The following is a 144,179-nucleotide window of genomic DNA, read 5'->3' as shown; positions in this document are numbered from 1 at the left end:
CCATGACCCTGCCACCTTCCCTGCTACTTCAGACATTACATATAGCAGTCTGAAGGAACAGAGAGGGAGGTGGCAGACATGCTGTGATGGGGTATTCAAACCCCATTGTCATAAATATAAAGGGAAGGGTAAACACCTTTAAAATCCCTCCTGGCCAGAGGAAAAACCCTTTCACCTGTAAAGGGTTAAGAAGCTAGGATAACCTCGCTGGCATTTGACCACAGTGACCAATGAGGAGACAAGATACTTTCAAAGCTGGAGGGGGGAGAAACAAAGGGTCTGGGTCTGTCTGTGTGATGCTTTTGCCGGGGACAGAACAAGAATGGAGTCTTAGAACTTAGTAAGTAATCTAGCTAGAGATGCGTTACATTCTGTTTGTTTAAATGGCTGAGAAAATAAGCTGTGCTGAATGGAATGGATATTCCTGTTTTTTGTGTCATTTGTAACTTAAGGTTTTGCCTAGAGGGATTCTCTGTGTTTTGAATCTAATTACTCTGTAAGGTATTTACCATCCTGATTTTACAGAGGTGATTCTTTTTACTTTTTATTCTATTAAAATTCTTCTTTTAAGAAACTGAATGCTTTTTCATTGTTCTTAAGATCCAAGGGTTTGGGTCTGTGGTCACCTATGCAAATTGGTGAGGATTTTTGTCAAGCCTTCCCCAGGAAAGGGGGTGTAAAGGTAAGGGAGGATTTTGGGGGGAAAGACGTTTCCAAACGGGCTCTTTCCTAATAATAATAATAATACTGGTTAGACGTTTGGTGGTGGCAGCAAAAGTCCAAGGGCAAAAGGTAAAATAGTTTGTACCTTGGGGAAGTTTTAACCTAAGCTGGTAAAAGTAAGCTTATGAGGTTTTCATGCAGGTCCCCACATCTGTACCCTAGCGTTCAGAGTGGGGAAGGAACCTTGACACTCATACTGGTGAAGAAAGGTTAAGGAGCAACTGTGTGCCCAGCCAACTCTACTAGGCATGCTCACAGTGGAGGCTGAGCTCAAAAAGGAGCAGCTTAGCTCAGTCAGGGTGGACGGAGCAGGGGAGCAGTTGCGTGTTGCAGGCTCCTGCTGAGAAGCCACTGAGGCACCATGTGGCAGGGCCCAGGTCTCGCTGTCAAACCATCCCAGGCCTTTCAATTGCACAAATCAAGGACAGTGAGATGTGATTGTGAGAGGAAGACCCTTTGCATGAACAGAGAGGACTCCAGGACAGCCCAGAAGTGAAACTGTGACACCAACAGAGGAACAGAAGCCGGGGTGGAAGTGGCGCAGGGAGCAGGCATAGGGGCGCCCACCTCTGTAGGCTGCACATTTTGAATTATTGTTTCACTGGGCCATGGGTTGGAACCCAGTGGAGAAGGGGTTCCCCTACCTCTGGCCATTGATGTTAGCCGCTAGGAAAGACGGCCATTGACTTTCGTCATTGGGCAATACAGCAATGGGCGATTTAGCCATTGGCTCTCGATGCTGGGCGAGGCAGCCAAAGATCCTTGCCTCTGGGCAGCATAACCCAGAGTATACTGCCAGGCAGTGCTGCCAGTACTTGAGCTAACCCCCCCTCCCAACACATGACCTTGTATTCCCCCATTGGGGAGCATGAGGAGAACAAGGGTTCATGTGCCACCTAGTAGTACTGCTGGCAAAAGTCTCCAACTTGAGTGCATTGGGAGCACATACATCTGCACTGGAATGTATACGTGCATAACACATCTTAAAGAACAACAGTTACTATATAAGTAAGTAACCATTTTTCAAATTTAGGAACTCTTTAATTCTAACTCACTTTTGGCCTTGGGCAAGTAATTTAACTTCTAACTCAGTTTTATCATCTCATGTGATGGTTATTGTGCTAATATATAGTGCATACCCTAGCGCTTTTCATCCTAAAATCACTATTAATAAGTGCTAGGTATAGTATGACCAACCTCAAGTGTTTGAAAATCAAGTGTCGGGTCTTCCAAAATCATGGGATTAAAAGAAAAATTATGTGCGGTTCTTTTAATTTACTTTGTCTTTTTAGCCTTTAGATTACAATTGATCACATTTTCAAGCTTTTCATTGCAACCATGAAGGCAAACTTAAAAAAAAACAAACGTGTGATTCTCATGTAATTCCAAAACTCTTGGAGGTGGAGCTTTAAGAAAAACATAAAATATTGTGAGATTTGTATTAAAAAATATGAGATGTAGCAACACTGTTAGTATTATTTTTAATTATTTTTAAAAAGTTAATGTTCAAAACTAGACATACTACACGTCAGATTTTTGTTCACATATTTCCAGGTCAAGCTTAAATACTGGTTAGTGTACAATGTGCAATACCCTTTGTGGCAGGGTGCATGAGTATTATCTGCTCCCCAGGAAACAAAGGTTAACTTCAGCTGATCTTCTCTCTCCCCTTGCACAGCTGCTTGTGGAGAAGAATTATTAATTGGTTGCTTGGGAGACAGAAATGGGAGGATACCTTTGGGAAATCTGAGATCCAAGCACAGGGTCATAGGATTTGGCAAAATCATTTCTTTAATTTAACTGTATATCAGTAAGAACTTCACTCATGGACACAACACATTCTTTCACTGAGACGCACAGAAAAGCATAAATAAGAAAACAAAGATAGGGTTGAGTACTGAATTTCAGTTCTGGAATCTTACCTGAATCTAGACTACTACACTGGATGATGTGTGAAGTTGGTATTTGGGTTTGGCTTATTTTAGAGACTGGCACAAATGGCAAAGTTTGGATCTAGGTCTGGTTCAGGCTCATCTGTAGACCTACAAAATATTTTTTAAAAGAGTCTTTGTGTGATTTGTACCATACATTTTATTTGTAAATTTGATGCGGAACACTCAATATATTCTTTGAGAATTTCTTTTTATGGATTTCATTCATTACTTAGTGCACAAGATCTTCCTTCTTTTGAAACAACAGGATATATTTCGTCTGAATGTGCACGAAGAATAACAAAACTGAGCCCCCTCCCCCCCAAGATACTGATGGCCTTAAAATGGAAAACTCAAACATCTGATTATATACAAATAATGGGGATTATTAAACACTCTCTGTATATAATTGTCCTTCTCCTATACAATTTACAATTTGTCCACTCCTTAGTTAAGGTGTAAGGAGCCAGTTTTGTGGGAAAACACACTGTAGGGTAATACCCTAATTAGGTTGGTTTATTTCAACAATTATATGGATGTCATATAAATAGATTATACTACAGTGCATAAGAAGAGAAAGTAGAAAAGAAATAAAGATGGGTCTTTTGTTCTGGAACACAGTCAGACAGGAGAGCACACTGCTCACTTAATGCCCAATGTTTTGCACTACACTACACCAGTTGTACCTTCTCATGTCACTCTTCACTTCCTTTGTGGCAGGAGTCAGAAGAAAGGCAGTATTATCTGGATTTTGTTTATGAACTCCAAAGGGGATCTTACGCCAAAACAGCAGATTATGCAGGAAAGGAATGTGTTCATATCAGAAAACACATGTAAGCCCTGTGGCGTGAAGCTTTAGAACAGTGACACTCAGACTATGGCTCTCAAGCCGCAAGTGCCTCTTTAATGTGTGTCCTGTGGCTCTTTGCAGAACATGCTATTAAAACACTGTGTAAGTATTAACCAATCAGCATGATTTTACTATGTTATTAACCAACTAAGTTATCAACTTGCATTAAGTTATTAACTTATTTGCTGGGCAAGTAATTTAACTAAATGTATAAAACTAAATATTTTCACTGTCATTCACACTACTGTGGCTCTTTTGAATAATGTTGATCACTAATTTGGCTCCTGAACCACTGAGGTCTGAGTATCACTGCTTTAGAGGGTAGGGGGCTTGCTACTACCATCTGTTGGTGAATAGGGGAAAGAGCAATCAAGACCATCTTCATAAGCTGTTTACCTAGAACTCCAGACAGGCAGAAGTTTCAAAGGGAAAGAAGCTCTCTGCCACCACCTGTTCGTGAATGAGGAAAGAACAGCTACAGGGCGGGATTCCTCTGCATAAACATTCTACCCAGAAATCTTTCAAGTAACATTTGGGGAGCCACCAGAACTGAAGGGAAACTCTGAACTGGTAGTGTAGTGGGACAGAACTGGGAAGGGATGAGGGAGGAGGAGGTTCCTATCTTGTAGCAAACACTCTGCACAGGAGTCAGATATGCCATTGATTCACCCACCACCGTAGACCTTGTGTAGAGGAGACTTTGTGGTGAAAGCAGCACTTACAGATTCATAGACTTTAAGACCAGAAGGGACCATCATGATCTGGTGTGACCTCCTGCACATTGCAGTTCACAGAAGCTGAGGTGGCTCTTCACTGAAGCCACAAATGGCAGCAACAGAGTTGAGCCTTTCTACCCATCACCACGAAAACTGAAATCAGTAAAGTGGGGTTAGGTGGTGGCACCTTAGGACTAGACCAGCAGCACTTCCCCAAAGGGCTGGAGACAAGCCAGTCTGACTGTATTCCAGGACTCTGGGACTGCACTAATCACTGACATCAATCCGTGAGTGGGGAGTAGCAAAGGTGGGAAATGACAAGTTACAGGGACATTTGTCTCTCAGAGGTTCATGCTAGTGGACTGGGAACTAAGTTAAAGGACTGCTGCCGAAGATACCATGGGGGTGGACATATTACTTATTGTTTGTGTCATCTAAATTGTTGATTTATTATGTTTTCCCAAGCTGATCCTATGTTCTGTTGTCCCCCAGTAAAGTTTCCCCTTGTTTAATACAGAAAGTCCGTGCTTGTGAGTGGGAAATATTGCCTATTAAAGGTGCCCAGGGAAGGTATTTAGTTTTTTCCAGGTTTCTGGGTGGGGGCTTGAGCCAGTAGTGTTTGTTAATATTAAGAGGAACACCGAGATATTTGAACCCAGCCCTTGTTGCTGCTGACAACACCTGTCAGAAGGAATACACTTTTACCAAAAAAAGCCCAAAAGTCATATGTTGCTCTTTCCTTTTCTTTTAAATGAAGACAAGATAATGCTGTGGTAAGACATGGCATGGATTATCCTGATGCCAAGCCATTACAGCAATACAGAACAGGCGGAAAGGAGTCTCTTTCATACTACATAACTTATTTTTCTGTGATTGGCTGGGAATCCAAACTAATTCCAGGGTGTCTTATATCAAGTCAAGTTGCCAACTCAGAAAGCGTATTCTTTGACTGCTGTTTAGAAACACATACCCGTGCCATTCTTTTTTCCACATACTTCTTAACCTTATGCAATGTTTATTTCCCGTTTAAAGAACACTATAAGAACACTATAAGAACACTTCAAAAACAGACTCCAACGAGAGACTGCTGAATTGGAATTAATTTGCAAACTGGATACAATTAATTTAGGCTTGAATAGAGACTGGGAATGGATGAGTCATTACACAAAGTAAAACTATTTCCCCATGGTATTTCTGCCCCTCACTCCAACCCCCACTGTTCCTCTGATATTCTGGTTAACTGCTGGAATTAGCCTACCTTGCTTGTCACCATGAAAGGTTTTTCTCCTTTCCCCCCCCTGCTGCTGGTGATGGCTTATCTTAAGTGATCACTCTCCTTACAGTGTGTATGATAAACCCATTGTTTCATGTTCTCTGTGTGTGTATATAAATCTCTCCTCTGTTTTTTCCACCAAATGCATCCGATGAAGTGAGCTGTAGCTCACGAAAGCTTATGCTCTAATAAATTTGTTAGTCTCTAAGGTGCCACAAGTACTCCTTTTCTTTTTGCGAATACAGACTAACACGGCTGCTACTCTGAAACCTATAAGAACACTATAAGAATAAGGGTGTAGGTATCAAGTTACAAGCATGGGACTGATTGAGCTGAAGAGGAGATGTTATGTTAGTATGGGAGTGACTATGCTAAGATCTCTGAGATCTTCTCGTCTGAGAAGTATCTGGCTGAGCTGAATACTCATACAGTTAATAAAAGTGCTTTTTCTGTCCTGACTGCCTTGAGTGCTTATTATACATTACATATTTTATTTTAAGCTTGAGGTTTTCCAAATGTTGGAAACTCCAGGCCCAGAATAAAGGAACTGAAAGTATGTTGTTGAATATAAGATAGAAAGGGAACTTACTGTTCATGTTGCCAGGCCTTAAGATAACATGGGCAATTTAGTTGCAATGTTTTCCCTTTTTAAGATAGGCAATTAAGAATACATATTGAGGACAATTTCAGTTTATGCCAAACTCACCTATCAGATATTGCACTCTTAGTTCAGTTTTCTCCAAAGGTGAAATGTAGCTGCTATAACTTTCGTTAGAATAGAAGTACTTATATGGCCCTATTTTGCAGACCTTATACCGAGTAGCATTTATTTACCAGAGTTTTCCCATTGGAGTTTATGGGACTACATGTGTAAGTGCTACTCTGTGTGAGTAAAAGTTACAGAAGAATACCTTAATGAATAAAGCCTCATAGCACTACTGTGAGATAGTTACATATTGTGTTACTTCAGCTTTACAGATGGAAAAGCTGAGGTGCAGAGGTGAAGTGACTTGCCCAGTGACATAGAAAGTTTGTGACAGAGGCAGGAAGTGAATCCAAACAGCCTAACTCTTGGTCCTTTGCTGTTGCCATGAAACCATCCTTCCTCTCTAATTAAAGAATCATTTTTTATCATGCTCATAGACAGTAAAATCACTGACATGTTTGAGATAAAATACATGTTGTTAACACTGTGTATTTCTTATTTCAAGGACAGAACCAAGGTCTGTGAAACAAAACAATAAACAGTGTTTTTAAAGAGAGTGCTCTTCACAATGATGCCAGGGCACTTTTGCCTTCTAAATACAAAAGCTATTAAAAGTTGTTTTTTTTCTTTAACTTAGTTCCAGGTATCATTAAAAAGATATTTCCAGAAGTGAAGTGCTGCTGTGGGCCATGCCACCCTACTTATTTGCTTCCATTTTCAGAATAAGTGCCTCCTATGAATCATGCATTATTTCCTTTTACCACAACTCAGAATTAGTAATAATTTCTCATGGAGGTAATCTGGGGCACCAGAAAGGAGGGGGGTGGGGCAAAATTTTATACCAGTTATTCAATTTGCCTGATGTATTAGACTGTATTGTTTGTGGGCAGTGATGGAGTTGCAAAAGATTCCAGAGGGAAATAATTAGGATCCACCGGTTTCAGAGTGGTAGCCATGTTAGTCTGCATCAGCAAAAACAACAAGGAGTCCTTATGGCACCTGTGACAGGCTCAGGCCAGATGGCTTCAAGAGAGTGGTCGAAGGTAGCTACATTAGTTCCAGGTTAAACAGGTCCCTTTTCCCTGGGTAAGAAAACGGGGACTATTCCAGAACACCCAGGAACTTTCTAGAACTAATTAAGGCAGGCATACAAATTAGGACACATGTAGCCTATTGGGAAGCTGCTAGAATTAATTAAGCTAATCAGGACACCTGGTTTAAAAAGGCTGTCACTCCAGTTAGTGAGTGTGAGAGAGAGAAAGTAAGTAAGTAGCTGGGAATGAGAGGATGTGCTACTAAGGAGTACAAGTGTTAACAGACATCAGGAGGAAGGTCCTGTGGTGAGGACAAAGAAGGTGTTGGGAGGAGGCCATGGGGAAGTAGCCCAGGGAATTGTAGCTGTTGAGCAGCTGTTCCAGATGGCACTCTAGACAGATGCAGTCCACAGGGCCCTGGGCTGAAATCGGGGGTAGAGGGTGGGCCTGGGTTCCCCCAAACCTCCCCACTCTGGACCCAACACAGGAGGTTCCACCAGAGGGGAAGGTCTCTGAGCTGTTCCCCGACCCACATGGTGGATCAGCAGAAACTGCAGGGATTGCAGATTCTTACTCTTTTTTTTCCCCATGCTGGCCAGTGATGAGGTTATCTGAGTGAACGTGAGATTTGAGCCACGAAGGTGGCCAAACTGAGGGCTACTGTGAATCTCTGAGGCGAGCAAAATCCGCCAATAAGCACAGGACTCACCAAGGTAGGTAGAGGAGGAACTTTGTCACACACCTTAGAGACTAACAAATTTATTTGGGCATAAGCTTTCGTTGGCTAAAACCCACTTCAACAGATGCATGGAGTGGAACATACAGTAGGGAGGTATAAAAACACAGCATATGAAAAGATGATAGTTGCCTTACCAAGTGTGTGTGTGTGTGGGGGGTCAGTGCTAACGAGCCAGTTCAATTAAGGTGGAAGTGGGCTAGTCTCAACAGTTGACAAGAAGGAGTGGAAATCACAGTGCTGATGAGCCAATGTAAACAAGGTGGCCCATTTCAGTTGACAAGAAGGTGTGAGTATCAGCAGGGGGAAATTAGTTTGTATAGTCACCCATCCACTCCCAGTCTTTATTCAGGCCTAATTTGATGGTGTCTAGTTTGCAAAATAATTCCAATTCTGCAGTTTCTTGTAGAAGTCTGTTTTTGAAGTTTTTTTTGTTGAAGAATTGCCACTTTTAAGTCTGTTATTGAGTGTCCAGGGAGACTGAAGTGTTCTCCTACTGGTGTTTGAATGTTATAATTCCTGATTAGTCAGATTTGTGTCCATTTATTCTTTTGCATAGAGACAGTCTGGTTTGGCGAATGAACATGGCAGAGGGGCACTGCTGGCACATGATGGCATATATCACATTGTTAGATGTGCAGGTGAATGAGCCCCGATGGTGTGGCTGATGTGGTTAGGTCCTATGATGTGGTTAAATCCCTTGAATAGATAAGCGGATAGAGCTGGCACCGGGGTTTGTTGCAGGGTTTGATTCCTTGGTTAGTGTTTTTGTTGTGTGGTATGTAGTTGCTGGTGAGTATTTGCTTCAGGTTGCGGGGCTGTCTATAAGCGAGCCACCAGTTACATCAACTCTTTTGGTTATGGCTGAATACTTCTAATTACCCAACAGGACAGAAGCTCATGATGCAGTTGCTGCCACAGACATACACATATGACAGACTTTATCTTGAAGGCAAAGCTTTATAAGTAATTTTGAGCTATAACACTAGCATATGGTACAACAATTTAAATGAGACAAGCAGGATCATTGTTCTGCCACAGACTTCACAGATAAGAATAGCAGAAGCAATAAAACTAATGAAAGGTGCAAAGCCTTATGGAAAGATTTACAGATAAAATAGATGGACAAAGCTAGTGAGCCTAAAAAAGCCCAACAACCCACAAATTAAACAGTGGAACAGCTTTTCCTTAAAATGCAATGATCAAGGCAAACAGATGAATGTAGGAGGCATAAGATAAATCAGCTGTTAACTCTCCTTTAAAAATCACTTATTTTTTAAAGGGGATAAAAGGGCTTCTTAGTATTTTGTGTGGTTTTTTTTAATAAAAGTTTTGGGCTTTTCATCGTTTTATAAGAAATTGTCTGATAATAAAAAGTGTTTCTTGCTTCTACATTTTATTTATTTATAAAAATGAAACACCTGTTCCCCAAAGCTGTGGATAGATTTAAATAATAAAAAACATTATGTCAGCATTTCATAATACGCTGACAACAGCTGGGAGTTAGAACAGATGATCCTCAATCTAATTTCTAACATACACAAGAAGAGGATTCAGTCACCATCAAGCTACATTCTTTTGGAATCATGTAACCTCCAATCCAAACCTACCTTGGGGGAAAAAACCTGAGTGAAGAGAGGGGGATAGCACCAGACCCTGAAAGTCAACAAATTCAGACTCTGGTAGAACCAGTAAGTGGAAAATTTCCACTGCTGAGGTTCTTCTCTTTAAAACCACCCTATTCCCGGCATCCCAACGTCTGAAATTTGGAGTGTAACAGTCATGCTTTGCAAAAAGAAAAGCAGTACTTGTGGCACCTTAGAGACTAACAGATTTATTAGAGCATAAGCTTTTGTGAGCTACAGCTCACTTCATCGGATGCATTTGGTGGAAAAAACAGAGGAGAGATTTATATACACACGCACAGAGAACATGAAACAATGGGTTTATCATACACACTGTAAGGAGAGTGATCACTTAAGATAAGCGAGCAGCAGGGGGGGGAATGGTGACAAGCAAGGTAGGCTAATTCCAGCAGTTAACAAGAATATCAGAGGAACAGTGGGGGGTGGGGTGGGGGGGAGAAATAAAATGGGGAAATAGTTTTACTTTGTGTAATGACTCATCCATTCCCAGTCCCTATTCAAGCCTAAGTTAATTGTATTCAGTTTGCAAATTAATTCCAATTCAGCAGTCTCTCGTTGGAGTCTGTTTTTGAAGCTTTTTTGTTGAAGGATAGCCACTCTTAGGTCTGTAATCGAGCGACCAGAGAGATTGAAGTGTTCTCCAACTGGTTTTTGAATGTTATAATTCTTGACGTCTGATTTGTGTCCATTCATTCTTTTACGTAGAGACTGTCCAGTTTGGCCAATGTACATGGCAGAGGGGCATTGCTGGCACATGATGGCATATATCACATTGGTAGATGCGCAGGTGAACGAGCCTCTGACAGTGTGGCTGATGTGATTAGGCCCTATGATGGTATCCCCTGAATAGATATGTGGACAGAGTTGGCAACGGGCTTTGTTGCAAGGATAGGTTCCTGGGTTAGTGGTTCTGTTGTGTGGTGTGTGGTTGCTGGTGAGTATTTGCTTCAGATTGGGGGGCTGTCTGTAAGCAAGGACTAGCCTGTCTCCTAAGATCTGTGAGAGTGATGGGTCGTCCTTCAGGATAGGTTGTAGATCCTTGATGATGCATTGGAGGGGTATTAGTTGGGGGTTGAAGGTGATGGCTAGTGGCGTTCTGTTATTTTCTTTGTTGGGCCTGTCCTGTAGTAGGTGACTTCTGGGTACTCTTCTGGCTCTGTCAATCTGTTTCTTCACTTCAGCAGGTGGGTATTGTAGTTGTAGGAATGCATGATAGAGATCTTGTAGGTGTTTGTCTCTGTCTGAGGGGTTGGAGCAAATGCGGTTATATCGTAGAGCTTGGCTGTAGACAATGGATCGAGTGGTATGATCTGGATGAAAGCTAGAGGCATGTAGGTAGGAATAGCGGTCAGTAGGTTTCCGATATAGGGTGGTGTTTATGTGACCATTGCTTATTAGCACCGTAGTGTCCAGGAAGTGGATCTCTTGTGTGGACTGGTCCAGGCTGAGGTTGATGGTGGGATGGAAATTGTTGAAATCATGGTGGAATTCCTCAAGGGCTTCTTTTCCATGGATCCAGATGATGAAGATGTCATCAATGTAGTGCAAGTAGAGTAGGGGCATTAGGGGACGAGAGCTGAGGAAGCGTTGTTCTAAGTCGGCCATAAAAGTGTTGGCATACTGTGGGGCCATGCGGGTACCCATCGCAGTGCTGCTGATTTGAAGGTATACATTGTCCCCAAATGTGAAATAGTTATGGGTGAGGACAAAGTCACAAAGTTCAGCCACCAGGTTAGCCGTGACAGTATCGGGGATATTGTTCCTGACGGCTTGTAGCCCATCTTTGTGTGGAATGTTGGTGTAGAGGCTTCTACATCCATAGTGGCTAGGATGGTGTTTTTAGGAAGATCACCAATGGACTGTAGCTTCCTCAGGAAGTCAGTGGTGTCTCGAAGATAGCTGGGAGTGCTGGTAACGAAGTGCCTGAGGAGGGAGTCTACATAGCCAGACAATCCTGCTGTCAGGGTTCCAATGCCTGAGATGATGGGGCGTCCAGGATTTCCAGGTTTATGGATCTTGGGTAGCAGATAGAATACCCCAGGTCGGGGTTCTAGGGGTGTGTCTGTGCGGATTTGTTCTTGTGCTTTTTCAGGGAGTTTCTTGAGCAAATGCTGTAGTTTCTTTTGGTAACTCTCAGTGGGATCAGAGCTGATCAAAGTAGGATGGAGAGAGGTTGTTTCCAAGTTAGCCAGCACTTAGATTAAACAAGGCTTTGTAAATTAATATGAATATCTTGAACTAACTCAGAAGCAAATAGGAAGTGCACCATAAAAAGTCCATCTATAATGTTTCCAGTACTGCCATGCAAGTGATTCCCCTAATCTCTTCCTATAAAGTATGTGTGGAAACTCTAATGAGACTTTCTTGGAATCTGGTACCATCCCTTCTGTTTCCACAAAAACACACCAATACAGGACACTGTGTACTGCATCTGGCAATGAGCTGCAAGCAACCCTATGGAACTTGGTGCTTATTGAACAGATCACAGCAATGATAAAAATAACTAGTAGTTGTGGTCTACTCCACAGCTCTTCTTGTGAACACTTCACCATGTTGTTTATAATCATAGCACAGAAATGTAGGGTTTAGACTTCAATTCTAAAGACCTGCAGAACAGATAAAAGAACTGGAGATAGGCACAGGACATGATCAGATCTGAACTTCCCCAGAGTCTACTGGTGGCTGTATTATGTAAATCCTGGGTTTTTAGGGCCTAGTAATTATGTGGATTTTCAGCTTTTCAGGAAAAGTATTGTTGTTAGTTTTGATTCTTTAAAATATATCACTGAAAATTTAGTGGCAGATGATAGCCTCCCCCCTTAACAAATTTTTAATTAATTGCTAATTAACTGATGGGAGAAACTGGAATACTGTATTTCTTCTCTGTGAATGGTAACGTTGACAGAAAAGTCTTAATTTCCAATTTTCCCAAGTGTATCAGAGGCCTTCTAACTAGTTTAAACAATTTCTGTTGCTACAGCCTATACAAAACTTAAGCAGCTTAAAAATAACTTGCAATCTTCTTGATGCCTTTTACAGTAATGTCTTTAGTTTTGGGAAAACAAACTGACATAGATATCTCTGAACCATTTACAAAATTCTGAATGTATTTGCTGGTAAGAATTACTTCTACAGACATATTTATTTTCCTCAGATGACTCATGTTTTAAAAATAAGTGATGGGGGAAGGGGTATTAACAGTAAATGCCTTTTAAGTCTTATTGTGGGCCCAATTTCAAAGTGAAATGCCTAAACAGGACATTCAGACTGACACTTATGCAGATAGGACCAAATGCAGCTTGCCTCTTCATTAGCACTGAAAGTTCTGGATGAAGTAGAACTACTGATGTTCCACTGCACTGAGGAAGGAAAGGCTGTAGAGAAGCCTTATAAAATGAAAAGTTTAGGGTTCCACCCTAATTCCATGTTTACTTTCGAGGGTTTTTTTGCAATACTAAAAAAACAAACCCAAAGATGTTTTTAATTACATGAAAATATAACTCCATATCTCTTATAATGAAAATACAACTGAAATGTAATTAGAAAAGGATGTAAAATAAGCAAAAATAAATGTATATTTTTTCCACGGGTTTTCATACTTTTTTTCCCTTTGTGGCCCTGAACTGCATTTTTTTAATAAACCTGTGAAAAACTGTTTATACATTTAATTTTGTTTATTTCTGTTGTCTTTTTTACATTTATATTATATTTATATTTTATATAAATTATATTTTATTGTAAGAAATTAATGTTTTTCTTACTTCTTGAAAATTGATATATAAGGATAGGATTAAAGTTTAAACTTTACATTCCATAAGGCATTTCAATTCAGTTTAAAGGCATATGGAAAATGAAAAGGAGAATTACTGAGTATACATTAAGTTATTCAGCGTATTCCTATGAGTGGAATTCCTCCCCTAGGTGAATTAATAGAATTGCTATTATCAGAGGCTTTTTTCCCCTTCTAAATCTCACAGGCTTTATTGGTTCTGTAGGGTAGACAAAGATTGAATTTATATTTTAAGCCTTCTGATGGAAACATATTCTGGTATGTGTAATCACAAAGAAAAACACTCAGGAAAAACTGCCTCAAAATGGCATTCCGTTGACATGGAGTTCATACTGAACAGTTTGTTCATCACTTCCATTCTAGGAACCACTATTTTAAGCATTTTCTCCTTTCTAATGGATTTGGTCAATTGTTTTTCTTCCCACCATGAGGGATATGCTGTATAGCTTTATCTGAGGCCACTCACCATTGCCACTCCATGAATCAGCATTATTAGGTACTAGTATAATGGTGATTGACTGACCTTTCTTCAATCTATTAGCATCAGAACTGAGACACACTTTTGTCTCCCACTCCCATGTACTTCACTGTTGTACAGCATTGCTATTCAGCAACACATGTTTCTAGATTCATGTAGGCTCATCAAGTAGAATTTCATACGGTTGATCCTGCTCCCACTGGAGTCAATGGAAATTTTGGTAATGACTTCATTGGATAAGGAACCAACCTGTAGACTCAAACATTTTCTGTGCTTAAATAAAACTTCCAGTAATGTTACCTTTTAGTTACTATGTAACTACAGCAGAATTAATGCCTAAGAAAGGATGTGAATGTATGTAAAAATCTACAGTTACACCTATGCTATCACATAGTTCTGCACATTTGTTTTGTATGCTGTTTGGTACAAAAACAATTATATTTATTATGGCAACTGCTTCATCAAGTTACTAATATACTACTTATGAGGTACAGACCAACTACTTAACAAATCGCACACATCAAATTCGTGTGATGTGAAAATCTCTAAGTGTCACAAAGTTTAAAAGGAGAAAATGCAATGTAGGTGATAGTTGTCTTTTTCATTTGTGGCCCTGATCCTGAAACTGGATTCATGTGGTGGAACCATTGTTGCTATAGGGGGCTCTGCTGAAGTCATTGGGCCTCCACATAATTGCATAGGCCAGGGTTCTCAAACTGGGGGTCGGGACCCCTCAGGGGGTCCCAAGGTTCTTACATGGGGGTGTCAGTCTCCACTCCAAACCCCACTTTGCCTCCAGCATTAATAATGGTGTTAAATATATAAAGTGTTCTTAATTTATAAGGGGGTGTTGCACTCAGAGGCTTTCTATGTGAAAGGGGTCACTGGCACAAAAGTTTGAGAACCACAGGCATAGGCAAAGGGATCGCTCTCGCTCTCACTCTCTCTCTCTCACGCTCTCTCTTTCTCTCTAATAATATTAAATACAAAAAATAAAATGAAAAGAATACTAAGGTTGCAAAGTCAAGCACTGAAAATGTAGGAAGCATCAGAATTAAGATTGCCTTTCAACTTTGGTTCATCCCCCTTGTGCATATGCATTACGGCAGTCTTTAAATTACATGATCACCTGCAGTTTTTTCCTCAGGACTCCTGTCCCATTCAGTGCACAAAATGGACATTGCTTATTAAATGGGCAGCTATTCAATATTTCATTTTATCCTCACCATTCAATGCATGACTCCATGCCTTATTTACTGCGCTCTATTTAAACCCTGCTCTCAAGACTGAATTATTAATTTCCTCATGGGAATTTAGATGGCATTCACTGAGTTCATTTGAGTGCTTCACAAACATTAATGAATTTATTTTCATAGCACCCTTCTGAGATAAGATGATATTATTATTCCCATTTTACAGATGGGGGAACTGAAGAACATAGACATTAATGTAAAAATATACACTATTTTTGGGTGCCCAGTTTGAGACACCTAAGGCCGGATTTTTCAGCATTATAACAAGTAGTATTATATAGCACTTTATATGCTGAAAGCACAGCCACATTGACTTCAGTTGCAGCTGTGAGCGCTCAGCACTTCTACAAATCAGACCCACGGATCTCATTTTGGACACCCAGAAATGAGGAACACACAGTTAGTAGCCACTTGTGGAATATTTGGTTTAAGCAACTCCTAGCATCACATTGAAACTCTGTGGCTCAGGCAGGGATAGAATCCAGTTTCCAAGGTGACATTCCACTGCCTAAACTATAAGACTGTCTTTTCCTCTAGTCACCACAGGTGATGGAGTGGTTGGGAGCTGTGTGTTGAACATATAAAGGATTATATAATGGTAAGTACTCTGAAAAATCAGGTCCTAGGCATCTCAAATTGGGCATCCAAAATTAGTGGATTCTTTTGATCTTAATCTCTGTGCCTCAGCTCCCCATCTATAAAATGGGGATAATAATACCAACAGCTGACCTTGCAGGAGTGTTTTGAAAATAAATTATGTAATTTGTGAAGAATTCAGATACAGTATTGATGAACACCACAGAAAAAGCCCATGAGGATAATAATCATTCTGTCTTCCGAGCTGGGGTTGAATAGGGTAATGTAAACAAGGCACAGAGCCATGCACTAAACAATGAGGAAAAAACAAAATATTGAATAGCTGCTCATTAGCTGAGCACCATCCACGCTGTTCATTAAATGAGCCAAGGGTATTATGGAAAAAATAGTATATGATCATGTAGCTACAGACTGAATCATAATGAATATGGACAAGGGGCCTGAACTAAGGTTGTGCAGGCAACCTTAATCCCAGCAATTCCTAGTTTTTGCGGGCTTGACTTAACCTTAGTAGTGTTCTTTGAATGTAGTTTTTTGCATGTAATACATATCAAGCTTAACAAATGCCTTTCCTTACATATCCTATTTGAGAGAGCTACTTTTCATGAGATAATGGAAGAATTCATACAGTCATCTTTGGACTAGTTCTTCTGCTTCTTAAGTGTCATCTTACATTACTGTAGGTTTGCAACCATGGTAGCCCATTCTGTACAAACCTCTGCTAAACTCTTTGTGGAGGAATAGTCCTTTTGATCCACCCAGGATACCATATTGTCCATCCACAATATTCTTTTTTTCTCTTGTGTTCTTCTGCTATCAACTTTCCTTTCCAATGACCATAAATGTGCATTGCCCTCTGAACTTCTTAAAATGTTCCCTGCAAATTGAATCTTCCTTTTCATAAGATCTCTAACTAGCATTTGCTTACTTTCAGTAATAACCAGTAATTTTTAGTTGTTTACAAAGTCTATCCAGGACATTTTCAGAATTCTTCAATAACACCGTAATTCGAAAATGCAGCCGGAAGTGTCCAGAGTGGAGCTCCGGTAAATATTTTCAGACCCGCGGGGCAGAAGTCCCAAACTCCAGGGCTCCAGGAAATACTGTGAGAGAATTTAAGCCCTGATTTGAAGGATTGTAGTTTCTTTATTATCAATTGTTTGAATGTCCATGTTTCACAGCTGTAAATTAACACAGATCAAACATAAATTTTTAAGAGTTGGAATTTAGTCCCTTCTCATCAGATGTTTATTCTTCCAGTATGCCTCTTTCATGCTTAGTATTCTGGTGCTGACTTCAAAGTTGGATCTTTGATTTTCTGTAAAGATGCATTCTAAGTAGCAATAATTTCTCACTTGCTGTATGGCTGTCAATCTTGCACATTTTCCCAGGATTCTTATATACCATCATAGTTTTTGTCTTGTCCACATTCAACTGTAGACCATGTTCTTTGCTATATTCATGTATAATCTACACTAACTTCATCAGATCTTCTTCTAAATCAGCCAATAGCACTGCGTCATCTGCCGAGCAAATGTTGTTCACCTATTTTTCAATATTCTTTATACCTTCTTCTGTTCTTCAATTAATTTTAATCAAACGCTCGCTATAAATGTTGAATAAGTTGGTGACATTATACCAAATATAATTGTCTTCTGATTCCAGTATAATTGTTTCATCACAGTTCATATCTATCAATCTTGTGGCAATTCTCCTTACTCAAACATATTCTTCATTACCACTGATAGGGCTTTCAAGCCTTCATCTCCAATACTTTTTAAGAATTCAGTCAATATTCCATCACCGCCTGGTACATTTTCATTCAGAATTCTTTTATTGCTGCCATGATTTCAACCATTATTGGCATGCTTACTTGACTGAGCTCTAGCTGAGATTTTTCAGGCCTATATCACCATATAGTCCTTGATATATTCTCACCATCTCATGTTCATGTCTTTAAGGTCTGTCAAATATTGTCCATTTTTGTCCTTTAGAGTCGTACTGATCACCTTTATTTTGTAACTAAAGGCTCCTATCTTTTGATACTTCTCACTTAGTTTGTTCTCTTTATCCCGTTGTTCAGTTTCTTTGCATTTCTCATTCAGACATTCAGACTTTGCTAATCTGCATTTATTCTCTATAATTTTATTTCATCTTCAGTATTTCTTTTACTGTGATCCATCTTAGTGCTTTTACTTTCCTTCTTTCGGCCATCAGAACAATGATTTCATCTGTTATCCATGGGTTTTTCTTAGCTAATAACTTCTGCCCTACATGTTTATCTGCAAGTTCTTTGAGAGCATCTTTCAGATGTTCCCAATTTACTTGGTCTTTGTTTCCATTAGTTATCTGCAACACTATCTTTGTCTTGATAGTGGCTTTGTATCTCATGATTCCTGAGAGCTTCAAGGTTCCATCCCAGACAGTGTTTGGCTTTCTGTACCTTTTTCAGTTTGATACTTAGTTTCATCAATACCAATCTATGATTTGGTCTACAATCTACACTTGGTGTAACCTTAACCCTCCTAACACTATTTCTGTATCTACAGTTGCTCATGATAAAATAAATTTGGTTTTTATACATCCCTCCTGGTTACTCCCATGTTTGCATTGCATTTTCTTTTTGTTCAGAAGAAGTATTGCAGATAATGAAGTCATGGCTCTTGAAATACTCTGTGAATCTTTCTCCTCTGTTTCTTTCACTGGTCAAATGGGCCAACTGCCACAGATATTCTTTCCTTTCCTACTTTTGCATTCCAGTCTCCTATAAGAATTACGACTCTCTTTCTTTCCACTACTGATTTTCATTGCTTCTTCATTGTTTTCATAGAATTTTTTGACATCCTCATCATAATCTGCAAGTGTTGGGGCATACACTTGAATAATCATTATATCTTTTAGATGTCCTTTTATCACTATTGTTGCTACATGTTCAGATGATAGAACTGTAGCTGGAAGGATCAAACAAGTGAATCTATCTTCTATAATTGCCATCCCTTTCCAACTTTGATATCCACCTCCATTGGTAACTCTGTATCTTTGCTGCTTGGAAGACTTATGACAAAGTTATTTTGACGTCTCCAGAATGTCTCATTTAGTCACATATTTGTAATGTCTAGCCTTTCCATTTCTCTGTGTGTATCGGCTAGCTCCCCAGTTTGATGATTCAGTCCCCTTACATACGGTGATCCCTGCAGTTGTTAATTTCATATGTGTGACAGGATGGACTAGGCCCAAAGGCCCCCTGCTCAAGGCCTCAAGGTCCTGCCACACCCATCCCAGAAAAGGAGCAGTGGAGAGTATGGGCAGGGGAAGTCCAAAAATTGAGAGACTGACTTAAAAAACACAATACAACCTTTTTTAAAAGTCATGATTTTGGGGTCAATCTCATGATTTTTGTGGGCCCAACTCATTATTTTTTTGATCTCTTGAAGTTGGCAATATTGGTGCATGTTCAATTTTTCAGTGCCTTTAACATACATTTTTGCTCTGCATCATGTTCCTGCTGATCACTTGCAAAGAATCATCCTTATAACAAAAATCTTTGTGTGATCTTTTCAGATATGGTACATATATTCCTTACAAAGTTTCTCTTCACTTGTCTTTTTCCGTACAACTCTCACTACTTCATATTAGATTTGGATTTATTATCTACTGTAAATGCAGATTCTACCACCTTGGCACAATAAATGGGAATCAAGTTTGATTGTGAGATTTTTCTCATTCTAAGAAATCCATTTTTTTTGCATTATTTTATAAGACAATTAATGCTATTATTTGTTTAGCTTCTTATGTGGTCTTGGCACTACGCAACATACATAAATAGACAGTATGTGCCCGAAAGGAAAATAGTTTGCTGTTTATAAATCTACGTATTTTGTTTGTTCATATGGCGTCTGATCAATGTCAATGGGAGACTTTCCATTACGTAAAGGTATAGGGACAAATCCTTAGCTAGTGTGAATCAGCATAACTCAGTTGACTTCAATGGATTTGTAACAGCTGAGGATTTCATACATCATGGTGATGTTATTACTGTTGGTTTATTTAAGCACCAGCAGTGCTCAGTGTTGTGCAGAACAGCAAAGACGTGTTCCCTGACCTAAGGCCCTAACTTCAATGGAGTTCCTCTGAACTTTCACCAGTGAAACTGAGATCAGAATTTGGCTTCTTACATATAAAATAGTATGGGACATATCTTTGTCCCTTATCCTTATCTACCTGCTTTGAGACACTTTGGTAGTTCAAAGCTAGTAGAAAGCCAGCTTAACTAGCTGGTTGGGGATTCCCCTGATAGAGGGAATCGTCAGGCAATATAGAAGCAGCAGAGGAAGTCACGCCAAGAGAAGGGTATTGAAAAGGACTTGGCAGGAGTGCTGCTGTGCTTGGGTGATCCTCAAATCCTGGAATGGCTTCTTGGGGGTTATCAGTCAGCACAATTTAGAGCATCCCTAAAGCTGTTCTGTGTTGCGCTTGGGTTAGACTGGGACAGGGGGAAGGTCACCATTGACACATTGCCTCTTCCCCTAGCTATGCTGCATGAAGTTCAACTTAAATTGAAGACTCAGTCCCCATGAATTTGTAATTTTGGCTTGAAAAAGCAGACGTATATTCTCATTTAGATGAGTACTGTTTTGTATGCAAACATTCTAGGCAACAAGATGAGAATATTCTCCAGGGTGTACTGTTACTGCTTCAAGTACATGGCTTTGCAATTCATTAAATTCTTCTCTCTTGCATGAAAATGTTGGCTCATGTAAAAAACTGTAATGTAAGTCTTCGACTGACATGTATAACCATAATGCAGTTATTTTCTATTCGTTACATTCTAGTAACTGTGCAGTTGGTGAACTTAATACCAGTGTTATCGAAAGAAGAACACTTACTAAGTCCTTTTAGTGTTATGAAAAGGACATTACAAATTCTCACAATTGAAAAGCATCTATTATATTATAAAATTTTCAGAATCATTCTAATACTAAATAAGAAAATTTTAGGAGTTTATCACACCTGTTCTCTGACAGCTAAAATGCCTTCCCATTCATTTCTGGGTGCAATTCAATGTATTGACTTTGATCTATAAAGTCCAAAATGCCTTGGATCCCAGGTTTGTGAGACACTGCCTCCCCCATCCTGCTGCTCTATGGCAGCTGAGATTCTCTGGGGTGTTTGAGGAAACAATTACGAGATTTAAGTGGCCAAGAGATGGGAGCTCTCTGAAGAAAACATCTAACTCTTGAACTTGCTTCCCCCACTAGTCTCACAGAGCCTGAGTTTGCTGTTATTAGGACACTGACCAAGATCCATCTGTATTAGTTTGAGTTTTGCCTGGGGGGAGGGGGAGGTCTCCCTTTTTTGGGTGGGGAGAGGGGAGGAACTGGAGAAAGTCTTTTTCTTTTTTACTTTCCTTTCATGTCATCTCTTACATTAAATATTTTGCATATGTCTGGACAATGGGCCCATTCTGATCTCACACAAGAGTAAATCAGGGCTAAATCTATTGAACTGAATTGCATTATTGAGTGTAGAACCTGTGGAAGGGAGATCAGAATTGGGGACAATGTATACATTTAATAAAATGTAAATTGCATAAAAATGTAATGCCTCTGGCTGCTGTAAGTGTCTGTAGATAACCTATGCAGCCGAGGCTGTACGTCTTGCTAGCTAGTGGAAAATCAGCATGAGAGGAAGGATTAACATACATTTGTATGCTTGCTTATGTTTTAATTCATATGTTGGGTTTTCTTTCTTACTTACAGTGCAGATTTGTGATATCTAAATCTTTTAATTGCAAAGGATATTTCCATGGAAATCCAGATACTAGGCCTCTGTGCCTGCAACTCTTTGAGGCCTAATCCAGGGCCCATTGAAGCCAATGACAGTCTTTCAATTAACTTAGTGAGCTTTGGATCAAGCTCAGAGTCAATATTTAGCAACAGGAAACAATAGACGTGTATTCTTAATATTAAAAGGAGAAGGAAGATGCCCTGCTCTGTAGACTTCGACCTTGGTGTGATCTGTGGGAGGGTGCTGGAAGGCTGCAGGCCATTATATATGGACTCACCTGCCTGTTTCCATGCCAGTTGGGTTTAAAAGGGGCTACCTGTGATAGCAAAAGCCATTCTTGCTTCCCCTTGGTGACTTCATTAGTGGTTTATTGTGAGCAAGGGCTGCAGGTTTAAGCCCAAGTGTCCTATTTAAATTAGGCCTTAGAAAATCAGTGCAAGATTTTTCTCAGTTTCATACAAGATACATTTTTAATTCGTGTGTTGGCAGCAAGCCTATGTAATAACTTATTTTTATATTGTTCCACTCATTCCAAATAGCTTTGCAAACTACACACACATCACCCCATATATCATGAATGTATTATGAAGATATAATGTTCAGTCCACCCTTTGACTGCACTTACCTAAATCTTCCTTCCTTTAGAGGAAGTTATGCTTCCACCTGTTTCCTTTCAAAAAGCAACCATGCTGAGAGAGACCAAGACCAAAGGGTTGATTCTTTACTACGTTGCTCCTTGTGTAATCATTTCATGGCTGTGCAAAGAGGGTATCTATGTTGGAAGTGGTTTTACCCCCCTTTACATCTAGGCCTGGTCTACACGAGGAAAATAGGTCAGTTATAACTATGTTGCTCAGGGATGTGAAAAATCTACACCCCTGAGCAACACAGTTAAACCGACCTCACCCCCAAGTGTAGACAGTGCTAGATTGAAGGGAGAATTTTCCAGTCAACCTAACTACCGCCTCTCGTGGAGGTTGAGTACTTATACTGATGGGAGAACCCGTCCCTTTGGTGTAGGTAGTGCCTTCACTCAAGCACTACAGCAGTGTAGCGGCAGTGGTGCAGCTGCGCTGCTGCAACGTTTTAAGTGTAGAAAAGTCCTTATTCACTATTAGACAAGAATAATGGAGAATCTGGCCCCAAGTTTCTCCCTACTTTAAGTTGTAAAGAATTTTCATTCTTTTGCTTTCAGTCTTTGTGTTTTGACAAAAGCAACCATTTTACTGTCAAGATTTCTTTTCCTCTCTCTTGTTCAGATTTAACATGTTTATATATGATTGTTTCACATATTTATAAGTTCAGTTTGATTCATTTGCTTCTAAAGAAGTTGCTGTCATTAACTTGATTTCTGGGTTTCTACTCTGATTACATTCACTTTATTCAACAAGTGCCTTACCTTTTGTTTGTGTGCTTGTATCTCATTGATAATCAGTGGTAGTTTGGACAAGTATCAAATAGATGGTGGTGGATTTGAATTTTTCAGTGCTAGGACTCTTATTATAAAGCACAACTATCACCAAATGGTGGATTTAAAGGGACAGATAGAGGAAAATGTCTCATTCCTTTAAACAGAATTACTTTTTGCAATAACATATTTTAATCCACATAATAAGATTTAATGACTAAAATGACCCTATGGAAATGAGAACTTTTTTCCTACACAGTCTAGGTATTTCAAACCTGAGAGTTAGGATGATGTTTCATAATGTTTTAGCTGTTTTGAATTAAAGGGGATTACTTCACTTCTGAATCCCATTAATTTATAAATATAAAGGGCAAGGAAAAGTAGTTCAGCATAGCAGGTATGTGCAGGAAGATCAGTTTCCATTCTGAAGGCTCTTAATACCCATAATGATCTACAGTAGCACAACTTTAAAAACCAGAAAATATTGACCATTTGCAGCTGTAGTGAACTGGCAATCCTATAAATCATTAAAACTCATGTACTGTAAATGCAAAATGTAAAAGCTGGATAATTTCATTGTTACTCTCAGCCAAAACATCTGTCTCATTAATATTAAATGAAAGTGCTTTTGGTTGTTAAGAAAACATTACTATAAAATGTATGAGTAAAATGATCACCTCTTTAATACACTGTTATGAAACTCCCTGCGCAGAGAGAGGGAGATTTACCCTTGCTTTATCTTATGTGGGTGTGAGAGGAAATGGGAGTATAGATTTGTGCACGATAATAAAATGTATAATTTAGTGTCTCTTCATGAGATTAATATTGCATTGTGCTACAGATTGCTTTTTGATTCAAGAGACTAATATTTTCATTTGTTAATTTTTGCCTTATTCATCAAAATCATCAATTGAACACATTCTAATTATTTGATTTTTGAAAGCAGAAAATGTTATTAGCCTTTTGTTCTTACAGAACAAAATTATTCCATATTAATTTTACTATAAATTCTTAATGCTCAATTTTTGCTGAATTGACAGAGACTTTTTATTAGCTACATTTCTTGGTTTTGATTTTATTTTGATGCTCTGCAGAAATAAGTTATGGTGTGTTAATGAAGGAACATACATACAATGAGAAATGAGTAGTATGTAAATGAGCAACATTTTGTAATATTGAAGGAAGTACCAGAATAAGGTACAGTAATTTCACTGTACACACTGGATTATTAAACCTCTTGCCAACTCTATACAACTTCTAATAATAAAAACTATTACACTAACAAATTCTCTGTTCGGAATAATGGAACTGCACCATCCACTTCAGCTCTTTTTTGTTGTTTTATTATATATATTGGAAGGCAATGTGATCCAGTGGAGAGGGCATTGTGCTGACAAACAGATGCCCTGGTTTCTAGTCATGGCTGTGAGATCTGGGGCAAGCCATGTCACTTCTCTGTGCCTCAGTTTTCATATATAAATGTGAGGATAACAATACGCTTTTCTATAAAGCACATTAGTGCAGCAAAAGAACTAAGTAGCATTAAATTGTGCTGTTGGTGTACTTGGCCCTTCACAAGCCAACAGGCATTTACCAGAGCTGGCTGGAGGACTCCAACTGACCTTAATCAGCTAATGAAGGCTGATCTTGTTGTAGGACTGACAGTTATTGGCCAGTCCTAAAGGGATTCATGAAGATGAGTTGCATTTATTCAAGGCAGAAGCATCTCTTCTCTTCCTTCAAGGAAGCAAGGGCAGGGCTCTCATGCAATGCTTTATGTTTTTAGTCTCTTTGCTGCCAGAACTTCCTAACCATGCAATGTGCTTGTTTTAATAAAGCTGCACCCTTGTTCTTTTCTATCAAACATAAAATCGTATCACCTGTCCTTGTCTGAGAGTGCCCACAGAACGTGATTCCTTGGGATTTTGTTTCAGAGTATCTGCTGTGTTAGTCTGTATCCGCAAAAAGAAAAGGAGGACTTGTGGCACCTTAGAGACTAACAAATTTATTTGAGCATAAGTTTTTGTGAGCTACAGCTCACTTCATTGGATGCATTCAGTGGAAAATACAGTGGGGAGATTTATATACACAGAGAACATGAAACAATGGGTGTTACCATACACACTGTAATGAGCGTGATCAAGTAAGGTGAGCTATTACCAGCAGGAGAGTGGGTGGGGGAGGGGAACTTTTGTAGTGATAATCAAGGTGGGCTATTTCCAGCAGTTAACAAGAATGTCTAAGGAAGAGTGAGTGTGTGTGTGTGTGTGGGGGGGGGGGGGGAATAAACATGGGGAAATAGCTTTACTTTGTGTAATGACCCATCCACTCCCAGTCTTTATTCAAGTCTAAGTTAATTGTATCCAGTTTGCAAATTAATTCCAATTCAGCAGTCTCTCGTTGGAGTCTGTTTTTGAAGTTTTTTTGTTGAAGAATTGCCACTTTTAGGTCTGTAATCGAGTGACCAAAGAGATTGAAGTATTCTCTGACTGGTTTTTGAATGTTATAATTCTTGACATCTGATTTGTATCCATTTATTCTTTTACGTAGAGACTGTCCAGTTTGACCAATGTACATGGCAGAGGGGCATTGCTGGCACATGATGGTATATATCACATTGGTAGATGTGCAGGTGAACAAGCCTCTGATAGTGTGGCTGATGTGATTAGGCCCTATGATGGTGTCCCCTGAATAGATATGTGGACACAGTTAGCAACGGGCTTTGTTGCAAGGATAGGCTCCTGGGTTAATGGTTCTGTTGTGTGGACAAGCCATTTACAACACACACTTTGCTACTCTACAAAAGAAAAAGGACACTAAACTATCTAAAATGGACATCATACCAAAAGGACTGAAGGTAAAAAATCCATTACAATCTACATACCACACAGACTATGGTGACAGCTTGTGCCACACACTCTCAAAGAAACTGCGGAACCACCTGATCAACATCCTCTACAGCAAACAGGGAAAGATTAAGAATGAGCTCTCAAAACTAGATACTCTCATAAAAAAACAACCTTCCACACAAACTTCCTCGTGGCTGGACTTTACAAAAACTAGACAAGCCATTTACAACACACACTTTGCTTCTCTACAAAAGAAAAAGGACACTAAACTATCTAAAATAATGTCACGGCAAACCTCGTGGCTGAACTTTGTGACTTTGTTCTCACCCATAACTATTTCACATTTGGGGACAATATATACCTTTAAATCAGCGGTACTGCCATGGGTACCCGCATGTCCTCACAGTATGCCAACATTTTTATGGCTGACTTAGAACAACGCTCCCTCAGCTCTCATCCTCTAATGCCCCTACTCTACTTGCGCTACATTGATGACATCTTCATCATCTGGACCCATGGAAAAGAAGCTCTTGAGGAATTCCACCATGATTTCAACAATTTCCGTCCCACCATCAACCTCAGCCTGGACCAGTCCACACAAGAGATCCACTTCCTGGACACTACAGTGCTAATAAGCAATGGTCACATAAACACCACCCTATACCGGAAACCTACTGACCGCTATGCCTACCTACATGCCTCCAGCTTTCATCCAGACCACACCACACGATCCATTGTCTACATCCAAGCTCTACGATACAACCGCATTTGCTCCAACCCCTCAGACAGAGACAAACACCTACAAGATCTCTATCAAGCATTCTTACAACTACAATACCCACCTGCTGAAGTGAAGAAACAGATTGACAGAGTCAGAAGAGTACCCAGAAGTTACCTACTACAGGACAGGCCCAACAAAGAAAAGAACAGAACGCCACTAGCCATCACCTTCAACCCCCAACTAATACCCCTCCAATGCATCATCAAGGATCTACAACCTATCCTGAAGGATGACCCATCACTCTCACAGATCTTGGGAGACAGGCCAGTCCTTGCTTACAGACAGCCCCCAATCTGAAGCAAATACTCACCAGCAACCACACACCACAGAACAGAACCACTAACCCAGGAACCTATCCTTGCAACAAACCCCATTGCCAACACTGTCCGCATATCTATTCAAGGGACACCATCATAGAACCTAACCACATCAGTCACACCATTAGGGGCTCATTCACCTGCACATCTATCAATGTGATATATGCCAACACGTGCCAGCAATGCCCCTCTGCCATGTACATTGGCCAAACTGGACAATCTCTACATAAAAGAATAAATGGACACAAATCAGATGTCAAGAATTATAACATTCAAAAACCAGTTGGAGAACCCTTCAATCTTATAAACATAACTGATAGAGAAGGCCACACTGCTTGGCAAACAAAGTTTGTGTACTTTGTGGAAATATTCATATTTGGTATACCATTCACGGCTACATATATGAGTGTTCAGTTTTTACAATTTCAAATAAGAAAGGAGAGGGTGGTATGCAGATGGTTAGAAGGTGAAAAGCCAGGGGAAATGTTTTGAAAATCTGACACCACCATTCCAAAGACAAATATTTGTTCTTCAGAAGTATTTTTATGAGCCCTTATGATAAATCATTTCTGTCAAGGCTGAATTAGCAGAATTCTGAAAATGGGAGACTCCACTTCAGTCTGAGAAATCATCCTAACCCTTCCCTCAAATCTTCCTTCACTATGTGGCTTTCATACATTATATCCTGTGGCCAGGAAAGAAAGTAGTGACACAGAGTTGTTGTGTAGCACCATTCCAAAGAGATGCTAGAGTATGAAATGTGAATAAAAGCAGAGAGTTGACTTTATGAGGTGTGATGTGTAGGGGATGCTCCCAACCCTGCATCTTCAGGGGTGACTCAATGCTCTTTTTGCTAACCCTTCAAGCTAGCCCAGGTTTTACATTTGCAAATGGCAATTGCTTGGTTTCCGTGTCTTTGTTTCTTTCTAATTACTTGGAGTCTGAGTCAGAAAATGACTCCTTCTCATTCTCTTCATTCTTATACAAATTCAACAAGATTGTCCTTTTTGATAGTCTGAAGAATGGTTAATAATACTATTTAGCACTTATATTGTGCTTTACTTATTCAAAGCTCTGTATAAACATTAACTAATTAATCAGAATGGGTTTAATGAATAACATTATTCTTCTTTATCCTTTGACTCACTGTAGCTTTTCATTATGATAATTAAAACAGTTTTTATTTGTATGATATAAGAAGCCATCTGGACAACAAGGCCAACAGAAATGTTTACATATAAGTTGATATATGAGCTCAGTCCAACACACATTCTTGCAGGAAAATTTAATACAATTAATTAAGCTGAAATTGACTTAGTTCCTACAAGTGTCCATTATTAAAGGTTTTTAATTTTGTTGGAGAATTGTTGGAAACTGCTTCTTTAGATTCAGATGAAGTTATTAATAAATGTTTGCAGGATCATTATAGTACCATAATTGATTAAATTGAAGAAGCTTTCATTTACATAGGGTATTGTTTTAAAGGTATGCAGCTGGGTAGTACAGTTTTTCTGATATTCTTCATATGTCCAAATTGGAGGTATAAAAACATTCAGAAAGAAAGACTATCTAATTTACAATGTGTCTGCACTGACAGCAGTATCATTATTATTGATGCAAAAATATTGTAAGATTAGCAGTGGGGAGAAAACAGAATTTGATTTTTCTGTAGAACTTGTTGTTTGTAAATTTTAAGGCCAGTAAAATTTTTGATTATGAGCATCTAGTCTGACTGCCTGCAGAATCCAGGCCATAGATTCCACCAAGTGAATCCTGTAGTTAGCCCAATAACTTGTGGTTGAAGTAGTGGTTGAATGTTACTTTTTAGAAAGACATTTGATCTTGATTTAAAGACTAAATGCTGGAAAATTTGCCACATGCTTTGGTGATCTGTTCCAATGATTAATCACCCTCATTATTAACAATTTGCATCTTTCAGCTTCTGGATACTGGATTTTGTTATGCTTATTTATACTACATTAAAGATCTAGGGATCTGATGTATATCTTCTTGTGTTGGTGGTGATAGACCATGATCAGGTTGACTCAATATTTTTCTTCAATGAGCTAAGTAGACTGAACTTTTAGACTCTCATTGTAAGGCTGAGAACTGATCTTTTCCAGATCCTATCATAAACAACACCACTAGTTCCCCATTAATGATTATGTTTTAATATCTCTCAGTTAGCTAACTTTTACCAGATTTAAAATGTGCCATGTTGATTTGGGTAGTTTTTTAATGTGTAAAGCATTTGATTTAGTACCACACAAGTCCAATTTTATATTAATACAGTTAACTTTTTACAAGACTTGTGTCCTTGTCAAAGAATGATATCAAGTTCATTTGACAAGACCTATTGTCCAGGAATCCTGTTGGCTTATATTATATTTTTACCCTTTAGCCCTATTATTAATAATCCTTTATCAGCCATTCCATTATTTTGCTTGGTATCAATGTCACGCTTGGTGGCCTGTAGTTACCCATGTCATCCTATTTACCTTTTTTATATATTGGCACAATACTGATACTCTTCTAGTCCTCTGGAGATTTCCCAGGTAGCTTTATTCTACAGACAGTATATTGGTCTTCTGCAAGAACATATACAGATAAGACAATGCTAAATGGCCTGGGGTCAGAGGTGGATTTACAGTAAAACACAGGGTGCCCTAGCATGCGGCCCCCCAAAAACAGGAAGCCCAGGGTTGGGCAGCTGCGGGGGCAGAAGCTTGGTCTTGCCGGCTCCTGGGGCTCCTGCTGCAGGCTCCCCAACTACTGGCAGCCAAGCTCCCCCCTTCCCCACCTCCTCCCCCAAGCGTTTGCCGGTGCTCAGGTCACTCCGTGAGGGGGGGGAGGAGTGGGGCCGCAGCGCGCTCAGGGGAGGAGGTGGAGAAGAAGTGGGGGTGGAGCCTTGGGGAAGGGGGTGGAATGGGGGCAGGCGGAGCAAAGGCAGGGCCCCCGCACTTCCCCTACACATACTTCCCCCCCCCAACCTTCTGCCGTGAGCTGCTCAGGACAAGGGGCTGGGAGCACTCCCACGACCCCAGCCCACACCCCCAGCCCCCTGCCCTGACTCCTGCACCCTCCTCACACACCGCCTGCCCACCCTGACTCCTGCACCCCCCACACATACCCAGACCCCCCCCACACTCCATGCCCTGATTCCTGCACCCTCCCCACATCCCCATCCCCATCCCCACCCTGAGCACCAAAAGGGAGCTCTTGCACCCCCCCCATTCCCAACTGCTCTGCTACGCACCAAATGGGAGCTGCCCCAGGTAAATGCTCCCCAGCGCTGAGTCCCCTCCTGCACCCCAACCCCCGGTCAGACCCTGCACCCCCTTCAGTCCCCCGCCCTCCCTGACTCCTGCATCCCCCTCACATAGCCCCAGCCATGACTCCTGCTCCCCTCTCACACACCCCCAACCCCCTGCCCTCCCTGGCTCCTGCACCCCCCCACACGCAGCCCCCCCAGACCCTCAGCCCCCTGCCCTCCCTGACTCTTGCGCACACACACACCCCACATCCCCACCTGCACCCCTCGCACCAAACAGGAGCTGCCCCAGGTGAGCATTCCACAACCCAACCCCCTGCCCCAGCCCTGAGTCCCCTCCTGCACCCTAACTCCTGGCCAGACCCTGCACCCCAACCCCCAGCCTGCTCCTGCACCTTGACTTCCTCCCAGACCCTGCATCACCAGCCTTGAGCCCCCTCCTGCACCCTAAGTTGTGGCCAGACCCCGCACCCCAATGTTTTTTAACATTTTTTTCTTTATAAAGTACTCTTATCCAAAGTGCTTTACAATAGTTAGCTAACAGTACTAACAATATTTGGAAAGTTCATTAAGTGGTCCACCGAGACCCCCAGCGATTTTCAAGTGGTCTGTGGAAAAATAAGTTAGACTACAAAAACAATCAAAAACAACCTCACTTTATTTTCATTTACTTCCTATTACTTATAGGAGGAGGGTGAAGAAAAAAAATGAAAAACTAGGATGGGGGGAGATAAGAGAGAATGTTCTTTTTCTTGCTGGGTCCCAAGGAGGGGCCCCAGAAATGAAGCTAAGCACAGGACCCCACTAACTCTAAATCCGTCATTGGCTGGGGTGTGTCTACCTGATAGACCAGCTCTCTCTCCTTATGACATATTTAAATAGCTACGGTCAGCAGAGGTGCTTGAGCTGGATCTCCCATTATTATGAAAGAGAACGGACTACTCAGGGCGTTCTCTGTGAGAGTCACAGCACTCTGGAACTTCTACCCCCTTTGTGTTGAAATAGCCTGAATTTAGTGACCTTCAAGGCATGCTGCAAAAGCCCTCTGTTTGATAGTTGTGGCTGGCCGGCCAAGTTGAGCTATATGTTACTGAAATCCACAAAGCTACTTAGGCACCTAAACCCAGATTTAGGTGCCTAAATCCCGTTTTTAGACATCTAAATCCTACACTGTGATTCACAAAACTCTTGCTGAACCCCAAGGTGTCTAAACTCACTTGGTGCCTAAGTTTTTGCCTCTGTGCATGTGCACTGCTGCCTCACTCTAGGCATCCAGATGTCTATATCCCACCTAAGCCCAGAGCAATTCATTAACAAGGTGAAGACAGGTGTTCACCTGCCTAAGTTACCCCAGGGGCCTGATTCACTGAGCACTCTTTGGGTGCACCTACCCATCTGGGCCCCATTCAAAAGCTGGCTGGAAGAAGAGGTGCTGCTGCTGCCACCCACCTTATAACTTTTAACCCAGTAGTAGTTAGATTACTCACATGGGATGTGGGAGACCCAGATTCTTTTCCCCACTCCCAGGCAAAGGGGGAGACGGAATATGAAGAAGGGTCTCCCATCTGTCAGGAAAGTGCTCTAAACACTGAGCTATGGAATATTCTAATGTGGTGCTCTGTGATGGGGTGTACCAACCCTCCACTGGTCAGGCCAGGGTTAACCAGCTACTTTGGGCCCAAGAGGCCACACCCCTTTGCCCTTGCTGGACATGCTCCTGGTGGAGGGAGTATATAAAAGGAAGCTGCTCAACTCAGTCTGGGCTGGCTGAGGAGGAGACCAGATATCCACTGTGGGCTCCTGTGGAAGAACTGCTGAGATTCCAAGCTGCTGAGGCTGGGGACCTTAACTGCGCTGCAGAGACCCAGTTGACCGAAGGGGACACTGAGCCACTGCTACCCTGAGGAGATGCCTGAGGCATGCGTAAGGGTAGGAGGTGACCAAGGGGACATGTTGGGAGACATAGAGACTTAAACCCTCCTCCGGGGGGTGATGGGTTAAAATAGCGATAAAATTCGATAGATGGCATCTCCAGCAGCATTGTTCTAGTTAGTTCTAGCATTGTTCTCTGCTGGTTCATTGTTGACTGAGGGAAAAGCACTACTTACTGAATCACCAGAACCACTTGCAGCACTGTGAGTTTTCCTTCCACCCAAGTACTGACTGATAACTGACCCTGCTTAGCTTGTGAGATCTGATATGATCACATCCCAAGCAACTTTGAATGACTCAATCCTTATAATTTTAAGGCTGAAGTTAAAAGGGATTTTGGCAATAAGTCTCTACTGCTCTAATGCTTTTTTTATAAGATTTTTTTTTTATAGTGAAACACACATCAAGTAAAAGGAACACTAAAAACCATGTAAAATATATGCCAGGATACAGTTAGGACTCTAACGTGAATGGTCTGTCTTTATTTATCTGCCAATACCTATTGCGTGTGCTATCACCACAACAATGACTAGCCCCGTCTCTGACTGACTAATCTGCACCACTTGTACCTGACATTCTTAGTATTTATTTACTCTACATTTTCATGGTAGAGAATATAAAAAAAATCAAGGCAATTAATATTTAAGGGTTCAGGGCTGGATTGTGGATTTACCATAAGCCATGAGGGGAGGGGAAAGTAGTTGTGCTGTCCTAAGTGCAGACTGGGAACCAAACTGTGACTCAGAATAACAGTTCTGTCCCTGCTTTCCTGCCTTTGCCAGGGGCCAAGTAACCTGCACCAGGCTCTACACTAGCAAAGATTACAGACCTCACACTTGGTAAGGCAACCCCCATCCTTTCATGTATTTATACCTGCTCCTGTATTTTTCACTGCATGCATCTGATGAAGTGGGTTCTAGCCCATGGAAGCTTATGCCCAAATAAATTTTGTTAATCTCTAAGGTGCCACAAGGACTCCTCGTCATTTAGACCTAGGTGTGTCAGTTCAGGTGTACTGCAGCATAGGGATGAAATCAAGACTCCTCACTCCTGCTCCTTTTGTCTACTCCCTGCTTAACTTCCACAGAAGCTGTCTCCCCTGCACCTTCAACCCTCTTACTCCCCTGGGTGGGCATGTAGCATGAATTACAATCACTCTCGGGTAACAATGGTGCAAATTAATAAATCAAGCATTGGGGTTAATAACTGATTGTGTGCATGTGTAGTGTATTGTTTTGGAATCCTAATAAAGCCAAACTCAGCTTGTTGTCATCTCTTTATAATGAGATTCTCACCACTCCCACCACTGCCCAAAGGAAGTATTTCAGTAAAATCTTTTAAATGTTCCCTACTGCCCAAGGTGGGTTTTGCTTTCCAGCTAAGTGTAATTCAGCACTTTGCCAGGAGAATAAACATCTATAAAAAGTGGGCACTGACTTTTTTTAACAAGTCTTCTGGGACTTCATGTATCAAGTTCTGGGAAACCTTGAATTATCTTGAGATTTATTTTTTTTCTCCCCTAGTTAAAAAAATGGTTTTTTTGAGCTATGCCATCCTAGACCACCACAAGGCCATTAATTTTTCCTTTCTATAAGAATCAATACACAAATCCTTTTTCATACCAATGGTTGTGTGTTTATAAATGCATGTTGTATTGTCAGAGCAGATCTCCTGTCAAGTTAAGAGCTTCTATACCTTTATTACCATTGCTAGGATTTCCTAATTGGTTTCTTATTCACAGAAATCTATTCCTTCAGGGTTAAATGGCTCTAGGGTTGGATGATGCAATATGGAATTTTTCATGGTCTCTGAACACTTCTTAATTGGCAGATGTTCACATAATTGGTGTCTTTGTTGGCTTCATTAATAGAGAGGCAAAGGATTATATTGTCATGGAGATGAAAATTATTTTAGGGATGGCTCTCTAAGGGTTAGCTTATACTGCCCATGAAGCACCTGTTTTGAAATTATTTAAGGTTTCAGCCAAGTGCTGGATTCAGTACAACACTGGCTAAAGCCACAAGTGAACTGACTTTGGTTGCAACCAAAATCTACTGTAGCTTGGACGGTATGAAATAGACAAACACCCACTATCACCAGTCATAGGGGCTGCTGAGGAAACCCCAATACTAAAATAGCTGGGCTCTTTTACCTCTTTCCAGTGCTACTAACTTCTCTTTCACAAACTCCAAGAAACAATTTCTGCCCTCAGATAAGTATACAAAACTTTCATTGACTTGAGCAGATGTTGCATGGGCAGATCAGAGGACTGAATTTGGCCCTGAGATGCATTTGTTTATTTTCAAATTTAAAAGGTAGTTAGGGAGGGATTTGAATGAAATATAAACCCTTAGAATCAAAGAAGAATATTGTGGTTTTGTAGTCCAGGTAGATCTTTTCCAAATATTTGACGTTTGCAGAGTCAGTTTGCTTTTTTTATGAGTATTGTTTGTTCATATAAACTTCCATTTATAGGAGCTAGAGTATTTCCAAAGTGTCTTAAATGGTGCTGCAGCTCTTCTATTTTCTATGGTGAGAAACAGCAAACAAAAGACTAATTAGCCTGTATGTTTGGTGCACTTCGGCAGCAATTATCAGTAGGAAATAGTCTAGTAGTTCCAGAAAGTATGTTAAATCACTGTGTGTGTGTGTGTGTGTGTGTGTGTGTATACACTGTAATTGCAATGTATGTGACTTGCTGCACATCTGATAAAAATGTCATAATACAAATTGTGCAGGCAGATTTTAAAGCCTCAACAACTCTCTAAATAAAATATCCTTCGGCTTGACAACCTTGAGAGGTTTTGCTTTTAGCCCGCTCAGCCCATCTCTATTTTATGTACTATGTTCAGATCAGGATCCAGATTTAGTTTAGAGTAGATTTTGAGGTGGAGTCTGGGTGAGGGTTTGAGTTCAAAGATGAAATTGAGACTTGGATGCAACTGTGCTGAAATATCACATCTTGGCCTACAAGCCTGGATATCTGCAAATTTTCCCCCTTTTGTTTAATCTTCTCTCTCTCAAATACTAAAAAAAATTATTTCAGCAATTGGTGTTCTAAATACTATATGTATTTATTAAACCATAATGGCTCAGAACTAGCTAAATAATGTTTTTTCAGAGATTTGAAAAAGAGAGATTTCTAACCTGATTAGCCATCATACTCTTTGCATAAATCCATATTTAGAGTTAGTCCCTCTATGGATTGGCAATAATGAACCAAAATTGTATATAAAAAGATAATCTTGAAGAGCTGCACTAGTGAAATATTAGTACCACCTATTTAGTGTCTGACTTCCTCCCCCCACATCGCTAACTTTGTATTATTCCCCTGGACTTCATGAAAGTTACATTATGTAAGAACTGTGCTTACAAAGGAGATTAGAGGGGCTCCTTAAATCAAGCCCTAAAGAGCCAATAGAATGGGAACATTGCCACCAACTTTAGTGGGTGCAGGATCTGACACTCTGCCATTACTGTGCACCCAGTTCATTCCCAATGTGACTCCATTGATAAATACAGGGGTAAATACACTCAGTTTTCTTTTTCTAACTTTTTATGGAATGCTGAGTTTCTTTGAAACAGGGATTTATCGGCTGCATGACCTCCATCACTCCATAGAAAGGTTAAAGGAGAGTAGATTTTTTGGATCTCAAAACATTGTCTACTTTAATTTGTTTCATATTCTATCAATAATCTAAAGTAAGCCAAACATGTTTTGTGGTGCAAATAAACAATATAAACATAAATATAAACAGTATAAACAATATACTTGTAGATAACTTTTCAAGCAAAAATGGCAGAGTTGTAACCCCCTAATAATAGTTCAGTTTCCATTGTGACATCATTTTATCAGTGGTACTCTTATAACTTATTTGACTACCATAACCCTATACCCCATACACAGTTTCAGACTAGTCATAGAATCATAGAAGTGTAGGATTGGAAGGGACATCAGTAGGTCATCTAGACCATGGCACTCAAGCCAGGATTATGTGATAACTAGATCATTCCTGATACGTGTTTGTCTAACCTGTTCTTAAAAACCTCCAATGATGGAGATTCCACAACCTCCCTAGGCAATTTGTCCCAGTGCTTAACCACCCTGACAGGTAGGAAGTTTTCCCTAATGTGTAACCTAAACCTCCTTTGCTGCAGTTTAAGCCCCTTGCTTCTTGTCCTATCATCAGAGGTTAAGGAGAACAATTTTTCACTCTCCTCTTTGTAACAACCTTTTGTGTACTTGAACACTTATGTGCCCTGGCAGTCATTTCTTTTCCAGACTAAACAACCCAATTTTTTCAATCTTTCCTCATAGATCATGTTTTCTAGACCTTTAATCATTTTTGTTACTCTCCTTTGGACTTTCTCCAGTCTGTCCACATCTCTCCTGTCATAACACTCCTTATTCATTGATCACTATCCTGCCATCCTTGTGCCAGCAGCCTTAGCAAAAACTGGATTCCCTAATTGTTCTGTCCAGCTGGGAAAGCTGTGTTTCCACCTCACCTCCTCCCTGGCCCATACAGTGGGATCACTGGGGCCTAAGGCACTTTCACAAGCAGGTTTGAGAAGTAGTTTGCCACAGGAAGGAAATGGATATGTCTGTGTGTGTGATGAGTGCACAGATATGGGAAACTTTGCAATAAGTGGAGAGAGTTAGAAGAGACTTGTAAAGGGGTGCTGACTGCACTCTGCTGGGTTCAACCTCCTGGCCCCACTCCCCTAGTGAGTCAGGACCACTTCAAGCTGGTGCAACATCTGTGCTCTTTATTCCTGTGCCCGGTCCCCACCACCAAGCTCCAACTATTTACAAGATATTTTACAGATTTGGCCTAGCACAGGCCTCAGTGACAACAGGGTAGCAGGCTCCTTCTGAGCCTACTTTCCCCTCCTGGTCTCTGCCCTCCCCCCCACGACTCATTTTCTCCCAATCTTTTAGTCCCTGTTAACAAGGCTGGCAGATGTGGTCAGTTTCCAGGCCAGTCCTAGCTTGTTGCCCAGCCCCAATCCATTTCCCCTGATTGTGACTGGAGTGGCAGGAGCTGATTATGGCTTCCCTTGCTACACCATGCCACACACCTCCCCGCCTAAGTAACTGCCAGGGGGGCTTGGTTCGGCCCCTTCTCCCCCTACCCAGGAGGTGATTTTGGGGCAGCCTACTGACCTCTGCTGGGAGGTCCCCTGGATCCTCCTCGCAGGGTTTGTTGGTTCCCCACCCACAAAAGCCAAAGTGCGTGGGGGACGGACCGCTCCATGGTTCTACTCCTGCCCAGAGGTCCGCACACCAATCACAATTGGGCAGTTGCCCTCCTGTCTACTCCTCCTTCTTGCCTGGTAGGGTAGCCGGGTGGGCCTGGCCTATACGTCAGCTATCCTGGGCCTCTGTTGCAGGTACTGAGCCCAAGGGGGCCCGGCCCTCACTTCCTGGAGGATCCCCCTGCAGGCATTTCCCAGTGCATTCCCCCCTTAAACCTTAGACCTCCTCTCCAGGGAGCCCATCTACTACCCACACTTGTTGCCAGGCAAATCTGCCCCAACCTTCAGGGGCACCTGTGCTACGGGACAGGGCCTCCAAGCCCCGTGGATACATTCTAGCATCATTTGTCTCCCAGAAATAAACCAGTGCGGTTTTACCAGCCTGCACTGAATGAGGGAGCGGACCAAGGCCATATCAACCAAACTCCTCTGGGGCTTCCTCCCCACTGTACGGGAATGGTGGCCAGCCCTCGCCCCCGTTTCTTCTCTCCTCTGCTCATCCAACTTCAAAATTCGGCAAGCCTGCACTCCATCACTGAGCAGCCCCGGGATTTGTGTCCCTGCTGCCCACAGTGCCAGCAGACCAGTTGACCTGGGTGACTGTGGGCCCCCTTAGCCTCCTCTCACTTTTTCTCTGGGCCTCTCCCGGGGGGGAGGTTCTCAGGGATTCTTCTCCCAGTCCAGGTTGAGGCCTGTCCGCGCCTCCCTTCGGGGAAAGTCTGCCTCAGCATACTCCTCCATCATGTTGAGAGCAGTTCCACAGTCATCGTCTGGTGCCTCCGGATCCAGACTCTTTTATGTTCTCTGAGATGCCCTGCACAAATTGCTCAAGAATCACCCGGTCCAGTATGTCTCCCACCATCTGGATGTCAGGCCGTAGCCACCGTATAGCCCAGTTGGTCAATTTTTGGGCAAAAGCTTGGGACCACAACCCCCTGTCCACTGGGCCGCCCTAAACTTTTGCCTGTACTTCTCAGCCAACTGCCCCATCCGGTCCAGAACAGCTGCCTTCACCATCTCATAATCTCTGGCCTGGTCATTGCTTAAGGCCATATAGGCCACCTGTGCCTCGCTGGCCAGATAAGGAGCCAGTCTTAGGACTCATGTTGCCTTATCCCAGCCGGCACCCATGATTACCTGTTCGAAAGTACATAGGAAGGTGTCGGGGTCATCGTCGGGGCCCGTTTTACAGAGACCAGCCCTGTCACGCGGTTTCCATCACCACTCGGGAGATTCACCACCCAGTGCAGGAGCTGCTGCTGTATAGTGGTCTGCTCCCAGATGAAGTCCTGGAGGGGTTTTTTGTTGTTTAGCCTGCCACATGAGTAAGGCCTGTCTCTGAGACTGGTGGAAAGCCTACAGGGTCTTCTGCCTCTGCAGTGTGCCCTCCATTCTCTCAGGTTGCTACTCCCTGGTGGTGGCTTTCGAGATCCCAGACAAGCCCCACCTCTAACAGGGTGCTCAACACACCCTGCTGGGTTCAACCTCCTGGCCTCACTTTCCCAATGAATCAGGATCACTTCAAGCTAGTGCAACACTCATACTCTTTATTCCTGTGTCTGGTCCCCAGCGCCAAGCTTCAACTATTTACAGAGTATTTACAGGTTTGGCCTAGCACAGGCCTCATGGCAACAGGCTCCTTCTGAGCCTACTCTTCTTTTCCCCCATCCCCCAGGTTCACTTCCACCCAAGCTTTTAGCCCCTGTTAAAGAGGCTGGCAGGTGTGACCAGTTTTGAGGCCAGTCCTAGCTAGTTACCCAGCCCCAACCCATTTCCCCTGATGGGAGCTGGTTAGGGCTTCTCCTGTCACAAGACTATATAAGTTTTGCTTTGCACAGAGTTTCAGAAAACCCAGGGCTGGACCTAACTTTTATAGTAATTTGAAATATAATAATGAATCAAATACAATGTGCACTGAACAAAATGCTGTTTCTAGCAGTAGCATGGTAAAAGGCTTCTTTTTAAGATAAATTAATGTAATAAAACTTTGAAGAGCCTCGAAAATGAAGAGGATAATGGGATTAATTCAAACAAGCTTTTTAACTTTCTGCACATCCTAAGGGCTTGTTTACACTTGAACGTTAATTCAAATTTAAAGTAAGATGTGAATTTAAAGTCCAATAGTTATTCTGGAATAACTCCCATGTGTAGACAAGCCCTCAGTGTTTGGGACATGTTTTCTGTCTAGTCTGTGACAAAGACTCTCGCATCCAAATTTTCTCACCACCTTCCTCCTCTGCCCAGCAGTCCTTCTGCAGCACTTCTTTTGAAGACAATTGTAGCCTGCTGTATATCCTTGATAATTACCTGGGTTGTCACAATCACTTTCCTCTGCCCTCCTTGAGGACAGAGAGCCTCGTCCAAAGCCCACTGAAGACAAATGGAAAGACTCCTTTTCTTGTCAGTGGACTTTGGGGGAGGCCTATAGGTTTGTTCTTTGAAAAGTGCCAGTGAATAACTTCCCCAGATAATTGTCAAAACCCATTTCAACTAGAGCAGATTTTTTTTAAAGTAATCATTGGGGATTTTTTTTAAAACAGAATACAGAGAAAATAGAAAGTGAATTACAAGTTTACATGTTCCAGAAAACAAAGTGGGAGCAGGAATAAATCCTTGTTTCTTCAGCTTTTCCAGAGAAATTATTTTGTTTGGTAACAGTGGATCTCTGCCTTTTCAAACAGAGGAGGAAAAGATGCACATACCCACTAACTGGATTTGTTCCTCTACAATACAAAATTCCTAGGCTACAGGCCCTGGTTATTGTATGAGTTCCAATCAGTGCATTTCTTCATTTTCTTAGATAAATCACAAACATTCAAATTACAGCTAAATCAAAAAACCCAGTGTTTTTGCATATATTGTCTTCATGAGGGATTAAAAGCCACCACTCAGAAATTCAATCCAGTGTAATCAGGATTGCCTCCATGTCATGCTTACAACTTCCTCATTCACCAGGATTAGCTTCTATTTTTGCATCCATTTTTCTATATGTTTTTATTACATAGCAAACAGGGAAGGGAGGGGGAAAATCAGGAAATCCCATTAATTACACAGAAGGCTAATTAACAATAGACAAGGCAAAGAGGACAGATAATGATTGTTTCAAAATATATCAAGTGAACAGCAAATTCACTGCTCCATCTAAAATTGGTATTGCTAAAATACATGTATTAAAATATTTTATCTATATTGCTTAGTGGGCTGATTTTCAGGGGCTCAGATCCATCATCATTCCCTTTCTGAGCTTTAGTATACCGAAGTACCTTCTAGTATCAGGGATCAGTTCAGTAGTAACTAGAAGATATTGTCTGGTCTATATTGTACTAGAGCTCAGACTAGATGATCTAATGGATCCTTCAGGCCTATGAATCTGAACTAATCTGGAGTAATCTATTTAAAGTTAGGTAGATTTTTTAACCTCCCTTTTTCAAACCTTCACTAGAACTGAAACAAAATTATTTTTTTTCAGGTCCAAAAGGGCTGAATTAACTCATATGACCATCCAGCACCCCAAATTCTCAACTCACATACTTCTACCCTTCCTGGGTTGATGGGAGAGGAAATATGAAAACAAACAAGCTAATATCCAAGGAGAGGGCCTTTTGAAATTTCCCAGTCCTTTTTGTAGACCCAAGCTGTGCAGATAGGACAGACTTTGGGTTCCTTTTTTTGACTTACAAACCTTTTGAGATTTACCATCCATAATGCCTGGTAGGCTGAAATTCGGTTATTCAGAATGTGACAACCTGGCACAGTCCTCCTCTGGAGGGACATCAGTCTGTTGTAAGTGGACTCAGGTACTGGATCCCATTTCCATTTGTTTCTAAGCCAGATGGTTCTGAGCAGAGTTTTGTCACTTTTTCTAGCTCTGGGTCTGTAAGGTACATTCCCAGGCCCAGACCTTCTGTCTCAGCTCTCTCTTGGGACACTGAACGCTGAAGTCCTGTCACCCCAGAACCTGTAACTAGTGACTGAGACCTCCTGAGCCCCCCTCATTGCTTACACATGCTCCTCTGAGGCTGTGATTACTTGGCGCTTCTAGGGTAACTCCTCTGGGGACAACAAGACAGGAAAGCAAGGAACACAGGTTTAGCACCAGAATTTCTTAACCACGGTCTCTTTACTCTTACAAAAGATGTACACATCTTTGCAAGATAACAAAAATCCTGGAACGTGCCCTCCCCTAGTCTGATCTCACCCACCTGCAAGTCTGAGGTTTTGTCAGCATTTTAGGCACTAGACAGAGTCCTGCCTGTCTTCTCTCTCTCCAGCCATTCTTCTTGCATGTGGTAATAGACTGACCCCTCCACAGAAAAGCACCCTTTAAAAAATACAGTCTCTGTCCCTTTTTCTATGATCCCAGGCTGAGAAACTCAAGCCCCTCCCAACTCAGGCTGTTTTGTAGAGTGTCCTTTGTTCCATGGGTTTGGAAAAGCTGATGATCCTAGATTGCTCTGTGATGGCTTCTCAGTCATAATCTTTCAACTAGGTGTCAAACACCTTTCCTAGGCTGGACACCCATATGGTTACCTTAAACATCACTGAATTTCAAGTTTATTGAAGAATAAATATACATATGTGGCTTTTGCCTTGTTAATTTGCCTTCATTCTAAATGGAAAATGTAGTGTTATTGTTATATGTGAATGAAAAGCAATGCACAGTGTAAATAATACACGTATATCCTAGCTACACACAGAGCTTTACATTTTTAAAACTGAGGCAGCTTTTTGTCTTTTAGATGCATCACATCATTACATTGCACTATGCACCTGCCAAATACTATAACAGGCTATATCTTTATTCATCATTTGTATAACTGCTCTGTAAATTAAGCACTTAAATTGGATGGATTTCTGAGCAGTTAGCAGGAATTTATTATATTAGCTAAATACAGGTGTTTTGGAATTTCCTGTTCTTGACAAATACCAAACATCTATGTTCCAAATGTCTAAGTCATGTTAATGCATTCATGAGACTGATTAATATGGTCATTTTAATATGCTTACGATACCTGATTTACAACTATGTGCATTTGGGACTTCCCAGGGCTCTCAGATACCACTGTAATAGGTACCTTAGAAATAACTAAGCAAATTTACCATTCACCCTGTGTTATGAAACATATCTATTATTTTGTAAGTTCAAAGCAAGTCGTTTTTATTATCCTGCCATTTCACTGAAATAAATGGATGTTTCTACTGAAAACTGCTGCCAGGGAACACTGAAACTGTGAACTGCTGCATTTAGGCAACACTGAAAAGGCTGATATATTTACTTTTGCACACGACCCACTTCTCCTGTCATAATCACTAACAGCCTTGGTTATTAGCATTTTGGCTCTTTCTATGGAAAAAAGTTTTGAAAGTGATGCAAACCCCTATGCCTCAGGTATATGCCAGCCTCTAACTAATGGGGATTTGGAGGGTAATTTCCCTGCAGGCATGTCATGAAGTCATAGAGTTTAAGGCCAGAAGGGACCATCAGATCATTGAGTCTGACCTTCTATATATCACAGGTCATTAGCACCATCCAGTACCTGTACACTAAATGCAACAACTGAAATTAGGTCAAAGTATTACAATCCACAGGAAACCAGATTATTACGTGCCACAGGCAGAGAATAAGAGGGACCAAGGTGCTCCAATGCTTGAAGCCCCTCCAATGGCAAGGAATTAATTAAGTGTGGTATATCCAGATAATCCTGGCAATTGACCTCTACCCACATGTTGCAGAGGAAGGTGAAAACCCATTAAGGCCACTGTCAATCTGAGCTGCGGAAAAATTCCTTCCTGACCCTACATATGGCGATCAGTTAGACCCTGAACATGTGAGCAAGAACCAGCCAGCCAAGCACCTGAGAAAAAGAACATTTGGTGCCACCTCAGAGCCCTGGCCCTGGGTAAGCTTGAAAACTTATCTCTGTCACCAATAGAAGTTGGTCCAATAAAAGATATTGACTCATCCACCTTCTTGCTCTAATATCCTTGGACCAATGACAGCACTGCATATATACAACTTGTTGGCAGGCAGAGAGAATGTTATTCTTCTCTTAGTGGATTCCTTGATGGATTAATTATTCTGTACTTTGTCATGCTATTGCAGTATTTAATCAGGCTGGCATAGTAACAGGATTTTACTTTATATAATAAAAGTGCTGCTAATATGATTTAATATTCTATTATCATGGTATACATTTGGGGCTAATACTCCACAATGGCCCCAAGAATCAAGCTCAGCCAGTTTTTTTCAGGTTGGAACCCTAGCCTTTAGCCAAAAGGCTTAACCCACAAGGCAGCAGGGATTTTGGCAGCAGACTTATTGAATGGCAGCCTGCAATTGCCATATCACAGTACTATCTTTGGACATCTGTGGCATTTTATAGGGGCAGCAGTGCCATCTGCTGCTCTACCACACCCTATCAGTACTGTTGTCAAATTATCCATGTCTGCTTATTCAACAGGTTTCCCATTTACATCACTGCTAACTTCCATATGTGAAGGCCATTCCATTATCCACAACCTATGGACGCTCTCGGTGGCAGAAGATGCTGCCCCTGGGAAGTTTACCTAATATTCTAGTAGGCAGCAGCAAATATGGGATATGGTACAATGAAAACCTGCTATTAGAATATCAAAAAACTTTATAATTAACTTTCCAAAATTCGCTGTCAATGAACATGAACAACAAATCATGAACAACAAAGCAAGAGCACAGACAAGGCTCTCTTTCTATTTCAAAACCAGTCCCATCTGTCTCCACTTGTCTAATAATGAGGGCCAAATTCTGTCTTTAGTTACATCTGTGACAGCTCACTGACTACAAGGAGGTTGCATGGGTGTGGAGTAAGTGAAAGCAGAATTTGAACCTATGACTGTCCATCACTTCTAATCCTAAAAGTATGTGAAGTAATTTGGTGCTCTGTGCTTCTAATTCACTTTGACATGGTCCCTTTCTGTGGCTTTGGGGGAATCCTTTATCCTGTCTGCCTTCCATAAAATAGGGATAAACTTAACTACTTCACGGTACTGTTGTGAGGATTAATTAGTTAATGCCTGTAAGGAATTTTGAAAATGACAATATAAATATTAGTTACTATAAGACACCAATTTATCATTTTGTGGCCACACATTTTCCCTCCCAAATGCATAATGAAGTTGACAACTGAAATTGCTCCTATATGTTTCTGCAGAATCCTCAGCTGAAAAGATGTGGTTTAGTGGGTTTTTTTTTCCAACTATGGTATTAGAGCTATTTACAGATCTTGCATAGAGCTGCAAGTTCTTAATTCCATAGTTGACTAACAGACAGCAGCTATTTTGTAGATAGAAATAGTAAGTTCTGAAAAGATGTAATTATTCTGTGTCTACTGAATTTAAAATACAAGCAGGCATGCTGCACGTTCCAATAGAGGGGAAGATATAGACTTCAACTTGACCACTCTGGTCATTTCAGTATCTAAATGATTCTTTACTCTAGTTAGTAAAGAACTGACATTAACTAGAAACAAACAAACAAATCATATATTATCATGTTTGCCAAAATTCTGATACAGCACTGCAGTTAAAAGCAATGCAAAATAAAGCAGAGTAGGCTTCAATTAAATACGATCATGACTGATATTTGTTCCTTGGATGGAGGAGAAAGAAGTGATGAGATAGAAAAATCCTACTTAGTTTGATAAAGTAACTAATAGCAATGAGCTACAGTATTTGCGTAATATCATCCTTTTAACATAAATGATTCTACCGCTAAACCACTGTCTACAGTTCCTTCCCTGAACTGTCGCTGCTTTAAAACCTAAATGAAATTCTAGTAAAAGAAAGTTGCTCTCATTTCCTGGCTGCATGATCATATCATGTGACTCAGTATTCTTTAGTGTCTGCAAATGGAAATGAATCTGATAATTGCATATTAAGGACCCAGTCATGCTCCCATTGAAGTCAATGGGTGTTTGCATCATTGGCTTCAATGAGAACAGGATTAAGTCCTTTGTAAAGTGCAAGAAATTCTGCAGAAGCAAAGCTTCAGTGATGAATGGAGAATCTTGGTTGCCAGAGTGTATATTACATGCAGTTGTACAACAAATTCAGATTAGAGGATTTTTTAAATTTTAAATATTATTTTTTTAGAAAGTCTCTCCCTCCCTTACTTAGGCAGGAGCATAGACAACTTTTTTATTTGCAGGAGGGAGGGGCTGGAGTTAAACGAATAAAATAGCTGCTGAAAATGGTGTCAGCACGTAGTTCTGTTCCATAATTAAATGTGTTCACTTTTAATAAAAGTGAGATAAACTAATTTTTGTTCCAAAAACTCAGTGTTTCCTTTATTAATGCAATCCCTAAATTTTTGTGGGGTGTGGCTGAAGCCCCCAGTTTTCTAAACCCATTTTAGGTGTGGGGAAATCTCTTGAGAAATGGCCCATGCTTTGACTATAGAGCGAGATGCTTAGCTATAGTTCTACTGTAAATCCTGCTCTCTGGACATGTATTGCCTCAGGCTGCTGATTCTCTGCTTGCCAACACACTGCAACTCTTTGCCATTTCTCATGGTTCCTTGTAGGGCAAAGGTCTTTGCTTTGTGCAGTGCCAGTCACTGTGTTCTGTCTCTATTTCATCATGAATCAAATCCTGCCCAAACCCTTTCGGAGCCACGAAGACCTGTGCAGTGGGTACAAGGGCTAGGATTTTACACAGGGGTACTCTGCAGAAACTCTCTGTGCTCTAGCATGGAGGGAATTGGGGCCTGTGGATCCACAACTAAGCAGTCCCATTGGCCGTGCTGCCTGGAGAGAAGCAACTGTGGAGTGGAAGCAAATTCCTTCTCTCGACTCCTGGGGAACATGGTAGCAGGCAAACTTGTTACTGGAGCTGTGTGCTCATTTAGGATTTGAAGCAACAATAGCAAATGGAAACAGTCAATTCCTACACTGTAGTGCAGAGGGGAATGCATAAAGATTTCTGCTTCTGCTCTGAGTGCTGTACCAAGACATACCGGGAGGGCTAGAGGTAGCATTTTGTCTAGCTTTGCTTTGATTTTATTATAAATGTCACTTGTTTGTGTCTAGACTGGTACTTGGCAACTAATTGATCTCCAGTAATTGATAGGCTAACAATTATTTCTTTCATAATCTGCTACAATGACAAATCTTTTAATGCTACTGTGATATCTCAGAGGTAGAACTGGAAACTGAAAGAAATAGATTACTATTTATATCAACACAGTGTGCACATATTTGAGTGTCCATGGTCACAGGAAACCGCTATCAATTGGTATAAAAATGAGAAAAAGGGTCAAACATGTTAGTTTCTGTTCATGTGAGAATTTCCCTGAGTGACTCCAAGTAGTTTAGGTTTTATCCATACTATTTTTCTTTATTTAAAAAAAAGACATAAGGAAATGTACTAGTTTACTAATTAACTATTAGATTCTGACTATGCCATTGTGACAGATATTTCAACTTATTGTATTAAGTTTATGAATGGGTAATGTATTATGTATTGCATGCAGCTCCAGGGGTGAGGGTTGCCACAGTTCTGCCAGGAACTAAGAACAGTAGCAAGTGATTAAGGTGCATTTCTTAGGTTGTAAACACCTCCTAAGAGGTACCTGAGGAGGTTTGCATATACTAGTTCAGACAGGGTTTTCCAGAGATCAATGGACAAATAGAGGGCTTTTTATACAAAAAGGCTGAATTTAAATGGATCCAGAAAATGGGCAGGACCTTTTATCCAAGGGGAGCCTCAACCTTTTGCAGAAGGATTGGAAAGACTTTGGGATACTAGGGTCCCAAAAGACAGATGGCTGACCTCTGGTGAGCTGTTAACATGCGTATAGGAACTTTTATTATTTTACATATTTTCTCTGTAATGCTTTTACCTTAAGAATAAATGTGCTTGCTTAGAAAGAGTTGGCAATACACTGTTCATAGCCCTCTGTGAGGAAGCAATACACACATGCACTGGGTGTTAGGCAGATTGGCTTGCTGGGGATATCACAATGTAAGGCAGGGAGTTGTGCAGCCTTAAAACCCCCTGGTCAGAATGGAGATGGCCAAAGGTACTTGCCCGAGACAGGTGACAGCTGGCAACCTCAGACCTGACTAGGTACTACTGGAGTGGACCACAGAGAGGGGCAAAACAGGTACATTTACCCTGAAACTATGACAGCCAAGAAGAGCAGTTACAAGAAATAAGGGCCTGAACATTTATTGCATGGCTTTAGGGCTGCTCACATCATGGCTTTTGGACTTAGTCAAGCACCGCTGCTGCACCCGTCCTCACAAAAAGTTGAGGCGAAGGTGGAGCCTTGCAGCTCTGTTACCTCAGCCTGCTAGTCAGCAGAGTTGGCTGGGGATCAAAGGGGGACATAAATTATATCTTTCCCCAGGCTGCAGTAGATTATTTCCCCTGGAAACAAAGATGTACTCATGGGGAGAATTGTAAATTTGAGACTCAGTCCTTCCCCAATGCCGATATAATTGGGCCAGTTATAGCCTGTTCCTGCAATGAGATCTACATGGGTAAAGTCCTAATCCCATTGACTACAAATGACTTCAGTGAGATCCACATGGGAGTAAGAGTCTGCTAATGCAGATCTGCAGACCAGTCAATGCCCCCCTGCCAAAACTCAGAACAGCAAACTACGAGATTTTGTGCATTTCCTTTGAAGTTGGAAAACTTACCCAAAGCAATCCTATTTTTGAGTGGAAAATGTTGATTTTTCACAACTTTGAAAACTAATCAGTTTGCACAGAAATATAATTTTTGTAATTTTAGGTATAATTTTAATAATTTTGCAAATATTTCATGGGGAAAAATTGTAAGCTCAGTATCAGGATCATTGTATTTTGATACAATGATTTACTAACCAGCAGCTGCAATGGTTGGGTCTTATTCATCACTATATTTCTTGGATTGCTAGTGCCTCCGTTTAATTTAATAGAGGGAAGTCAGTGAATTGAATACCAGGCAGTGAACTCAGGGGAGTTACTTACACCTGCTTATCTGGGTAACACCATTGGGGGTCAGGCCCATTACTTCAAGATTGTACTTATATCGAGTGGTATTTTGTGAGATAATTATGAAAGGGCAAATCCTCACAACTACAGCAGCCCCCAAATGCTGTGGAATCGTGATGGTTCTGCTGGATAGGGAGGATTCTATTATTTTCTCTCTCTGAAATTTAACATGAAATATTATTTCATTCCATACTGAAATGTTTTTTACCTACTAGTGTAACTATATTGATTTCAGTGAAGTTGTTTTTCACTGACACCAGTGTAAGTGGGAGGAGAACCAAATCTATTACAGTGATTATCATCCTAAATGCAATTCATTCTACTGCTTGTAAATTACAAGAAATGTTTAAACATTCAGTCAGTTTTGTTTTCTTCACTTGACATAGGGCTGGATTCAGAAAGCATCATGTTTCTGAAATCTGGAGTGTCACCTCCCTGAACTAGAGTCTCTCAGGACTTCTGCTTTCCTTTGAAGTTTCAAGAGAAAAATAGTTTACCTCACCATCATGTTCTACTAGTATTGAAGTAGAGCTTAAGGTTAGTGGGGAGGAAATGTATATGCCTTTTAATATGTGACTCTTGCTTGTCAAAAAAATGATACATTTTAGCTGCAGCCTTTACTGCAGGTTTGGATTAAATGGATGTGATTCCCTGAATGTATGCTAACATTAAAACAATGGAATCAGGAATTAATGTCTAGGTGGAATTGGATTTCTTCAGCCAAATAAATTTAATACAACTGGTTTAGACAGCACAGTTTTACTCTATTTGGCTCCATTGAGACTAGATCTTTGGGGCAGAGACAGTAAAGTGTTAACACATCACTGGTAATATACAAACAATGAGTCTTAATATACTTAATACTTGATCAAACACATAGTAACACAGGGAGTGCTGTTAAAACCTTAAAAGATATGCTAGTCATGTTGCTGAAAAACAGCATTCACACTGGCGATGCTGCCATTACACCTTAGCTTAGAAGCACATAAATATGGATAAATCCAAATTTGAAAAACTTCAGAACTCTGCAACTGGCTGATTAGCTAAAATGAAATAGTGGAGCTGGGCAAACCAACAACAGAAGTAGAGCTACTGCAAAAAACTATCCTGGGATTATTTGTTTGAATTTTGAAATGAATTTACTTGAGCTGTGTTGGTGCTCCTTATATTTGCTTTCTATAAATATTCTAGCCAACAACTTCACTGATGGGAATGTTCACAGAAAATACTTGAGAGTATTTTGGAAAGCAAATGTTGCATTTGCAAACAATATCCACTCCTTGGAGAGACCTGGTGGTACAAGTTATGGTCCTGCAATCTTACATCAGAAACATACCATGTGACCCATGTGGCTAATCCAACCTAAGCAATCCATGTCAAACTTCAAACACCCAATGCCTGCAACAAAAATCTCACAAAAGAATCTACAGTTCAAGAATTATTTGCAGAAATTATTTGGCAAATCTTGATCTTATGGGGTATGTCTACACTGCACCTGGGAGTGTGCCTCCCAGACTGAGCAAACAGACACAAGCTAGCTCTGCATGAGCTAAAAACTAAAAATAGTAGTGTGGATGTTGTGGCACAGGCTAGCCACTCAAATACATGCCCACCTGAGCCCTTGGGTCCACATTCAGGTGGCTAAGCCCATCCTGTAATGTCCACACTGCTGTTTTTAGCACCCTAGTTAAAGCAAAGTTAGTGTGCGTCTGTCTACCCAGGCTTGGAGTCATGCTCCAAGCTGCAATGTAGACATACTTGTAATGAGAAATTCATGAACAAAAAAGAGCCAAAATGTGTTTAATAAATTCATCATAACTTATTCATGTGGTTGTAGAAAAGAGATTAAATAGCTGCATATGAAGGAAATCTCTCTCAAACTATTAAAGAAACTGGTGTGACCAGCAATCACGGGGCCATTATACTCCATCACCCTAGGGTGGGGCAAGGGCATGGTAGCCCCGTAGTTAAGTTAATATGCTTGTGCTCAGCCTCAGGGCTGCGTGGTCCAATGGCTGGCACCAATAGGGCTCCCCTCGTCTGCAGCCAACGGGCCAGATTCAGTAGGGCTCCCCTTGGCTGCAGGCAAGTGTGGCCCAAGGACCAAAGTCAATAGAACGGGATGTTTGGTGGGCCACCTCCCAAAAAGGTGGGAGGGACATCTGAGTAGGGGGATCTGGGCCCTCCCTGCTCCACCAGGTCTCAGCCCAGGGCCCTGGTAGCAGTAAGGGGGTTTGCCACAAAGTCGGTGGGGAATCTGCCTGCAACACACCGACTGCTGTAGGGACACTGGCTAGTCCCTCCCTGGGCTGCTTCCTACTGAGATTCCTGTAGCTGAAGTTAGGGTGTCTGAGGGGCCCTAAGGGGGCCGCCGGTGCTGACTGCAATCTCCCTCGGGCATCTGCGGGTGCTTGGATGCCTGCCTGGGCCTCAGCATCTCCTGCTCCCTCGGTCCAAGATCCTGGCTGCTCCTCAGCTGGAGCCGGCGAGGTGAATCCTTCCTCCTCGGCAGCCTGCCCACACTGAGCTAGGCTGCTCTCTTTTATGCTGCAGCAGCAGTTGGAGCATGCCCAGCAGAATCGAGGGGGCGAGGCTTCTGCTGCTAAGAGTGCTGCCATAATCCCTTCCACTCCAATGCGGGGCCAGTACACCCCATCACACCAGCTAAGTGTGATCTCTGCATATTTATATTCCAAAAGGTTCTATTATTATTGTTTTTTATTACCATACTGCCTAGGTGCCCTAGTCATGGATCCGATTGTATTAGGAGCTGTACAAACACAGAACAAAAAGACTATTCCTTCCCCAGGAAGCTTACAGTCTAAGTATAAGTCACAAAACAGAGGGATACAGACAGATGGGTGAAGTACAAGGAAACAATCATGCAATATTGGTCAACATGATAGGCAGTGGTCTCAGCATGCTAAAAGTCTATCCATTGTCAAGTTGTTTTTTTTGTAGGCATCATGGCAAAGGAGAAGGTGGGGTTTGAAGGAGAATAATGAGGTGGCTTGAAAATTTTATAGAGAGCTCCTCGTAAGCCTGAGGGCTGGGGGTTAGGAGGGCAGACCTTGCAATGGGAGACAGGAGACAAAGAGTTAAGCGTGGAGGAGGGTGAAGCATGGAGAGAACAAATCAACAACCATATCAATGGAAAACAGGGAAGAGAAGGTTGACAGCAGACAAGGTATCATCAGTACTGATGGACTGGGATGTCAAAGAGAGGCTGAGTGACAGGGTTATGTTGAAAGAGACCAGATTAAGGTTGGAGAAGAAAAAAACCTCAGCAACAGAGGATGAATGACTGATAAGCATTTTGTTTGAAAGAGTTAACTAGGTTGAAAACGCGAAAAACAAATGTCTTCCAAAATGTTTCTAGGCAAAGGATATAATACATTAATATGATAAATATTTGTTTTTAAATCTAAATGTTATGCCCTTTTAAGATAATGCCAGACATCTCATTTAATCCCATTTTATGCTTATCTCCATGTATCGGGAAGCTGACATTCCATAAAACAATTGTAATTTCAGTATTATTAGCATTATAAACTCTAAAGTTCCCTGGAGTCATAAAGGCATTGAAAGCAATTATCATGAAAGATTGCTTTAACAGCTAGGTTTCTGGTCTCAGCGAAGGGCCCAATCTTGAAAACACTTCTTACAAGTATAGTGCTTGCTACTAGAGCTGGTTGGGAAATAATTTTCTAACTAAACATTTTGTCATTGGAAAATGGCTACTCACTGAAAACAACTGTTCAGAGGAAAGGGTCAGTTTTGACTAGTCCCCCGATTTGAAAAGAAAATTGAAAAAAGTTTTGAAATAGTCAAAATATCCCGCTTTGACAAATTTAGACTGAAAAATCTCATTTTTTGGTTCAAAATGACTTTTTCAAAATTTTTGTTAATTTATACTTAAAAGGTCAAAAAGGTCAAAACCAAAATGAAATGTTTTGATTTCACCTGATCAAAAAGGTTTTTCAGATTATAGGTTCATGAAATTTTGACTTTGTCCTGATCAGAGGCCAGGAAATTTTTTTGAAATCTGAAATTCTGATGGGAAGATCATTTTCTTCCCAGCTCTACTCTTACTATGCCTTAAATCAATGAGATTACTCACAGTAGTAAGCATTATTCATAGTAGTGTTTTAGGATTGGTTCCTATATACAGAGATCATTTGGTGCCTCAATAGATTTCTCACAGTCTTTCAGGAATAGCCCTTTCACTGGAAAACTTCTCCAGTCACTGCTTAGCTTGGCTAAAGAAACTTGGGCTGTTTTTTGTGTGTTATACATAAATATACATCAGAGTTCCTATGGTACATCCTTACCATTGCAGCACACGACTGTTTCTGTGGCAAGGTTTCAGATGCCAGGGCTCAGCAGAGACACAGAACTATTCTGCTGACTTGCCCTGGAAGGCAGATCAAGGGAGTTGTGTTAAGTCAAATCTAGGAGAATAAGGGGTTGAGAGTGTCTCAAAGGGAAAGGAGAAACAGGGATGAGGGCTAGAGGCAGCCAAGCTCAGTAGGGGGTTTGGGCTGAGATCTGTTTATTGAAGTTAATATTGAAATCCAAGTTCAGGAAGGAGTATGCTTCGACCTGATGCAGTGCCCATACAGCTTACAGTTTCCATTTCTCTTTGTGGTAGCTTTTTACATATTCAGGGGGAGGGGCGGGGAACAGGGATATTTTATTAAGTAGAGAGAGGTACAAACCAGAATCACTTATGCATCTCTCTGCACCCCTTTCCAATTTGGTGGAATCAAATGAAAACTATCTCCACATCACCCCTGGGTTTGAAAACCTGTGGAAATTTGCCATATCCACCACTTAGTGCTGGGGTGGCACAAGAGGGTGAGAAAGTGAAGGGTGTGGAGTACGAGCATTCATAGATAGGAATACTTGTGGCACCTTAGAGACTAACAAATTTATTAGAGCATAAGCTTTCGTGAGCTACAGCTCACTTCATTGGATGCTGTAGCTCACGAAAGCTTATGCTCAAATAAATTTGTTAGTCTCTAAGGTGCCACAAGTACTCCTTTTCTTTTTGCAAATACAGACTAACACGGCTGCTACTCTGAAACCTGTCATTCATAGATGTTTCCTAGGCATGGTTCAGAGACAGACTGGAGGCTCATGGGGTTGGGGCCTGATGGTGAGGTCCACAGGGCCAGGGTGGATGGGGAGCACCCTCCCGCAGGACTTGCTTGAGGAAAGCCTGAGAGGCGGGTGGTAAAGCTGCCCTCACCACCTGGAGTATACTCTGGAAGATGCGAGGGATGGAGTGCCCCAGGTGCCGGTGGAGAACCAGGGGTCTACCCTGTCCCTTGAGTTGTAGTCCAGGAGGTCTCCGATCCTGGTGGTACCAGCCAGGACCAACCTCCGGCATATTGCATGGGACTGCACCAACCACACAGATCAAGGTTGGGTAGCATGGGCTCCGTAAGTAGATCTTCCCTCTCGGTGGCCGCTGCGGACCTGGTCGCTGAGACCAGCTTCCAGGTCCTGAGGAGATCCTGGTAGAAGACCAGAAGCTTGAAGAGGTCTCATGGGAGACCCCTCAGATGGAGGTAGAAGAACTGCCAGTTGTATCGGAGCTCTTGGAGCTGGCAGAGGAAGGTGTGCGCCAGCACATTCCAGGCTGGCTACCTGCACCATAAAGGAGTCTCTGCAGGGCCTGGAGGCGGAAGACATGGTCTTGACTGAAGAGGCAAAGCAGGTTGGAGCACTTCCAAGGGACTGAAAGACACAGAGTTGGTGATTTAGTCATTGGCATTATGGTCTTTGAATCCCTTTTGACCCAATGTCTCAGCATGGAAGTAGGGAGCGTAATTCTGCTAGCGGGGAAGTTAAAAAAGGAGGTCCTAGTTACTTATAAAGAAAAGGAGTACTTGTGGCACCTTAGAGACTAACAAATTTATTTGAGCATAAGCTTTCGTGAGCTACAGCTCACTTCATCGGATGCATTTGGTGGAAAATACAGTGGGGAGATTTATATACACACACAGAATATGAAACAATGGGTTTTATCATACACACTGTAAGGAGAGTGATCACTTAAGATGAGCCATCACCAGCAGCAGGGTGGGGGAAAGGAGGAAAACCTTTCATGGTGACAAGCAAGGTAGGCCATTTCCAGCAGTTAACAAGAACATCTGAGGAACAGTGGGAGCTGGGGTGGGGGGGAGAAATACCATGGGGAAATAGTTTTACTTTGTGTAATGACTCATCCATTCCCAGTCTCTATTCAAGCCTAAGTTAATTGTATCCAGTTTGCAAATTAATTCCAATTCAGCAGTCTCTCATTGGAGTCTGTTTTTGAAGTTTTTTTGTTGAAGGATAGCCACCCTCAGGTCTGTAATCGAGTGACCGGAGAGATTGAAGTGTTCTCTGACTGGTTTTTGAATGGTTTGAATGGTTAACAAGAACATCTGAATCACTGTTCGTCAGATGTTCTTGTTAACTGCTGGAAATAGCCTACCTTGCTTGTCACCATGAAAGGTTTTCCTCCTTTCCCCCCCCCGCTGCTGGTGATGGCTTATCTTAAGTGATCACTCTCCTTACAGTGTGTATGATAAAACCCCTTGTTTCATGTTCTCTGTGTGTGTATATAAATCTCTCCACTGTATTTTCTACCAAATGCATCCGATGAAGTGAGCTGTAGCTCACAAAAGCTTATGCTCAAATAAATTTGTTAGTCTCTAAGGTGCCACAAGTACTCCTTTTCTTTTTGTGAATACAGACTAAAACGGCTGCTACTCTGAAACTAGTTACCTATAGTCATTAATGATTCCATGGCACTTTTCATAAGAGTGTAAGTTTTTAACTCCTGTGTCCTGACCAAATTCCAACATGGGGAATTATATTCTGCCTACCTAACACCCCCTTTCTCTGTCATTGTGATTAGATGCTTTGGATGAAATCCTGGCCCCAGTGACATCAATGGAAGTTTTGCCATTCTCTTCAATAGGGCCAGGATTTCATGTATTATTTTTCTTCCCTTTCTTTCCTAAATTTTTATACAGCATGTTAAACAACATTCTACCCTAAAAACAGCTGCATTTCAGTGGTAAATGGAATGAACTATATGGATTCTATCTTTAACTCGGAAGAGTAAGAGGAAGCTAAATTAATGTTTGCAAAGCACTTGAGAGTCTCTGGTGAGAAGTGCAAAGTGTGATTACTAATTTATTATTTAAGAAAACAATCCCGGCCAAAGAAAAAAGCCAGTGGGTATCACTGAAAAGAGGTAAAATTAGGTCAGCTTTCTGACTTCTTGGAAATGCTTCTGGAGAGAAAATATATTTTGAAAACTAAAGTTCTGTCCTTATATTGTTTCCAGCTTTTGAAATTTCAGATCTTTTCAACCAACACCACCGGAGAGAGAGATTTGAAGTCTGGTCAAGATTGTCTTCTGTTCTATGCTTATGTAATTAGGGTTAGCTTCATTAAAGTCAATGGTGTTACATAGTATAAAATTCCACGTCAGAGAAGAATTTTTGTGATTGAAAAGATGGAAGGTGCTACCTCCAAATTATTGGTTAGATGAGCAATTCACACTGACATCTGTATTAATAGTGCTCAATGGATTAATTAGAGTCTGTCACTGTAGTACGTTCAGTACTTTCTTGCACATACTAAAATTGTTCTGGGCTCCATCAGCGTGCATCCCATGGAACACAATATTCCTAATTCATTTTCCCATGTGTGATTTAAAAGAACACTTTAATTTTATAGCTCCTATTGGCAAAATGCTTCCAGACACTCCTGACTGGCTCAAGACTAATTAGAGACTTTTTCCCTTGCCTAATTGAGCGTGGAGCCATTCTTGTTTTTGGATGCATATTTAAGTCCACTGAATGTCTGGCAACAAATGTATGAGACGTATTGAATTATCATTGGGAGATATGAATATCTTTTGAACAAGAAGTAGCAAGGGAAAATAAATATTGCACTCATGTCCTGCTCAGGTGTGTCTACTCCTGAAAAAAATTGAGCTTAAGATTTGCACCTTAAAATAGTTTCAGATATTACAGATGGGAAGTGCACAAAAATTGTAACTGTATGGTTATCTTAAAAAACAATGACAAGAAAATGAAAGGAAATTGAGTGGCGGATGGGGAGGAAGGGGACCTTGTAAAGTTGGCCTGGATTTGCCTGGTAAATGATAAATGGTTATGTCCACCAGCTCGCTGTAACCATGGAGAAAAGTGTAGGCCCTTACTATCACAACTTATCCCACAGTCATATTAAGTTTTATAAATCAAGGTGGTTGTTTGTGAGCATGAATGTTGAAAGAAAGAAGGCATCATAGTAGATGTCCCCTTAGAGGGTGGCCACATAATGCAGTGTATATGAACTCCTTTTATTGTTTACACAGGATTTAATTTCACTATCCCCAAACCACCATGACATTACCCATGTTCTACTTTCAAGTGTGTGTGAAATGTCACATGGAAATGTCCTGTTAAAAAACACAGTTCTGCATTGGCCAAGAGGTGACTTAATGGGTCCATTCCATTTCTAGGATACCCTAAATGAGAGAGACAATCCAACACCTCTGAGAGTAATTCAACTGGCAGTCACAGAAAAATGGCAATATTTATATATTTAAAAAGGATCTTGCTTATTAAAATGAAGACTTACATTTAAAACACTAATGTAAAGTAACTTTTTACATTAAGCCTCTCAATATTTAGATACTGTATTTGGTGTGAAGAATTAGAGAGCGGGCCCAGTTATAATAATGGGTGATAGAAGAATTGTAAATAATGAGTTGGAGCAAGTGAAAGCTAATGGAAGATAAATACAGTTCAGAGATAACTGCTTCTATTCCTCTAATTTTCATGATGCACCTTGGGTACTCTAGGAATTAGTGCCACATCTGGCAGTACTCAGGGATTTTCTCCCTACTTATAATACTCTGCACACATCTACAAAAAGTCTTAGATCAAGGGAAAAATAACAGACAACAAAGTTCAAAACAAATAACTGCAGAATAATAAAGACTGAGTCTTTATTTCATATGTCAATGTCATGAAACATGAGAAAAGGAAGGAGTGACGGAAGTCCTAAGAAAAGCAGAGCCACAGCATTACTGAGGGATGCGCATTAGAAAGTTGGAAAAGTAATCTCAGTACATAGAATGGTGACTCTGAGAGTTTGAAAATAACTCTGGCCTTGAAACTCACAAGTTCAGAGAAAAAAATGGTAACTTTTGTCAGACTGAAGCTGGTGCAGCCAGAGGAACATAAAAGATGTAAGTAAATAAAAACGCAATTTAACCAAAAGGAGAGCAGAAAATGCAGACAGCAGTACAAGTCATAACAGCACTGGCAATAGCCTAGGCAGCCGATCTGGTTAATATTAAGGGAAGTAAAGTAACACTTATTAAAAGAAGACCTATTTCAGAGGATGCTTACTTCCCCTGGACATTGTGTTCTTTTTCAACCTACATGTCCCTTTTTGTGGCTAAGGCTACTGGTAGTCATCTATGACACCAACTTAAAATGATCCACCACTCCCAAGTCGCTAGCAGCAAAATCTTCTACCAAAAATGAGAGAGATCCACAGCAAAAAAGGTTATGTGGCTTTCATCATCCTGTTATGAGGACATAGATTGATTGTGCAAGCTGGACAGATTCACAGGAAGGTTCCTGAATCACTAGTGAAACTTGCCAAATGTGCCTTTTCACTTATGTTGGGTCCAGTCTGACAAAGTGCTGAGAACCCTCAAAACCCACAAGAGCCAATCAGAGTTAAGGGTACCACACATCTCAAAGGACTGGACCACTCCCTACTGAGCAATTAGGTGTAGTCCCTGACCATGCTAAGAATGAAACTCAGCCACTCTCACATATGGATCAGTGTTTGTAGTTATAAGTTCCCAGGTGTGATTCACCTCTCTCAGCACTGTATATTAAAAGTAACCATCACAATGAACTAGTATGAGAGGAGAAGCAGGCCCCTAATGTTTAAAAGACTTTAACACTTAGTAAGAGACTAAATTTGTAAAGCTGTACATGATTCCCCCCCCCCTTTTTTTTTAGATAACCATACAACTGTGGCCACTTTCCTCAGCAGACACAACCAGTTGTGCCCTAAAGAAGACAAAGTACCAGCATGATGTCCTCAGAAGAATCCTTACGGGCTAAAATGGCCTTTCAACTGACTCTTATTAGCCTGCTCATTGTAGTTTGAGGACTTCTTGCTGCTTCCTTCAGCATTTCCTGATTGCACTAAATTACCTTTCATTTACAATGACTACAAGGATCAAACCTTTTCTTTTCCTTCTTTTCTAAAGGCTCACCACTGCAGTCAGTACTGATGTCCATATAGATCCTGCCTTTTAATGACAGAAATCAGATGGAAGCTGTGGAAGAGATCTGAATGTGTCGTGAGCCTCATTAACAGCAGCTGAAGTTTAGGAGTTCCTAGTATTTGTGCCCCATGCTGTAGGGGCACTTGGACTTGTTCTCATTCTTTGTTGCTTTCGCTGTCTTTAATCCTGAGCATTGTATTTATCATATAAGGTATCTTTACCAAGAGTTAATATCTGATTAAACTCTATGCACAAGCAAAAAATGACAATGCCAAGAGCTACTAGCCTTTTCCTCCCTTGAACTGCCTCACTCTTAAATCTCTGTGCTATTGCTATCATCTTTTTTTTAATCAGCAGGAGGGGTGACTGTTGAGCATTTTCCAGCTGTTAAATATGATATTTCTGAATCACTCTGTGCCTTCCAACTTGGAAAGTGAAAGAGCAGATTTGGCAATTAAACCACTTGTAATGCATTGTAGAGCACTACACAAAGTTCTTGCAAAATGGCAATTATATAAGATAGACAAGATTTTGAGACCCTACCCTACATAACTAGGACTTCTTACCCACACATAATTGCTTTTGTGTAACTGTGTCAAAGGAACATAACATTTAAACTCTGCTCCCAAGTTAATAAATCTTACAACAACCTAATTTTTCTGGGACTAATTGGTCTTGAGCAATGCCTGCGTGTCCCACAAAGGAAAATGTTTTAATATCATTGGTGAAAAAATTAAAATAAAATAACTTTTTACTCCCTCTTTCTGAAAGAATCCAAGCCCTCATTCTGAGTTTAAAAAGCTGCACTCCTTATCCAATCAGGGCACAAACCCAATACCATGTGACTTATGTGACCAATCACAACTTACCAACATAGCTCATTTGGAGTAGACAACAGTCCTACTGAATTGTTTGTGATCAGTCCATAGAGTAAGGAAATGAACCCTCCCCCACCACCCCACACATACATACACATGTTCCTTGAGTAAATTCAAATAATAAATAAATTGGAGGAAATCATGATCTGCTTGCAAGTAGGAAGAGGCTACATTAATTAAATGATTCAGTCCCCCTCCTTACAACTTTAACTATAGAATCACTATGGTAGCTCCATAATCCCAGATAACAATGGGACTGGGCCACATTTAAAATGCTCCAGTGTTAGTGAAATAAATAGATGACTAAGGATCTTACCATTGTACAAAGAGATGAAATTAATTGGATTTTAATGTACCGACATCTACTCAACTTAAAATTTCATAGCTAAGTGAACTGCCATATCTCTATGCATCATTACTATAAATCTTTCAGATAGTTTTATGGGAGTTTAGACTTTGATTCTTTAATCCTGAGTTGTTATTAATTATTTCATTTGCCTTTGTCAGAACTGCTGTTAAATCTGAGAACTGTGAAAATCATTGTCAAAGCAGAGGTACAAGATGTCTACTGTTAATATCTCCTTGGCCTTTAGTCTTGTTTTTCTGGTTTGTGTGAGTACTGGCAGTTAACTCAGGTTTCAATCAAACCTAGACAAGTAAGATTTTTTTCTGCCCTCCAGACAGCTAGTCAGACAATCGGTGGTTTTTTTTCACACTACTCACAAACTCATTTAGACCTTTGTCCAGACTGTATGAGGCACAGCAAGGACCAGAACATGCTGTTCTTAGTGCAAGATATTTTTCACAGACTGAAATGCATGGCTTATTGAGACATTATTTTTCAGTTCATTTGGAAATTGTATCAAATTAGTTTTCTACTGCACAATTTTATATAAAAAATTCAACTCTGGTCTGTTGAACAAATGAATATGCTAATGTTTCATAATATTTAGAGTGGCATCAACCAATTTAAATCAAACACAAAACACCAAAAATTTGCAAGTTTAATTACTACTGGTCTATGTGTTCCCCTAGCAAATCTACATCAATCTAAGAAATAAATGTATTATCTGTTATGTCACTGTGTGTGCAAGGTACCAAAGAAACAACTGAAGCTGAATAGAACAATTAGTGATAAGATCAGATCTCATTGACCAGGAGCAAATCTAGAGTAATTCCATTATATGAATTATTAATTACCTATTTGTATTGCAGTAGTGCCTAGAGCCCTCAATCAGGAATTGGGGCCTCATTGTGCTAGACATTGTACAAATCTAGTAAAAAGACAGTCATTGTCCCAAAGAGCTGACAATCTTGGTAAATGACAAGACACAACAGATGGATGAAACAAACGTGGATGGGGAGGAGGAGGTGGTAATGGTATTATGAGCATTGAGAAGTTCTTCTGGAGTCACACCAGTGGAAATGAGATCACAATCTGCCCAATAGAGTCCATGCAGTGCAATCAAATCCTTTTTGACAAATCTTATCTGAAAAAGGATAGACCGTTTAACCCTTTGTCACACAGAAAAGCATGTATTAGCTCAAATAGCCTGATGGAAACAATGAGTGAAATGCTGGCCCCATGGAAATCAATGGCAAAACTCCCGTTGACGTCAACAAAACCAGGATTTCACCCAGCATGACTACTTGCATGAGTAAATGTTCACCAGGGTAAGGGCTCCACAATCTGTCCTCAAGAAATTTAACTATAAAGTATAACAAATCTTAGGTGCAGAATCCTTGGCTAAAATGTAAGAAATCCACTATCTATAATTCTCCAATAATTTCTCTCCCTCATAAGTCTGCTTCAATGTAGGTACATCCTTACAAGACTAGTGTCTCTTAAAAGGGCCTTCAATTGATGCGGACAATGACTTTCCCACCCCAGCAAACCAAGAGACTCTTTTGTTGCACTCATTAGAAATAGCGATGAAGTCTATTGAGTCACTCTAACATCATCTCAGTATACCTGATGCTTTGGCATTTCAAATGTCATATGGGTCAAGATGTAATCTCTAATTGTCAGTCACAGAGCGAGACATGGATATAGTGAAAGGAGAAAAAACCCCTGTAGATATAACTCAAGGTTATCATTGCACTTCTGAAAGAATGGAAAACCTAACTTCCCTACATGAAAGCTTCCATAGTAATGTTCGTAACTGAAAGGCATAAGAAGTTTTTTTCTGCCTTTTCTCCTAGATTTCTCATGTATTCTCTTCTTTCATCCTTTATAAGATGGGGGCATAGTTTGAATAGTAGTCTCATTTGTGGCTCCTAGACATAAATTCAAGTGTACAGTTACACTTGAGGGGGAGGGGAGTGGGGATTTCAGTCATAAGTTTTTGGAGGTTTTTTTTAAAAACATGAACATGGGACTGATGATGATTTAATGATCTATTTGCATTTGTCTGTCTGCACCCCCTGTACCACAAAATCCCTTTTCAATATCACAGTCCTAATGCACTACCTACTCTGAGGACAAAATTCCACCATCTACAAAAGGGGAAACCTCAGCTCTGAGTTGGGGTAGCGAAAAGGACTTACCAAGGGTCAAGGCTCAGCGATTCTAGAATGCCACCAAAGCAGGGCCACTATGTGAGTCATAATAATTATACAGATGGTAGTTAAATGTACTTGTAGCTGTAGTAGCCCAAGGTAATCCATTCTGTTCTCAGGCAAAGCAATGAGGCCCCTGAAATTAAAAGCAGATTTAATAATTATGTATCTATACAGCTATCACAGCTACTACACTGCAAGCTATAATCCTTGCTATAATGATGCTGGCTGATGTTAACAATGAGAAGTAGATAAGAAGAGAGGAAGGAATTTTCCAATCTTGCACTTGCATCTCAGCTGTAGTTATATACAGACTGAGAGCCATTAGGTCTTTTCCCAAAGGGAGATGCTTCATGGGACATATCTGTCTTGCTGTGAGTGGAGTAATAGGAATTGGGAGCTTTGAGAAGGTACTTGTACAATATATGTCAAAATCTGAACTTATGAAGACGTGTGGCATGATGCAGTATTTCATAATATGTGTCTGAGGATTTTAAATGTATGTCACAAGATGGATTTTCTACATCATGTGCCAAATCTTGAGTTTCATACTCCCTTTGAACTTAGGGCTCCATGGGAATTTGCCTCAATAAGAATTGTGTAACAAGTGACTAAGGGCCTCAGGATTTGATCCCCAAGAAAACTGGCCTACTTTCCTACTGTATTTTGTAGATGTGGTATTTTTGGTTAAATATTTGGGCTGCATTAGGAAAGCAACAAGATCTTGAAGTGACTGACCTAATGGTTCTCTATTTCAGTGATTTCAAACTGCGGGTTGCAACCCAGTACTGGGTCATGGAATATAAGGCGCTGGGTTGCAGCGGCTCTGGTCAGCACTGTCGACTAGGCCGTTAAAAGTCCCAGTGGCTGTGCAGCCGGGCTAAGGCAAGCTAATCCCTACCTGTCCTGACACCACATTGTGCCCCGGAAGCGGCCAGCAGCAGGTCCTAGGTGGTGGGGCTCTGGGGCTCCGCACACTGCCCCCACCCCGAACACTGACTCCAAGCACTGACTGGAGCTGGACCTGCTGCAGGCTGCTTCCAGGGTGCAGCGTGGTCCGTGGTGTCAGGACAGGCAGGAAGCCTGCCTTAGCACCCCCGCTGCACCGCTGACCAGGAGCCGCCCGAGGTAAGCCCGTGCCCCAACCCCAAGCCCCAATCCCCTGCCCCAGCCCTGAGCTCCCCCAAACCCAGAGCCCCTTCCTACACCCCAAACCCCTCATTCCCAGCTCCACCCAAGAGCCTGCACCCCAGCCCAGAGCCCTGACCCCCTTCTGTACCCCAACCCCTTGCCCCAGCTCTGAGCCCCCCCAAACCTGGAGCCCCCTCCTGCACCTTCATCCCCGGCCCCACCCCAGAGTCTGCACCCCCAGCCCAGAGCCTTGACCCCCTCCCGGACCCCAACCCTGTGCCCCAACCCTGAGCCCCCCCAAACCCAGAGCCCCCTCCTGCACCCCAAGCCCTTCATCCCCAGCCCCACCCCAGAACCCTGCACCTTCAGCCCAGAACCCTGATCCCCTCCCCCACCTCAACCCCCTGCCCCAGCCCTGAGGCCCTGCCACACCCTAAACAGCTCATCTCCAGCTCTGTTGCGTTGTAGGCATCAACAATTTTCTTCAACTGGGTTGCCAGAAAAAAAGTTTGAAAACCAATGCTCTATTTGGCGATTTGTGTTACTAGGTGAAAAAGCTGCTCTGAGTTCCAGACACAGTCATTTGTTCCTATCAAGAGTCAGTGATAGGGTATAGGAACACTATAGGCAGCCAGATCATTTGTTGAATGTCTCATGGCCTTTAAATATGACAAATAGGATTCACACTGATTAGCTCTAAAGGAAGTCACACTTTTCCCACCTCTGCTGGAAGGAAGTTCACTGTGATTCTGGGTCTTGAATGGTGGGAGTCATTAATGGAGGAAAAATGAAAGAAAAGAAATAAGTATCCATGGATATCAGAAGAAATCCTGACCCTATTAAAATTAATGGCAAAACTCCCATTAATTTGATTGGGACCAGGATTTTTCCCATAGTTTTACAGATTAGAACAGTACTGGAAACGGAAATAATGAGAGATTATCTCCCTTCTCTGTTAGTTTTTTGTAATATTTCATCTTTATTTTATCATTTAAAAAAACATCTAAAATAAGGATAAGCTGAAACCAAAGCTCATGTTTAAACATCCCTACATTTTACGAATTTCAGTCTCTGAACCCAAATCCAAGCCTCAAGGCAGGTGCCCTATCTGTAATGGGATGAACCAAAACCCTGGATCTGAAACACCTTCTCTACATGCTGCATGTAATTTACAAGGTTCAAAATCCAGATTCTGAATTGAATTTTGTTGCTCAGGCACATCTCTAATCAGAAACCAAAGTCTTTTATTCAGTCTGAGGTATAGATTCACATTTAAGCAAGGATGCTGTTTATAGCTCTGATCATCTTAGTAAGCACATTATCAAGGACACTGAACTAAATTCATATGTTAAGGCTTTATCACTGGTGTAACTCCACTGACTTTGTTGGAGTTACAACAGAGATTAATTTGATCCTCGGTCTTTTGTTGAAAAAAGAAATGCAAGAACCAAAGGAAAGATTTTTTTGTTTGTTAAAAAATGTATTTTTCCCCTGAGATTACTGGCTGCAACATGCAGAACTTTGCAATAAATGTGTCTTTACAATACAGTAATAACCTAAATGTCTGCTTTTCTTTCCAAGAAACACATTTAAGCACTGTGGCTAACACAGTGGTTGTTTTGGAGAGAAAGGGCCAGATTTTCCAAAGCATTCATCTCCCATTCAGAGAGAAGTGAAATGGCTAGTTTTTCAAAAGCATTCAACTTTTAGCAGCAACCATGTCTGCTGGGATGCTGAGCAGTTTTGACAATCTGTCCACTTTACAGAAATTCATGAATCATTTTAGTGAAAAATACTCTTTTTCTATCCATACCTTTCCAAACTCTGTGCCATTTATGATTCTAATAGTCTCTCCTTGCTTTGGACAGCCTGCCTTATTCTAAAATTAAGATTCAATATCAAGCCTTCCTCTCTGTAAATCTTGACACTGAACTCAGGAGAAATCAATTTCTCCTGATAATTATGTACGTGCTTTGGTTTGGCTAATCACATTCTAAAGATAGGTCTGGATTACGTTAATTCTTAATAATAAACTGTCATTGGAGTCATCAGAAACCAGAGAGAAGGACGTTTTGTATGCATAACCTCTAGAAATTATCATCATTGGCCTAGGTAGGACCTTCTCAGAGATTCATATATTAAAGAACATATTTATTATTATTTGTATTAGAGTAGTGCCTAGAGGCATCAAATGAGATCAGATCCCATTATACTAGGTGATGTACAAATATATAGTAAGAGATAATTCCTGCCTAGGAGGTTTACAATTTAAATAGGCAAGACAAACAAAAGGCTTTACCTTTTAGGGTACATCTTCATAGCTAGTGGCAGCCTGTGGCAATGAATCTCACAGGCCGGGTCAACAGGCTCAGGCTATGGCTCTAAAAATAGCTATGTAGACATTGCACCTCGGGTTGGAGCTCAGGCTTTGAAGCCCCCCACTTCCAGAGTCTTCGGACCCTAAGCTTCACAGTCTGCACAGCTATTTTTAGTGCTGGAGCATGAGCCCCATGAGCTTGAGTCTCTCAATCTAGCCCCTCAGACTTGCTGCAATGGGCTCCCACTCCCTGTATGGATGTTCCCCAAGAGGAAACAGGGTCAGTGCACCAGTGATCATCAGCTGTCTCCCAACTGGGCTTAAAATAAGGATCTGGGCCCTCAAGGGAGAGATACCTGGTGAGAGAGGGTTACCATAGAGCACAGACAGTCAGTCAGGGCCGGTGAGAGCTGTCAGAGACCAGAGGGATGGTGGAAAGTCCTGGAAGGAAGTTGTGGTTGGTTCCTGGGAGAAGGTTGAAGGCCAAAGAGCAGCAAGAAGAGTTTGTCAGCTGACTTTCCTGAGCCAGAGGGCCAGGTCTAGAGGGCTGAAGGCCAGAGAGCTGCAGAGGGAGTTGCTTGCTGACATCTAAGATGGAGAGCCAAAACCAAGGGTCAAAGAAAGTGAGGGAACAGCCTAGGGGCTTACTCCTGAGCTGGACCAAGGGGAACAGGGAGAAGGCCGGGGAACTGAGGGATGCTCCCCCAGATCTTCCAGAAGAGAGGCTATGAGGGTTTCTGCTGAGAAGACTGGAGTTCCTTTCTGGCTGAAACGGCTGGAGTGTCTGTCCTGGCAGAGGTACAGAAGAGGAGTAATAAGGAGCCTAGGTGTAGTGGAAGACATTAGTGTATGGTATGGAAGGACTCCCAGCAGTGAGGCTGCTGTGAGTGCCTGCAGGGAAGAGCAGGGTTCTTAATAAGCAAAAAGAAAAGGAGTACTTGTGGCACCTTAGAGACTAACAAATTTATTAGAGCATAAGCTTTCGTGAGCTACAGCTCACTTCATCGGATGCATTTGGTGGAAAAAACAGAGGAGAGATTTATATACACACACACAGAGAACATGAAACAATGGGTTTATCATACACACTGTAAGGAGAGTGATCACTTAAGATAAGCCATCACCAACAGCAGGGGGGGGAAAGGAGGAAAACCTTTCATGGTGACAAGCAGGTAGGCTAATTCCAGCAGTTAACAAGAATATCAGAGGAACAGTGGGGGGTGGGGTGGGAGGGAGAAATACCATGGGGAAATAGTTTTACTTTGTGTAATGACTCATCCATTCCCAGTCTCTATTCAAGCCTAAGTTAATTGTATCCAGTTTGCAAATTAATTCCAATTCAGCAGTCTCTCGTTGGAGTCTGTTTTTGAAGCTTTAGCCAACATTTTTATGGCTGACTTAGAACAACGCTTCCTCAGCTCTCGTTCCCTAATGCCCCTACTCTACTTGCGCTACATTGATGACATCTTCATCATCTGGACCCATGGAAAAAAAGCTCTTGAGGAATTCCACCATGATTTCAACAATTTCCATCCCACCATCAACCTCAGCCTGGACCAGTCCACACAAGAGATCCACTTCCTGGACACTACGGTGCTAATAAGCGATGGTCACATAAACACCACCCTATATCGGAAACCTACTGACCGCTATTCCTACCTACATGCCTCTAGCTTTCATCCAGATCATACCACTCGATCCACTCGATCCATTGTCTTTAGGTGCCTAAATACTTTTAAAAATCTGGCCCAAAATGACTTAGATGGTGTGACAGAATGCTAGGCAACAGCAGCTGAGCCAGCCCTCTGGTCACTGCACCTCTACTTAATTACTGTAGAGCAGACCTGATTAAGAAGAGCTGTGCCTAATTGATGGGTTGAGGAGAACTAAGATGCTAATTAGGCCATTAGGCAGGGCATACAAAAGGCACAGGAAGGAAGTGGGAAAGGAAGTATGAGAGATCCAGATCCAGATCCATCACTCTTCCCTGGCTGCCTCCGGAGCTGAGGGCTCCCTAGGACTATAGGGGTTAGGCTGTATAATGAATAAGGATGGTGCAACAGGATTCCACAGTCCTGTGAATGTACTGAATGTTGTAGTTGTTTTTCAGATGATACTTCTTGGGTTTGTAGATGGAAAGGATATTCAGAGAATAAAGTGGATAGATAGTCCCTGTTCCCAGATGGGCGAATGAGGGATTCTATGGATGTAGGACTTTGCTATCATGCTTTATTTCTGTATGAACTGAAAATCTCTGTGACTATGTACCCAGTCCTTCAAGTTCTCACTACAGAGAATGGTCCATTCAAATCAATGCGACTATTGTTTATGGAGCATTTGCAGGACCATTTCCTAGGGTTGAAATTCCTGGTCTTCTGCAAATCAGATAAATTCCCTCTTTCTCTTCTTACCACTTCAGATATGAAGCTGTTTCCAATTTCAAGGACAAAATAATGTGAACAGTATGCACCTGTCAAGCGACATAAGCAAACCTAGGAGGATAGATTGTGTATGTGATGAAAGCACCATAAATGTTAACATATCTCCGCTACCTAATATGATAAACTTTTTTCCACAGACAATCTCATCTTAAGGCATAAATGGCTAGTCAGTTTACAACAAATAAAAGGAAACACTAATTTAAAGAGCCTATGTTCAAATTGCAAAATTTGCTGCTGTGTGTTGGATCTGTTCCTGTATCTATGAAGTCAATGGGAGTTTTGCCATTCTCGTCAATGGCAGCCAGATTAGGGCCATAGTAAAAAACACTCTGGTTTGAGATTACCACTTGAAAATGATAGCAGACTTAAATTTTGGACAACACATTCAGATGAAATATGGCAATTTTGTTCTTGGATAAATATTCAATAAAGCTGCAATTGGAACTTAATAGTCAAATAATATGAAAACATTTACTACTCCAAATAATTATATTTGAGATATTTCTTTGATTGTCTGAATTTCATTTAATATGATTTTTTCTAGAAACTTCTGAATCAATTCTTTTAAGGATATTGCATCCTATTTCTCTTTGCATGAGATATCTACTTATTTAAATTGCTCAGAAATTATTCAACTTGATCTTGCTAAATCATGAAAGAATTAAACATGACCTATATCACTTGAATATAGTTATGAAGCACCATCCTTGCACATCACAGAATTAATATAATAAGCAGGATGCCCAATCAATTGTATGTGCATTCAGTTTTATAGCCTCATAATAATTTCATTTAATGTTAATGAAATTCTTTGCCAAAATAAATTTTTGTTTGCTGGCTTTGTAATAGAAATGACAAATCTATTTATACATATTATTAGAGATAACAAAAATAATTACTCTTGAACAGCATTCCTTAAAAATAAGAGGCAAATAAGTGTGTATCTGGTATAATGCACTGCAGAGGTTGTGAGTGTTGTGCCTGTGTTGTGGTGCCAATTTAAAGCTCATTGAAATACCAAACATTGCTCTTTCCTGTGCCATTGCACTTACAGATGCATGGTACCACACAAACATCCATCAGACCTTTAGTATGTATTTTTCTATTCATGCTTTTAATAATGAATACTCCTTAATAGTTTACATCTTCATAGTATAATACAGACATTAACCAATTACTCTTTATCTAGTCTGAAGATATGACATTATTGACCTAAACCAGTGTTTGTCAACCAGGGGTATGTGTATCCCTGGGGGTATGCAGACATCTTCCGGGGGGAGGGGGGGGAAAGGTACATAAATTCATCTATATATTTGCCTAGTTTTACAACAGGCTACATAAAAAAACACTAGTGAAGTCAAGACAAACTAAAATTTCATACAATGACTTGTTTATACTGCTCTATATACTATATACTGAAATGTAAGTACAGTATTCATATTCCAATTGATGTTATAATTATATGGTAAAAATGAGAAAGTAAGCAATTTTTCAGTAATAGTGTGCTGTGACAATTTTGTATTTTTATGGCTGATTTTGGAAGCAAGTAGTTTTTAAGTGAGGTGAAACTTGGGGATACACAACACAAATCAGACTTCTGAAAGGGGTACAGTAGTCTGGAAAGGTTGAGAGCACTGCCTTAGAAATTTTAATATTCTGTATGAAATATCTGATCTGAAGCCCACTGAAGTCAGTGGAAAGATTTAGTTTTAATGGACTTTGGATCAGGCCCTAAAGCATTAATTCAGGAGAGAATCCCAATTCAGGAAGGGCACTTAAGCATGTGCTTAAGTCCCACAGAAGCCAATGCTTTCCTGAATGGGACTGTCTAAAGTAAGTGCTTATGCGCTTTTCTGAATTGGGTCCTAAGGCTTCCACCTTGAAACAGAGATACTTGAGGAACACTTTTGCTGATACACACTAACACTGCTACCACTCTGAAAACCTGTTCCCCAGGCAGTGGGTGATGGGTATTCCTGATAGCTGATGCCTACACACACTGAAATGCAAGTAGTTGCATGCTTGAATTCAATTCTGCCTGAAAATGAACTGCACTGAACAATTCACCAGTCAACACAAAATTGACTGGAGAAAGGGGAAGTCCCTAGTGTCACTTCAAAGTTATAGTGTCTTTCTATATGGAATATCTCAACACAGACATGAGCACGGGACACCCACCACTCCCACTGACTTCCTCTGGGGGTTACGAGCCTTTTAGCACCTCTGAAAAACCAGCTCAAAGGCTGAGCAACCAAAACTCTCAACTTCTGGCCACTTTTGAAAATTGTGGCTGCAGTAATTTACCCTCACTAGATGGATGGCTTAAAGTAGGGAAGGTAGCAGGAGGCCCATCGTAACAATGGTAAACGGAGGCATCCAGAGACAGTGCCTTGGAGACAGGACAGGACAGGACCCCAGTTGTGGATCCGGTGCTTTCACCACGTGGCTATTTTGTTGGAGCGCCCAGCATGGCTCCAGCGGAGGCTCTGCCAGGCCCCCCGCTCTCCTGTACTCATCACCGGCCTGCAATTCGCCCCCCGAAGCGGCGCCAGCGGTGCCGCCTGCGTGTCCCCCCCCCAGGCTCAGCCTCACCCGCGGGCTAATGACTCAGGCGGCGGGGCTCTCCCCTGACTTGCCTGGGGCCCGGCTGAACGGGCTCGCGCGTCTCCCCGTCCTGACCAGCAGCCAATGGGAAGTCTCCCCGGCCTCCCACACCCACTCCGGCTCCTTGGCGCCCTGGGGACCGCGTGGCGTCAGCCCGCGCCCCAACCAACCAGCGCCCGCCGCACCCCGCGCCCGCCGGCCTCTCCCCTCCCCCCCCCCAGCCCTGCCTTTAAGAGCCCGCGAGCCGGAGCCGCGCGCCGCAGCTAGGGCGGCGCAGGTACTGGAGCGGGCTCGGCTGCGCGCTGCCCGGGGCCGCCGCCGCCGCCAGTCGTGCTCGGAGGAGGGAGTGGACAGCGCCTGGTCCCAGCCGCCCCGGAGAGCTCCGCGCTGGGGCTGAGCTACCACCCGGTCCCCCAAGTGGTCCCCACCCCCTTCCCCGCAGCTTTAAGGGCTCGTTGCCCTCGGGGGCTCTGTGCCCCGGGAGCCGGCATGCTGGCTCTCCTGGCGGGGCTGCTGCTCTCCCTCGCCTCCGGGGCCAGCTGGCGGGGAGTGAGGGGCCAGGAGAGCCCCCCGGGGAGCCGCTTCGTGTGCACCTCCCTGCCGCTGGACGCTGCCCCCTCGGGCTGCCCGCTGCCCCCTGTCCCCATGCAGGGGGACGCCCTCCCTTCCGAGGAGGAGCTGAAAGCCACCGTGCTGCAGCTGCGGGAGACCATCCTGCAGCAGAAGCAGACCATCGGCAACCAGCGGGAGACCATCCGGGAGCTGACCAGCAAGCTGAGCCGCTGCGAGAGCTTCCCCGGCCCCGACGGCAAGCCCGGGACTGAAGGGTGGAGGAAAGAGTTTGCCAAAGGCAAAGACACCATGGGGGACCTGCCCCGGGACCCCACCCAGGTCATCGACCAGCTGAGCCGGACCATGCAGACGCTGAAGGACCGGCTAGAGAACCTGGAGGTAGGAGATGCTCGGGGACAAGCCAGAGCCCGGCTGGATGGGGAGCTGTCCCTGGTGCTGCAAAGAGGGCGGCGGCGGCTGCTGCTGTGTATGTCTGTATAGCACTTTTCATCCGAGGTGCCATGTCCACGGCAGCGCCAGGCTGTAACGAATAGCCTTGGGGGGACTGATGTCACCCACTGAAAATACACGGGTCTCTTTCGGGAGGGCAATTAACGAAGTTGCTCCCGGTCACAGACTGAAAGGAACAGGCATCGCTTCCCAGAAACTACAGATGGTTCATCCTGCAGCGGGGGCTCGTCGAGAGCCTTTATTTCGTCCACGTCTGGGTCAATCAGTTATCTAGTCTCCTACCCCTTTCGTTAGGGCGACTCTAAATGTATACCCTAGGGTAGGGAGAGCGAGGGCCCACGTTTCCTTTGAGGCATAGGAGGGGAGGCTTGAGAAGAGACCTGGATGTGGGGACTGTACGCTCTGAATAAGAGTGCTTTAGACCGGCAATCTGCGGTGCAAGCCCTTGTGCTGGGTGCATGTTAAATTCATAACGAATTCCTTGTGTGTTTATTTATTTAAAGGGCGGGGGGTGGGGGGAAGTGACCCTGCAGGAGAGGCTACAGAGAATTGATTTTTTGTTGTTTTTTAGTTAATGGAAAATCGAGTATCCCTCTTAGTATGGCCCTGCCCTTAAAACGGAAGAGAAGAGATTTGTGGGTTTTATTTTCCTGCTGTTATGAGCTTAGTATCAGCTTTTAATATTTCTAAATCTCTGCTAGCGCTGAGAACGTGCCTGTGCAGGGCTTGGAATGTGATGCTGACCTGTTCAGCGCCCTATGTCAAGGTCGGATGACCGGACAAAACAGCCAGGCCCTTGAGAAAGTTGTGAAGTGTGAGTCATCAAGACCATACGATGCTTTCATGAGAGCTGGTCTAGAGTGAAAGCGAGTCATTCAAAGAACTGTACAAATACAAAGCCCCCTGAAATCGGTGTAAAGGCTCTAATTGACTTCAGTAAGGCTGGGATCAGACTCACAGTTAGACACAGCACTTATGGCAATGTTTGCTTGGATGGAAACTTCTTTTTCCAAGCAGAATGTTGAGTTTTTTCCCCAGACCATGGCAGAATTCTAGGTATTTTCTTCCCCCACCCCATTCTGATGTACGATTCCCAAGAGGATTTAACATGATTTATTAAAAGTTCATGTCTAGTCAACTGTTACTAGCAGTTCTTTAACCAGAATGGCTGTTGAATCCGTTTTAATAATACCTCAATAGTAGAGGTTTTTAAACATTTTTCAAGCATTCCCTCATTGGCTACTTCCCCACATAGGTTACAGTGCTTGGGCCTTGTCTGCTGCTGGAGATGACTCTTCTGGAGTCATACTGTCTAACATGTTATGGGACTGTCCCAGAATATGATTCATTTGGCTTGAAGTAGGCAGGAGAATTGATATGGTAATAGATATCTGCTTAAAAATTACTTCCCAGAACTGTGTTTTGGGATCTAACCCACCGTCTTGGAAACTCTCCAATTCACGGAAAGCTTGGCTTTCTAGAGCAGTGCTTGTAGCCAAACAACTTGCATTGCTTAGAGGACGAGCAGACTGCTTCCAGGGATAGAAGCTTGGCACAGTGACTTGGCTGACCTGGCAGCTAGAGAGCACATAATCTTTCAGAAAAGATTGACCTCAGGTAAATTTGAAAAGATTGGGTCTGACTTTTTAGAAATCTTTGATTTAATTTCTAGCAGATGGAAACTGAGATGTCATTCTTTTCTACCCTCTGCCCTATTCCTTTCTTTCTTTACCCTCCCTTTCCATTTTTTTGTTTTGTTCTCTCTAGTTCTCCCGTTCTCTTTGGAAGAGAAGTCGGTGTCATTTGGGATAAAGGCTATCCCACTTTGACAGCTTAAACAAATAACTTTCATAATGGGTCACTTTCAAAGTTGATTTGATGAAACATCTGAACTCTTGTTTAATAAATCATTCACTATTACCAAATTAAAATACCCCAAATGTCTATTTTGATTTTTTTTTAAGTAATCAAAACATTTTTCTTGGTATAATTTACTCTGCTTTAGTGTCTGGTAATGTCATTTTGAATTTTTTTTCCTTTTTTTGAAAATGTGCAACATGTAGCTATTTGAAATGCATCAAATTTGGCTTCTTGAATTTATTTGATTGAACTATCTTTCTTAAATGTATGACCTTTAAGTGATATGAAACAAGGGAAGCATTAAACAAATACATTGGTATTAAAGAAATGAGTCTATTTCTTTTGTTAGTCTGATGAAAGGTTTGAACATGACGTTGCTTTTTAGCATTTCTATTATACTTTCAGGAGAGCTTAGTGTTCTGGGTTTGAAAACGGCTTTCTTTCTTGGTCATGAGCAGACCCACATTTCACAATTTTTGCTTTTTTTCAGATGTGGCATGAAATCTTTCTTTTCTTTTTTCCTTAAAGCACCAACTCCGAGCCAATGTGTCATATGCAGCCCTGCCTAATGAGCTTCGAGAGATGCTTCAAAGGAGGCTTGGAGATCTAGAGCGCCAGCTTTTAAGCAAAGTGGCTGAACTTGAGGATGAGAAATCCCTGCTTCATAATGAAACTTCAGCCCATCGGCAAAAGACAGAAACAGCCCTGAGTGCATTGCTAGAAAGAGTTTCTGAATTGGAAAAAGGTAATTTAGAAACAGAATTTAAAGCCTTCCCTGCATTTTGCTATTTAGTTTTCCTTCTCTTCTGCTGCAGTATTAGAACTGTACCTCTTAAGAGGGAGCATGGTCTTGTACTGAGGGACTGGACTACGTATCTGGAGATCTGGGTTCAATTCCTGCCTCTGTCACAGACTTATTTGACAAGTGACTTTGTCCATACAGTTTCCCATCTCTAAACTGGAAAAAATACAGGGTTTTGAAGATGATCCATTAAAGTTTGTTGGATGCTAAGATATCTATAGATATGGGGGCCATGTAAATGGAGAAGGGGAAAAAGGCAATTCTCCTCAAAAGTGCTTTTGACACACTTTATTAGATCACATGATTTTCAGTGCAGATAGTTAGTGAACACAAATTCACTTGTGTGGAAAAGGCTGCTGCAGCTAACTTCACCCTCTAGATCTGCAAGCACTAATTATGCCACTAGACCCTTTCCACTTTCTGATGAATACACCATTGAGACACCATCTTTGGTTTTCATTAGTGGTGAACATTGCCTCTGAGATTCAGCAGACCTTGAAGCATGTGTCCTATCCCAAATGTGCAACCTTCAGGTTTTACAGCAGATTACATGTGGTGCCACTGGGAGACTCTCTTAATCCTAATCATTTAATCAGATATTTAGATTAATTATTACTGGGGAACTGCATGTGTGAGTATTCCATTTATTTAACTTACAAATGCATGTGGCAATGAACTACAAAATGAAACTGTCGGTAAGGACAATATACCAACAGAGAATTGCATAGCATTAGATTATCCTTAAATAATGTTTATAAGAACAGCAGGGTTGGACAATGACTTGCTTGGGTGAATGGGCTGTCTGCTTAAAAACAAATTGCATGTTTTTGGAAATATATCTACTACAAACATACACATCTCATGAATTTTAAACTACAGACTAATGGATCCATTTGTTCAGTACTGGGCATATTCTTTTCATTTAAAAATGTGCAAAAAGAGATGTCTAACTGGTCACTTAACATTTTCTCAATATCAAAACTAAAGTCTGAGCTGCAGTGAAAATGTCTGGTGAGATGCAATAAGCTTGGAGCAATGAACTCTTCCAAGTTAACAAATTTCTCTAGAACCTTTAACGAAGACTGTCTATAAAAGTGCCTTGAATTGCAAACTTACTGACACTTGTAATACTGGGCCAGAAATAGTCTGTCCCTACAGGACACAGGTCTTCAGAGAGAAGTAGAAGTCCAATATCGACTGCTTATAACTCTTTGGGGGACTAAAAACAGCTGAGAGAACTTTTTAAAAAAAAAGCTGATCTCCCAAAGATTTCTAAAGTGTTGATGTGTTTGGGGCCAGGAATTGGGAGACGTGGGTTCTTATCCTGGCATTGTTACTTTTTCTCTGCAATTTTGATGCAACTCACTTAGCCTTTCCTGTGCCTCACTTTTCTCCTTCTGTAAAGTGGAGGATAATACTTGCTATGTTTAATTCTTGAGACTGAGAAATTCAGTCCATTAATGTTTGTGAAGCCCTTTGGGATGCTGTAATGAAAGGAGCAGTACAAGTGCCAAGTATTTTATTTCAAGTGCAGATCCATTTGCAATCTATTTCTGGACAATAGACTGTCAACCATCCACAGTGCCACAATCTCTCACTGGACCTTGTATTTGTCCTGGCAAAAGACAATCTTTTGTAAAGGGTAGTAGGAGACTCTGGAAGAGTTCTGACTCTTGATTTTTTGATATGGAGATGTTACAGATTGTAGACTCCAAGGACTTGCCTACCTGATGAAGTAATGAGCATATGGGGGGTGTGATTTATAAAGCACCCTAATGTGTGACTCATTAATTAGTCTGTATAGACCCCGCTGGTGCACACCAAAGGCTCCTTAGGACACTTCAACATAGTGCTATGTTAAAAGGAAACATTTAGTTAGACTGCAAGCCACTGTCTCTTACCATGTGTATGTAACCTAGCACCTACCATTACAGCTGCAAATGTCTGTTTCTTTTTGTCAGTTATTATAGTCAGGGGTGGTACCACCACCTATATGAGAGGCTGCCTGGCACTCCCCAGGATAAGACCCTGTTTTTAGTTGCTTTTGGCTTTGCCAAACAATAACTTTTTGGGGTTTGCAATTTTCCAGGTCAGGCTGAATGGCTTTGGCTGAAGTTCTCAAAAAAATCATTCTACCATTTTGAAGATCAAGGGTAGGGGAAAATATACTAATTTGACCATGTTAAATTCTAGCTCTAGTTCCTCATGCTTTGGAGAAATTTGTCAGGAGCATGACCATTGTCAAGCATGTGCCTTTTGATACCCCCCATGAAAATATGGCCAAGTTATACATCTTTGAAAAATCAGTTTGCACATGTTTAGTGGCGAATTCTTTGATTTGTAGCAGTTACATTCTTGAAGATGCCATCCTCACTGAGCATGCTTGAGCCTTGGAGCACTTACTGACCAGGCTGTGCATGCACTATCCTCAGACAAACTGAGCATGCTCCCTGCAGCCCATAGCTACAGGGGTGAAGCCAGACTTTCCCTGTAATTATTGCTCCAAGCTGCTCTGGGCATGGCTGAGACCAGGCACTGGAACCAAGAGCGGGGAGCCTGTGCTCCTGTGCTCTTGGTGACCTTCCCACCTTTGCCTGGCTGCTAACAAGGGGAATGTGGAGGAGGAAGCCATGTGATCCGCATGCAGCGGGGACAAAAACCAGACCTGGGGAAGGGAAAGGAGTTGATTGAGGCAAGGAGTCTGAGACTGGCTCTGGAAGGAGGGGAAAAGCTAAGACTGGTTGGTTAAGGAGAGTGGGACTGGGAGGCAGTGAGAAATGGGGTGGGGTGGAATGGAAGAACCACAACCAGTTGGTCAGGGGAACACAGACTGAGTCTGGCTGGACAAGGGGACTGAGAACCAGTGTGTCAGGGAATTGGAAGGAACCACGGCAGAGGGGTGGGGGAAACCCATCTGAGAAGGAGCTGGTGTATGGGGGAGAACTGGGATTGGCTGGCCAAGAGACTGGGGCAAGAAGCTGTGGAGGATTATGGGTAGGGGCAAGACTGAGATTGAATAGGGAGACTGTCTGGGAGACAGTGGAGAAGATGGATCAGAAGAGGAGTTGGGGGGGGACTAGGCTGGGCAAGGAGACTAGACACAAATGTAGAGAGGGGGAGAGATTAGGAGTGTTTGTGCGGCAGGGTGAAGGGGTGACTGAGACCTAGAACTATCTGGACAAGGAGATTAGGGCTCAGATGCAAATCTTGAGTAATGGAGACTGGGAATGGTAGGCAAGGAAAATGAGCCAGAGGTGGGGAAGAGTAGGACAGGGAAGGGGGTCATGCTTCTGGGGGAAATACAGAGAAGAATCTGTGCCCACTAGAGCGACCCCCCCCCCCCAGAGCCTGGAATAGAACCCAACATTCCTGAGTCTTGCCATTCCCCCGCTGGCAGCACATATCTGTGACATACACTGGCAAAGTGTGTCTCAACCCTCTCCAGTGCTGGTCCACATAGTGGAAGGTTCCTACTATTGCTATCAGTTACTTTAGCACAAGTAGCAGAGGTCTGTGTGGTGGATGTAAAAGTTCCCTGCTGATTATGATGCCAGGTAGAATTTCTGCGGTTTTTTCTTTCCCTGGCTTTAAAAAAACAAAACAAAAAACCTAAGAAATTACAAAAACCCATGTTAAGTCAAGGAAGTTAGGAAATACCAGAATTAAGATTGCACAGGCAACCCTAATTTGGTCCCCTTGTGCATAATGTGCTAGGATACACTCTTTAATTACATGCCCACATATTATTATTTCCACATGATCCTTGCCTTGTTCAGTGCACAGACTAGACCTTCTCTGGGGATGAATCAGGGTTGTGTAGTGAAGGAGGCTATTACAGAAATTCGAAGGTGAATAAATGAGGCAGAGGACTTCAGGAAGAATAAAGAAGGTATGATGGATAAGGCAATTGTATATTGCCCTGGAGAACTGGATTCAATCCCTGCTTCCTTTATATGTGATGCTGGGCAAGTCAAACCAAGCTTTTCACAGGGAGTCATGAATTGTTTTCCTCCTCTTTCTGGGTGCCCAACTGGACCCTGGGGTCTAATTAGCAGAATTGCTGAGCACTCAGGGCTGTAATGGAAGGCAATGGGAGCTGTGCTTTTAAAGTGCTATATATAATGCTAAATATTGGAGCTCATCAAAAACATTTGGACACAATTTTCCACTGGACAATGCCATTTAGTCAAAATCAAAACATATTGTAGTAATATGTTGATTCTGATGAAACTTTCAACAGGAAAAAGTTAAAATAATTCAATAAGTCAATCTTGTATTACATTAATATATCTACATTATGTTGTATAATAAAAGATGAAATAAACCAAAATTATCAAAGAGAAGTGTCTTGATGGTGCCAATTTTTGTGAATTCTGCAATAAGCCTCAAACTTTTTTCATTCCAGTTCAGAATAAATCTTAAAAAAACAAAACAAAACAAAAAAACACCTTCCACAGAATGGAAATAGTAGGCCTGATTGGAAACTATGTACTCTGAGATCTGGATCTAGTCATGTCAAATGGGTCTCTCAGACCTAGTGAATACTTCCCCTTAATCTCTCTGTGCTTTTTGTCCTCATCTCTAAAATGGAGACCATGATACCACCTCATCTTGCAGGGGGTTTGTCAAATACATTATTGTTTGTGAAGCACTCTGATACTAAAGTGATGAGTGCCATAGAAAAGGCCATGGGGAAAATAATTTAGTTTTTTAGAGTTGCCTTTGAATAATGGGGAGTAAATTAGGTCTAGGCCACACACTGGACAACAAGGAGAATTCAAAATATAAATAGCTGCTTATTGAACACTGTCCATTCTGCGCACTGAATGCGGCAGGAATCCTATGGAAAAACAGTATGTGATCATATAATTAAAGACTCTATTAGAACAGACACACAAGGGGGGCAAATTGTTTAACCTTAATGTAGGTTTGTGCAACCAACATGCACTTTGAACATAGTCTGTGTGTAATTCCTTAAATCAGTCAGTTAGAAAATAACCTGTCTTAACCGAGTTTAGCTTTAGATAAGAAATGTCATTTAAAATGCATGTAAAGCTCTTTCTCTTTCTATAACCATAGGAAGCAGTGCTTTTAAATCACCAGACGAATTCAAGGTTGGTCTCCCTCTTCGCACAAATTATTTATATGGGAAGATCAAGAAGACTCTGCCAGAGTTATATGCCTTCACTGTGTGCTTGTGGCTGAGGTCAAGTGCTTCTCCTGGAATTGGAACACCATTCTCCTATGCTGTCCCTGGGCAGGCTAACGAAATTGTGCTGATAGAATGGGGGAATAATCCAATCGAATTACTAATTAATGACAAGGTGAGAACTAACTACTTTCCTTTCTAGAATAGACAGCCCAGGTAAAAGGAGATTTTAAGGCCTGATTCTGCACTATAAAAAATCTCAGGTAACTTTTCCATTGACTTCAATGTCAGCAAGATCAGGGCAGTAAAGTTTTTAAAATAAAAAATTTATGTACTTTCACAGAATGGCTTTGAATAAAATTAGGTGATGCTTTTGTTCATTAAAATAGGTAATGTGGTATAGCTGGATAGGCTTCACCTTGTACATTACAATTACAAACATTTAGAAATACTGGGTCTGAGTCGCTTCTCATTCATACCATTTTAAATCAGGATTAACCCGTTTGAAGTTAAACCAGTTTAGAGCCTGTATAAAAGAGATCATAGTCAAACCAATTAGGTTATATTAAATTCCTCTTAATTTTAAAAGATCAGAATGAACCTGGCATAAAATTAACCTGAGATCAAAGAGAAGAAGGCATATGTCAGATTTTTTTTTTTAAAAAAGTATTCTACTTACTAGGTCTTCAATTTATGTCAAACTTTTCCACTCTTGCCTTTGTCTATAAAAAGTTTAATTATCAGGGACCTCTCCTACAAAGTGTCAAAAACACAGTAAAGGTGCTCAGCACATTGCAGAATCAGGCCTGAGAAGAAAACTAAATACAAATACTAAAATCCAACTTTTCAAAATTGTTTAAGTACCCTGAACATCTCCCCTGACACCCACCCTGAGTTTGAGCTAGCTGTCAAAATAAATTTTTAGAACTTGTAAACCTCAAATTATGTCATTACACTACTTACCTGAATAAAAACTAAATTGTTCAACAATGGCTGAAATGAGTTTTATCAAAACTTGGCATCAGGCACTGTTCTGTGTGTGCGGAGGGGTGGAAATCTCAAACACCTAATCCCTGGGAGTGTAGTGATAGGGTTGCTAAGTTACCTACAGTACAATTCAGATGGTTCACTGTCCGTGTAGTGGGTTAAGAAATGCTTATTAAAAATACCTTGTTAATAATTTTGGCTTGTGCATGTGTATGTGGGGGGAGGGGGAAGGGAGGTTAGAACTTCTCTCTAATGTTCTCTGCATTTGTAGGCTTGTTAGCCTACACTGTTAACTACTTGTGCAAGGCTAAAAATATTCTTCTACTCTAAGGGTTGATCCAAAGTCCACTGAAGCCAGTGAGTCTTTCTATTGACTTCTGTGTTGGATTATGCCCATAGAGGGGCCTAATCTGTGCCCTTTGAAGCCCACGGTAAAGTTCCCATAGAAAGTTTGAGTAGGAGGGGCTCAAGATCTTTCTTGGCCAATAGAGTGCAGCAGTATTTTCTACAAATGTCACAGGCAAGCCCCAGGATTGAAGGACTATCATAGCACGAAAACTGAATGGAAGGTTAGAGCTAAGCATGAAGGGATTTCAACAACAACAAAGAAATGCTATGGACTAACCTGCAGCATCAGCAGGAATGGTGGTAGCCTAGGCTCTTGTACCTGTGGTATTTAGCCACAATTGGAGCAGAAAACATGTCTGTCTTGCTGAATTCCCAGTGCATTGAACATACCTCCACCCCTCCTTTCATTGAGATGATTCTCTTTTTAGCCATTTGCAGTGTAGCTGTAAACCTGGGACAATGTAGAATGACTTGTGTTTAAATTTTCTATGGGAATGAATGTCTGTCCTGTATCAGTGTATGAAGACACTAGAATAGTAATAAAGCCTTGGTCTGTTGCCATTATTCAAGGGCTGGCACTGCCAGGCTCAGGTCTCCGGTATCATTATTGTTATCTACATGTAGGTTGCCCAGCTCCCTCTCTTTATTAGTGATGGAAAGTGGCATCATATCTGTGTCACGTGGACAACTAGAGATGGAATGTGGGAGGCTTTTCAGGATGGAGAGAAACTCGGCACTGGGGAAAATTTAGCCCCTTGGCATCCAATTAAACCTGGAGGGGTCCTGATTTTGGGTCAGGAGCAGGTGAGTTGAAGAGAAATTTTTCTTATAAAAATAACCAAATCTCTCTCTCCTCTAAAAGCAGAAATTAAAGAAAAACCTACTGTTTACAAATGAAGTGAATTTGGAATTCATAGGACTGTTATTGTCCAATTATAAAATACCATTCCCCTTACTCCATGTGTAGCATCTGAGAGATGCATGACAAAGCAACAGATATTTGGTGGAATCAGTACCTATTACCATGCTGTATTTCTTATTTAATGAAATATTTCCTATTGCAAGTCTTAACTTAATGCTAAAATATGAAGCATTGGTTCTGTTACTTTTGCTAGTGATCTGACTAATGCCTTGCATATGAATCCTTTGAAACTGATTGCTGGCAGCTATATGGAGGCTAAATACTCTGTGGAACTAGGCTGAATGGATCAGTTATGATGCATCTGAACACAGTGATGGACAACTGCTTGCAATGGCAGTTGCTGTGCCTCCAATGTTAGGGCCAGGGATAATTTGGCCCTCTTTAGGGGGAGAGCGCAGGGGCCCCTTTTTCCTTCCACCCCTTTCATAGCTATAGTATTGGCACTGTTGCTCTATGAATACATAGAGGAATCTAACTATTATGGCAACTGAGCACTAAACCCAAGGGGGGGGCATAATGGAGAGGCTTGTGGCTGTGTCCAGGGTCCCTTCCTGCTCTGTCCCAGAGGCAAACCCACTGGAGGCTGAAGCACGTGGTATGCCTTTGTAAAGAGGAAGAATAAGCCACTTTTCTCTGTAATACTCAGAGCTCTCCAATCATGTCATCCAACCACTAGCTGTACAATGACTTATGTAACCAACACACTGCAAATTGTGATATTTGAATATTGGCCATGGCCTTTACTAATTTTTGTAAAAAAGAAATCTTGCTATGAAATTTGCAAATTACCTTAGGAATAAACTGACAGATTTTGTGATCTCCTTTTGCATTGAAAAGGAAGTGAGATTCAATAAAATTATTGGCTGTAAACTAATTGCTCCTTGATCATGTCGGTCACTGCATAGTAGATGCTCAAGTTCAACATTAAAACACTGGCAGAGCTCTTATGTGAAGCTTTCCCTCTGCCTACTCATACTATACTTGGCTCCAATCTGTACTATCAACTCACTGTGTAATCATGCAAACTCAGTGTAGTTTTTTGCCGCTTGCTAGTGGCTGGACCATTTAAGGAGTCAGACTGCTATTATCTCCAACATGATGTTGGTCCTTTAATACGGGCAATAGAAGCTATGCTTTTTTTTTTTTAAACCCAGAGGTCCTGGTTCAATCCTTGCAGATGACTGGACCAGGGGCATGGTTATATTTACTACTATAACTGCATAAGGGCTCAAACCAGCACACTTTACACATGCATAGTTATCACTGAAGTTAACAAAATCTAGTCTGGGCAAGCACTGCCCAATCAGGCCTTAAATCCGCTCTAATTTTTTTTTTAAGGCCAGCATTTGTATGCCTTACTCCCAGAGGTGAGCATGAGTAGCTCCTCTGATTTACGATGTCACCCTCTTGCTATTGGAAATGGCGTTCACACTCTTGTGATACAGCATACCAGTTCTTTGAGACATGAGCTTCTAAATGCTGGAAAGAGCAATATTTTGTGAAAAATAAAACAAAGACCATTTAGAAATCTTGGTGACTAGCATTTTGCACTTGCATTTCACCTATTGCAGGTATTGTGGGTGGCTTCTTTAATTTTAAAGAAGCACGTGGAAAAACCTGTTCATCTAATTCTTTTCTTTTTTTTTATATTCATAAAGGACACCGTTGGAGGAAGATTTGATGCAACTCAAGCCTTTGTTGGGGAAATGAGCCAGTTCAATATCTGGGACAGGGTCTTAAAAGCAGAAGATATCATGAATATTGCTAACTGCTCTACCAACATGCCTGGCAACATCATACCCTGGGTTGATAACAATGTTGATGTATTTGGAGGTGCAACTAAATGGCCCGTGGAGACATGTGAAGAGCGTTTGCTAGATTTATAGCTACAATCATTTTTCTATTTAAGTGCCCCATTTTATTAGGACAATTCTTGTCAGGTCTGTCGCACTTATTTCCCTACCAAATGAATTGCAGGGGGGAAACTGCTTGGGGACAAATAAAGCTGGTAGTTCTTGGCATGAATCCTGAAGATGAAAGAGGCTCAGATAGCTGTTGTCTTAAGGCGGATCCAAAGATACCTATTGAATTCAATGGACTTTGGATCAGGTTCTTGCTTGGTACATTAATTCTTCTAGGGGAATCTCTTTTGCAAATGTTACCTATATCAAGTGGCAAATTGCTTCTCTCGGATAACAGGCAAAATGTACACCTTGGTATTGAATCTTCCCCCCCTACCTGTATTCAACACTTTCTTTTAAAACCTTTTTAAAGAAATGAGGTAATCCTTATACTACATTTACCACATCTTAACTCAACACACCTGAGAACTGCAGAGAGCCACAACAACAGAGTAGCCACTACCCGCATTACAGAAGGTAATTGCTCTACAATTTAGACAAGTTAGAATCCTTGTCTTGTGGTATGTCATGACCGAAACACTTTGCTTCCTTCCCCGGATCTGAAGAAGAGCTCTGTGTAGCTCACAAGTTTGTACCTTCTTCCAACAGAAGTTGGTCCAATAAAAGATGACCCCCCACCCCATCTTGTTCTCTTTTAGATCATGAGAGACTATATAATATAATGCAAATGCTATTCCACTCCAAATTCAGAGACTGGGCTAGATACTCAGCTGATATAAATCAGCGTGGCTCTATGAAATCAATGGAGCTATGCTGATTTACATCAATTTATACTAGCTGACGTTCTGGCCCCCAGTCTGCATGTGTTCCCTCTGCCCCACCCCACTCCCATCAATAAGGTGATGGTTGAATGACTGTACTTGTATTTTATGTAGGTTAATGAGTATGCTGCATTTCTCTCTGAATTCAATCACTAGTCTGTTTTTATTTTCTAAATACATATAAAATATTTCTAAGTGAATTTCAGTTTTGTTTTACTCTGAAAGGCCTTTTTATAAGCAAGTGCCAAAGTTCAGTTTCCATTTGCTGAGAATCACTAATATATTTTTCCAACATAAGTCTCTATTGCAGACACTTCCTGTGTTATGATGGTCCTGTGTGCTATGTTGGCTTTCAATGTTGACCTAATGGGTTGGCTTTCAATTCTTGTTAATTGTCATGACTTCTGTAAGCATTGAGCTGACTTTATAAAGTATATTTTATTATGCTTTTTTCTTAATACTTTGGAGACAGAGTTGCATTTTCTTGGTATTAGTGACTCTTTGGTTTGTGGCTTGCAGATAGCATATGTACTGTACCAGAAAGAGTTAATACTTATTGATTTAAAGAAAAGTGATTTTTAAAAGAGGAAATTTATAAAGTTAAATATCATATTTTATTTTTCATGTTTTGAATAGTAAGAATCTCTATAGTGACAGTTCTATTTGTTGGATAAAGTTACATAATCCCACTAATGTAGTATGATCTTAAAGGAAAAATTCATACAACTTTTAATTAAAAAATGCACTGCAAAATCAGTTTTTCTTTCCTTATATTCTTCACAGTGCTATGATTTTAGTCATATTTTTTTAGACATATAAACTGTGTCTCAAAAAAAAAAAGGTGGTCTTCTCAAATTATATTTCTATTTATATATTTCCTTTATTCCAGAATGACATACAAACTCCAGCCCCAGTCCTGCACTGATTGACATGTACTTACCCTATACACCCAGGTGGCTGCAGTAACTATTAAGTGGCATGTAAAGTCTTTTGTAAAAAGGCATTTTCTTTCACCACTGTAGCACGGGGAGCCAGACCTACTGATAATATGCATGAGCTTCAACTGGGGGGCAGAGGGGGAGAACCCTAAGTACCAATGCTGGCATTCACTTTCTCCCACCCTCTCCATGTTCCCATCCATGGCTGTAAGGTCTTGTCTAGGCTTGGGGAGGGAGGAGTGTCTCTCCCCACTGCTTATGATGGCATAAATTATCATGTTACTTGCATTGTATTAAGCAACAGTCACAACCCTTCTGTAGCTATACCAGCCCACACTGGGGCAAGAGTTCAGAGGGGAAAAGCAATGGAAGCACCACAGGGCAGGTAGGCTAAGATCCAGTGGAAATGATTTTGTTCCTGGAGAGGAACATAGAGGCAAGGCAAATGTCAGGGGAGCACATGGCCATAGCTACTCTCAGGGTAAGGTAGTAGGTGGCAAGCAAGGAGTGAAGAGTATGCTACACAGTGTGGTGAAGACAGTGGGCTAATCCCCTTACTCCTATACAAAGTGTAAATCTTTTAACATCTCATCAGAAAGACCCACACCGAGCGAATTAAGCAGGAGCAAAGTTTACCTACCTATCCTGTAGCACCCACCAACAGCACCCAGAACTGCAGTCTTCAGTATAAGCTTAAAACAACAGATGCCCTGCCTGACATTTCAACCCCCTCTGTCTCCATGTATATCCCAAAGAATCCGCATAGATAACATATGCAGCAAATAATTTTGAAATCTACAACTATCAGTTAAATAGAGCAGAACTGAGTGAAATGATGTAGTGCCCTATGCATAAATTGTTCATCAAATTGCTAGACATAAACTGCAATGAAGATCACAGGGTCTGGCAGCAAGAGATTAAGACCCTAATCCTGGGCCCTGGTGTAGGATACTTGCATTGGGCTGGTGGCACAAAGTAGATTTAAAGCTGGAGGATCTAGACATTGGAACACCCCTCTGCATAGGAGAAGCCTCAGTTGGTGTACAGCTGCTGTTGCAGCTCTGACGCACCCTCCTCAAACACCCTGAGCAGGACTCTGGCTGAGGTGTCCCCGTTTTTCTCAGCTGCCAGAACAACACTGGGGGTCTGGAAGCAGCCTGGTGTAAGTTAGAGCAACCCTGAACAAAACAGGATTGCTTGACTCTGGAGTGTGGTCAAGATTTAAAAAAATCCTACTGCAGTTATCAAACAAAAGACAGCAGGACATCGAGCTGAGGGGCTCACATTCTTCCTTCATCCCATTGGGATGATAAACAACTAGATCCACCACTCAGGCCATCTTTCTGTCTCTATCCCTCTCTTTCTCCCTCCTTCCTTTCCTAATCAAACTGGTAGTTACCTCAGGTTTACTCTACTTGGAGACCCAGCCTCTCTCCAAGAAGAGGCTTTCAGGAGTGATGGGTGGAGCTCTGACTCAGACACTCCCCCATATAACTGGACCTCTGCCCTAAAGAGCAGGCCTAACAATTCACCGTTAGAGCCTTGGGATCCTTTCTGTATCTGAGGTAAGCAAAGGCCTATGAGTTTGTTGGTCCTGTGGGTCCTTATTCAGAAAGGTGCTGTAGCACATACCTTACTTTAAGCATAGGAGTAATCACATTGACTTCAGTGACTTCATGCTTAAGTAACTTGCTAAACTGGGGCCTAAATCAGGATATAACATAATCGTGCAATCTACTCCACTGAGCCTCCCAGCTCCACCATCACAAAGCTTTTGGAGCCCCACTGTATGGGGAGGACTTCCTGGAGTGTGGGGACAGTGTGGGGCTATAATTGGCTCTCCTAAGCTTTCTCTGCCTTTTCATAGAATCATAGGATATCAGGATTGGAAGGGACCTCAGGAGGTCATCTAGTCCAACTCTCTGCTCAAAACAGGACCAATCCCCAAATAAATCATCCCAGCCAAGGCTTTGTCAAGGCTGACCTTAAAATCTTCTAAGGGAGGAGATTCCACCACCTCCCTAGGTAACGCATTCCAGTGTTTCACCACCCTCCTAGTGAAATTTTTTTCCTAATATCCAACCTAAACCTCCCCCACTGCAACTTGAGACCATTACTCCTCGTTCTGTCATCTGCTACCACTGAGAACAGTCTAGATCCATCCTCTTTGGAACCCCTTTTCAGGTAGTTGAAAGCAGCTATCAAATCCTCCCTCATTCTTCTCTTCCGCAGACTAAACAATCCCAGTTCCCTCAGCCTCTCCTCATAAGTCATGTGTTCCAGTCCCCAATCATTTTTGTTGCCCTCCGCTGGATGTTTTCCAATTTTTCCACATCCTTCTTGTAGTGTGGGGCCCAAAACTGGACACAGTACTCCAGATAAGGCCTCACCAATGTCCAATAGAGAGGAACGATCACGTTCCTCGATCTGCTGGCAATACCCCTACTTCTACATCCCAAAATGTCATTGGCCTTCTTGGCAACAAGGGCACACTGTTGACTCATATCCAGCTTCTCGTCCACTGTAACCCCTAGGTCCTTTTCTGCAGAACTGCTGCTTAGCCATTCGGTCCCTAGTCTGTAGCGGTGCATGGGATTCTTTCATCCTAAGTGCAGGACTCTGCAGTTGTCCTTGTTGAACCTCATCAGATTTCTTTTGGTCCAATCCTCTAATTTGTCTAGGGCCCTCTGTATCCTATCCCTACCCTCCAGCATATCTACCTCTCCTCCCAGTTTAGTGTCATCTGCCAACTTGCTGAGGGTGCAATTCACACCATCCTCCAGATCATTAATGAAGATATTGAACAAAACCGGCCCCAAGACCGACCTTTGGGGCACTCCACTTGATACCGGCTGCCAACTAGACATGGAGCCATTGATCACTACCCGTTGAGCCCGACAATCTAGCCAGCTTTCTATCCACCTTATAATCCATTCATCCAGCCCATACTTCTTTAACTTACTGGCAAGAATACTGTGGAAGACCGCATCAAAAGCTTTGCTAAAGTCAAGGAACAACACGTCCATTGCTTTCCCCTCATCCACAGAGCCAGTTATCTCGTCATAGAAGGCAACTAGATTAGTCAGGCATGACTTGCCCTTGATGAATGCGTGCTGACCATTCCTGATCACTTTCTTCTCCTCTAAGTGATTCAGAATTGATTCCTTGAGGACTTGCTCCTTGATTTTTCCAGGGACTGAGGTGAGGCTGACTGACTTGTAGTTCCCAGGATCCTCCTTCTTCCCTTTTTAAAAGATGGGCACTACATTAGCTTTTTTCCAGTCATCCAGGACCTCCCCTGATCGCCATGAGTTTTCAAAGATAATGACCAGTGGCTCTGCAATCACATCCGCCAACTCCTTTAGCACTCTCAGATGCAGCGCATCCGGCCCCATGGACTTGTGCTCATCCAGTTTTTCTAAATAGTCCTGAACCAATTCTTTCTCCGCAGAGGTCTGGTCACCTCCTCCCCATGCTGTGCTGTCCAGTGCAGCAGTCTGGGAGCTGACCTTGTTCGTGAAGACAGAGGCAAAAAAAGCATTGAGTACATTAGCTTTTTCCACATCCTCTGTCACTAGGTTGCCTCCCTCATTCAGTAAGGAACCTACACTTTCCTTGACTTTCTTCTTGTTGCTAACATACCTGAAGAAACCCTTCTTGTTACTCTTAACATCTCTTGCTAGCTGCAACTCCAGGTGTGATTTAGCCTTCCTGATTTCACTCCTGCATGCCCGAGCAATATTTTTATACTCTTCCCTGGTCATTTGTCCAATCTTCCACTTCTTGTAAGTTTCTTTTTTGTGTTTAAGATCAGCAAGGATTTCACTGTTAAGCCAAGCTGGTCGCCTGCCATATTTGCTATTCTTTCTACACATCGGGATGGTTTGTCCCTGTAACCTCAATAAGGATTCTTTAAAATACAGCCAGCTCTCCTAGACTCCTTTCCCCCTCAAGTTATTCTCCCAGGGGATCCTACTCATCAGTTCCCTGAGGTTGTCAAAGTCTGCTTTTCTGAAGTCCAGGGTCCATATTCTGCTGCTCTCCTTTCTTCCCTGTGTCAGGATCCTGAACTCGACCATCTCATGGTCACTGCCTCCCTGGTTCCCATCCACTTTTGCTTCCCCTACTAATTCTTCCCGATTTGTGAGCAGCAGGTCAAGAAGAGCTCTGCCTCTAGTTGGTTCCTCCAGCACTTACACCAGGAAATTGTCCCCTACTCTTTCCAAAAACTTCCTGGATTGTCTGTCCACCGCTGTATTCTCTCCCAGCAGATATCAGTGTGACTGAAGTCTCCCATAAGAACCAGGGCCTGCAATCTAGTAACTTCCGTTAGTTGCTGGAAGAAAGCCTTGTCCACCTCATCCTCCTGATCCGGTGGTCTATAGCAGACTCCCACCACGACATCACCCTTGTTGCTCACACTTCTAAACTTAATTCAGAGATGCTCAGGTTTTTCTGCAGTTTCATACCGGAGCTCTGAGCAGTCATACTGCTCTCTTACATACAGTGCAACTCCCCCACCTTTTCTGCCCTGCCTGTCCTTCCTGAACAGTTTATATCGATCCATGACAGTACTCCAGTCACGTGAGTTATCCCACCAAGCCTCTGTTATTCCAATCACATCGTAATTCCTTGATTGTGCCAGGACTTCCAGTTCTCCCTGCTTGTTTCCCAGGCTTCTTGCATTTGTGTATAGGCACTTGAGATAACTTGCTGTTTGTCCTGCCTTCTTAGTATGAGGCAGGAGCCCTCCCCTTTCGCATTCTCCTGCTCGTGCTTCCTCCTGGTATTCCACTTCCCTGCTTACCTCAGGGCTTTAGTCTCCTTCCCCCGGTGAACCTAGCTTAAAGCCCTCCTCTCTAGGTTAGCCAGCCTGCTTGCGAAGATGCTCTTCCTTCTCTTTGTTAGGTGGAGCCCGTCTCCGCCCAGCACTCCTCCTTCTTGGAACACCATCCCATGGTTAAAGAATCCAAAGCCTTCTCTCCGACACCACCTACGTAGCCATTCGTTGACTTCCATCATTCGACGGTCTCTACCCAGGCCTTTTCCTTCCATTGGGGAGGATGGATGAGAACACCACTTGCGCCTCAAACTCCTTTATCCTTCTTCCCAGAGCCACGTAGTCCGCAGTGATCCGCTCACGGTCATTCTTGGCAGTATCATTGGTGCCCACGTGGAGAAGCAGGAAGGGGTAGTGATCCAAGGACTTGATGAGTCTCGGCAGTCTCTCCATCACATCGTGAATCCTAGCTCCTGACAAGCAGCAGACTTCTCGGTTTTCCTGGTCGGGGCGGCAGATAGATAACTCAGTCCCCCTAAGAAGAGAGTCCCTAACCACCTCCACCCGCCTCCTCCATACTTATGATTTGATTTTCAGTGGCATCCTACTCACAGCTCCTGACTTCAGTGGGAGCTGGTGTGGATAAGCAGCTCTGAAAGTCAGGCCCTTACTTGTTGACTGTTTCTTGCACAAGTTCCATCTCTGCTGTGCAGTGGAGGGAATGAAAAGATTCTAAAACTACAAAGAAAGGGTTGTATTGCATCTCCAGTGCAGAAATCAAAGAACAATGTGTTAGCATTTTAAAGGAGATGGCTCAATACTCAGGTAAGGGTGCTTTCAGGGCTGAAACTCTTCCCTAGGATAAATTGACTGCAATGGAATTATAGCAGGGATGGATATGTCTCTGCTTGCCTAAGATAAACATCTGGTATTCCACTGATTACATAACTAAAATGGTGTTATTTTATAGAACGGTTCTTTTCAGCAAAGGCATGACACTGAACAGCATATTATCCACTGAGAGTGGTTTTACATTGTTTGATATATTTTCCTCTAAATTGGTGCAATACTACATTGTTTTATTAAAAAGAAGGAAGTGTATTTATTGCATTTTTAACCTTTTTCTTGCATCTAAAAGGGATATGATTCTGCAGCTCCAGATTCCTGGGAGTCTCACATTTTATGTGCATATATAAGCAGATGGCAAAACAGGAGTAAATATTACCATATTCTGGCATCTCTATTGTTTATGGAGTGTGAAAGTGACATGACAAACTTCATTTCTCAAAAAGCTTTGAATACATGGAAGTAATGACTTATGGGGAGCTGAGTGATAGCTATAGCACTTGGAACATGCAATAATGCAGATTTCTATAAAATCTGTTCCACTTTAAAACACACAAAGCTATAACTTGCTGTGAGCAAAGAAATGAAAGTACTCATGAGCCAGCCTCTCTCCCTCATATGGCCCTTTTGGAGCTGTAAACTGGCTAGGTATCTCCAGCTGAAGAGCTCCTTGATTTGGAACAGTCCTCATTTGGTTCCTACACCACGTCCATCTCAGCCATGGTGTAGGTGCATACTGGAGACATGGGTGTGGGCAGGAATGGTGGGCCAGTAGGAGTATGCTGCTGGGCTCCATTGATCCCTGCTTGGCAAATGACCCCTTTGGTGACATCGCTTACGGTATGCCAGGACTGCAGCCAGTGTAGAACCAACCCTTGGATCAGGGACTGTCTTGTTTGTGGCTCTTCCCACTTGGTTTGTCTAGTGGATATTGGGCACAGCAGAGAATCTAGCCTTCAGTGTGTATGTCTAAATGATGTCACTTAATGCTGTATGGGATTTTGGCTAATGTGCAGGGCATCAGTAAGCACAGATCATGTAGGTCAGTTTTTATCTCTTATTTATGAGGGAATTCACTGTAAATTCACTGTCTAGCCAGAAAAGGTTTTCCTGTTCAAAAGATGCAGCCAAATATTGTTACATAGGCAGGGTGCTCTTCAAAGGCCCGTGTCTGCACAGGTCTTATTGTGAAAAAGAGATCTGCTTTCCCCCTTAAATTACTGTATGCTTTGTGAATCTTTCTCTCTGATAATCCATGCACAGTTTGAGCTCACTCCATGCAGCATTAGAGTAGGTGTGGGAAACTATTAATTTCTGTAATAAATATTGGATTCTATTAATTTTAGAGAAAGCTTCAAAGTTGCTGACTTCCCTAACTTTTGATTAAAAAACTAGAATGAAATCAAATTAACATGACACACATTAAATGGATTAAAAACTGGCTAACTGATAGGTCTCAAAATGTAATTGTAAGTGGAGAATCAGCACTGAGTGGGTCTGTCTTCAGTGGAGTCCCACAGGAATTGGTTCTTGGCCCTACACTATTTAATCTTTTTATCAATGACCTGGAAAAAAACATAAAATCATCACTGATAAAGTTTGCAGATGTCCCAAAAATTGGGTGAGTGGTAAATAATGAAGAGGACAAATCACTGAGCGATCTGGATCACTTGGTAAACTGGGTGCAAGCAAATACTTTGCATTTTAATATGGCTAAATGTAAACATATACATCTAGGTACAAAGAATGTAGGCCCTACTTACAGGATGGAGGACCGATCCTGGAAAGCAGTGACTATGAAAAAGATTTGGGGTTCATAGTGGATAATCAGTTGAACATAAGCTCCCAGTGTGACACTGTGTCCAAAAGACCAAATGCGATCCTGGGAGGCATAAACAGGAGAATCTTGAATAGGAGTGGAAAGGTTATTTTACTTCTGTTTTTGTATTGATAAATTGCATAGTTGATTGCTCAGCCCCTTTGGTTTGTTATGCCACATATTCAAGAGACCAAATCACCAATATCAGTCAGGTGTATTGCTAGACGCCAATAATAATATAGTACAGGAGTACGATACCAGTCTCTGTGAAGCTGTCTTGTGCAGTGGTGTTACATTCACCTTACACACCAGGTGTGCCCCCAGAGTTACACCCCTAAAGCCCTCTTTTTATGCCCAACCTGTTTACAGTCCCAGTGTGAGGTAGAAAACCTCGCATGCCACAGACCTTGAGACACAGCTTATTCAAAATCAGACACTATTAGGGAGAAAATGGTTGTTCCCAAATCATTCCAGAAGGTTGGAAGCAGAAGGCCCAGTGCAACCATTTCAGTGCCTCTAGTCCTGAAGGAGGCTTGGGCGAATTCATGTGAGTATCAGGTCTTCATTTGATGCTATGTATAATGTCTTTTATCCAGAGAAGCAGGTAGTGAAGTTTCTGGTTAACAAAGTGCAGCAGGGCTGGACTCACTTCAAAAGCACACTCTGACTAGCAGGCAGGATACTGGGGGATTTGGGGTTTATTTTTGGCTTTTGTTTTAAGCAAGGAGTCAGGTTCTTTATGGCCAATTATAGGCGGTTGGGAAAAACAGACAATACAATCATTCCTTTTTCCATTAAAGAAGCGGTTAGTTATAGTTTAGAGAGTGCACATAGTCGTAAGAGATCAAATTATTTATGGTAGTGCGTTAATTGGGATTTCTCAAGGCTCATCAAGTCTTGGAATTGATTCCAGCTTCAGGGGTAATTATGATAGGTAAATACTTGCGGCACAAAGATATAGTCTAGTACATCCAGGATTGTTTTTGGCTGGGTATGGTATCCTTGTCACACCTAGGAAAATAGCTATTCATGGGGTGGTGAGAGGAGCTATCAGGACTTGCTAGCGGCATTGAAAGTGGGCAGATCAAACAACAGTTTGTTGATCATTGTCCATCAAAGCAATTCTGGAACTGTTCCAAGGTCAGATTCCACTACCAGTTACACCAGTATAAATCTGCATTGTCTCCAGTGACACCAAGCCTTTACCATCACTCCCATTTTCTCACTCACCCATGACTTCTGATTTACCAACATTGAATTTGGCCCAGTGGGCATAACTTATAGTGGGACTTAAATATGCTGAATATATCTTAGATGCAGTGTTCAAATACCTCATTTCAGTCTCTTAGAAACAAAGCAGGCCTGATTCCCCTCTCACTTACACCGGTCTCACAGCGGTGTAATTCGGGAACCTCAATGGCCTTCTTCCTGGTTTACACCAAAGTCAGCTCCATGTTTTGTATATTTCACTCCGTGGACTTCTGTCTCTCAGTTTACAAGCTTTTGGCATTGTTCAAATATGCTGCCATGGTTACCCAGCCATCACTGACTCTACGGGTCAGCTAGGAACAGGGCTTTACACTCTGGATTCAGGATCGAAGGTAAAGACTGTGTGCAGTTCTCCTTATTTAAGTTATGCCCTGGTCTCTCATACATTATACAGAAGATGCTGTCTTTTGTCTATATTGGGGATTTAAAAAAGAACCAGGAAAATATTTCCTTTGTCTTTAATTAGCGGTTTGGGGTGCCTTGATGTGTGGGTGCTCAACTTGAGACATTTAAGCCTCCCAACGCTGGGCTGCTCTGGGGGCTGGAGAAACCTGCAGGCTAACTTAGAGAGCCCTGGGTGTCTGTCTAAGGGTTTGTCTACACTGTGAGCTTGGGGTGTCATTCCCAGCTCCAGGAGACATACCCGTGCTAGCCCTGATGGAGCTAGTGCACTGAAAATAGAATAAAGAAAAGGAGTACTTGTGGCACCTTAGAGACTAACAAATTTATTAGAGCATAAGCTTTCGTGAGCTACAGCTCACTTCATGATGATCCGATGAAGTGAGCTGTAGCTCACGAAAGCTTATGCTCTAATAAATTTGTTAGTCTCTAAGGTGCCACAAGTACTCCTTTTCTTTTTGCGAATACAGACTAACACGGCTGCTACTCTGAAACCTGAAAATAGAATGTAGTTGTGGTAGCATGGGTGGCAGAAAGGGCTAGCCTGTCAGAGACATATATTCAGGGCAGTTAGCCTCTCTTATTGTTCACACCGCTATGACTACATACTATTTTACTATTCTACTTTGATCAGAGCTAGCGCGGGAATCTCCCCTCGAACTGGAAATTACACCTTCTAGCTTGAAGTGTAGGCATACCCTAAGTTAATGTAGCTCCTATGGATGTGTCTTGCAACAGGGCTTGAAAGTGGCCCTTGAAAGACAACTTTATGGGTTTCTTCCCAGTATCTGCACTCTTTATATTGCTCCGGTCAATTTACCCAGCTGTCACGGGGGTGAGAATCACACTCTGACGCAGTGGAAGAATTCCCACTTAGTTAAATGTGAATGAGATCAGACACTAGGCTTGCTGTTGTTTGTTATGGTAAGTCTAGGCACACCGGTAAAAACAAGTTACAAGGATGAAGTGAAAAATATACTGTGACGTTAAATCACAGGGGAGAATGGTTACTCTGAATCACCCAGGCTCTGTTATGTTCTTTGTTTTTGTTTTTTTTTTATTCTGACACCTAGTAATTTTTAAGACTGCATGGTGCTGGAGTGGAGATTCTTTAAAAGATAGGTTACACATGCTAAAGGGGGAATATGCCAGTGTTGTTGAATACAATAATTATCACCGCAAAGGATCAGAAAGAGGCCTGGTATACCAAATGCATTACAAATAGGAATTTATATAAACTCACTACATAAATAAAAAGAAAGGCAATTAATGTTTACCAAAATGTTTAGTTTCCATCTAATTTTTTTCTTTTGGTTGTTTTGTGGTGAACAGGATGGCAATTTGCCCTTGATCTGCATTCTGGGTGTCAGGGAGCTTTTCCGATTCCTTGGTTTGTGTTTTGTTTTTGCTGGATGCTGTGAAATTGCTGAGCTGACTTTCAGGCATGAAGGAGGAAGGCTGATGGCAATTCATTTGTTAAACACTTTCTATACAAGGTTTTGTTTTTAGTGAGCATTTTGAGAGCCTGAATTTGCTGTCATTTGGAGTGGGAAAGTAAAATAAAAGCAAAGCCCCTGTAATTAGTAATGGGAAAGTGGCCATTAACATTTAATGGGAGCAGGATTGGGCCCCAGATTTCTGTTCTGTGTCAGTATGCATAGGAGCAAACCCCACACAACTGTTTTCCATGTGAGGGATGTTAATTTTAGTAGCAGCTATTGAACTGGCAGTTTTCTTTACATAATAATTTTCCCAGCTTATAGTAGCCACATTGTCACAACTGGGAAAAAAATGAAAATCCAAATCATCCAAAATGAAATAACATAATCCATTATATTAAGAATGGAAAAAATTATGAAAAGAACTAGTGCCTGTGACAATATTAAAAATGTGATAAGGGAAAAAGCTGTCTCTGAACTCAACAGTAGAAGTCAGAAATAATGGCTGTTTGACTGGCTTTTCAGGACACATCTAAATCATTCTGATCTTCATGGGTACAGAAAAAACTGTCTCTCACTCAGACTTTGCCTGAAGGTCAGGTTCATATTTTGGGAAACAATACTGAAGCAGCTGGCTTCAGACATATTTATTTTCATTATACTATCCCATGGGCTGTGGGAAAAATATCTTGTAATTACTGGAAATATGATCATTTGCTTTCCCAGAGACAGACCAGAGCTCTGCAGAGCCATCTGAATTGAACAAAGGCCAAGGTGAAAACAGGTTGTTGTAGAAATCTGTGTCAGACTTGCAAATGCTGTTTGTACAGTCTGAGGGTTGTGTCACTTGTAAAATCTTTCTTCAGCTATTTCTATTTTCAGTGGTACAAGGAAAAGGTTTTGACTTGAAAAGACTGACACGTCTATCATTAAAATGTAAATCAATATAGCTATATCACTCAGGGGTGAGAAAAGTCCTGGGGTATAGACACAGCTAGGATGACAGAAGACTGCTCCCATTGACCTAGCTACCAACCATCAGTGGAGTTACTACAGTGATAGGAAAAAACCCTTCTGTTGCTGTAGGCTGCGTTTACACTACTAGGTTATGCCAGCATAGCTATGGGGCTGTGGCTATATTGCTATAGACCCTGTAGTGCAGACAAGGTTTAAAGCTCAAACTACCACAAAGAATGTACTATGATCTGTGCTGGGCCTGATTCAGAGTCAACTGAAGTCAGTAGAAAGAATCCCATTGACTTCAGTAGGTTTATTGTTGGGCCCACTGTAAACTGTACCCTATGATACCAGTGTTTCCCAACCTTTTCATATTGGCAGCCCCTTATTCAAAATCAAATGTGTTGTGACCCTTCCCCCTCCCCTTAGATTTTACTCTTACTTGTACAGTAAATATATCCGAGATAACAATACATAATTTATTTGTGTGTGTATTTTGAGAGGTTGACAGAGAATACCTGACCTTGAAGGGTGAGGATGGGAAGGGAGTTGGAGTTTCTTTGCTTTAGATTGTAATGACATTTTCAATGTCTCAGGACCCACCTGATTGTCTTTTCTGATCCCTGAGTGTCACTACCCACTGGTTGAGAAGCACTGTTGTGTACATCTGTAACCTTATAGTTCCTTAGATGCTATTTCTATCTTCTTGGGTTATGTATGCTGTTACAATTAGTTGTACAAATCTGGATGCAATATTGCTTTGGTTAATAACTATACTCTCCTATAGTCTGAATACAATTTCAGAGACATTACCATGATACAAAATATAAAAAACCTCTGAGTTTCATCAAATTGTACTTCTAAATAGAGAACATGGACCAAAATGAGTTTCCCAGGGCACTGAATAATTAACAGTGTGTATTCCACAATGGCTTTGATTGAAAACCCAGCAAAAAACATTAAAAGGCTAATAGTTTTTTCCCCTTTTCTTTCCCAACTGTGTTGGGAAAGAAAAGGGGAAAAAACTGTGTTTTCTTTCCAGAAAAGATGTTGGGATACTTTGCATCCTCAATTTTTAAAAAACCTTTGGTTAAAAATCAATGGCATCAGGTAGCCATTGTGTTTGCGAACCCATTATAATTTCTTAACCAAGATGTAAATGTTGCCGGTAGTCATTGAAGTCACTCTGGATTTTCAGAGAACAGAATTTCGGCTGTGATGATTACATCACTTAAAGCACCAGAACGGTTATTCTTCAGTTTGGCCCAGCCCTGGATTTCTATAATGAACCCTCCTGAGACTTGAAATACTTGAATGACATAACCACAAATGAAGATTTATCTGTATTATTTTCATCTTAGTGTTGGGCCATAATCTGCCATCATTAGAATTTCTGCCTGCAAAATTGCTATTGAGATGGGTACAGGTTTGGGTAAAAAGTGATGGCAGAGTACAGCTCTTTGATTTTTAGTGATTCACAACATTTTCTGTTCTTTAATAATGAAAGACTAGAAGCACCAAATATTAAACTCTAATTAGCTGGGAAGGAGAGGAGAAAAGGCCAATTTAGCATTCCTGGAATTTAAAACTTTTCCTGAATTTGAGGTGGTGGTTGTGGGGAGAATCAGAGCCTTTGTTTGTGATCTAGCTGAGTTTCTGAAACATCCCCTAAGAGACAAAACTTATTTAATATGGTCACTAAAGTAACAGCTGCTTTATATTTTGCTGCCATTATGGAGCAGAGATTGTATTATAAAGTGCGTAATTCTGGGCTTGATCCCCTTCTCACATTGTAAAACACATGGGAGGGAGCTGAGGAGAAGGAAATCTCACAGAGTCCCTATTGAATGGTTCCTCTGGGACAATAGGGTGAGGTTTGCCAAAGCCCTAGGAGCCAGGGCCACCAGCATACAGAACCTATGCATCCTTGCTGGCTATAGTATCCCAGGACTTTCCCCTATACAGATTTGCTAGCAGTATGGTTCCATAGCAGCTCTACTGTCAAGAAGTCCCATGGCCAGTGAGCCAGAGCTGCCATGAATGGGATAGGAGGGGTATGGAGAATCAATACAGCATCACATTGTAATATGACTCTGTGAGTAAGCTTGGCCTATGGGGGGGGGGGGAATGATATTTGTGTGTTCTGGCTGTTAGGCAAGAATCCCCTTGCTTCACATGGCTCACCCGTTCCTCCATGGCCTGTCCACTGTCCCTACTTCCCCTGAATGGGCCTCTGGCCCATGGAAGAGCAGAATGCTGCCTGGAGGCAGCTGACCCCCTTTTGCATGTAGAGAACTGCATGCAGATCATGCATCATATTCCCTTGCACTGTATAAAAACTGCAACCCTTTTGAGGCAGGCACCATGTCATCACCTAACACAATGGGGCCCCGGACCAGCCTGCAGCTTCTGGTTGGTACTTTAGAAAAATAATTAATAATTAATACTAATGAGAATATGCATTTTTAAGAATATTTCATGTATACATCCTGATTGTCACAGTCGTCTTGGCTTTGAAATCATTAAGTCCAGGTTTGCAGGGATCTGTGGAGTCCTGATATGTTCCTCCATGATTATGTTGCTGTATCAGATTACAGCCATGTTAGGTTAGTGACTGTCAGATTGATCCCTGTCTAAGACCTACAGGCTTTTCAGCTCCCACAGCCTGAGAGTTGAAGTGTGTTGCATAATTACATGGAATGAAAAAAGGCTTTTTTTCCCTTCTCCCCAGTGATTATAAAGACAGAAAAAAGACTCCCAAGCCAGCAAAAAACTCTGGGAAGTTTTCTTTAAATATCTGTTGAGATGTGCCTTGGAGGCTAAAGCAGAATAGCCATAAACTGGTCAACCAGTTTATAATTGTGTAGTTAGTTTCTGGGGCCAGATCCTCAGCTGGTGTAAAATGCCATAGATCCATTGACTTTAGTGGAGCTGCAGAGATTCACACAATTTGAGGATCTGGCCCCAGAACTTTTATGTAATTCCTCTGGGCAAAATTCATCTCTGTCCAGAGGGCTTAACTGGGAGCTAAGTAGTGCATACATCAGTAGTGGCTCTCAGCACAGGGGTGAATTTTGGAGTGTACAAATAATTTGTCCCGGTGTGTTGGAAGCAAACTACTCGTGGAAGTTGATCTAACTAACAAACCCCAACGATTATGAACATAAGTGGATTAGAACTTATTGTGGGGACAAAGACACATTTCCTTTCATTTTATTTTAAAACAATTAAAAATGTTAAGTCTAAAAAATTAAAACAAAATGTTTTTGTTTCAGGTTGAACACAATGTTTTGTTTTACCCAAAACAACTGGGTTTTTTGTTTTTGACTTTTTGATATGCTGGAAATTTCTAAAACATTCATCTTCAGTTTGACCCAATATAATTTTTATTTCAGATTTTTCAGAATAGTCAAGGAACAAAAAACTCCATTTTTTTCCAGCTCTAGTTTTTATGAGCTAGAATCTCACTGCCCTTACTCAGGCCAGGTCTACACTACACTCTGACATTGGTATAACTACATTACTCAAGGGCGTGAAAAATCCACCCCCAAGGGATGCAGTTATACCAGCCTAACCCCTGGTGTAGACAGTGGTATGTTGACAGGAGACATAACTACCGCCTCTTGGGGAGGTGGATTAACTAGACTGATGGGAGAGCTTTATCTCATCGGCTTAGAGTGTCTTAATTAAAGAGCTACAGCATCGGCACCAACATAGCATTTTAAGTGTAGACTTGCCATTAGTCTCTCCTCAGATCAAGGGGGAGCAGCAGAGGTACTCTGAGTCACAGTTCAGTGCCTGAGTCCAGGGGTTGCTCCTGGTGTGATAGAGCTACTGTGCCACCCCTGACTCAGGGCAGATAGGGCTAGACGTAACTTTACTATCTTATCAGCTGCATGTGATGCAATGTGATGGATCTTTAAATATAGGATAAAATAGGATTTTGTTGCTATCAAATGAACTCTTATTGTAATTGCTTAAGCTTAGCCAGAGCTAAGAGTAACTTCTTGGTTTCTTAGATAATGGTGACTGTCATGCTTCAAAGATGGTCACATTGGCCTCCACTTCACCTCTCATCCTCCTCCCGCCCCCCCTTTGGATATTATTACTTTCAGTTTTAACAAAAACAGGGAGTGAGAAAAGAATTATTTACAGACTGAGACTAAATAAGAGCTGAGCTACTAAAATAGGAAAGGAAAATGGAAATGGACTTGAAATACAGAATCCAAATGATTAAAGAGACCAACCAAAGCAAAACTAGATTGAAATATAAGGATAACAAAGTGCCTGATCCAAAGCTCATTAAAGCCAATTGGAATCTTTCTATTGATTTCAATGGGCTTGGGATCTGGCTCAATGTCTCCATCTAGAATCTTTTATTCATTGTCTCTCTCTATTTGAGAAGCAGAGAAACTGCCCTGAAGCACTGCTTCAGCAGTCAAACCCACAGCTTGAGCTATTGTTCACACTCTGAGGGGGACAACTGAGCCTGTGTCTATAGCACATTAGCACTTTTGTCAGTAAAACTTTTGTTGGTGAATAAAACCACAACCCTGACCGACATAAGTTTCACTGACAAAAGCCAAGAACAAGGGGCCACCAAATTAAATGAATAGGTAGCAGGTTTAAAACAAACACAAGAAAGTATTTTTTTCATGAAATGCACTGTCACCCTCTGGAACTCCTTGCCAGAGAGTGATGTGAAGGCCAATACTATAACGAGGTTCAAAGGGAGCTAGATAGATTCTTGGAAGATAGGTCCATCAATGGCTATTAGCCAGGATGGGCAGGAGTGGTGCCCTAGCCTCTGTTTGCCAGAAGCTGGGATTGGGTGTCAGGGCATGGATCACTGGATGATTACCTGTTCTGTTCATTCCCTCTGGGGCACCTGGCATTGGCCACTGTCAGAGGACAGGATACTGGGCTTGATGGACCTTGGTCTGACCCAATATGGCCATTCTTATGTCAGCAGGAGATGCTCTTCTGCCAACACAGAATCATGTCGATAGGAGAGCTCTCTCCTGTCAGCATAGAGCGGCTATAATAAGAGACCTGACAGCAGTGCAGCTGCAGCCGTACAGCTGTAAGGTCTGTAATGTAGACCTCACCTGAGCCTTTTAATCTAAGCACTAGCCCATCACTAGCCCACTCACCCGATGAACCTGGGACTTTGCCACTTCTTCAAAGCAAAGGATACACGCAACCTTCACGAACTGGCATCTTGGAAGCTTCCTTGGCAGCTAGTGTGCAGTCTGTGTATCTGTCCATTAAACTTCAAGTTGCATTATTTCATCTCTATTATCTGTTATTTTTAATTATCCACATTTCCTAGGTGTGGCCTGAGCAAATGCTGTGCTCTCATACAGGTCTGAGTGGCTTTAGCACCAACTTCATCATCTTTACAGAATTACTTTCTGCACTTATGGCCCGCTGGTGCATATTAATATATTAATTAGTCCAAACAATTGAGTGCCCAGATGCCTGACCATCACTATGTATGGTGGATTAAAATGAACCAGAAGAAGTATTCAAGTGTCACTCAGCACACTCTGCCACATAAAACAAGGGGATTAGATATGGTGAATTTCTGGTAATGAAAGCAGGCAATCATGCTCCCGTCACATAATCTGCTTAAAAGGCCCTAGATTCCAGAGAGTGGAACTAAAATAACTTGGCCTACTTTGGTCCCATAATCTTTAAATACTGCTTAACATCTGCTGTTCAGCACCTGGCAATAATATTTATTATGAGTTTTTAATAACATGCACTGTATCCAGGGTTTATGTTAATTAACAGTGCATATATACACACATAGACAAAAAAACTTCATTATACTATGGTTAAGACTGAAATGAGGCATTTGTGATTTAACATAAGAAGGGCCCTACTGGGTCAGACTAAAGGTCCATCTAGCCCAGTATCCTGTCTTCCAACAGTGACCAGTGTCAGGTGCCCCAGAGGGAATGAACAGAACAAATAATCATCAAATGGTCCATCCTCTGTTGCTCATTTCCAGCTTCTGGCAAACAGAGAGTAGGGACACCATTCCTGCCCATCCTGACTAATAGCTATTGATGGACTTATCCTCCATGAATTTATTAGGTTTTTTTTTAACCCTGTTACGGTCTTGGCCTTCACAACATCATCTGGCAAGGAGTTCCACAGGTTGACTGTGCATTATGTGAACAAATACTTTTTATTTGTTTTAAACCTGCTGCCTATTAGTTTCATTTGGTGACCCCTAGTTCTTGTGTTATGAGAAGTAGTAAACAACACTTCCTTATCTACTTTCTCTACAACAGTTATGATTTTATAGACCTCAATCATATCTCCCCTTAACAGTCTCTTTTCCAAGCTGAAAAGTCCCAGTCTTATTAATTTCTTCTCATACGGAAGCCATTCCATACCCTTAATCATTTTTGTTGCCCTTTTCTGAACCTTTTCCAATTCCAATATATCTTTTTTCAGATGTGGCAACCACATCTGCACACAGTATTCAAGATGTGGGCGTACCACGGATTTATAAAGAGGCAACATGGTATTTTCTGTCCTATTATTTATCTCTTTCTTAATTATTCCCAGCATTCTGTTTGCTTTTTTGACTGCCGCTGCACATTGAGTGATGTTTTCAGGGAACTATCCACAATGACTCCAAGATCTCTTTCTTGAGTGGTAACAGCTAATTTAGACCCCATCATTTTATATGTATAGTTTGGATTATGCCTTCCAATGTGCATTACTTTGCATTTATCAACATTAAATTTCATCTGTCATTTTGTTGCCCAGTCACCCAATTTTGAGAGATCCTTTTGTAGCTCTTGTTTTGAGGGAAACAATCACAGAAGAAAGCTGCAACTGAAAAAATCCAAAGAAAACAGGGAAACCATGAAATACTTAGGGCTTGTGGCTTGCATGGCAGCTAAGAGCAGGGATGAGATGCAAGGGATCCACTTTCTTCCCTGCAGTGACTACACTCATTTTATGTAGCAGCACTAAGGAAGGACCTCTACAGAGCCACTATGTCCCCTCCTGTTCACATGGGACCATGGGACAGAACAATTAACACCGCTCAGCTACAACACCGGCTGAACAAGCGTCCATTGCAGTTCAGGGCTCATAAACTTCCCTGAAATGATAGTTAAACGAGGGGAAGGCAATTAGACAGGGAAAACTAAAACCCAGCTGAAATGTAAACCAGGTCATCTATGAATAAGTTGGTTGATGAGCAGCCTGATCCTTTTCCTATTGAAATCAATGCCAAAGGCCTATAGACTTCAATGGGGATCCGGCCCTAAACTGTGGTGTTGACAGGACACATTCAACTACTATGGTATGGAATTCATAGATTCATCACGTTTACGGCCATCTGATCATCTAGTCTGATCTTCTGTATAACACCGCCCATTACATTTCATCCAGTTACTCTGTACTGAGCTCAATAACCTGCATTTGTCTTAAATATATCTTCTAGAAAGGCATCCAGTCTTGATCTGAAGACGACGAGAAATGGAAAATCTAACACTTCCCTGAGTAATTTATTTCCATGTTTCATCACCCTCACTATTAAAAATATGTGCTGAATTTCTAATTTGAATTTGTCTGGTCTCAGCTTCCAGCTGTTGGTTCTGGTTCTGCCTTTCTCTGTTAGATTAAAGAGCTCTTTAGTATTTGGTATTTGCTGTAATCAAGTCACCTCTCAATTTTTGTTTTTGATAAGCTAACCAGATTGAGTATCAGAGGGAGTAGCCATGTTAGTCTGTATCCACAAAAACGAGGAGTCCAGTGGAACCTTAAAGACTAACAGATTTATTTGGGCATAAGCTTCCATGGGTAAAAAACCCACTTCTTCAGATGGCATGAAGTGAAAATTACAGAAATAGGCAAAAATATATACTGGCACATGAAGAGAAGGGAGTTACCTTACAAATGGAGAATGAATGTTGAAGGCCAATAATTGATGAAAGTAGATATGGGGACAGAGTTGGCACTGGGATTTGTTGCAGGGATAGGTTCCTGGGTTAGTGTTTCTGTGGTGTGTTGTGTAATTGCTGGTGAGTATTTGCTTCAGGTTGGGGGACTGTGTGTAAGCGAGGCTTGTCCCCATATCTACTCTAGCGATACTATCATAGGACCCAACCACACCATCAGAGGCTCATTCACTTGCACATTGTTTTGGCTCTTTTCTGCACACCATCTAGTATTTCAATATTGGTTTGAAAATGTGGACACTGGAACCATGCACAGTATTTCATATTGGTCTCACCAGTGCCATACACACAGGTAAAATCATCTCCCTGCTCCTGCTCACTGTTGCCCTGTTTCTACATCCAAGAATCACATTAATGCTTTTTTGTGACAGCATTGCCCTGGGACGAATATTCATTTGCTTGTCCATTATGGTCTCTAAATACTGTTCAGAGTCACTGATTTCCAAGCTACAAAAAGAAAAGGAGTACCCGTGGCACCTTAGAGACTAACAAATTTATTAGAGCATAAGCTTTCGTGAGCTACAGCTCACTTCATCGGATGCATTTGGTGGAAAAAGCAGAGGAGAGATTTATATACACACACACAGAGAACATGAAACAATGGGTTTATCATACACACTGTAAAGGAGAGTGATCACTTAAGATAAGCCATCACCAGCAGCAGGGGGGTTTACAGTGTGTATGATAAACCCATTGTTTCATGTTCTCTGTGTGTGTGTATATAAATCTCTCCTCTGCTTTTTCCACCAAATGCATCTGATGAAGTGAGCTGTAGCTCACGAAAGCTTATGCTCTAATAAATTTGTTAGTCTCTAAGGTGCCACGGGTACTCCTTTTCTTTTTGCGAATACAGACTAACACGGCTGCTACTCTGAAACCTTCCAAGCTACAGTTCTCCCATTCTTTAGGTGTGGCCTGCATGCCTTGTTCCTAGATGTATAACTTTGTATTTGGTTGTAATACTAAAACACATTTTGCTTGAATGCGCCCAGCTTACTAAGTGATCCAAATCCCCCTGTATGACTGTCTTATACTCATTATTTACCCTTTCACCAATCTTTGTGTCATCTGAAATTTTTTATATTTACTTCCAGATCATTGATGAAAATATTGAATAGTGTTGGGCCTAATTCTGATCCCTGAGGAACCCCACTAGAAATACTGCTCATTTGATGATGATTCTGTATTGATGACTACTTTCTGAGACCTATCACTTAGCCAGTTCTTAATCCATTTACAGGTGCTTTATTTGAAACTACTTAAATACCACAATAAATACACTAAAAGTTAAAATCTCAATCTTTTTCAGCAGCAGCAAGTTTTTCCTTTCCACATGTCCCTGATAGGAGATCAATACCTATTCCCTTTTATTTTGTCATTTTTCAGTAGCTTGATAGCTCAGGTAACCCGATCAATAAAGTGTATATTGTTTCCTCCCCCATTGGTAGGTCTCCAAATTGACCTTCTGTGCGGGAGTTCTATAGGGAACTCAGATTTCTGTTTGGAATATCAACTCAATATTTCTCTTTGAAGTCTTTTACCAATCATTCTTTCTTTTTCTCTTCAGCTGTATGTGGCCTTATCTCTGTCTTTCATGGGAATTTGAATGCATGTAGCATCTTGCATCTTTATTAAATATTGTGGGCCTCATTCTGATATCAGATGGGCCCTGATTTAGGAATGCACTTAAGCACGTGTCTAGCTTTACGCACATGGATAAGTGCTTTCCTGAATTGGGGCCTTAGACTGGTTTTGCGTCAGTGTGATTCCATTAATTTTCAGGACTTTATTCCTGTTTTATATTGGTGTAAGAAGGAGAATCAAACCTTATTCTTTTTAAGGAACCCTCCTGCCTGGGTATATGCCTGGTGAATTGTGCAATTTGCATGTAAAGGGTCAAATAACTTCAGTGAAGTCAATGAAGCGTTTCTTAAGTTTGCTGCTGCATGCCATCCCAGAAATGGCTACATTTAAGTGATGTTGTATGTCTTCAGTTTCAAAGTGCTTTAGGTGCTATGTATATATACATCTTATGTGTAAACTAGCAATTTATGTTAATATACCCTGGATTTCTAAGTATCTAATTTATTAATTAAGAAACACTATTGGCCTGATTTCTTTTTCTCTGACACTGGGGTAAATCAGGAGTGATTCCACTGAAATTAATAGCTTTACACTGGTGTAAAACTGGTGCAAGTCAGAAGAGCATTGGGCCGTCTCTATGGTAAAAGTGTGTAAACCAAGGTTTCAAATCATTTTGTGTCATATGACAATGGCAAAAATCACTGAAAGAGTCACTTCCTTTTAAATTGTGAAGAAAGAGCTTTTTTTGAATAAGGAGAACAGAATTGTTCCTAGAACTATTGTCTCCTGTAGGGTTTTTGCCTAGAACAGGAGTTTCATGCTGTTTCACACCCTGAACCACTTCTCATTAGAGTGATTATCCCATTTAAAATTGTGTGGGATGCTTTCCCTGCCTTTCATGATCCTACAGCATCCCTGTGGCAAAGACTCGAATTACGGTCATGGGAAAGTTACACTAGGAAAGTATTTAGTGTCTGTTTAGCTGTCTTTTAATTAAATGCTGCAGCTAAAGACAAGGAGGAGAACCAGAATTACTAGCCAGCAGATGGCACATCCCCAGCAAGTGCTCAGCAGATCCTCTGTAGTTCTCAGAACACAGTTTGGGAACTCCTAGTTCTACTGCTATGGTCCTCATTACTGTAGAATCTGAGCACCTCACAGTTGTAATGCACTTATCCCCACAACACCCCTGTGAGGTAGGGGAGTGATTTTACTCCCCTTATGCAAGTGACGAATTGAGGCTCTGGTAGATTAAATTAATTGCTCCAGCTCACAAAGGAAGTCTGTGACAGCACAGGAATTGAATCCATGTCTTCCAGGGGTGGAAAACTGTGTTAGCATTATACGCTATCACTTTAAATTCTATGGGGTTTTCCTGGTCCTGTTTGCAGGATAGTGGGTTGTATAGGGAGGCATGCAAGGTGGGGTCTTCAGCAGACAGTTTGCAAAGAACCAGCCTAAAGCAAGATGGAGTGAATTGTGTCTCCCTTAAGGAGCAGCTTGCTTTGTCTCTCTCTGTTTTTGGTTCCTGGCTGTTATAGTTCTGGGATTCTGAGAAAAATTAGTGTTATATTGCAGCTTCCAGAAAGAGGATTTTATACTTCCCTGTTTGTATGCCATAACATAACACCAAATCTCAGGCCAGTGTTCAAACTGTTGTGTGGTCCTTGCATTTGATGAGAGACATGAGCACGCACATGGAGGAGAAGTTAGCCCTAAACCTGTCAAGTGAAAATCAACATCTATCCCTCTGATCAGTGCTGGGCATGTGGCCCCAATGATTTGCAAGAAGATATTTGACAAATTAACTTCATGGCTGTGTGATCTGCATATCTTAATTTGTATGCCTTGACAAGTATTATTTTGTAATTCTAGTGAAAGATGAATGCTGCGTAAAACAGCGCAATCTTCCTAGACTTTATCCCTCTGTGCACAGTATTCTTTGGTGTTACTCTGAAGTCTTTTACAAATTCCAAATCAATAACACTTTTAAAAATAAAAAAGGATCCAGGAGCAATAAGTCCATTTGCAGACTTAATCAGATCATCTTTATTTGAGTTGTACACTTTGTCTCCTCAAAATCTTCTCACCCAACAAAATCAATATGGACACAGGTAAAGTCAATTCATTTTCAGGCCCCAAACACTGCAAAAGAGGTGAGTAGAATTTGGGAGGAGATTGAGGTATTCTTCCTTCTATAGTAGCTGTGTGAGTGAAATAGCAGGGATAGGATCAGACCATAAAACACTGAGGCAGATTTCAAACACTTGAATGTTTGGATTGGGAGTGTCGGTTCTTCCTTTCACAGAGACAAAGCCATTTAAAAATGAGCTCTAGACACAGGTTTCAGAGCCAGCATTTTTGAGTTGATTTCTGACTATTAAAACATGGAAGAGTTCCTGGTCTTGAGGAAAAGATTAGCTCTGAAGAGGTGGGATGGAGATTGGGGAAAGAGAGAACATGGTCTGAATTTTTAAAAAAAATTCTCCTATAAATATTTGCCTGTTTGGGGCCTAACTCTCATCTCACTTACATTGATTTTATACCTTAGATTTCAATGGAATTACTCCTGATGTACAATGGGGGAAATCAGAATCAAGCTTGATCTTGCCAAACCAGAGTCTGCACTCCTTCTTTTGTATACAGTTGAACCCTGCTCTCTCCACCAAACCTCAGAGTGAGTGTGACACTTTTCAGGGGTACAAGGTCTGTGAAGCACCTTACCAACGTAGGTGTGGGAACTAGGGGAGTGGGGGGTGCTGCACATGGGGTCCCGGCTGCCAGCCCCACACCTAGGGCTCTGCACCCGTCCCCAGCTGTGGCCCCAGCCTTGGCCCCCTTACCCCTGTCTGTGTCCCCCCTCCCATCCCAGAGCCACGGCCCTGCTCCCGGCCTCAGATCTAGAGGTAGGGGAGCCTGAACAGGAGTAAGGGGGGGCATGGGCTAAAAAGTTTGGCTTGGTTTCCATCGTACACAGGGTTTATAGTTTGGTTCAATGGCTCTCAGCACCTCCACTATACAAATTGTTCTAGCACCCTTGGGCAGAGCAGTTTGTTAAGACAATTAATCTGATAGCCTGCACCTGGTGAGAGCCAGAGCCTGAAACACTAATTGATGAGGAAGCCTACCTGGGCAGAAGCAGGCTGAGGTTGTAGAAAGCCAGCAAGCTAAGACTGGAAGGGGGTTGCAGGTAGTCTGTAGTCACTCCTGGGGAGAAGAGAGGTGTGTTTGGGGCTATGGAGGCTGTCAAGAAGCCAGAGATGGTGTAGTCTACAGCTCCTTCCTTGCTTATCTTATTCCTGAGAGCAGGGAGTTTGGGCTGGTAAACTCAAAGGAGGTCCAGAAGATAAAGAGGGAGGTAGGAAGAAGTCCAGGGAAGTAGCAACAGGATCTGGGAGCTAGCAGACCATAGTTGCCAAATATAAGGTTCCCCTACTAGCTGCTGGAAAAGTAGCACTGGACCTGGCCTTAGGCTGGAAGGTTGACTGGAATGACCAGTGGGATTTTGATACCCAGGAAGGGGAGAGTTATAGTGATCTGGCTGGAGGGCTGAGTCATGAAGAAGGAATACCCTGAATCCCGGAGAAAGATAGAGACCACAGGTTGAGGAGCTGACAGATGGGGCATCAGACTGGTGGAGAGTTAATTCCCAGGGTGGCCAGAAGGAGGTGCCCTAGTGGTAAGTACCCTTTGGAAATAAGATCGAGCCTGCTGGCAGCTTGTCTTCACAGACTGAAGGATGCTAGAGTGTCACTGTGCACCTGCAGATATACCAGACTGTGCTTTGAAAACAGGGTCCCTTCCATCCCCCCCCCGTGCTGTTTACTTCTTCATTCTGAAGTCTCTGAAAGCTCTATATTAGCATTTAAGTCAGTATCCTAATTGCCTTCCATTGTAAGGCATGGAATGGTCTGCCAGGAAGATAGATTTCTCCAGGCAGGAGACCCTTATCTCAAGGTGTGCTACCTCTGAGTGATGTGTCCTTAACTACAAGGCCTAGAGAAAATACTTATGCATATATATGTACATCTCAGAATGATTATGGTGAGTAGTGTGACACTGGCTGTCATTAGAGACCCTAAATGACACACTTGTGGTGAACCTAGGCTATCTCTGTACCCCTATCTATCCTTGGGTTTCTTCTGCTAGTATCACTACATCTTGATTGCTATTCAAGGATCTTTTAAGCCTAACAAAAAACTGTGTGTTCAACAGAGTTGTGTACTGTTCTTTTGTGCAGCTCACATTAAGCAGTAAATAATATAACTGAGCTTTCACTGTATGGTCTGGTTGTCTTATGAATATTCACTTGAAAAGAATGAAGACTAATGTTGAGAGAGAAATTCAATAGAGCTGGCTGATAAACTTCACATTTTTTTTAATGCGAAAAAAGGGAACACTCTTTTTTTTTTCCCCACAAATGCTTTTTCAAACTTTTGACCTAGCATTAACGTGTGTATGTGTGGTGGTCGGGAGGGAGAGGAGGGAAGCTTGTGGGTGTTTTGGTTTTTATTTTGCAATTGCTTATCTTCTTTTTGTCTGCCTAGCTATTTAAGGCATTTGGCCCTGATTCAACTGAGTCTTTAAGCACTTACCTAAATTTAAGCACATGAGGAGCCCTGTTGAGTGAAACTGTGCATATGATTTCAGGGCAACTATGCACCTTGCTGAATCATGGTCTTTGTTATGCATCACCCTGGTGCCTAGGCTCTTAGAGTGAGGCTCTATATGTTTAGATAGTGTGGTGGTTTTTTTAATTTTCTGTCCTTCCTTCCTAGCTAAGTACTGCTCAGATAGCCCATTCTCTGGAAGTTGCAATCAATGGTCTGAAAGCACTACTGGTGCTTAATAAATAATTAAACTTGAGAGAAGGTAAGCTGGAATTAATTAGGACACAAAGTCACCTTTTTACTAGGCCTCTTACAAGTGTTCCAGGAAAACTTGTTCAGTAATATAGGGCAAGACTCACGAGAACATTCTGGCTGCTTTCAACCACTCTTTAATGCAAACCAGCCACAAACCTATCTGAACTGTCTGGGTAAGATGGGTTTATTGCCGCTTCAAGTCACAGGAACGGTGCACAGTAGTTATGGGAAATCTGGTCCATGCTATACTAATGCCTGATGCTCTAGACCAGCAATTCTCAATCAGGGGTCTGCGGCCCCCTGAGGGGCTGCAAGCAGGTTTCAGGGGATTCACCAAGCAGGATTGGTGTTAGACTTGCTGGAGCCCAGGGTGAAAAGTTGAAGCCCCACTGGGTGGGATAGAAGTCCGGGGCCCTGAGTCCCACCACCCTGGGCTGAAGCCAGAGCAACTTAGCTGCATGGGGCCCTGGGCAATTGCCCTGCTTGCTACCCCCTAAAGCCTGCCCTAGCTTTTAATCTACTGGATATGCAGAAAAACAGTTGTTGTGGCACAGGTGGGCCATGAAGTTGTTATAGCATATTGAGGAGGTCTCAGAAAGAAAAAGATTGAGAAGCTCTGCTCTAGATCATGGAGGTCCTGGATCGCTGCCCCTATCTTTCTTTCAAGGGCATATTTTTCCCATTCATGTTAATTCACATTAAGAGCTCTTAGGTTCTTGTTCAATATTATCCCACCCTCTTCTCCTTGGTCAGCCCTGAGGTCCAACACCATAAGGATGCTCTTCTAAGAGATGCTTTGCTGGTCTGTCACCCTAACTACATGTTTTAACAACTGGCGGTGTTTGGATTTCACCACATTTACTATATGTGGTTCACCATACTATACAACTTTCTTTCTCTCAATGATTATATAACTAATATGTGATCCTGCAAGATAACATCCTCTGGCTGAAACCCCGTGCGCAGGTGGAGCCACATGGACTTAGATGGATCTGTGAAGTCAAACACTTGCAGTATCAGGGATATAATATATTATGTCCGATGCTACTGAAGAAAAAGCACTGCTGCTGAGAGAAGCAAAATAAAAGTGAATCTCGGAAATGAGAGAGTGAATCCTTGATTAGAATGTTCAAAGGCTGCTAGTGGTTGGAAGAGATAACTAGAAATTTAGCAGAGTGTAACACTTAGATTGCAGGATTTCTTTTTTCATATGTTCTATCTTCCCTCCAGCCATTTCAAGTGCATGGACATGAGGAGCACAAAGCAGGGTTAATTTTGTGTAACATAAATTAATAAAAGCTGTGCAAAAGAATTTTTCAAAGACTTGCTTGCTAAATAAATTACTGTTCATGTTTTATTTAAAGCCTCGCGCTGCCAGCAGAGAACACAGAAAACAAGCACGCTTTCAATTAAAGTAGCAGCCAGGATTTTCCTTCTGGCACCTTTTTTCCTCCTCAGTGGTATTGTATGTTGCAATTTGCACCGTATAATCACATGGGCGTGCTCGCATACACACACACGTTCACACCCTATGAGCCTATATCTTACAGCACTCCTTTCAGAAAACATTTCCAGGCAATCAGGCTAACATCCTTGCAAATGAAGCTGGAGTTATAGTATTGGTATCAGGAAGGGCTTATATTACTGGTATCTGGCTTTATATAGTGTGACCTTGGTCCCTCTTTGGAGGTGACTGCTATGATACTGGCCTGAGGCTTTAAACCCCCTAGGATAGAGGGTGGGCTGCTGCCAGGCTGGAGAATGACTGGAGTGGGGCCATCAGGGATTTACATTTCTAATGGGACAGATGTCTCTTTGCATCTCCCAAACATCTGCTTACAAATTCTATTTTAGGAAACCCTGAAAACAGTTTTAAAGGCAGGGCTGAGGTTACAGCAGGTTATTGGCATTGGGCCCCAGAGGCTGTATCAACACACAATTTCCAGCAATTCCCACACTGCTGGTTTAGCTCCAACGGAAGCTAGCTCTAAGGGAGACTGGGACAGGCATTTTTACCACCATGTTTTCTAAACGTGCTTGAACCAGCGTTAAACAGTATGGGTTAGGTTGTCTCCCCTCTGCTCACACTGGTAAGCAGTTACTTACATGAGTAATCCCATTGACTGGCGCATAAGGAATTCACGCGCTGGCTCCATAGGGATAAAAATACCTGTGCCGATCCTACACTGGGCTGCCATTGTTGCTACTACTGATGGAGCTGTCCTAGTGCTAGACCAGCTGTAGGAGAATGGTTGAAAATTCTCACGATAGGTAAGGCTAAATAAGGTGGCCTTAAACCTACAGCACTCGGGGTTTGGCCCAATGTCCATTTGAAGCCAATGGGAATCTTTCCATTGATTTCAATGGGCACTGGATGAGGCTTAGGGTCTGGAGATGGCTGTTTAGCCAGTGGACAAAACTTAAAGCCATTTTCCTCTTACCACAATACCCCATCTTCAATTTTCCGAACAGTTCCCCATTATCTGAATGCCGAGTGAGCCAGCCATGTCTGACGTCGCCTTCTGTAAGTGTTGGGGGTCAAATCTACTGTGCAGAAGTGTTAGGCTTCCAAGTACTTGGAGCAATAGTGTCTGTTCAGGGGAGCTGGGACTTCTTGACAGAAAGATTAATACGCTGCTAGGGAATTAATGCAGAATTTATTAGATAGAAAAATAGATCTGCTGAATGCTCCCCTCTGATGATGATGATACTAAAACCAAAAGCGGAGAATTAATTATCCCATGTCCTTGCTTGTTGGTGAGAATCAAATTAAATGGTTGAAATAAGCAAAGCGAAAGTGTGTGTGTACTTGAGATTCATATGGGCTAATCAGGGAATCTACAATTTGCAGACTGATCACATTCACCTCTTTTTAGAAAGGAGGCAGCTGTTGTGAAAGGGCATGCAAGGCTAACACTCAAGGAGAAGTTAATGAGGCCTGTGGACCCAATTGGCCCCCTCCTGCAGCAGATGTCAGAGATGGAAAAGGACTTAAAAAGAGAAGGCCCAACTCAGTTTGGGGCTGACCAGGAAAGAGAGCAGTGTGAGACTTGTGATAAAACTGCAAGAGCTGGCAACGTTGCAAATATTTCTCCACTGCACTACCATGTTGGTTGTTTGAGTCTAAGATTGCTGCTGGAACTTCATAGTAAGTGACAATAATAGTGATTTAAAAAAATAACTCAATGATGGGTCAGATCTTAAGGCCCTTTACTCGGGTAGAATCCCAATTCACCTCACTGGGTTTTGACTGCTAAGGACAGAATAACACTTGAGGACAAGACTGTGCCTATTAAGCACAGCTCAGGGTAAAAAGTGGTGCAGGGTGCACTGCCCAGAGTGGAACCAGGAGGGTGGATTGCTCCCATAAACCCCCTGGTGGAGCTGGGTGGAGGATGGATCTTCTGTTTCATGAAGAATTTTGACACGTCTTCATTCCGATCAGGAATAAAGCCTGAGCTTTTTAAAATTCTCTGGGGAAAAATCTCCAAACTCCAAAACATTTAATTTCAGGTCGATCAAAATATCTTGGTTTGACAATCAGATGTTTCATTTTTATTTCATTTTTTTCTATTTTATTAAATCCAAAATCTTAATTCAAAACAGAATGCTGTTTCACAATGAAGAACTGAAAGGGGTCTGTTGACTACGTTAGAACTCTTACTGAGTTTTCTTCTGAATGGAAACTTTGTGTCAATTTCACCAGTTTTGCAAAGTGTTTTGACTTCTGCAAAACTGCATTTTCTAACAGAAAATAAAGTTTTTCCAAAGTTTTTCCAACAGATCTGTCATAATGCCCTCTGATAGGGGGCAACATACTGTCCCCTCTGCCAGTCCTGTTCCATGACCTGGAGTTGGGGGGAGGAAGAGGTGGAGCCATGCTCTCACCAGCTCTCCACCCCGTTCAAGGCACAGTGGGTCCTGGGAGAGTAGAGAGAGTTGCAGCCCTGGAGCTCAGGGACTGCTGTATGCTGTGGGATTCACAATCCAGGAAAGCCCCCAGCAGCAGGATTTGACCCAATAGTAATCCTGAATGAACTAGCAATAATAATACTCAGTACTTAGATCCGTTTTATAGCTTCAAAGAGCTTTACAGACAATTGCTGTTAGTGAACTAATTAATCCAGACCAATTAGCTATAATTATAGGGTATCTCATTAATATTTCTTTGCAAGTTTTTTATATGACCGTTTCTTACAAATGCTCCCAAGATCTTTCCAACTTGATACAACAGCTTAAAAAGCCTCCAATACTTTGTGTGATGGGTTTGGGCCCTTTGTGGGTGTCACCTGATTCGTTGGGGTTTAACTGAGTCTCCCCTGCTCAATTAGCCTATTCTGCCAGCCTGGGTCCCTTTACCTGGCCTTGATGGGTTAGGCTTACAAGCCTCTTCCAGCCAAGGACACAAGCAGGGCCACACGCAGCTGTACAGAGAGACAGAGATCCTCTCTGGAAAGATTCAGCCTTAGGGGCTCCCTCCAACACTCTGGTGGCCACTCCCTTTAAGGGGTACAACCCAAAGGTTTTATAAAACTCACGCCCTCCCTCAATGTGGAGGGAGATATGCACACTTCTTGCCCCTCCAGTTAGAAATTACAGAAACTGGATTATATTATAAACAAGCAATACGTTTATTAACTATAAAAGGCGAATTTTAAGTGAACATAAGAGATAACAGACAGAACAAAGCAGATTACTGACCAAATAAACCAAAGTACACAAGCTAAACTGAATATACTTAAGAAACAGATTACTAAATGTTATTTTAGGCAGGTTGCAAAGTTTCTGTGGTTCAGAGTTCTAGTTATATTCCTTTTCAGAGTGGACCCCTGTCTCAGTCCAGACTCCCCCATTCCTTCCCTTCAGGTGGCTTTAGCAGTCTTTCTTCTTGGACAGACAGGCCATGGAGAGGAGGAGTCCCCTTTGCTTTCCTCCCTACCCTTAAATAAGATTTGCATAAGGTGGGAATCCTTTGTTTCCCAAACTTGACCCCCCTCTCTTCCAGTGGAAAGTTACAAGAAGTGTCAAGTAATGTTTAGTATCAGGTGAAAAGATCACCTGACTTTCACAGCATGCATGAATCAGTGGCAACAGCGAGCGTTGTCCTTTGTCCATTGTCCTTGCTGATAAGCCATCTGTCCTGTCTGGCTCTTCCATTGTCCTACCTGAAGTGTTAGCAGTGGGCATCGCCCAAAGTGGCATAGCTGAAATACAAATACATAGTCAATATTCCTAACTTCAGATAGAGAAATGATACAGGCATACACATTAGATAATCACATTCAGTAAATTATAACCTTTCCAATTACAAGACCCATCTTGCAAAAAGTACATCTCAGTTATGTCATTCATATCATAAGCATATTTTCATAAAGATATGGAGTGAAACGTCACACTTAGTACTATCACTTTTTCTTCTTCCTTACTCCTGCTAGTCCTATGGCAGAAAGGAGACGGGGTTCGTTGTCAGGTAACTGAGTCAGCCATAAAGTGACTGTCTGAACCAGAGCATCCACAAAATTATGTCTCCGCTCCAGCCTGGTTTCATGCAGAAGCAGAGCTACAGCTGACTACAGTAAAAAGACTTACTTCATTGATTAAATGGCCTGAACAATGAACACTTGGGACAGTTAGTTGGGGTTCAAGGTATCACAGATTAGGAAAATGGGCACTCCTTTATTTTTTTTAGTGCTTTCAAGGACTGAACCTACAAAAATATTCACTGAAAAGTCCTCCCCTAGTTATACATTTGACATATGGAAAAATGTATATATTGCACCAGGATTCATGAACTGGCACAGAAGAAATGAACTCATTAATAACTCCTGTTTGTGAAAGAGACAGTATTTACCAAAATCCCAGCTATGTGAAAAGATGTAGAAAATTCAGTGGGGAAAATCTTCATACTCAACCACAAAAAAATATATGCATGGAATAGAGAGAACCACTGAAATTAAAGATTAACTGTATCTATCTATCTGGTCACCTAGTCCAGGGCCACAGGCTCATTGTAGGATTTTTCACTTAGTATATTGACTAAAGCTTTATCTAGTCTTGTTTTAACAGCTCAAGCAAATGGTTATATATGCCATGATTTAAAAGGGTCTGACTGTCAGGGGTGGCTCTGTCATACAGGCAGAACAGGTGATCTAGAGTGGTAAATATTAAAGGTGGTGAATGCACAGTGGTAGTTTGTATGGGTGGCTGCAGACTAGCATGTGTGTGGCATTTGCTAAGGATAGCAGAACCCCAGCAGCCAGCCCTGCTCACTGCTAGGTCTTTTTTCAAGATATTCACCCTACGTTTTCCTTAGCTTAATTTCATCCTATTACTCCAATCTATGCGCCTTCCCCTCCCCCATCCCCTCCGAGTAATTCCTTTCCCGCTTTGGTGTTTTCACCTCGTATACTTGTAGACAGTAAATTCCTCATGACCCAAGTACTTAAGTTTTACCGGTATAACTATGTTGTTTAGGGATATGTGTGATTTTTTTTTTTTTAACTGAGATGGTTCTACTTGTAGAAGCCAGTTGTAAACCATCTTTACATAGAGATAATTGCATCCACACTTGGGGGCTGGTGCTGGGGGCTAAATAGATTGGTCTAATTAAAACGGTACGACTTTCTAGGGTAGGCAAGTCCCATGGCTCACAATCATATAGCTTTGTATGGGCTCTGATAGGGAATGTGCGAGGCAGACTATTCCTACAGGGTGAAAAAACTGCTCCTGAACTTTAAACTCATGGTCAGTGCTGAATGTGCTGATTCCAGTAGATGTGAAACTTCAACGAATGATGGAGGTGGCACCTCTCTCCAGCTTAGTTTGCAAAGCACAGTGATCGTTGCCTTACAGAATTCATTTGACATGTAAATAAATGTTCCAGTTAATCTGCACGGGGATTTAAGTAGCTCCCAGCTTCAGAAACATAGGCCTGTCAACAGAGGTGTTGCAGTGCTCTGCGTCATAAGAGGAGAGCCACAGAGCCTGAATTAGGCTCCCTACATGACGCATGGGAAGAGATCGTCACCTTAGAATGTGATCCTCAAAAGCCAGCATGCTAGGTGAAGAGCTGTCTAAACGAGACCATGGGAGCTGCCGAAGAGAGGGGTGTGTCCTAAGCCCTGCCCTCTCATGGAGCTCAGTGACTCTCTGCTTGTGATCCATGATACAGGGGTAGACAAGGTGCTCCTCTGCCTTGTGTGCAGGGCACAATCCAGTAGGCATGCTCGCAGGCCGCCTAGCTCCAAACAAAAAGCCAGGGTGGGGGGAGAAGCTCCCTTATAACCATCAGCACAGTGCTTTGGGTACTCAGCTCCAATTTGGGAGACCACCAGTTCAAGTGCCCCCTCTGTCTCCCTCAATCTTTCCTATTGATGTTTTTCTGCTTTAATTAAATAACTAAATATTAGTGGGGTCAGAGAGGATGAGACTCCCTCTATAGTCTCTCATCCTCTTGCTCTGGGCCATATAAATAAGAAGAAAACTAAGAAAGAAGAAGTGGGGCCGCTTAACACTGAGGATGGAGTGGAGGTTAAAGATAATCTAGGCATGGCCCAATATCTAAACAAATACTTTGCCTCAGTCTTTAATAAGGCTAAAGAGGATCTTGGGGATAATGGTAGCATGACAAATGGGAATGAGGATATAGAGGTAGGTATTACCATATCTGAGGTAGAAGCAAAACTGAAACAGCTTAATGGGACTAAATCGGGGGGCCCAGATAATCTTCATCCAAGAATATTAAAGGAATTGGCACCTGAAATTGCAAGCCCATTAGCAAGAATTTTTAATGAATCTGTAAACTCAGGAGTACTACCGAATGATTGGAGAATTGCTAATATAGTTTCTATTTTTAAGAAAGGAAAAAAAAGTGATCCGGGTAATTACAGGCCAGTTAGTTTGACATCTGTAGTATGCAAGGTCCTGGAAAAAATTTTGAAGGAGAAATTAGTTAAGGACATTGAAGTCAATGGTAAATGGGACAAAATACAACATGGTTTTACAAAAGGTAGATCGTGCCAAACCAACCTAATCTCCTTTTTTGAAAAAGTAACAGATTTTTTAGATAAAGGAAATGCAGTGGATCTAATTTACCTAGATTTCAGTAAGGCATTTGATACCGTGCCACATGGGGAATTATTAGTTAAATTGGAGAAGATGGGGATCAATATGAACATCAAAAGGTGGATAAGGAATTGGTTAAAGGGGAGACTGCAACGGGTCCTACTGAAAGGCGAACTGTCAGGTTGGAGGGAGGTTACCAGTGGAGTTCCTCAGGGATCGGTTTTGGGACCAATCTTATTTAATCTTTTTATTACTGACCTTGGCACAAAAAGTGGGAGTGTGCTAATAAAGTTTGCAGATGATACAAAGCCGGGAGGTATTGCCAATTTGGAGAAGGATCGGGATATTATACAGGAGGATCTGGATGACCTTGTAAACTGGAGTAATAGTAATAGGATGAAATTTAATAGTGAGAAGTGTAAGGTTATGCATTTAGGGATTAATAACAAGAATTTTAGTTATAAGTTGGGGACGCATCAATTAGAAGTAACAGAAGAGGAGAAGGACCTTGGAGTATTGGTTGATCATAGGATGACTATGAGCTGCCAATGTGATATGGCTGTGAAAAAAGCTAATGCGGTTTTGGGATGCATCAGGAGAGGCATTTCCAGTAGGGATAAGGAGGTTTTAGTACTGTTATACAAGGCAATGGTGAGACCTCACCTAGAATACTGTGTGCAGTTCTGGTCTCCCATGTTTAAAAAGGATGAATTCAAACTGGAGCAGGTACAGAGAAGGGCTACTAGGCTGATCCGAGGAATGGAAAACTTGTCTTATGAAAGGAGACTTAAGGAGCTTGGCTTGTTTAGCCTAACTAAAAGAAGGTTGAGGGGAGATATGATTGTTCTCTATAAATATATCAGAGGGATAAATATAGGAGACGGAGAGGAATTATTTAAGCTGCTCACCAATGTGGACACAAGAACAAATGGGTATAAACTGTCCACCAGGAAGTTTAGACTTGAAATCAGATGAAGGTTTTTAACCATCAAAGGAGTGAAGTTTTGGAATAGCCTTCCAAGGGAAGCAGTGGGGGCAAAAGATCTATCTGGTTTTAAGATTCTACTTGATAAGTTTATGGAGGAGATGGTATGATGGGATAATGGGATTTTGGTAAGTAATTGATCTTTAAATATTCAGGGTAAATAGGCCAAATCCCCTGAGATGGGATATTAGATGGATGGGATCTGAGTTACCCAGGAAAGAATTTTCTGTAGTATCTGGCTGGTGAATCTTGCCCATATGCTCAGGGTTTAGCTGATTGCCATATTTGGGGTCGGGAAGGAATTTTCCTCCAGGGCAGATTGGAGAGGCCCTGGAGGTTTTTTGCCTTCCTCTGTAGCATGGGGCATGGTTGACTTGAGGGAGGCTTCTCTGCTCCTTGAAGTCTTTGAACCATGATTTAAGGACTTCAATAGCTCAGACATGGGTGAGGTTTTTCATGGGAGTGGGTGGGTGAGATTCTGTGGCCTGCGCTGTGCAGGAGGTCGGACTAGATGATCAGAATGGTCCCTTCTGACCTTAATATCTATGAATCTGGGGCTTAGCAGGGTGATAGGCAGTGTGCATTCCCAGAGGCAAAAACCTAGAGAACTTTTATCCTGGAACTTTAGGCACCAAGTGAGTTCAGGTGCCTGTGTGGTTAGGTAGCAGCCAAGAAGGACTGGAGTCTTGTGGATCACAGTAGTGCCTAAAAATGGGACTTAGGTGCCCAAATCTGCTGGTTTAGGTGCCTCTTTGTGGATCTGGGCCACAGCGACTCACATCACTGGGCCCGTTTCTGATCTCAAGTATATTCATTTCACACTAGAGTAACTCCACATATTTCATCTGAAATCAGGAGCTGGTAAAATCAGAATCAGACCTATTGTGAATTTAACTTAATGCATATCCATAATAAAATACCATGAGGTACATTAATCCCTGTTGTCAGTAGAGTTACACCAGGGAGGGGATGTGGCCCCAAACAGTTATTGCTTTGCCCAGGTCAAAACACAGCTGCAAAAGATTGAATTAATTTTTCTGATGCATTAGGAAGGTTATCTATTATTTACTCTGGAAATAGAGATCTTATTTAATATTAAATTCCAGACTTCCATTAGATGATTGCCATCCTTTCAACAGACAAGATTTTGTGAAGTTAGCAAGTGTGCAATTTTTCTGTGAATTCGTTCCCTCTGCTTTGGTTCAGAAATAATAGATTCAGCTTGATCTTTCTTAAACTGTGCACTTAGCCAGGGCTCACTTAGTGTTCTGTTCCTTTTGAAGTCCCTTTAAACCAATTTTAAAAAGCAGGCCAAGTTTATCCAATTACACAGAGCCAAACTCACATGGGATGTGGTACAGTCTGACCTTCAGTCCTGTGGAACAAGGTCTTTTAAGCTATTTAATGAGTTTCTCAAACAAATAGCAAAAGATGAAAAGAAAACAAGAAGTGTCAATCTTAAATGTGTACTGTTGAGTCCTTGACATGAGGAATATAAGGTCAAGCAGCGTGAGTAAGTCATAGCTCACTGCTCATTTGAAGTGAAAGATGCAACAGGAATTTGACTGCTTTTATTTGTGTCAAGTGCAGGATCTTCATTCTATTATTCAACCACATTTCCTATTTAAAGCTCTAGTTTAGTCCCACAACTTGTTCACCTCAGGCTGTGGCCTTATGTCTCAAGCTTCAGGCCTGGTCAGTAGCTGGTTGGAGCCCTCAAGGAACTAATGGTACTGGTTAATCAGTAGGTGGTGCTCTCGGGTTCAGTCCTACTCCCTTTCATTAGGTGGTTGACTGGGATTTAGAGCCATAGTATTACTTCTATTCTTTTATTAGCTCAGCTCTTTCTCAAAGAAAACCATATTAGCTCTTAAGTCCTGGCCAAATTCCGGCTTGGACTTTATATAAACATATTTAGTGTCAGTTATTAAGATTTACAATCCTGGAAAAAGCCAGATAAATAATAAAAAAAATTGTCTATATTAACTGAATACTAAAACTAGCTATTTTAATCAGATATAAGAATGACTATCTAAGATACTAGCTTATCCTCAGGCTGTGTGGTGATTGCATCTGTTTATTCATTAGTTCTCTTTCATTATGATTGGAGATCTGACTTTTAATGCTACTTTCAGATATGTTATCATCGCTTAATAAGTATCAGGCTAAAGTTTAGATTAAAACAGTGACTGCAAAAGACTAGTCTATAATACTCTTCATATTTTTGGTCAAAGAGCAATATAGTGGTACTTCTTAAAATCTGAAACCTTAAAATCTGATTAATTTTGCCTTAAATAGATATCCCAGTTTTCCTTACCTATTATAGGCAATATGTAAGGAATCCTGCAACTATGGAAACAATGCATTTTTATCTAAGGCAATTGGAAAATATGTAAGAGTGACCATTTTGGGTGGAGAAAGGTTAATTATACTTTTAGCAGGTAAATCAGGATATATTATTAGATGCCCAGTCTGCAGTTTTCTTGTCTTTAAACGTGCTTCTATTACCCACAGAGTACTTATACCAAGGCAATAGTTAATCCAGGGAAATGAACATCAGGATGTCTGGGTTCTGTTCTGACTTTGTCACTGACTTGCTGTGTGATGAATAACTTAACTTCTTCATCCCTCCTTATTATTTTTAGCTATTTTTTGTATTACAAAGCATCTGGAGACACTAACAATATCTGGGGTTCATTGGGCTAGAAACTGTCAAACACACATGAGACAGTCCCTGTCCCAGAGTCCTGTCTGCATCTTTAGAATGGATAACGTTCTGAAGTGGGTGAAACCGTCTTATGGGTTGTGTTGAAAACTTCTTAAAACTGATGTGTGAAGGTTGGTTGGATGGTTGTAAGAAACACTGAAGAGGCCACACCTAACACAAGGTCTAACTGTGTTTGCCTAGAAACAAGCGTGCAGAGGGTTTGACTGGGTATTGTGATCATGTGCGTGTGTGTAAGGAAACTGAGAGGTAGTAAGAGAATTGAGCAGCTGCCTGTAAGCACAGTGTGAGCATGGGAAAAGCTAGAGAGAGCAAGCTTTGGGTCTGTTGGCTGAAGAGATGTGGGGCAATAAGCTAAGAAATGGCTGCTTTTGTTCTTGGTTACTCCTGCACTTGGAAAAGCAGGACTTTGAACATTATATAAACAAGAGTGCATCAAAGCAAATCGCAGACTCCATTTGGAACATCCCCAAACTTTGTCTGGCAGCTCAGGTCAAAAAGGGGCAACAGTATTATCTGCCTCACAGATGCACTGAGGAGCTTGCTTAATTAATTTGGTAAAGTGCTTGGAGACTGTCAACTGGAAGCCACATGATAAATACAAATTACTATTTTGCCTAATTTGAAATAGGCTTCCGAAAGCTCAGGAACTAGTGATAGATGCAAACCAAATCCTCATGACTGAACACCTCCAGACTTTGTGAAAGCTTAGATCCACATTTAGTCTGGCCATGCTCTTTGTCTGGCCAAGATCTCTGTAGTGAGCTGATCTGTATCTTCACATCTCCACACTTTCTCATCCCATTCCACTGTTTGTGGCTTGAGTCCAATCTCTTTCAGTAATCTTTCAAGAGCTCAAAGATTTGTTCTTACCCTTAAACATTGAAAAGAAGGGAAAACAGGTCACTACGCGTGTGTCTACAGGGAAGTCAGAGGTATAATTGCTGCTAAGGTAGACACACCCATACTAGCTTTAATCTAGTCAGTGTGGCTAAAAATAGATGCAAAACCATGGCAGCATGGATCCTGGTGCAGGCTAGCAATGTGAATACATACTCAGGGATCCAGATGGGCTTCTACAGCCTGAGTCACGGTGTCAACACTGCTATTTTTAGCCATGCTAGTTAGATTAAAGCTAGATCAGGTAGGGCTATCTGAGCTGCAGTCACGCCTCTGATTACAGTGTAGCCATACCCGACGTGTTGTGTCTATAAGCTTCATCTGTCGTGTACATGCAGGGGTGTTTTTTAAAGAAGATACCTTCAATGTGACGTATTGTATTTTTGTCTGAAACTTAGACAAACTGTCTAAAATATTTTACAAGTGTAGAATTTGATTAATGCTTGACATCTCGGGGAAGCGGGGTGGGGAGGGTGGAGAGGCAGGGAGAGAGAACCTTAGGCACAAACCTTTATCATGTTTTAACATCAAATTATTGAAACATTCCTTTTTAAGAGAATTAATAGAGGCTGCAGAGTCTTAAAGGACTGATGGAAGAATCCCCCTGTAATATTAATAAGATCCTGTTAAACCTTTTGTATGTTCCCCCTCATGATTTCAATGGATATTATGATGAACAACTGAAATAAGATCACTCTATTTTCAGTGAAAGCTGGCCACTAAACCACAGTGGTCCTACCACATTGATTTTTTTGTCGCTGTTGCTCTGTGTCAAAAGCAGGTGATGTACAAAATTCAGACCTCATTGAAAATTCAACTTGACATTTCTGGTAAATGTTTCATTTTATGAGCAGCAGTACAAATTTAAGGATGGAAGAGGGTAATTCACAAGCAAATGTAATGGCTAATTATTAACTGAGTAGATAATTATATAGTACTTAAATATGTATATGTGTATATGTATAGCTTTAATGACATTAGTTACATTTGGATGTCATAAAATAACAATTTGTGCTTATATTCCTCTTCACTCAAGAATCTCAAAATATTTTAACTACATTAATTAAGCTTCACACCAATCCAACAGACCATTATTATATCTGTTTAATAAACAGGCAAACTTCAGCACAGACAAGGTAAAAGACAACAAGGCTCTGCTTCAGTAAAGCACTTATGCATGTGCTGAACTTTGAGCACTTGCTTAAGTTCACTTCAGCATATACTTTGTTAAACAGAGTTGTTTCCTGAATCTGGATCTAACCCAGTACCAGAGAACCCAGGTCCCAACATCAAGTTTCCAATTCAACAAAGCAGGTGCTTACTTTAAGCACATGCTTATGTCCCATTGACTTCAATTGACTTAAGCACCTGCTTAAAGTTAATCTTGTGAATAAGTGTTTTGCTGAATTAGGCCCTACTCAGTAAATAGCTGAGGATCTGTCCCAATAGTGCATAATCTGGGCAGAACAGGGATGCTGCCACTGCTACTACCTTTGCTGTATCGGTTCTGCTGTCAATCTAGCACCTTTCACAAACATTAAAGACCCCTAATAATGGGGGGAAATATCTGTTCTTAGCCTTTATACAGTAGATGCTACAGCAAATATGCCTCTGGGATTTCAGCCAGGCAGACAAAAAGGTAAATATTACCTGAGGGTTGCTGGTAATATATAATTCCTCAATCCATATTTACCCTGGAAAACCACATTTTAATTTCGTTGGCATGCTTTGAATGCTCTTTATTCCATTTACTGTGAAGGCTCTAAGTGTGTGCCAGCCAACCCAGTGGGGAAGATATTAATTTAGAAAAATGCTATTGACTAGAGTCTGAATTTATTTACCTAGCTTCCTAGGGTGCTGGAGTGTTGCTGCTGTTCTTATCCTTAAAAAAATATACTGGAGACGTACCCCAAATAAATAATTCATTGCCAAAATATCACATTTCTGGGAATGCTAAAATTAAAATTCTTAAATATGCATTTAATTGAAATTTGATTAGCCAACTGATTTTGCTTTAACACAGTCATAATTAAAATCATATTGAGTGAGGTTTAGTCATAATGGGTAGGGGTGCGTTCCACATCCAGTTTTGCTAATTAATGGGGAGGCATAAAACAGCAGGCAGGGTGCCTCATTTCACAAGGCAATAATCAGGTTCCCAGGTGGACAGCTTGGAAGGCTGAAGGCAAAGTGGTTGATCGCAATGAGAGAATCTAATTATTCCAGAGGAAAATGAAGCACCCCCTCCTGTTATGCTTGTTTAACTGCAAGTGATGCATCATCTGGGCTATTAGAATGCTGGTTCTGCACATTTCTGGGAGACACTCTCTCTCTGCTCTTCCTTCCTTTTCATGGCATTAAATTCTGCTGTCTACTCCCACAGTGGAGCCAATGAGACAACCTTCCTGACCAGGCAGCCTGGCAAGTGCCAGAACCATCAGCTGATAGACACCAGGCACAATGGGTGGAGGACCAAAAAGAAGCAGCAATGGGACCTTAGTCTTAGTGCATGTCGACACTATGAAATTAGGTCGAATTTATTTAAGTCAACGTTTAATGTTCAATTTTATAAAGTCAATGCTGCAAATCCTCACTATGCACATTCCATCGGCGGAGCACATCCTCACTACCACAGCTAGCATCGACTCACGGAGCGATGCACCGTGGGAAGCTATACCATAGTTCCTGCTGCCGATTGGAATTCTGGGATAGACTCCCAATGCCTGATGGGACAAAAACATTTTCGTGAGTTGTTTTGGGTACATATCATCAGCCTCCCATGATGCACTTGCCTCCTCCATCCCTCCCTTCCTCCATTCCTGAAAGCAAAGGCAAACAATCATTTTCGTGTCTAAGCCTGGGTTACTCATGCAGATGCCATAACATGTCAAGTATGGACCCTGCTCAGCTGTACACTCTTGTTGTGAACATTGCAAACACTTCATGCCTTGTCCTGCAGTATTTGCAGAGCCTAACTAGGAGCCACCGCATGGAGAATGTGATGCCATGCAAATAGCCATTTTGGAAGCCATGGAATGGAGAAATTTGCACATGCTGACAGCGGCAGCTGGGCTTGTTGACATGGTGGAACACAGCTTCTGGGCCAGGGAAACAAACACAGACTGGTGGGACCGAATAGTTATGCAGGTATGGGATGAGGTGCAGTGGCTGCAGTGTCTTAAAGGAGTATTGGCCATCAGCTGGAAGCTTGGTTACCCCTGTCATGCAGAGTAACTTTTGACAGGCCCATAATTTGAGAAAGAGAAGTCCTGGTGGGTGAGATGGGGAGGGGAAATGTTTGGGGAAACAATGATGAACACAAACAATACATCCCAAATCCAGCCCAGACTTAAACATCTGAATAATCCCATGAACTCGGAGACCCTACTTGTGTGCTTAGAGTGAAGCACGTGTTTTGCTGGAACAGGGGCAGGGTGCTCAGCACCTTGCAGGATCAAGTCTCTACCACTTCGGCGGAGCTCTCTGTTCCACATGGTAGAGGGTTGCTGGCAGAACGTTCTCCATGAAGGCCCCTCCACTGGAATTCACTCCCCTCTTTTCCCAGCCTGGATACAGAGTATTGACCTCTAGAGTACCTATTTATTTTCTTAGGGCCAGATCCTGCCTCCCTGACTTGAACTGAGCAGCCCCTTACTTCATAAATAGTCTCACTGAATTCAGTGGGACTACTCATTGTGGGAGTAAGGGTGGTAGAATCTGACCCTTGGTTTTTGGGGGAAGACTGAAATGTAGGAGGGCTGGATTCAACAGAGATTGTGTATGCTTTTCTTCTGGTAATTCACTGGTGTGTGTGCTGGGAAGTGGTTTTGGATTGGTTACTTTTGCTGGTTTATAAGTATGGATTTTTTAGAAGAAAAGTTTTGCAGGGCCTAGACCCTGGAACAAGCTTTTTTAGATATTCAAAAATCAAATGAAATAACATCAAAATGCAAGTTTATCTGGCTACAATTGAAGTGACCTTGGTCTCCACTTATTCACTAGCGAATGTCCACCCTGATGCACTATTACTTTGGATGTAAGTTGGAAGTAGCATCTTCAAATAAAAGCTTTTTTTTTCCTGACTAAAATTTAACTCTTGTGGTGTACAACACCAACACACAATATGTTGTAATGTTACATTGTGTAATGGTATTCTGTGTCCTACTAAAAGGAATACAATTGTTAAGTGGACAAACCAGCAGAAAGTTTCATCATGACATGGGTTTGATGGCATCTGAATTAATGTCAGGGAAGCCAGCACATTTGTATTCCTTGTCACTGCTATCAGCAGTAAAAAAAATCCTCAGGTCCCAAAGCTCCAATTTATAAAAACTTGCTCTCCAGTATTTTGAAGGAAAAGTGTTCCTAAAACACATGTATATCTGGTGATCATGGAAACGAATGACTGATGACATTGTCAGAACTGTTTGAAACCAGTGCATCAAAACAAGTTTAACCTTGCAAGGTTGTTTGCTTGGGGCCTTTGCATGCCCCTATTGGACAGAACAGAAGAGAACAAAACTGGCTGTGAGGGTACATGGGCGAGATTGATGTATAGGGTATCCTCCCCCCCCCACTGTAACTGCCTTTATCCCCCTCCCCAAATTCTCTGGCCTTGACATGGGTAGTGGGTAAAACTTCTCCTGGGGGAGGCAAGCTCCTTGTCCTGCCTCTTCTGCCCACAGCCCCAGCCCCTCCCATTGCTGACTTGCCACTCACCTCTTCACCGCCCCTGAAATCCCCTCCTCTGCTCACCACCTCCCCAGCCCACCTGCTGCTCACTTCCTCACCCTCCAGCCAGACCCTTTCCCCGCCCGCCACGAGACCCCCACCTGCTGTGCAGCTGGCTCATCGCTTGCCTCCTCACCCGGCTGCTGCCCCCGCCCCGCCGTGACACCCTCTCCCATTTTCACCTTAAAGTACTGATAACATTCCCCAAGGGAACTGATCAGGCAACAGGTATAGCTCAATTGCTAGATAGATTCTCCTCTGCGCGGCAGGGAGTTCGGTGTATGCTGTATAGAGAGAGACGAAAAGCCAGGCTACCTGGCCAACCTGAAGCCTAATCTCTCCTTTTGAAAAAGTGCTTCTCGTTGACAGACTGCATTCAGGCAGTAGTTTAATCACCTTTCTTACACAGAATTCCCTGCCAGACTCATTTACTTAGACAAACCCTAAGGCTTGTCTATGCCACGCAACTTTTAGTGACAAGGCTATGTCGACAAGTCAGCATGTGTAAATGCTCTTTGTCGGTACTCTGTTGGCACTTTTGCTGACAAAATACTTCCAGGCCCACGAGTGCGTTAGCTTTGACAAAGCCACATTTACACTGCCACTTGCGTCGGCAAAACTTTTGTCTTTCGCGGAGGGGGGAGGGGGGGCTTTTTTAAGTATCCGTGAAAGACAAAAGTTTTGTTGACAACTTCACAGTGTAGACAAGCCCTTAAACTGGGTTTAAATAAAACAACTAGATCAAGAAATAAACTCACTGGCTATGTCAGCTCCTCCTTGAGTCAGGTGAGCAGTTGCTTCTTCTGGGTACAGAGAATAACGGAAGGGTCATCATTTGGAAACTGTTTTTAACCCCCAAAACGCATTTTCCTACAATATAAAAGCCAGTTGAAAGTGGCCAAAGGCTTCCTGGGTGTTGGCGAATGCCTGTTAAATGGCTTCATTTCCACCTCCACTTCTTTAACAGTTTCAGTGATCTCTGCTACTGGCTCTCTGGAAGGCTTTTTCACTGTGTAAAGTTACTCAGAGACCCGCTCTGCTCGCCGCCTCGCTCCCCCCATCTCCACCGACTCCCTGCTCGCATTCTCACCCCCCCCCCGCACCCTGGGGAAAGCAGGGGGTGAGGAGAGACATGGTCGGCAGCTGCTGGGACCTGCAAGGGGGCCAGTGGATGGGGTGGAGGAGAGGAGAGGAGGAAGATTCATCCCAGGCAGCAGCAGCAAGCTGTGGGAGCCTTGGGGAAGGGTCAGAGCAGGGAGAGAAAGAGGTGGGGTGGGGGCACCATGGCCCAGGTGGGGGCACCATGGCCCAGGTGTTGGGCAGCAGGGATGGCTGTGCTAGGGGAGGCAATGCCTCCCCTTGCCTCTTATACGCACTGCCCATGGGCCTTGAGTCTCCACCCCCTTACACCACATTCACACCAGTGTAATTCCACAGACTTCCATAGGGTAACTTCTAATTTACAGCCGTCCAAGCAAGCCTAGTATCAGGCCCACTATGTGGTCCACAGGCCAAGAGGAAAAAGAGTGAGCGGCTAAGGAGCCAGTTAGGAACCAGGCCATAGCTGTGCTGCAGAGTACATCCTCTGGAAGGGTAGCGATGCCCCACTTCCTGTATACTCTAGATGCAGTCTTTCATTTCCTGCTGGGGCAGAAACTAAGAAACTCAGAGCAGGGCAGTCATAGGTTGCAGCCAGGGGCACTGGATCAGAGGGGAACAGGATCTCCCCGCATTTAAAAGTGGGAGGGGTATGTCCTCCCACTTTTTACTGGCCATAAGGGTGAGCGACTGGGGGAGGGGCAGAGAGGAGCAAATGCGGGGTGGGGTCTTGGGGGGGAAGGGGCAGCGTGGGAGCGGGGCCTTGGGGGAAAGGGTGGGGTGAGGGCACGGGGAGAGGGGTCAGTGTGGGGGCAGGGCCCCAGGGGGAATGGGTGCCTGTGGGAGTCCCCTCCCCCCACTTTCAGGGTGGTTCCTCCGCTCCTGGCTGCAGATGCACAGAGCAGGAGGAAGTTTGTTACTTTTATTCTGTGCATTTTACTGACAAGGGCCCGCAGTACTACAGTGGAACCGCAGAGTTACGAACGCCTCCAGAATGGAGGCTGTTCTTACCTCTGAAATGTTCATAAGTCTGAACAAAACGTTATGGCTCTTTCAAAAGTTTTCAACTGCATATTGACTTGATACAGCTTTGAAACTTTACTATGCAGAAGAAAAATGTTGCTTTTTAACCATCCTAATTTAAATGACACAAGCACCGAAATTGTTTCCTTACCTCGTCACATCTTTTTTTAAACTTTCTCTTTATTGTTTTAGTTCACCAGAGTACTGTGCTGTATTTGCTTTTTTATATTTTTTTGTCTCTGCTTCTTTCTGATTTGTGTACTTCTGATTCCAAATGAGGTGTGTGGTTGACTGGTCAGTTCGTAACTCTGGTGTTTGTAACTCTCTAAGGTTCTACTGTACATGGTACCAGAAGTGGAAGGCAAAGCAGGCTGGAACACCCTGTGAGAGATAACCTTGCGATAGTTGCTACAGAGCCTGTGCAATTGCACATACCTCCCCCTGCAGCGCTGAGAACCAGGGGAAATGCTAAATATGCCCTGAAAAGGTTCAGACAATAATTTGAACTATATATGAAAGCCATGGGGGCAAATAACTGGAGGATGAGCAAAAGATTGTTGTGCTCTTAACGGGGTAAGCACAGAAGCCCAACTTATACAACGCATTCCATACAGATTGTGATGGTAGAGAGGGGAAAGCTTTGCAGAAATAATGAAAACATTTGAGGATCATTGTATCCCTAGGAAAAAATGTTACTTATGAGAGAGATTTTCAGGATGAGAACACAGAATGAAGGGGGAACAATAGAGGAGTCTGTCACAGACTTAAAACCAAAAAGTCACTCCTGTGGATTTGGACTCTCTCATTAAAGACCAGATTGTCGTGGGGTGTAACAATAAAAAATCTGTGAATGGTTACTAAGGGATATGGATCCGATACTAGAAAGAGCAATGTGTATATACCGAGCAGAACAAATGGAAACACAAATAAAAAGCCTGGAGAAAGGCACACAGCAGATGATTGTGAGTACTATAGTTAACCAGCATGGGAAAAACTCACAAAATTTAATTTGGCCAAGGACAGAAACATGGAAAGTAGGAAACCATACCAGCGATGTGGCAACTGCATGAATATAGGAATGCCAAACACTCAGGCAAATATGTAGAAATGGCAATAAACCCATCCATTATGCTAAAATAGGCTGAGAAACAGGAAAGGGCATGTATTAAGTGTAAAAAGGGATTTCTCAAATAGAGGAAAAGGTGCTCTTCTGCATAATAAGGAGGCTGAAAATTCAGAAGATTGGCTAATTTAAATGTGCATCAAAAGACACTTATGTGATGTACAAGATAGACCATGGGGTGCATGTAAAAGTGGAAGAGTCAAAAGTGTCTGAGAGAGTATAACGGATGAACGATTCCCGTTTTGCAGGAGTACTCACTTAACATACTCAACTCACTTGACAGTCAAATACAAAAGGAAAAGGATAAAACAGGTGTTTGTGGTGGTACAAAGAAAAGGAGTACTTGTGGCACCTTAGAGACTAACAAATTTGAATTTTTTAGACTCTAAGGTGCCACAAGTACTCCTTTTCTTTTTGCGAATACAGACTAACACGGCTGCTACTCTGAAACCTGTGGTGGTACAGAGATGCAAGCAACCAGTGTTGGGCCTACACACGTTAAAATGATGATGTCATAAGGTGGCACTGGTCCTTTAAGAAGGAGCAAGGTCAGAGTACCTCTGACTCATCAGCTCACTACAACTGGGTTTAAAAGAGAGGACCTAAGCCCTAGAGAGGGAGACTTGCTGAATTGGAGTCAGGAAGAGGGAAGGTGAGAGTTGCCAGGAAGGCCCTGTGGGGGATCTTAGAGAAAGGCAGGAGAGCAAGGGTTTGATGGCTGACTTCCCAAAGCCAGGGATGGAGAGCTGGAGGAGACTGAAGACCAGAGAGCAGCAGGGGTAGTTGCTTGTTGATGTCTACACTGGAGAGCCAAAGCTGAGGGCCAGGGAGGGCTAAAGGCAGGGGAGCAGCAGGGTGGCTTATATTCTGAAATATGCTGGAGAGCTGGACCCAGAAGAAAAGTGAGGGATGTTCCCCTGGTCGGGATGATTTCCCAGTAGAGAGGCTGGGGATGGGGTGGGGGTTTCCTGCTGGGAATATCAGGTTGCACTGCAGCTGGAAAGGGTGGGGTCTCTGCCCTGACAGTGGGACAGAAGACTGCCTACAAAGAGTCTGGGTGCTACGTGTTCCATCAATGGATGAGATGTCTTGGGCTTTTAAGGACTACTTGAAGTGAGGCGAAAATGGACTGTTTTGGGACTTATGTTTTGGACAGTTTGCACACAGCTTTTGTAATGAACCTGTAGTGGGGTGGTCACCCGCTCCTGCCTGGAAGGTCTTAAAACAGCCTTGGGAGAAGGCTGGGGCAGGGGAAAAGCTGGGCTGATTGGCGGAGCAGCTGCAGCTGGGGCCATGCCCCAAACAGACCCAGCTGGCCTTATAAAGGCCAGGGAAGCCAGGAGCTCAGAGGACTTTCCCTCCAGCTTGCTGAGGGAGAAGGGCCTGGCTGCCTGGAAGCTGAGAGAGTACCTGAGGTGGAGCAGGGCTGGGGGAAGGCCAGAGGAACTGGGGAGCTCTGGCCTGGAAACTCCCCAGGCTACAGGCCTAGAATAAGGTCAACTGGGTACTGGAGTTGCAGGGGGCAGCCACGGTAGGCAGAGGCAGCAGGTCCAAACCCCCTTTGCCTGTGATAAGTGGCATTTACATTGCAGTTGGCCCTAGGGAATGGGGACTAGATGATGACTGGCAGTGGCCATAGACTGAGGCAAAGTGGGGGTAGAGGGGTGAGGGTTCCTTGGGGAGGGGAAACCCTGATTTGTGGAGTTACTGCTAGGGGGCAGCACCCCAGGTAAAAGGGGCACCGGGGTCCAGGAGGGACATGGGGGGGGCCAGCGGCAAGCAGGACACGGGCCTGCAGAGGGCGCTCCGGAGGCTGGAATGCTAATTCCCTGGACGACCAGCAGGAGGTGCCGCAGGGATGAGTCGCTGCCATGCTACAGAACATAGGATGCCACTGAACTGCAGAGCAAAGCTGCTCAGAAGCTAAGTCACATTATTCCATCCACTCTTAAATTGGATCTTTGGGCTGCAGCCCCCCGTTTCCCAGCTCGGTTATCTGGACAGACTCAGTTTGGCACCTATAAGCCTTTTCCACTCGGGAGCATGTGACAGTATAAATTTGCAGTGACCTAGCGTCTTAAAAACAAAGTATTTATTCATTCGCCCAAAGGCACAAAGTACACAGGACAGAGGGTCAATGTAACAAAAAAATCCTATATGTATATTTCCTACACCTCATTCTTTCCTTGCAAGCATTTGACGCTGCCTGGCCAGCCTCTCCTCCTTTCTGACTATCTTTAAGGTTTAGGATCCCCTTTCACTGTAGCGCTAGCCTTTGGAGGAGTAAATTGTTCTTAGCTTGGGTGGAGCTAGGTAGGGGGTATTCCCCAATAAACCACCACCCTACTGTTTCCCCGGGGCTTTTATTTTTATTTAGCCTTCTCTCCTTCATTCCTTTGATTTAACTCTATGCATTCAGGAAAGAGAATATCTCACACAATCTGAGGCGCATATAATATTTATAAAAAACACTACTTATAACTCCCTCATTCTCCACAGATGTACTATAGCATTTTAGTCTTTTTGGATCAAAAATAGATACAAAGGATTCTGGGACAGGGGCCACAAGGAAACAAATTGGGGTGGTTTGGGGGTCACAGATGGGGAAAAGTTGAACATTCCTGTCCTCTGGGAACCTTCTGGCAGGGAACAAAATTCCTCTGTCATGTGGGCTTAGAAAGTGCTGTCATGCTCTTTGTTTCATAAGAGACGCTGGAGGGTGTGAGTCAGTTGGGATAATTGTGTGAGAACAATATTCTGTTTCAGGCAGCAACGCATCATTGCCCACCAAATAGGTTTACTTCTTTATTTTAAATTTTAGTCTTGTCTATCTTTAGATTTGAGAACATCTTGTTCATTACGACGTAGTCACAGATGTGTCCTGGTACAATAACTCAAAAAGCCAAGTGGGAAGAGTTGGCATATATATCCATTGAGCCACATAATTTTTGTACTGTCGTCATTGCTGCAAACTTTTACCAGTTGTGAATATTAAGACATTCCATCAAAATAACATCTGGGGAAAACTGTCTAAATCAAACTGCAGACTTTTCACTTGGTACGAACTTTTCTATCCAGTCTGCTCTTCCCCCTAAGATGCATTAGTCACCGAACCACCGATAGCTATTATGGTATAAATATAAATAGAACATTACATGACAAAGCTCTCCATCTGATGGTGATATGCTCTAATTAGTGATGGATAAGCAGCAAACAACCGGGCTAAAGAACCCCATATCTGTAATGCTAGGTTAAAACTCTTGCAAGAATAGGTGGTAGTATGACCATAGTAAGGAATCACAGAAAAGGCTACTTTCATTTAGCCCTGAACAAGAAAGTTTGCTTGAAATAAGGAAACTACTATCATCCTTAAAGGCACTTTTCCCCCATTTTGCTGTAGCAGGTTGTAGACAGAAGCTCTGCTTTGCCAGGTGGGTTGGGATGGGTGGAAGTAAGCTATTACTAGTCTTCCTTGCTATCTTCTCAGGCATGGAGAGAAAAATGAATGGTCACGACTCCCTTCCTCGTAGAGACCCAGCCCATGAGTGTGTTGTCCATTATTTACATTAAGCTCATCAGATCATCAGGCGCTCTACCGGGTGAGACATGAAAGGATTTTGAACCAAACCATTCCAGAATTCAAACAGGAGCTTGCAAGAATAACAAAAGCTGTGTGTGGGGATGGGGGAGGGAGAGAGCTAGGAAAATAGATTTTTAAAAAAATATTATGGTTAGATTTCTTGGGAGGGAAAAAAAATCTACATATTGATTTCCAAACATGTTTCAGTCTGTGCTTCTGGTGCCTACTATCTTGCATCCCAGCTCACTCCCCAGCCTCCTCTTCTGTGCCCCCTCTCTACTATTCAACCCTCAGGCCCTGATGGTGTAAGCAAGACAGGCAGATCCGATAGCCATGTGCAACTCGCTTATGTAAGCCTCTTCCCACATGAACAGCTTGCACGATCAGGGCTATCGTGAGCATGTAGCCTTGGAGTGCATTAGCTCATTCAGTGAGTTCTGACGACGACATGATGTATGCTGTTTTTGGTTTGCCTCCCACCCCTCCTCACTTCTTGTAAAGAACATCGACCCCGACCTGCATCACTCACAATCTAAAATCTGATCCTCATCGCTGAAGTTGATTGTGGGGGAAGGGAAAATCAATCAGAGAAACATATTGGGGAGTAAAAAGAAAAGGAGTACTTGTGGCACCTTAGAGACTAACAAATTTATTAGAGCATAAGCTTTCGTGAGCTACAGCTCACTGAGCTGTAGCTCACGAAAGCTTATGCTCTAATAAATTTGTTAGTCTCTAAGGTGCCACAAGTACTCCTTTTCTTTTTGCGAATACAGACTAACACGGCTGCTACTCTGAAATATTGGGGAGTGTGGCTGAGAGAAACCAGGGCTGTAAGCACTGAGCAGATAGTAAAGGAATTTTCATTACCAGTTGGCAGGAAGGCTTGTGTTCTACTCCAGGAAGAAAGGCCATGAAAGGCAGCCTGTATGTGGTGTTTCTTTGTCATCTACTGTAGTGGTGCTATTTTGGGTCATTATTCCTCTCATACATATAAAATCTGAATACAACTCCTGAATTGTATAAAGTATTGGTAAGATTTGACTTCAGTGCCCCAGAGAGAGACACTAAGGCATAAGGGCAAACATTTCATCTGGCAGTTTAGCCTTTACTTAGCAACCGCTTAGGTATTGGCAGAGCTGTATTGCAGGGACCTACAGACTGGGTTTTTCATAGAATGGTCGAAATGTGGGACTGGAAGGAACCGTGAGAGGCCAGATTCTAGTCTAGCCCCCACCCTGTTCTGAGGCCGGTGAAACATACACAGACCATCCCTGTTAGACCACAGTTTGTCTAACCCGTTCTTGAAATCTTCCAAGGATGGGGATTCCACAAACTTCTTAGCAACCTTTTTCAGTACTTAACTTCAAATTGGAAAGTTTTTCCTAATATCTAACCTAAATCTCCCTTGTTGCAGATTCAGCTGATTATTGCTTGTTCTATCCTCCATGGACATAGAGAACAATTGATCACAGTCCTCTTTCTGGTGGCCCTAACATATTTGAAGGCTATCAGGTCTCCCCCATCTTCTTTTCTCAAGACTAAACATACCCAGATTTTTTTTTTAATCTTTCCTCATAGGTCAGATTCTCTAAACCCTTTATTATTTTTTTGGCTCTCCTCTGGATTCTCTCCAATTTCTTGGTATCTTTTTTTAAAGCGTGGCACCCAAAAGTGGACACAGTACTCTCCAGAGGCCTGTAGAGCAGGACAATTACCTCCCATGTCTTACATACAACACTCCTGTTAATACACCCCAGAATATTACCCTTTTTCTCAACTGCATCACATTGTTGGCTCATACTGAATGTGTGATCCCTATAGACCCCAGATCCTTTTCTACAGTTATTCCTCATTTTGTATTTGGGCATTTGAGTTTTTCTTCCTAAGAGTTGTACTTGTCTCTATTGAAGTTCATCTTGTCAATTTCAGACCAATTCTCTAATTTTTACATAATTGTGGATCAAATCCTACTCTCGGTTATATGGATCCCTTCCTATTAACAGCGTGGTCTAGTAGTTTTAATAGGAGCTTGAAAGGCAGAATTTCTAAGCATACATCCTGGCTTTGCCCTCGACAAATCACCTAACCTCTCTACAATTATCTATCTGAGATATTAAATACCATTGTACTGACTGAGGGCAGTGCTAATATCTCCATTTAACAGGGAGGGAAATGAGGCACAGAGAAGCTAAGGGACTTGCCCAAGGTCATACATGAAGTTTGTAGCACAGCAGGGATTTGACACCCAGTTTCCCAAAGCATAGGTTTGTGCCCTAACCACTAGCTCATTGAGCCTCTCAGTTCCCTTCTTTTTAAAATAGGGCTAATAATATTTAGCTAGCTTTGCAAAATACTTGGGCCCAGATCCACAATTTCAATGTGAGTTAGGGGCTGAAATACCTTTCAGGATCTGGGCCCTGGAGCTCTTCCTATGAAAAGTGCTGTGAGGTACAACTGTGGAGAATGTTTATTATAACTCCTAGCAGAGTTTGGCCCCATTAGGGCTTCAACTCATTGGCACAAGTGGCGGGGATAAGGAGCAATTACTGATGGAGATCTATATCCTCTGTCACTTCTGTGCAAGTCCCTAGACTTTGGTGGGATTTCATAGGTGCCAATAAGAAGAAAATTTGGTTCACAATGTTTTACTTTGGTGAGTCCAAGACAACCCACCAAATCCTCTATAATATACTAACACAAATCTATACTCCTTGCTCTAACCACTAAACCTCACTCCCTCATTTGGACACTTGAGGGGAAAAAAGATGATTGCTGTTAAGATCAGATACATGTTTTGACTTGCTAATTTTGGTCATGGCTCTTTAAGTTCTCAAAATAATGTAAAGTTGTGATCCTATAGGTGCTTGCACCCATGAGGAGTCCTATTAAACAGGTAATCAGGGCCTAATTAAGGTCTACATTGTGAAATGAAGTGGAACCTCCTTACAGGGGATATTTGAACCTTGGATCTGGGCATGTAGGAGTTGGCGGGGCTACTCACCAGCTTAATTGGGGGAGGTCTAGGTTGGATATTAGGAACAACTTTTTCACTAGGAGGATGGTGAAGCATTGGAATGGGTTACCTAGGGAGGTGGTAGAATCTCCTTCCTTAGAGGTTTTTAAGATGAGGCTTGACAAGGCCCTAGCTGGGATGATTTAGTTGGGGATTGGTCCTGCTTTGAGCAGGTGGTCGGACTAGATGACTTCCTGAGGTTCCTAATATTCTATGATTCTACTTCCTCCTTGGATTATCTGGAGGTGAGTGGAAACAGGGAGAGCCTTAGTTTCAACTCTTGTGATTCTTATTTTGAGTCTTGTGATAACTGGTGGTTTTTCTCAAAGCCTGGAATGAGATGAGTACATAAGAATTTCCACCTTCGTTTGCGGTGGGGAGAAGAAGGTAATCCCTCATAGTTACAAACAAAAGCTTGAAAACCCGACCCTAATGGCTCAAAAAGCAGAAGGCAAATAAAAAGATCCTCAAACTTATCATTTAAAACATCCTGTGATATTTTTTAAGCCAATGTCATGATTTCTATGGGGGGCCTGACTTGTGCTGTTTTGAATGCTTGAGGTTGAACTCTATTCCCAATCCCCAGCAGGCAGTAATCACTGGTGCAGGTCTGCTGCGAATTACTTCCTCCGAATTCTTGAAGCAAGAGGAAAGCAGAAGAGGAATTGTGACTCAGAAGTATGTGTGTGTGAGTCACAATGCCTCCTGTGGTGGTGCGATTTACATGCCACCCCTTGCTTAGGGCAGTGCCTAAAGTCACAATCTATCCTGAAGGAATAGCTGAGTGTTTGCAAGGGATACAGTCTCTCTCACCCCTTCAGAAACAATATTTTCTTACTCTTAGCTCAGAAAAAAGCATTAACCATAGCCTAGCATTAAAATATACAGGCAAGTTCCAAATGAAATGGAAACATCTCTTCCCTTCATATTTGTCTTCCTCAGTGACACTTATTTAAAAGAACTCTAGCCCTTGGGTACGTTAGAACTCTGTGACTATATTCAGGAATGATCATCATATCACAGTGATGTTGCCTAAACAAGCAGGAAAAGCTTGAAGAGCAATGAGCACTTTGGTTTCATGGCATTCTTTAGCCTTTTATTAAAGCATTTGTCATTCTTGTTTTCAGACCTGAAATTCTAACGAGTAACTGGCGTTACTATTGTTTATTGCTTTGATGTCAAATCTTTTTTATTTATTTATTTGGAATTCAGCCCAGAAGTGGATTACTGCTTTTCCATGTCCGGTCTTAAAATATTTGATTTAAGCTTTCAGAATGCGCATTAATCTAAATGTATTTGTAAATGGAGAAAACATGGGGGTTTCTATTTTTATGACAGTCAAGCTAGTGGGCTAGAAACAGTGATGATAATGGAACCAGATATTTGTATTTACAAAAAAGAAATGGCAACATCTAAAATCTTATTTTAGAGGTGCTGAGATGGGGAAGAACGCTGTAATCAGCTTGTCATCTTTGTCTACCTCCATAGGGTTTTTGCTTAAAATCTACAAGCTGCTAAGTCAGCAATCCTGGGCATGGACTGATTCTTGCTATAGGAGAACATGGTCAGTCAACTCTGTTGTAGCATTTGGTCTAGCAGTGGTGCTGACCATATGTCAAGTGAACAAGAGACTTGTTAGTTTCACTGCTGCTCTAGACTAGTGGGCAGCAGCAAAACTGACAAACATGTCATTTCAGTCTGTAGCTGCCAGGATTTCCACAGTCTGGCTCCATGGCAAACCTGCCTGATGAGTGGGCTGGGAGCCTGAAAGCGCTGGGAGTGTCAGCTCTGAAGCTCCCAGGCGGAAGAAGCGAAAAAGACCTGGTGGGCTGTTAAGGAGCTTGGAAGCCAGGGCTTCCCAACTCCCAGGCCAGTTGGCTCCCATGGACAGTGCAGGCAGCGAGCTAGCTCAGGAGTCTGGAAGCTTTATGGTCCTTTACTTGCAGGCAGTTTGTCAATAGTGGAGATGAGGGGGCAGAGTGAGGGCAGCTGGCTTCAGCAGTGTTACTGAGCATGCTCAGTACAAGCTGAGCAGCAAATCTGGGTGGGCACAGAACAACCTGCATGCCTCTAGGGGGGCTGCACTGGATAGGGCCAGCCCACAGCATTTTGGCACCTGAGGCGGGGAGCTCAAATGCCCCCTCACTTGGGCCAAAACTTTGAAAGGTCTCAGTTCTGCCTTCTTCCAGTTCTACTCCTCTCATGGTACTGCTCTGCTACCTACCCCAATAAAAGAGAATTAACAACTTAAAATGCCTTGTTCAAAAATTTTAAGTAACACTTAACTTTCAAACGCCTGAACAGCAAATGTAACTTTTCTTGTCTGCATAGTAAACACTGGCATTTTTATCTGTTTGAACAATCAAAGTGGTGCTTTCCGTGCTGTCTTGGTTGCAAAGATTTGAACTGCTTCCTGAAGGTCCACAGTGTGGGCCAGCTCATGCTCTATTGAGATGGTTGCAAGGCCAACCAGCCCCTCCTTTGTCATTGTGGAGCGTAGATGTGTTTTTATTAACTTCAGCTTGGAGAAGCTGCGTCCTCCACCAGCAACTGTTACAGAAGTGTTAGAAGTATGCGCAGAGCAACAAAAGCATTTGGAAAGAGGGTGGTCAACTTATTTGTGCGCACATATTTCAGAACAGCCTTTGGAGTTGATCCTCCTGAAATGTGTCTTGAAAGAGCTTTCAGTTCATCATCTAAATCACTCGCATCAATATCACACATGTCATCATGTGTCAACACTGTCTCTAGTGCCCTGCATTCCTGGTGTTTTGGAATATCATACAACATTCCAAATATACTGCTGTGTTCCCTTGAGCTGCATGAAATGTTCTTCAACCGACTGTATTGCACAATCTAGCACCTAGTTAAAGAATTCAACTTTGAATTGTTGTTTGAGGTCTCTCATGGGATTATCCCATGCCTCGTAATCAAAATGTCTTCTTCTGTGACTCTTGTATTCTTGAATGGGTGGGAAAATAGCTTCAGTGTGAAGTTCCTCTGCCAACTTCTGTGCACTCTTCAGAATGTTTTGAAATCCCTCATCTGACCGGTAAGACAGTAGGTATGACTTTGCTTTGCCTAGTTGTTCCATTGCTCCAGATATATCAAAGTCAACACCTTGGAGTCTCTTGCTTACAACTTTTATTTTAAACAGTATGTCAGGCCACAACACTAAGCCATACAGAAATTTGAAGTTATGTATGTTTCTAGTGATTCCATTTCCCTCTGCCACCGTTCTCCCACGAACAGTTCCTGTCATAGCATTATCCTCTGTTAGGATTTAGATATTCAGGCCTATCTGTAAAGGCCTATACTCTAAGAATGTAGCTGTATTCTTATCACTTGGCTAGTTAGAGGTATAAAAGAAAGAATCAAAATCACTGTCTGCCAGTGTAAGGGGCTTCTCTTACTGTGACAGTCTGAGGCCCTGTGCTTAAGCCAAGGCCTTTGGCTAAGCAGCAGAGGCAGCCATAAGCTGGGAAGTGAACGGTCACATCCTCACATTCCAACCTAGTCACATTGAAAGAAGGTGCTATTGGGCTGTTAGGATACAATCCTGTCCCGATCCTGCCTATCACCTCCAGAGAAAGGGAAGTGCCTAGAAGATGTAAAAGGAAACTTAGTTTGATAGCATCCTGTCTGGCAAGAACTCACTTATCAATAGCTGGGATGTGAAATCCTCATTTCTGTGTTTGTTCCATCACTGTAGTCCCCATTTCCCCATTGTTTGTCTGTATAATCTCTGTCTGGTTCTGTGATTGTTTCTATCTGCTGTATAATTAATTTTGCTGGGTGTAAACTAATTAAGGTCGTGGGATATAATTGGTTAAATAATGTTACAATGTGTTAGGATTGGTTAGTTAAATTTCAGTACAATGATTGGTTAAGATATAGCTAAGCAGAACTCAAATTTTACTATATAGTCTGCAGTCAATCAGGAAGTGTGTGTGTGTGTGTGTGTGTGTGTGTGGGGAAATGGGAACAGGAAATGGAGGTGGGGAAATTGGAATCATGTTTTGCTAAGGGAGGGAATGGGAACAGGGACGTAGGTAAGGCTCTGTGGTGTCAAAGCTGGGAAAGGGGAAACTAAGGAAGGAAACTGAAATCAAGCTTGCTGGAAGTTCACCCCAATAAACATCAAATTGTTTGCACCTTTGGACTTCGGGTATTGTTGTTCTCTGTTCATGCAAGAAGGACCAGGGAAGTAAGTGGGTGAAGGAATAAGCCCCCTAACATCCTCCATAATGGCAACTATGGCATCATCTATCTTCCCAATTTGATGTTTGATAGGCTTTATCGCCTGCACTCGACTTTCCCATCATGTGGCACTCAGTGGTTTCAGTATCAGAGAGGATGTTCCGAGATGTTGCTTCAAAATTTGCCATCGATGAGTTGATGCAGAGAAAAATACATAGATGCTTTGAATTACATTAAAAAATTCAGCAGCCTCACTAGAAGCTGATGCTACATCACTGATCACCAAGTTCACTGCATGGGACAAAAAAAGCTCGAAGGTTTAATTCTTGGATCCTTGTCTGCACTCCTCTGTTCTTTCCTCTCATGTTGGCACCATTATCGAAGTCCTGACCTCTCATGTCGGATATTGCAATTCCCGTATCTTCCAGCTTTTTAAGAAGCACATTTGTCATACCAGCTCCTGTAGTATCATCAATATCAATAAATTCTAGAAAATCTGACAGTCAGCATTGCAGGGACATTTTCACTAGGTTCTGTTATTGTTACAAAATGCACCATTAAAGTCATTTGTTCCGTATGGCTGATGTCAGGTGTGCAGTCCAGGATAACAGAGTAATATCTTGCTGACTTCAGATCTTCCACAATCTTCTGTTTGACTTTTGTTGCCAGTAACTGCATAATCTCATTTTGAATTGTTTTTCCAAGGTAGTGGTGTGTGTACATTTCTTGGGTGGTGACTCTTCTTAGATGCTCCTGGAGTACAGCATCAAACTCAGCCATCAGCTCCACAATTTTAAGAAAGTTTCCATTGTTTGGCACATACAGCTGATCTGAAGTGCCACGCGGTGCTAGGTTTTGGGTAGCAAGAATTCTCACAATGGCAATGAGCCTTTTCAGAACATTTTGCCAGTAAAGAGACTCTGATGCAATCTTCTCTTGATGCTGATCATCTATGGTGGCCTTTAACCTTAGTCTCATCTCAGGCTCTTTCCACCTATGGAATGCTTTCTGGTGATTTGCTGCCTTCTCATGGCATGCCAAATTTCTAGCCAGATTTTTCCAGTCCTTTGTTCCTGTAGAACCCAATGTGGCTGGAACATTAGACTGGAAGAGTTTGCAACAAAAACAGTATGCAGCATTCTGGGTTTTTGAGTACATGAGCCATGGCCTCTCCACTTTGACACCATTGTGGATTTCACGCCAATTTAATGTGTTGGATGAAAACTTCCATTTTCATTGTCTTTGGGGAACATGAAGTCTTTAACTTGCTGTGGCCCATGCAGTACAAGGAAGTCCCTCAGGCTATTGCTCAAGTGGGTCCACAGTCCTGGATCATCTAGACTTAAGGAACTAAACTCAGCAGCAGCTGTTTCTTGCGCCTCCACCACACTCTTCTCTGATCTACACTTTTCTTCAGGAATGTGCATGGTTACATCCATTTGAGATGGAAATATGGATGCTGCAGTAGCT

The 144,179-nt window shown here is 42.1% G+C and overlaps 1 protein-coding gene and 2 long non-coding RNA genes across 4 annotated transcripts; 2 read left to right on the top strand and 1 right to left on the bottom strand.

Annotated features, from left to right (window-relative positions):
• Positions 1-31,909: 31,909 nt before the first annotated feature.
• On the top strand, positions 31,910-56,468 carry LOC119862844. 2 transcript variants are annotated; one of them, XR_005295399.2, is made up of 4 exons: positions 31,910-32,069; positions 32,861-32,917; positions 48,742-48,892; positions 55,701-56,468. It is a non-coding gene; the product is annotated as an uncharacterized LOC119862844 (long non-coding RNA). The 2 variants fall into 2 exon arrangements; XR_005295398.2 differs by having other exon boundaries at positions 31,910-32,075.
• Positions 56,469-57,357: 889 nt separating this feature from the next.
• LOC122456150 lies at positions 57,358-64,024 on the bottom strand. The gene is made up of 3 exons (XR_006274840.1): positions 63,935-64,024; positions 62,105-62,252; positions 57,358-61,047 (listed from the first exon to the last, which is right to left on the bottom strand). It is a non-coding gene; the product is annotated as an uncharacterized LOC122456150 (long non-coding RNA).
• Positions 64,025-70,485: 6,461 nt separating this feature from the next.
• Positions 70,486-85,139, top strand: NPTX2 (neuronal pentraxin 2). The gene is made up of 5 exons (XM_038417817.2): positions 70,486-71,560; positions 74,021-74,237; positions 79,374-79,618; positions 81,403-81,582; positions 83,359-85,139. Exons 1-5 carry the CDS (start codon positions 71,099-71,101, stop codon positions 83,584-83,586), a joined length of 1,332 nt encoding a protein of 443 aa, XP_038273745.1. The 5' UTR covers positions 70,486-71,098; the 3' UTR covers positions 83,587-85,139.
• Positions 85,140-144,179: the final 59,040 nt, after the last annotated feature.

Source organism: Dermochelys coriacea, chromosome 10, assembly GCF_009764565.3.
Source record: "Dermochelys coriacea isolate rDerCor1 chromosome 10, rDerCor1.pri.v4, whole genome shotgun sequence".
Classification (NCBI taxonomy): domain Eukaryota; kingdom Metazoa; phylum Chordata; order Testudines; family Dermochelyidae; genus Dermochelys; species Dermochelys coriacea.
The sequence above is the reverse complement of the archived record's forward strand: the minus strand, read 5'-3'. Positions and strand labels throughout refer to the sequence as shown.

Bases quoted from the DNA above. Each gene is read 5' to 3' on its own strand.
- NPTX2 (XM_038417817.2), top strand. From the start codon at position 71,099: ATGCTGGCTCTCCTGGCGGGGCTGCTGCTCTCCCTCGCCTCCGGGGCC. The intron at 74,238-79,373 runs GTAATTTAGAAA...CTATAACCATAG, and splicing joins AGTTTCTGAATTGGAAAAAG to GAAGCAGTGCTTTTAAATCA. The intron at 79,619-81,402 runs GTGAGAACTAAC...ATCTACATGTAG, and splicing joins AATTACTAATTAATGACAAG to GTTGCCCAGCTCCCTCTCTT.